At 39.7% G+C, this 106,496-nt stretch overlaps 2 protein-coding genes across 5 annotated transcripts; one reads left to right on the top strand and one right to left on the bottom strand.

The window, feature by feature from the left end:
- Window positions 1–1,846: 1,846 nt before the first annotated feature.
- On the bottom strand, window positions 1,847–71,144 carry aplp2 (amyloid beta (A4) precursor-like protein 2). Of its 4 annotated transcripts, XM_059330709.1 has the most exons (18): window positions 70,828–71,144; window positions 40,327–40,500; window positions 38,337–38,466; window positions 31,436–31,548; window positions 27,811–28,034; window positions 26,429–26,628; window positions 25,800–25,967; window positions 23,732–23,865; window positions 22,089–22,163; window positions 20,971–21,129; window positions 19,179–19,307; window positions 13,530–13,629; window positions 12,563–12,736; window positions 11,848–11,883; window positions 10,099–10,181; window positions 8,965–9,042; window positions 6,694–6,849; window positions 1,847–4,032 (listed from the first exon to the last, which is right to left on the bottom strand). In XM_059330709.1, exons 1-18 carry the CDS (start codon window positions 70,897–70,899, stop codon window positions 3,931–3,933), a joined length of 2,307 nt encoding a protein of 768 aa, XP_059186692.1. In that variant the 5' UTR covers window positions 70,900–71,144; the 3' UTR covers window positions 1,847–3,930. The 4 variants fall into 4 exon arrangements, with proteins under 4 accessions (XP_059186692.1, XP_059186694.1, XP_059186693.1 ...); XM_059330711.1 differs by lacking the exon at window positions 8,965–9,042; XM_059330710.1 differs by lacking the exon at window positions 11,848–11,883.
- Window positions 71,145–74,272: 3,128 nt separating this feature from the next.
- On the top strand, window positions 74,273–91,985 carry prdm10 (PR domain containing 10). The gene is made up of 23 exons (XM_059331805.1): window positions 74,273–74,531; window positions 76,101–76,242; window positions 77,268–77,429; window positions 78,263–78,322; window positions 78,412–78,516; window positions 79,468–79,636; window positions 80,551–80,792; window positions 82,089–82,289; window positions 83,709–83,781; window positions 83,884–84,001; window positions 84,417–84,528; window positions 84,847–85,116; window positions 85,420–85,764; window positions 86,283–86,438; window positions 87,045–87,224; window positions 87,301–87,411; window positions 87,848–88,048; window positions 88,193–88,336; window positions 89,005–89,175; window positions 90,000–90,140; window positions 90,244–90,418; window positions 90,534–90,631; window positions 91,585–91,985. Exons 2-23 carry the CDS (start codon window positions 76,171–76,173, stop codon window positions 91,771–91,773), a joined length of 3,495 nt encoding a protein of 1,164 aa, XP_059187788.1. The 5' UTR covers window positions 74,273–74,531; window positions 76,101–76,170; the 3' UTR covers window positions 91,774–91,985.
- Window positions 91,986–106,496: the final 14,511 nt, after the last annotated feature.

The following is a 106,496-nucleotide window of genomic DNA, read 5'->3' as shown; positions in this document are numbered from 1 at the left end:
TTCTCTGAAATAAAGCAAAATTGAAATCTAAAACTTTGTCACAAGATGAACAGAAATCAAGGAGTTCAATTTTAGTTATAACTCAATTACGACTAAAAATATAGTTACTGCAGTTAGGCTTTGTAGGGCAGTATAGTAAGAATATCAATGTGCTGAATCAGCTGATACAACTAGGCAGCACTATTTGTTATTTAAATGGTGGAATGTAATCGAGTACATTTACTCAAGTACTGTCCTTAAGTATAATTTTGAGTTAAGTATTTGTATTATATGTAACTTTATACTTCTACTCCACTACATCTTAGAGGCAACTCTTGAACTTTTCAGGTCAAGATTTAACATAAAATATGTTAAATTTGAAGTGATTACACATTTTTATAAATAAAACCTCATAACGTCATAAAAAAATACTTAAAATGACCCTTAACTATGCACTGTAAAAAAAAACCTTGTTGTTTTTTAGGTAAAAAACTGGCAGCTGTGGTTGCCAGAACTTTTTCTAATATTACGGTAAAATGAAATTAGCACTGATGATTTCCCATTTAGGATTGCCATTTTATTCAATATTTTACCGTAAAAAATAAAAAGTTTTTCCATCAAAAGAATTGTTGTTTTGCCATATAATTGACAAGAAAATGCTTTATAAATGCCGCATGAATTAAAGATTTTACCATTAAATATTACAGTATATTTTTGTTAGAGATATGGTGTTTCGTACATTTAACAGTGAGAAAAAGTATTTTTACAAAAAAATAAATGCAAAAATGATGGCTTGTAAATTAAAGTATTTTTTTTGCTACAATCACAGTGCCAGTGTATTTTACAGTGGAGTGATGTATTTAAAAAAAAAAAAAGTAAAAAATAATGTTTTGGCTGATATATACATTTACAGTGTTTCATTGTTACTGAAACTGAATTAACCCATTTATCATTTTACAGTGATTATAAAATCTACAGACATTTTTTACAGTGTGAGAGAATGAAAGTATTTCTTACATAAAAGCTTCAATACAAATAAACTAACAATATATTTAGAATATATAAAACAATCTGAGTGGGGCCAATCTGCATAAGTGCTTTTACTTTTGATACTGTGAGTAGATTTTGATTGTGATACTTTTTACTTAAGTAAGTTTTGAATGCAGGATTTTTACTTGTAGTGGAGTAATTTCGCAGTGTGGTATTATATTTCACTTAAGTAAAGGATCTGAACCCTTTTCCACCCCTGGTTATTTAATATAAAATACAGGACAACCACAAGGCTTTACCTAGTGGTGAAAGAAATTGGGGAGACTGGGGTGATCGTAACATCTCACTAATCAGAAATGAGACAGAATATTAATATTATATGTCTTCATATATTATTAAAGAAGGCCTATTAATAATCTACATCTGAAAAGTAGCATAAGCTGTAAGAAAAATGAAGTAAAGTAAAAAAAGTTAAATGTTTTTTCTTCTGAGAATTAGTGTAGAAGTATACATTTACATAAAATTGAATTTCTAAGTAAAATCCTGCAAAATTATAATTCTATATTACTTGCAAAACAACCCTGAAAAATTAAATAAATAGATTATTAAGGAAAAGAAAACCAGCCTTAATTATCTGATAACCAAGTATACACAACCTTAAAATAATATTAATAAAATAATTAGATGATTAATTGATCAGTACATAATTCATCTTCAACTATTTCATAATCAAGTACTTTTCAAGAAATGAAACCAAAAAAAGTTATTTTAGTTTCTCAAATGTGAATATTTGCTGGTTTTTCTTTGTCTTATATTGAATAACAATTATACAGTACTATCGATCTGTCTGTAGAGATGAAAAGACGACACATCCATATGGAAGTTGTGAGTTTATTGATGTGTATCCCCCCTGTAACCATAAATCTGTTTCCATTGGTGTCAATCATTTTTTTAAATCACTAATATGCATATTATATTAGTTCCCAGTCCCTTCCCACAATCAAGCAGGCAGTTACAAGATTGAAGCCGTTTGGGTGCATAGTGAGACAGTCGCATACAGAGATACTGTCACAGGAAGAGGAAAAAATAGAAAACAAGAAAACAAACTTAAAAATATATATCATATCATTTCATATAAGAACAATGCACACCACAGGTAATCCTCCGGAAAAAAGCCATGATTGCAACATCAACTATACAGGCATACAAAGACAATACTAAGAGAGAGAGAGAAAAGAGGATTCTAGGATTCAGTTTACTTGTTTGTGTCATTCTCTACCTGTAAAAATACACAAGTTAGGTTTTTTTTTCTCAGAAACCAGCTCTCCAAGCCTTGTCTTTCTGTGTGTCTCTGTCTGCCTGCACAGCCCTCCAGCTCCGAGTTGTCTTCAACTGGCTTTGATCCAGGGCCGGCTCAAGCTATCTCAGTACCCAAAGCCCAAAATCCAGAGAGCAAAATTTGTTAAGCTTCCCTCCAAAACCTAAAAAAAACTTTGAGTATCCACCAAATTACTTGTAATGATCTCCAGGTTTGGTATATTCAGGTTGAGAAATAACCTATTTGGCATTTGTTGCAATCCTAAAAATGAGACATAGCACCCCCAAATCCACCAAATTTGATACATTTTCACTTAATTTGGATGCCCTCTGGTGGCAGATGGGCTTACGCTGTATGCCGGCCCTGTTTTTTGATCTACCAGACTGTTATATGCTTTATGACCAGCAAAGCAAACAGTTGCTCCAAAAAACAAACAAACGTGTGTACATCATCCCCAAAATTTTGCTTCAAAATAGGTTTCCTGGTACTTGGTTTTTGCTTCGGGTAATTTGTGCAAAATAACAATAAACAAAAAAAACAACAACAACACTTGTTTGTCAGTTTGTAGCATGTCATCGGTCGCTGTCACAATGTTTGTGACAGTGCATTAAAATCAAAGCCACATAGGAACCTGTCAAGGACATAGTATGGAAAAAAAAGCTTCCAAGATACATTCAACTATGTAACACATCAATAGGTATGATTAATCTATCGATTTAAGCTGTTTCCCTATTGATTAAACATGTGTTTGTGTGTGTAGGAGGGGATATATCATGACATTCACTTAGTAAGGGTTCAGAGTAGGTTTGTGTTGATGTGTTTGAGCTGGGGGTCTGTGCACACCTTCCCCTTCCCCGACTCTTTCTCACAGTGTGCCTGCAAACACAACTCATGCCCACTAAGCTAAGAACCCTAAACCCACTCATAACCTCTTCCCTGGGAGAAAAAAAAGGTGGAATAAAAACATCTATTCTTATATATATTTAAACTGTATATGTATATTTTGTCTGTTTATCATAACAAAGAACAGAAAGTAAATAATTCATGATTTCATTTTTTTCTCATTTGTTGTTTCACTATACATTTTAATTGGTACAAAGAACCTTCATATACAAGCAATCTATTGAGAGGAAAAAACAACAAAATAAAACACCAATTCTTTTTGAGAAAACCGTCAGAAACTGCATGAATGACACTCGCATGATGGGAAACTTAAGTGTAGTGTCTGGTATGCCGGTTCGATGATGGCAGCTCAAAAACATTTAAATTTTTGCTTGATTTCACTTTTCAAAAAAAAAAAGAAAAAGAAAAAAAAGAAAATGTCTGAAGAAATGTTATACATCTTGATCTGAGATAGCTGTATTGATAATTACAGAGACATCTGCAGAATCACATTTTCCATAATGCAAAATGGCAGATACATCACCTTTTCAAAAGAAACATGATCAAAAAGAGCTCTATAGTACAATAGTAGCAGTAGTAGAAGTAGTAGCATTATTTAAGGATTGTTTTGAACAAACCAGTAAATGGAGTTTGGATGTATGCAAATGATTTTAACAATAGCATATGTTATTGGTCAGTAGTATGTTCCCCCTCGGTTGCCGTCCTCTGTCAGACTCTGCAGCGCCCCCTGTAGGCTCTGGTTAGATCTGCATCTGCTCCAGGTATTTGTAGGTGGGGTTTTCGTAGCCGTGGTTCTGCATCTTGCTGAGGTGGCGTTCCTCTGGTGTCAGCATGGGGTCAACCTGCGAGCCACACACACAACACACGTTACGGCTGAACTAAACAAGGCCAACATGCTGCGTGTGTCGTATGCAAAAGATGCAGGGACAATAATCTAATTTGCTTCGCATTCGCCCAATGCTCCATTTACATAACCCCTCATAATTTAATAGTAATGGAAATTCATTGGAGCCAGCAATGTTGTTTCCGATTAACTTTTATGATTGAAATGTCATTTACAGGCTGAGCAGATGACATTAACCTTGGCTGCAAAGAGTTGCCTGGTGGGCAACTACAGTAATTAGCATAATGTGCTAATTAATTGCCAAAAAAATGGAAAGGGTGATGATATTGCTTCTAGTTAACTATGAAAGGTGATCCAAGAGTCTTAATCCAAGTTTGTGATGTCCAGAAGTTCATCTATTACCATTGTAGGAGCCTAAATGCAGTTTTTTGTTGTTAACAGAATAATTGAAGTTCATAAGAAATAAGAATAATAATATTTACAATATGTACATGTTTTGATATTTACAATATATGTGGATGGATATATTTTTGTTTTGTGAAGACTGTACCTTTAATGTGTCACTCTCGCAAGTGTTTGGTAATGGTAATTTAGTAGGTAATGAGATTTGTGGTATCGTTTTTTGACCTCTCTCAGTATCTCTCCCCTCTATCTCTCTCCACTACTCTCTAATTTCGTGTATAGAACGCAAATTGTATTTCATTTTGAGACATTTTGTATTTTTCCTGCATTTTCTGAGTAAACATTGCAAGTTTACCAGCTGGTCTCTGTGTTTTTTTTGGATGTGGACACGGGGAAGAGTGGTACGAGCGTCAAACTGAGGCTTCATCTACAACCATGTTGCAGTCACATTTTCTTTCCTCATGAGAATAATGTTAAAATCAGGAAATGGTAGTCAACATAGAAAGGTCATCCTAATCTAATTTTGTTCAGATAATAAATCTGTAATTATTTTCTCTGGTATTTTGCTTGATAATGAGTGATAATGAGCTTGCTTCTGGTTAACTTAGAATGATGTCCTGAATTAATCTATTACCATGGTGAAATGACCTTTTTTCTTTTGCATTATATGCATTATTATGAAAAAAAGAATGGTAAAAATCAGGTAATGGCTATAAACATAACACAAAATAATTGATCTTATAATCTTAATCTATTTTTGTTTGGATGAAGTCTGCAACTGTTTTGATTTTGATTTTCTCCTGTATTTTACTTGTTAATGAGCTAATTACATAAATTCCCCAACATTAAACTCTTAACAAGCAAGTTGAAATTCAGCCACGAAACAAACAAACAAACATAGACAGTAAACACAGAGATTCAAGAGTAACAATAATGCTATGTGTGAGGATTTTTGCCTAGTTTTTACATAGTTTATATTAATTAGCCCCATGAGCAAAAGTTGCATGACTGCACTATGGTAACAGATGCATTTGTGGACATCACAAACATGCACTTAAGTTAACTAGAGGCAATGTTATAGCCATTTCCAGTTCTCACCAGTTAATTAGCACATTATGTTAATTACTGTCATTTCCCAACCTGAAGTTGTGAAGTTGAAATTCATCCACCAGGCCAAACAAACATAGATGTAGACTAAAACCATAAAGTAAGATTTATTCTAAGATTTCTATGTTGAATAACATGCCAAAAATAATGATTATTTCTCTTTCTTTATTTCTTTTTACTTAATGTCTGCTAATTATGCTCATGAGCAAATGTTACATGTCTGCACCATGGTAATAGATGCATTTCTGGACATCACAAACAAGTTAACTAGAAGCTAAATAATGCCTTTGATAGTTTTTGGCAATTAATTAGTTCATTATGCGAATAACTGTGATTGCCCAACATGCAACTCTCAGCGAACAAGTTTAATCTCATCTGCTAAGCCTATTTTAATCGTAAATGTTCATAACAAACAACATGTATGTGTTTAATATAGGCCATATACACTGTAAAATATGTCTGTAGATTTTATGGTGAAAAACTGCTAAACCATGACAGTAAAAGACCGTAAAATGATAAATGGGTTAATTCTGTTTCAGTAACAATGAAACACCGTAAATGTATATATCAGATTATATATTCAATTTTTTTTTTTTGAAAAGTACATTATTCTACTGTAAAATACTCTAGCACTGTGTTTGTAACAAAAATATGTTACTGTAATATATATACTAGCATCACTGTAATTTTTGCATTTATTTTTTGTAAAATATACTTTTTCTAACTTAACACCATATCTCCAACAAAAATATACTTTATATTTAATGGTAAAATCTTAATTTATGCAGCATTTATAGTATAGTAAATATTTCCTTGTCAATCATATGGCAAAACAGCATTTCTTTTGATGGAAAAACTTTTTATTTACACGGTAAAAAATTGGAATAAAATGGCAATCTTAGACGTGAAATCAACAGTGCCAATATCTTTTTACCATAATATATAAAAAAGTTCTACTGTATTTATTGCGGTAAAGTTCTGGCAACCAGCTGCTGTTTTTTTACCGTTAAAACAACAGTTGTTTTCTTTCTTACAGTGTAGGGGTTTCCAGTTGACTATAATCTAAATCTGACACTTGGAATAAGATAGGTTTCAGTTCACACCCTCTGCACAAATCCCCACACACTGCTGCAAATAACAGGTGGCTTACCTCCACGATGCCGTGACTGATGGTGCCGTATTGCCTCTTCCTCAAAAGCACCAGACTGATCACAATAACAGTTGCTATGGCCACGGCGATCACCAGCAGGCCAATCAGTGCGCTGCTCCCAAAGCTGAAGTCCTCTCCCAGGGGGCGGTAGGACTCCTGGCAGGTAAGAACAAGTGAGAGGAACACAGTCAGCTGATTTTCTTATGCAGAAGACACATTCAAATTGTTGTTGTCTTGCTGTTGTATGGAGATTTCTAATAACGCTCATCCAGCCATCTAAAATTATACACAAAATCCTATTCTCATATTCTTAATTTCCATTATGACCAATGATCATGACAACATTAATAACCACATCTGACATTTGCGATATGAAAAACAACGCTGTGTAGTTCACTTTGATAGCAACAGGGGTTGCTAAGGCACAACTAGAGCCCGACCAATGGGATTTTTAAGACTGATAGTGATTTTAAAGGGGAAAAAAATTATTACTGATATGCCGGCTGAAATAGTGAATTGTTTTTGATGAAAATAGACCTTTTCTATGTTGCACTGATACATAAACTGTATCAGAGTCAATGAATTCTAGAAAATGAAAACTGAGGGAATAAAGATACTTTTCTACAAAGATACTTATCTACAAATCACTTAAAGCACCGTTTTCTGCAAATTAAAAACATTTTTTTTTTTTTTTTACTGTTCTAGGCTGCTGCCTGCTACTCTAACACACACGTTTTGTGCTGAATTATCTATCTACTGTAAATGTATTTCCCAAACTCTTTTAGATATTTTCAAGCAGGTTAGAAAACCCAAGAAGTTCAAGATTGCAACCTTTAAAATGTTATTAGCGGGCAGAATAATACTCCTTAACTGGAAAAACAAAAACAGTTAAATTGTCTGGTTGAGAAATTACATAAAGCACTGAAAAGTAGAGAAACTTTGGTTTATGTAACATGGCTCACATTGCCACAAATTTGAGATTGTGTCAAACTTTCCTGGACTGCACATTTAAACCTCCACACATGTAACATGCAGACCTACAGCCATGGTCACAATTAACTTATAAGCAAACTTTTTTTTTTCTTTGTGTGTGTTTTTGTTTGATTTAAATAATTTCTCATTTGTTTTTCGACTCTTCACCCCTTTGTTTGTAGAATACAGAAATGTTATTTACATTGAACTTGTGAAATATAGACACATGTATGCTGATACTAAAAGTTACAGATATGTCTTGATAGGCCATAAATTGATCAACTCTAGAAACAACCATCTGTGCTTAGTCAGACTCACAGTGTTTGTAATGATTTTGTAAATCTGACATGGTTTTTTTCCAGCTGTATGCTCACACTCCTTACCCCGATCAATATTTTTATTTACTAGAATAATGTTCCCAAATACCTACAGGGGTAGCGGTGAGTAAATTGTATCATGATCAATAGACATAATGGAAAGACATAAGATTAGCACCCTGGTTGACACATGTACGAATTTCTCTTTTAATTAATTTAGAAGGAAAAATAATAGAAAACAACTAATTTGTGTTGAAAGAAATTTGATTGTTCTGCCCTGCAGGTAAATTGATTTCAACTTTGCCAAGCATAGAGAGTAAAAATATCCCTTTAGAGATTAGTCTTCCTCAGAGTAGCTATAAAATGGTGCGATGAAATAACTGGAGGAAAATTAACCCTTTATTGTCATGTTATTTAATAAAACCACAGTAAAGCAGAGATAATATTCCTTTTGGCGGACGATCTGTAAGACATGATTGACTCGTGATCGTGTGTACACATGCATGAAATGTGTCTTTGTGGAAGATTGTGTAATATCTTTGCCAATTCAGTATAAACACACAACCACAGTCACCTACACTCATCTTCACAATTTAACCTGGCACATATGACACAAACTAATCATATGTAGACAGCCACTGGGGATTTTTTTCTTACTGCTCATTCTCACACATAAACTGAGCACACTCAGCTTGTGTGGATTCACATTCATCATATCACTGAGATTTTCAATGTGTACATTCAGATACAATCACATAACAAACATGCACCCATGCAGAAATAACCAAAACATATTGAACAAAAACAAGAGAGGGGATTTGGGATCTGTTCCAAAGCTGTGTTTTTTTATTATATTTTTTTATTATTCAGCTGCAGAACTGGTATCTTTGCACCCCCACACTCCCTCCTTCTTTCATCTTCTCCCCACTACTGATAACTACAGTTCCCCAAAGAGCCCTGTGGAGGGCACCGCTATACTCACCAGCTCATCATCATGCATAACGCTGACTCTCTCTGCACTGTAAACCACTTCTTTAACATCCAGAGACTCATCAATCACCTGTCAACACAGACAGGGGAGCCCAGGTTACACTCACCACAATGTGTGTGTGAGATTGTATGCGTGTGTGAGATAGATAGGGAGAGAAAGAGAGAGATAGGCAGGTGGAAAGTGAGAGGGCGTGAATGTGCAGCGAAGTAAACTGTAAAGATTATCTGTGTTTAGGTGATGATACACTCGGAGCTGTCTTGTACGGACTGGAAGGAGAGAGGGAGGGGGTTTGCAAGCATCAACAACAGACTCTCTTTTAGGCACACAGTTAAATGTCTTTCTAAACAGACTGTCAGCCACTCATTACCGAGAGCTCTAAAGAAGAAGCGCTGTGAGTGGAAGTGGGTGTGTTCAGGAGGCAGATACAAAATCTGCTGTTCGTAGAGACAGAGCAGTCCAGAGTCTGTTTCCCACAAAGAAATAATCACTGTAGACATTTTAGGTGTTTTGTTATTTTAAAACCTCAGATTGCTCCGTCTTAGAAAACTGTCACTTCCAAAAAAAGAAACATGCATGCATTCAAAAAACTTGCATGAGTCATATTCACACGCACAAATACACAGCTTTGCAGTTGGTGTTGGATTAGCATGCGAAACACAGCACAGATTCTGCAGCCAGGCAATCGTTTGAAAATCCATGAGGAGGAATGGTGTGTCTGGCAAAGAAAAGTAACATGCGATGACTGCCGAACAAAGTGTGGAGTTGATCTGAATGAGGGTCGGTTGGCAGAGGCCGAAGAGAGACACGCACATAGCCCAGTGTGAGATAGTTGTAACTATGACAACATAGTTACTGGGATAATCTGACTCGTTAACAGCTGAACTTAAGAGAGCTATGTGAAAGTGCTGCATGTACTCATTAGATTCAATCATTAGCTCAGTTGCCTCGGCCTGAGGTCGTGGGAATGAAATTAAGCCGTTGTCTGTTACAGGATATTTAACACAATTCAATATCTTTACATTATTTCTCCTGCTTTAACAATGCTGCTCTCAGTTCACGTGTTGAGCAAGTTAGAAAAGCTTTGAGGCACAAACAGGACGATGAAAGTGACAGCGAAGCTCTTACCACATTGTCGCTGATCTTGGGCTTGCTGTTGATGATTCTCTCCTCAGCACCTATCAGACCGTCTAAACCAGACATGGCGGAGCCTGCAGGGGGTGAAGGAGCACAGTCAATAACAGCAGAGCAGCACAAACAAACAAATAAACAACCAAACAAACAAGGATGGTGGTATTGATGGCAGACAGCTGCACATAGATATCCAGCTCTTCTCCTGGCGTCAGTCTCCTCAGTGCACTGGTGACAACAAAGCCCTTTCTTCCATTCAGCACAGTGTGAGCACTGTGACGCCAACATGACACTGACCATACATTCTCCACAAAGGCCCTCTCAAAATAGTGTTTTGCACATAGCTTACACTGACTCATTAAAAAAACCTTTCTTAACTATTAGGAGTCATGGTCAAAACTCTGCATCACTGCTATTCATGTACAAATCCTTCATATTTCCATCAGATTTTAACATCATTATTTAAAAAAAAAACCTGTGGGTTTCAGTATAAGTGGCTAAAGCAAAAACTGGGCCAGAGTGTCAAATATGCATGTTAGACTGATGGTTTTGGAATAGGCATAGGATCTATTAATATACACACACCAGATATGCCATGAATAAATCAAGAACCGAGAGAAGAGAGAGCGAGCGAGGTAATGAGGGCAGGGTCCTTTCTGTGAGCGATGTACAGCAGCGATGAGTCCGGCATCGACTTATTGTCTGCTGCCAGGCGGTGCCAAACGCTTAAGATTAGTACAATTGCCTTTGGATTAAGAGAGGAACAATGATGTGTGTTTACGAGCCTCACTCAGCAGGAGTGACGTGTGAAACTCTGGCAGGTTATCAGATGGTACTGCTGGGTGCACAGCTAGCCACAATAACACACACACACACACAGCACAACAGGAGTGACCTCTATGGGAGCACTGCAATGTGACCTCTCATCTGCATGGATTTGGAAAAGTGCTGAACAGTTACTCCATAAATCAATTAGTCAAATGACACAAAGCAAATTATTTATTTATTTAGAAAATGTGGCAAATTTTCACTGTCTTTTTTTCAACAGCAGAGGGACAAAGTGAATAAGATTGGGATGTTGTGCACCCTCATACCCCCCCACACAAAAAAATAAATCAATATATAATTTAGATTCAACAATAAGTGGAAGGTGTCTTTGTGTTCACTGGGTAGGATCACAAGGTTAAGCCCGAATCAGACAACACAGGTGACGTAATGGCGTCCCTGTCTCAGGTCCTGGAGGATAAATTGGGCCAATTTAGATTGGGCTGTGGGTCAGCAGCGGAAACACTGAGCCTCAGACAGGGCCACTAAATCACACAGCTCCTGTCAGGAAAAAGGCGACTGATGAGGGGAATGAGTGTGCAGGAGGGGAAATAATTAAGCAAGGTGGTTTTGACGAATGTACGGAGGACGGGATGACAGCGAACACACGACTGAAGAGTCTCTCTGAGACGGGAGCTGGCTGGGTCCTATCTCTACTGCTCTACTATTCAGCATGAGGTGATAATCCTAGTATGATGAAAAGCATAACAGCAACTGAAATCCAACCACGCAGCCCATGTGAGTCATCAAAAAAAAGTAGAAAATTAACCACCAGATGGCTTCTGATAAAATAGAAATGGTGGGAGAGAGAGAGGATCCGAAATTACACCAAGAGGGAGAACAGTGGGACAAACTAGTAGATGGGAGATGAGGAGAAGGGGTGGGTGGGGCAGAAAAACAAGACGCAACAGAGGCACCAACCTTTCTTGAAGGCACGTGGGGAGTCTGATAGATCGCCTTGGCATTAGAAATGAGCAACAGAAAAAAAAGAACAGAAAAGGGGAAGGAAAGAAGAGAGTTAACTTAGGTGAGAAGAGAAAAGGCAGGATTATCAAGCTGTGTTAATTGATTAGGAAAAGAGTCCAGCAGGGAGGAGTCCGAAAATAAATTTACCAAACTCAAAAAAAGGAGCCATATCAAAATTGGCTGGCTTTGTCTGAGCCCTCTGGGGTGTTGGCATGTATATTAAATGTTCCTTGGGGATTTACTTGAAATTTGCCCTCCATCTTGCTGGAAGTGTTCCATCCATCACTTTTTTTCTCTCCTTGAGGACTCAATCTTTTGTTTGGCACAAATGTGACAAAGAAGAGAGCCATAACTGCGCATTTTTCCCTAAGCTTTTGGCTCCAGCTCGGCACCAAGCCTGAGGCTTTGTGCATTTATCTGAACTTCAGTAGTGCTGCGTTGAAGGCTAGGCCAAGGGGAGCTGTGCAGGCACAGATAAGTCCAAACCCAACACATTTCCATCTGCAAAATAACACATTGTAAACCTACTCTCCCTCACTGTGCAACAGTTCTGGTGTGCTTCGTCACCAATGTCCTTCAGAGAGACTTATGTGTATGGCCTATTGTTCTCCATACAGCCACAGTGTTCATGATGCTGCTTGTGACTGTGTCTGAGGCTGGAGCTGCTCACCCTCTGGTTCTGAACGGGACCCCAAGGATGTGACCTGGAAGGGCCTGTAGGGTTTTCCCTCGGACACTGGGACTTCCACGCTTTCCTCTGATGACACGGTGACATCTGGCTGTGATTCGGAGATAGACGACAGGAACTGGTCCATGTCAGCTTTCTGCTCCTGGAGTAACTCGTCTGGAAAAAAAGAGCAAATGACAGACTATGAGCCAGCCTGGCACACGCTAACACCTGTCAACCTGGGACATGGGAGCCATGTGCAAAACGAGAGTTTCACCAATTACTGTTAGCAGAGTCGCTGCTGCAAGAGACGTCTGTTCCCATTTCTGCTAACTACCAATTAGTATTTTTCTGAGAACTATTTTCCGTGTAAATCTGCACATCTCCCAACAGGATGCTGCATGGTGAAAGCTGTGACCCAGTTCTGTCACCGCACCCGCTCCACTTTAATCTGCGCTGCAACACCATGCTGTGGTTCCTTTAATGAACCAAAGGAAACAATAGAAAATAATAAAACATGCCGGACATTGCCTGTCTTAAATTGTACCACTGGAGATGAATACTTCCCAGTAACAGTTTCCAGCTTTAGATCTAATTGAAAAAATGAGAGCTGGTGTGCAGAGACCCTTAAGAACACGGAGCAGAATCTGTTATTTAATTCCCTTGCATAAATTCATGCTGAGGAAAAGACAATACTTCTCTCTGTGTCTCTGATAATTGGTTTACAGAGAGTACTAAAGAATGCTGCAGGTCTCCTATATTTGAGTTTCTTTTATTACAAAGAGAAGACTGTTTTTTTTGTCATTCTGCAACAGATACAAGCAAAAAAATAACTGCAGGTCAGAGGAAATGTGATGTATTGGCTTTATCTGTCGGGCACATGTGTGAATTCCATCACTGATTTCATTTCACTTAATTCTTATTACAGCACACCAAGCTCCCCGGGGGCTTCAGACCGAACAGGACTCACCAATTTCATCCTGAATCTCCTCGGCCACATAAGGTACTTTGTAGAGCAGAGATAGACTCTGGTTCATCCTCTCCTCAATCACACGCAGGTGCGTCATCACCTGGTGATGGAAAACAGACAAACAGGGTTTTTTATTCACAGTATTTTGGTTATTTCAAAAATAAAGGACAAAGTAATCTTGATTTTGATGAATGAATGTTATCATGCACACAGCTATAGTCATTAATGGAAAAAATTTGAATTTGTTTTATTAATGGATTAATTATTATGCCTTTAAAATGCCATAAAACAAGGATCATTTTAAGTTCCCAAAGCTCAAAGTGTTGTCTTCATGCTGCTTATTTTTGGCCTGAACAACAGTGAAGAACACAATCGCATTATATTTATAATGATATAAGATAGAGAAAAGCTGAAAATCCTTAATAAAATACTCATTAAATTGTTGATGAATGACTTTATGGCATATGACAAATCCATTAACTGAATAATCATTTGAACACTAATCCAGTGACAACTAATTACAGAGTGATTTGCCAACTATTAGTATAAAATCTTCATCCCAACAGTATTTATTCAAAAGCGAACATAAATGAACCAGAAAATACACCCTTATCCCCAAAAATCCCCTTGAAATTCTCTTGAGTTTATTGGTTTACTGCTGGGGTTGCAAGTTTTGTCACCTAATAGCATCACACAGATTACAGATCTGGCTTTCCTGAGATGTGCACAGAGAAATGGGGGAACACACGGTGCATACAGTGAGATAACGCATACAAGAAGATTGAAAATCATCCCCAGAAACAGGTACCAGCAGGAGGAAGAAAATACAAACCAAACAAAAAGATAAAGAAGAACAAAACAACACATACTATAGAGGAGACAGAAAATGATGAAGGAGAAGCAGATGAAGAATTGTGTGTAGAACCTTCATTTTGCAAACGACGCACATGGAAACTAGGGCATTCTGCGATATGAAAAAATATCCCACAGGAATTTTCATCCTCTAGGGGGGTCTGATGCAATGCTCTCCCTAAAGAAAATGTTGTACATTCCAAACTTAAATGCATCCATCTGGTGCATTTTGACAACAACATTTAGAGCAGTGGTTCCCAACCTTTTTCTTGAGGGACCCACATTTTTACTATTGTAAACTTTGGCAACCCCCCATTGTCCATTGCATCTATGAAGCCAAACTCAATGTGACTTTCATGGTACCCTCTCTTTTTCTTTTTGAGATTTTCAGCATTTTCGTCTCCTTGACGCTTGGTGAGGTTACCGCTAGGTGAGGTTACCGCTAGGTGAGGCTACCGCTAGGTGAGGTTACTGACAGGTGAGGTTAACGTTAAGGGGGGGTTAGCGCTATGAGGTTACCTGTGTTTACTGCAGGAGGGATGTTACACATTTCCTTATTCTTGCGTATAGCTTTTATTTTTAAACTTTTCTATAGTGATTTTTCTATTTAAATAAATGAATAAACATTTAATGTAGCCCTTATTTAGTTGTTTTTGTCCCAGTAATGAATTAAATGCTGACTCATCTATATTTAACACATTGGATTTATTACACCCCTTAAAATCAAGAGGGCTTCGCGACCCCCCATGGATCTTTGGCGCCCCCCCTGTTGGGAATCACTGATTTAGAGGATATATCTATGAAGACATTTTTGGTCTTGGAAACAATTTATTCATGAACACATTCGTTGTACATGCAATGCATAGATGGAAATGGAGATGGAAAGTTTCCATGAGAGGATCCTCCCACATCAAGTGGACGTCTCCAACATGCAGGGTTGAATCCCCATGAAGACTGCACAGACCCCAACCAGTGAGAAGTGTCAAAACAATATACATTTTTGGGCTCATTATGAAATTGAACCTTGCACATTTGACTGTAGAATTGCACATATATAAAGCAGCAAACAAGTTAATTTGCCTAATGCTGGGCTTACACCAACAGATTTCCCCAGTCCCAGAGTAAAAGCTGAAAGTCTTTAGTAAATCTGGAGTTTTACTGGAGTCACGGCGCTCCCGTCATCTCCATGGTTAAGTTTAAGGTAGTAATCTGCTCTGTTTCATATCAGTCTTTTCCTAGTCTTGGGTTTGTAACATATCAAACGTGTTTGATATTATCTCAAGTCTCAGTGACGTAACACAATAACCAACCAATAGATGAGCGGGGGAAAGGTCCCCGGTTCCAGACCGGCCAGTAAAACCACTTCCACAGGAAAAAGGAACATCACAATAATGCCTCAATAAAAATATAGTGATGCCATATATTTACGGCCACAAGCGGGATTTTTGGGGGCGCTGTTTCTTAGTAAAGCGAACAGTAAGGAGACCCAGTTAAAATGTATAAATAAATATATAACCTACATAAATAAGTAATATATAAACGATGATTAATGTATGATTAACCAAATGAAAGTTGATAGAGCGGATATATGTAGTTATTATATATTATATTATTATAATTAAATAGGACATACATGTATATAATGAATTCATTTCTACATGTTCCTTTCCTTTATTCTTTCTTATATCTATTTTTACTCTAAAATAGTCAACTTTTCATGTCAGACAAACAGAAACCCTTTTTCAGCTTTGTGAGGGGCATTTTGTGGCGTCTTCTCCTCTTCTTTTACACACTAGAGCTCCTCCATTCTGTAAGTTTTTACTAAGAGCATGATGGAAAAAACTGCTAAAAGAAGTTTTAGTCTTGTAAATAGTTACCCTGAAAGATTGACAGTCTGTACACTCTAAACACTTGTCTTTAGATGTGAGCAGGTGAGACACGATAGTTTTCTGGGAGTCTTTTCCAAATCTTTTCAAAGTCTTCTGATGTATAGGTAGCATTACTTGACGTTGCATATCCTGCGATGTGACTATTGCACATGCGCACATTGCAATGTCAATACTGAAACTATATACTACAGTGCAGAACTAATGGAAACAAGTGCAAATCTGAATATACCCTTTCTTGATTAATCTGTGCAACCAAGAAACAGACTGTAAAATGTCATAAATGTGATAAATGACTTAACAGTGTGCAATTGAGGACAGATCAGCTCACTGTTCTCTTCCCAGAATCCCAGAATGTAAATGTTCTTAAGGGAGAGAGTCGTTCACGTTCACAAATGTAAACAGAACTGTCAGAAATGTGCTTTCAGCTGGAGAGCATATTTTCTTGAGAAGAACCCAGACTCGCTCACAGCCAGCCAACTTGCAGACATAAAACAAGTTGCTGCATGTAATATTCAAATCAGTCCTGCAGCTCTGAACCAACTTGACAGGATCGTCTGCCTGTCAGCAACAATGATCACCAAAACATCACACTTTGAAACAACAAACTACTTTGATCGAACGATACAAAACTTCCAAAAAATTCTCCAGTTGGTTTTACGTTTTCTACCAGCAATATGATGTTTTCAGAGGAGAAATATTTTCACATTTCAGCTGCCAAAGCGGTTGGCAGAATATGAAAAACTACCAGTCACTGACAGAGCTGACCAGCTCTTGGCAGGTAACTGGTGTTTATTTCCCTCTATGATGATTGACTGTTTTAATCTCCCAACACATGGCTGCAGTGCATCACAGCCAGCAACAGATGGCAATAATGCACCTTTCCTTTTAAAAGGCATGATGCAGCCCCTGTGGCACCTTCCTGTCGATGTTTGACAAACAATCCTCATTATGAAGATTACATGTCCCAGTGTAGGAGTCAAGATTTCAATGCATCAGGAAACCTCTCCAATGCTAGACAGGTGAGGCTTTTATCAGAAAAAACAATAATCTTGATCTCAGAAAGTCACATAACACAGTTACATAAAGCACAGAAAGCCCTCTAAATACAAAGGTTTCCATTGTCATGCACTTCTAAGTCACATGTCAGATCGACAAACAGTTACAAAGACTGATAACGCAGATTTAAAAATGCTGCAGGATTGGCTGAGTGGAGAAATACACAGGAACTAGGCTTGACAAATAAACACTGAGAGCACAGCAATACAGATTGGCTTCCCATGACTGAGCACAGAGGCTCAAAGCCTCCCAGATCCTACGATTCATCTAAATAGCAACCCTCCGGTCCTTTCCCCTCCGCACCATGTTGTTTCATCCATCTGCTGAGTTATCTGTAATGGTGGAGAATAACTATAAATGGTGTCGAAGGGCACTGACACAAACAGGCGAGTACATCTAACAGAGGAGCTTCCAGCCAAATCCCTGTGCAGCGGCTCAGAGTCCAGCATTACACAAGACCTGCGCAATGTTAATCTTCGGCTGAGGCTTAAGTGAATGAAACACCTGCCCTCCCTCCGTCAGACGAGCCTACTCACTCCTCCTGGGCTTCAACTCAGAGAAACACACACTCTTTCTACCTCCTACACACTTCAGAACAGGGCAGAGAGGAGCAGGCTGAGACATCATTATCCCTCCCCTGTCTGAGCGGGAATAGGAGGAGTGTGAGATCTTCACATTTACTGACACAGCTTCTAATACATTAGGTTGAAACTAGCTCAGGATGCAAAACCTCAAAATATTGGCAGGTACTTATTAACCAAATTGAAGTACAAAAAACTAAAGGGCAACACAGTTGATGATCAATTTATGGTATGCATATAAAATAATAATTCTAACAAAAATGTATGAACTAATACTGCATAGAATATTGTGCTGATGGATAAAATTAATTTTAATACCTTATACATTTGTTATTTTAGTTAAAAAACCCTCTGTAAATGTATGTGTATGTATTTATTTGTTACATTTTATTTTATAAAGTTATGGCTAGTTCAGACTACTGGTTCAGTGTACTGTTTACTCTACATGCACTACAAGATCTTTGGACAGGAGTGGGTCAACCCACAGGGACGGAGGTCAACCTGCGGGTAGGATGAGTTCGAGCTTTCTACAATCTGTGGTTTAAACTTACCAGGAAATATCACTGTTTCGGGCAGGTGGGTCAAAAAGTGCTTTTCACTGTCTTTAAATGGAACATTTTGGAGTTTAGATGGTTAGTCAGAAACTCCAAATACTTACTGTTTCATGACATCAATATTTCTCAAATATGTTTTTTTTATTTTAAGGTATATTCAGACCATCAAAACTTTCCAAAGCACTTTAAAACTTATTTTAAATGTAATTCTCAGGTTCACTCTTATCCAATGCGTCAGTCTTTAGATCTTCATCCTCCAAGATTTCTGACATGTAGAGGTCAATTTATTGTGACATTTAGGGGGACCAAATTATGTAAAACCTTTTCCCATCTGGCAAAGGACTCCATCTCTTTAAAATGTTTCAAAAGATGTCTAAAAGCTCATTTAACTGCTGTTTTAAAATTCTAATTCACACACAAATACATTTTATAACATGTTCATTTTTGTTTTTTATTGTTTTTGTTATTGTCATTATAAATTGTTGATGTTATACGTATGTTTTTTTCTTATTACTTTATTACTTTCTAATAACTATGAAATTTTAGGTGGAGGCTTTAAATAAGCCCATCTGGGTTTTCTGCCTCTCCCTGCACTTTACACTATATGTTATCTTTGTCATTATATGTAATTCTAACTGTGCAAATAAAATAAAACTAAATCTAAACCTAAACCTAAACCTAGTCAGACGTCATGCTTATCAGGGTGAAAACACTGACCTGTGACTTCATCTGAGCAGCCTTCTCAGGATCCACAGCCAGGACGTGCTGGTAGTGGCGGATGGTGTGCTGGCGGTCCTTGTTCTCAGCGCGGACGTACCGTCTCAGGGCCTGCAGGATGCGGTGGGGCTGAGGGAGGACACGGAGTAGAAAGAAGATAGGTGGTGAAACACATTCTTATTCTTTTTTTTTTAAATTCTTCTTTTCAAACCGTAAAATAAACAACATAAACTACAACAACGTAGGCTAGATGCATATACGTATACATACACATACTAACATAGTCACCATTATACAGATGTACATAAAGGTCCTATATTATAGCCCTATACATATACATGCATCTGCCCCGTCTAAGTAATACGATAAATATAAGAACCAGTTAACTTAGTATTCAATATGCATTTCCTTCATTTCACATCATTTTGCTCTGAAAAAAAAGGGAGTAGGCTGAAGTAAAAAATACTTATCTAGGTCTCTCCCCTGGTACTCCACACTTCAAATAAGAGATTTCTCTCTATATATAGCCACTTAATGTCAAATAAATGTATATTATTATTATCATTATGTATTTCTTTTATTATCAGTCAACCATAGTATATCAAACAAATTAGATTGGAGAATTTCTATTACTCCCGCAAAGAAAACAAACAAACAAACAAATAACAACAACAACAAAACACTGAAGGCAGTTACAAGAACGTCCTCATCCAGTTTGCAACCTATACTTTTTTAGCATATCATTTTTCATAAGCCTTTTTAACTTAACAATTGTTGTGCATGATTTCATTTCATTGCTGCAGTTGTTCCATATTCTCACTCCATTATTTGTAATGCAATGATACTTTGAATTGGTCCTTATCATAGGTGTTTTCAGTACACATATCTTGAAATGCTTTATTCAAAAGATTCACATTTCATCAGATACAGGTCTATTTGATTTAAGTTATTAAAAGTGAAACAATATGACCCACAAACCCACTTAGTGATGAGCCTATCATCAGAAACAAGCCCACTCTATTCCCAGCCTTCATTTATCTGGGCAGAAGGATGACAAGAACATTGTCGAATGTGAGGTCACGGTGCAAAAAAAATCCATGGCATATGACATGACGTTAAATCTTCTGCAGCACCTACCGAAATAGCATCTCACCACAGATGATGCAATTAACCATTTTTGAGGTGTAACAGCAGCAAGATTAGAAATGACTGCTCTCAGGTCAGGTTACCTTACTTATTACCTTTGAAATGACTACAAAATAGGAATATTTAAGTCTTTCCTTTTAGGGTACCAAGCCAGACACTGGTGGTAAGAGAGGCCACCAGGACCCTGCAACAGATTGCCAACCTGTGTGTTGGCAAAAGGATCAAAAGACTATTAGATAAGAGGAATTAAAAAAAAAAAAAAAAGGCGACAGGATTATAGCTGTAGGTTCAAATGTGATTGACTTTGTGCTCATGGGGGATTTTAGAATGTGTTTTTCTGGCTGCAGTAATCCATTCTCCTCATGATGAATTGCAAGTTGGCAGAGGGTCTTTTGACAGGATATGAGATTAGCCACAGGCCATAAGTAGTGTAAGGTGTGAGCGTGGTCTGACAGATATGTGTGTGTGTGTGTGTGTGTGAGTGAGTGTGTGTGTGTGTGTGTGTGTGTGTGTGTGTGTGTGTGTGTGTGTGTGTGTGTGTGTGTGTTTGCTCATCGACTGAGGGGAGGAAAAAGCAATAGACAGATGGAGAGAGAGGTGAGGAGAGGATAAAAGATGCACTCAGAGGCCAGTGTGTGGTGTTTACCCTGGGGGGGTCGGCCTGCAGGGCAGCCAGGTAGTTCTCCAGGGCCAGACGGCGCCGGTCATTCAGCATGGCCTCCACCCGGGCGAGGTGAGTCTCCACCAGCTGCTGCTTCTCACTGGCTGCCTCCTCCTCCAGGGACTCCACCATGGCTTGGAAGTGCTGCAAACAAAAACATAAATACATATGTATATGCACCTTAACCCTTTATCGGGCGAAGAAATATATTTGGTAAATTCAGTGGATATCAAAATGGGGTCCCCATGTCTCTCTGTGAGGTCGTAGAACCACATGGATTTCTTCCAGCTAATCAGCAAAGATCAGACTACGTCACAGACGGTGACACCATGACATCTGACCAATCAGTATGATAATAATATAATAATATTAACTTTATTGACCTGGACCTCCAATGTCAAAATGAAAAATTTTGAAAAAAATCAGCAAGAAACAGTCGTACAAACAGAGTTATTCTTCAATGACTTTGCAAATTTACTAGATTAAAGTGGCAAATCTACAAGAAAAAAATGGCAGATTTAAGAGATTTAAAGTGGCAAATCTGCCACAGATTTACGAGAAAAAAGTGTGGGGGGGAAACATTTTTTTTCTCGCAGATTCACCACTTTAAACCTCATAAATCTGCAACTTTTTTTCACGTAAATTTGCCACTTTAATCTCGTAAACGTTTTTCTCAAAATATTAGGCTACCCCCCTTCCCCGGGTCCGTATGTTTAGTTTTTTTTTACACATTCTGGCTGTATGTAACATCCTCCAGGGTTGAAATTTGGAATTTGCAAGTATTTCAATGAGTGCACTATTAAGGGTTAAACAGTAAGGCACAACAGGGATTTTTTAACTTCTACTAAAAAAAAAACCTCTTGGTTCTTGGTTTCACTCATGTCGCCTCTCAGGCTTGTCAAGGGAGTTAGGGACTCATTTAGAAGTCTCCCCATTCAGACAGTGCCCTTATTTAGCCCCAGAGTGATAAAGATAGAGCAGCCAGGGGAAAGGGATCTTTAACGGCACAGGGAGTAAGGGGGCCCAGGGCGTGTAAGCCATCATATCTCACCCAAACAAAGGGACAAAAGAGGGACTCCAAGGGGAAAGGATCAGTGTCTTACCTGGATCAATGTCTGCCTCTCAGCTTTGGGCAGGTTCTTAGCCTGGCGATCAGCCTCTTCCCACTCTTTTCTTACCTAAAGTGAGACAGACGGAAATGAAGCGAGATGCAACGTGGTCCTACTGCAGCTGGCCACTCAAAATTTTTTGTGGGAATTAAAACATTTGGTTGCACATAGGCAAAAAGTATTTTTTTTTCTATTTTCCTTATTCTTGAATGGGATTTCTCTCAGTTAGCAGCTTCTCCCAGCTTCACCCCAACCAGCTTTCTTAAAATATATTTTCTTAAACTACAAAAATCTTAAATTTGTTCTTATTTGACTTCTTTATAATTTGAATTTTTCTTCTTTCTCAAAATAGGTCACAAACTGCATCACAGTTACTAAGAAAGACAAAACTAATTCTATGAACCCATCCGTCTGTTTATTTTCTTCTATCTATGATTGCTTTTGATTGAAAAACCTTAACAAAGGCCAATATCTTCAATGTCATGAGTGCAATTTATTAAAGGGTACAAGCTCTATTCATCTTGTAGATGTAATGTTAATCCATTCTTTGACAATAATACTGCTTTTGTTTTGTAGTTTTTGGCTCAAAAGGCAGCGATTAGGCAAGTATTACAAGTTTTGATCGGATGTTCCAAAACAGACGGTGGTTTAAAAGCTAGAAAATATTCTTTGATTTGCTTGTATTGATCAGTACAACAGCTAATGTACGCTACCATTCAAAACTTTGGAATAACTTTATGTCATTTATATTACAATGCTATATTGAGTTTTTGCCTTCTTTCCCTTAATTATAGCTATTTCAACAGATATAAAAACAGTATCATTCAGACAGTAAACATATTACTTACAATTGAAATAGATTTCAAAAGAAGAATACTGGTAATTAAATGATTGAAACTTTCATTCAGTCGATGTCTCTACAGTGTTGCATGACAGGGAGAATATTGTTTTGCCACAAATACTGTTTGATTTTGAATTGGTTTCCAGTCCAGAAAATGCAAGTGATTCTTGATCATAACTGGACTCTAAATATTGAGTTAGTCCATTTTTATGGGTCTTCTGCAGCGGTTAGCGTAGATAGCTATGAACTGTAATTTGTCAGTATGTTCAGTTGATATTCTTTGTTCCATTTCCAACAGTGCTAACCCGTCGACTCACTTTCTATTTCTATTTTGAAGTTTAAAGTATAGCTTCGCTAAAGCAACACCACTGGGAAATTCTAGCTTGTTATAGGCATCATTGTGCACTTGACATTAAACAGGAGCCTGCTCTTGTTTAAATCTGCACACATTTTGATGATAGGCTTCTAGTTTCTTTTCCCAAACACTGGGGATTTCTTCTCTTTTTACTCAACTGCTGCTCAGAGGGATCTTAACCTCTTTCTGCCCTTTCAATTATCAGTCTGGGTGAACTATCTCCTTGTACAAAACAAACACTTCATACAAAATAAAAACTATGTTTAAAGAGGACATTATACAACCTAAAAGCATAAACCACCATTTAAAAGTATGTGGTAGTCCTCTCAGCCATCTGACTCTTCCAAATGTTTACCAGTATGTATTTAAAATTAATTTTGTGCCATTGAGATCTTAGTTACTGCCTCTTTAATTAGAAGAGCACTCTGCCTGGTAACTCACCCTCTCCATGCGGTTGCGGTGCCTAATCTCCAGCTGCTCCTTGGCCCTCTGGAAGCGACTGTGCTCCTTGTCGTCGGCCGGGGTCTCAAAGTAGATGTCCACATCATCGGTGGGCTGAGGAGTTGGTGGCATGGCTGCAAATTCAAGAACAGATGGTGAGTGGACAGGGCTGCAAACCAGGCAGACAGACAGACAAAGACACAGACAGATCGAGGCAGACACAGCTAGGCAGAGAGACGAAGACAGACAGACCACTGGGCACAGAGAGAGAAAGAGAGTTGAAAGTGGAATGCAGATTGAAGTTGGACAAAAATCCTCACAGAAGCACTCCTCTCATTGGCGTTGTTCCACCCTCAGTAACTCTGATAAATTTAAAAGAATCTGACAGTCTTTCCTTTTGAATTCCTTTCATCTTCCCATCGGCTTTCTGCTGACAGGTCGCGTCTCCAACACTAATGGAAATATCTCCGTGTTTGACGGCTGGGTCATGTGGGGCGAGACCAGAGGGCTCTGTTCTGGGTTCCTCGCTATACAGTCACGCAGGACTCACTCCCTGCACCGCTGCAACTCGCAAAAACAATAACGCTCCAGGCTCGCAAACAGGAAGAGACCTCATCGTTTCACCTCACCGTCAAAAACAGGAGGCACAGGTTAACGGATAAACGCATCGCTCCCGCTCTGAACTTTACTGCATCAGCTCCCAAAATCTATTTATTTTCAAATATATGCAAAAGAAAAATCCAATTTGATGAGACGTGTTTGGATTAATGAGACGTGAGTCAGTGTAAGGTGCAAAAAAAAAAAGGTGCTTGCTGACATATGCTGTTGGGGTTCTAGCAAAAGTAGTGGCAGTGCTCTGTGACTGACAGACAGACAGACAGACAGACAGACAGACAGACAGACAGACAGACAGACAGACAGTTTGTTTACAGACATACAGACATGAAAAAATGAGTGAGAAGTGAACATTGACAGGCAAACAGAGAAGAAAGAAAACTCTGGAAAGTGTGTCTGAAGTTGCATGCATATGAATGAACACTAAATTAAGAAGAAGGAAGAATGTTTTTTGATTTGGTACTTTTGGAGTATTTCTTAAATTCTAATTTTACTTTTGTATCCCAAATGAATAAGAAGGTCTTGACTTCAACACTAGTTCCAAAATGATGTTTTAGTATCGATACCAAAATCATACCTTACATTTTGATGCATTACTAAGTAAAATAAACAGTAATTCTACAAAAACTTCCCTTTATTTAAGGATCAAAGCAAAATTTGCCAAATGTTTTAACATTGGGCAGAATTATGATTCAATTTGAAAATTTGATTAAAGAATAAGTAGATATTAGTATGGATCTGAGCAAGCATTCAACTGTTATCTCAAATATAAATATCTATATAAATCCAAGTAATTCATTTATTCCGATAAACCTGATATAAGGTTATTTTCCTTCTGTCAAATATAGTTATTACTGAATAGTTCAACAGACCATCTGAAGTAAAGAATAAATTGATGCTAATGAACCAGTGCTTGGCATTAATGAAAACATTTAGATCTATTGGTTAAGAATTTTATGCTAATTTACATTTTATTAAGTGATACATTGCTGAAACTGTAATTTGACAAATCTATTGGACAAATTGTTTGGCAAAAGTACCAAACAAAATCTGCTTCCAGCTTCTTAAAAGTGAAGAATTGCAATTAAATTATTAAATAATTAAATATCTTTGGATTTATAAATGTTTTGCCCTTACAAAACAAGCAACAAAATTACTTTTGTGTTGCAGCACTTGATACATTAGTGAAACAATAAAAGAAAAGAGAATGGTGTTGAGTGAATTTAGTTGTAGTGATTGTTGTGGTGGAGGTGACGTGCTAATAACAGCTGTAGTGATATGATGAGTGACAGCTGAAGACTGCAGAACAGGTGTTCTGCTTATAGGTCAGTGGCAGACTAAACCTATATTACCCTAAAGTGTTTTCAGCGGAGAGTCTGCAGCCAAGACACAAACAGAGAGAGAGAGAGGAGGGGGGTTGTTTTCAAACCAGCCTCTGTCCTGTGAGACTTACTCAGGCGCTTGCACACGGCCATGCAGTACTCCTCTGAGTCGAAATTGTTGCGGTTGCCGGCACAGCCCCCGTATATGAAGCGCACACACTTCCTCTGGCTCATGTCGAAGTGCCAGCGGGGCATGGAGGCACGGCAGGGGCCGGTCTCTGCCTCCAGGGTGCACACCGCTGCCAGGGGACAGCTTGTTAGATCATCCGGCCACCGGGGGCAGCACTTCATTCCACTCACTATCACAATCACTCATAAAACTACCACCTGAAACACACCTTGCGTCTGCTACATCTACACATATGGTTAAACAGAGCAATAAAAAACTGGAGCAACTGCTTTTTGTACATGAGCATAATTTAGCGGCTACAAATAAAGCAGAATGATTCGTCCTTGCAGTCTGATAAAGCAGAACAGTTCATTACAGTGGCTGCTGTGAGGTGAAGAAAAGAGTATTGCTGATGCATACACTTATCTAATTACAGTCTGGCTGAGATTTAAGCTTAACTGCCTATAGTTTAAAACTTAAAAAAGGTTTGATTATATTTAAGTGGTGGGCAAAGTGCCAATAAGGGAGAGAGAGCGAGAGGGGGGGGGGGGGGGGGGGGTACATTATAATTTAAAACAACTCATTACTAACCTTTAACTTCCTGCAGAGTCTTGTCCTCATCTTGGCTCTCTGACATTTTGCTGCTGTCTTTCTTCTCATAATCGTCCTCCTTATCTACCTCCTCGTCCTCATATACGTAGTGGTAGTCCTCCTCGTCTTCCTCGTCCTCGTCTTCGTCCTCGTCCACTGGATCCTCCTTTTGTGTGGGCTGCTCATCAGCTGGGGTCTCGCTGAGGAAGAGAGGGAGGGAGGGGAGGAAGAGGTGATTGAGTGAAGGAGTGGAAGCCAGGAAGAGGAGTGATGGTAACACTTGTCAATAACCATCATTTATAGATGGTAAACAGATTATATTAAATCTATTAATCTATTATTTTATTAAAGTTTAATCATCATTTATAAACCGTATATAGGCCATTTAGAATGTTAAATAGAAAATGTATTAATGTTGAACTATAATTAATAAATGCCAAATATATGGTATATTAATGTAAGTTGTTTCTTTTTTCTTTCTACCATTAACAAACAATTACATTATAATTATTAGTTTATTAATAGTTTGGCACTCATTATAACATTTTTAATACCAATGTTAAGTTTGTAAATTATTTAAAAAATGATTCATATACCTTAAAGAAATTGTTTGAAAACATTTAAATATTAAATATGTATAGCACTTTGTAAATGGTTAATAATTGGTTTATAAACCATCTATAAACATTACTTACACTGCAAAAAAAGAAAAGTTGGGTGAACTCATTGGGTGAAAAATTTCAAGGCAACACACTTCGATAAAATTTTAAATTGGACAATTAAACAAAATATTTTAAGTTTTGCTTTTGAGTTTGCTCAACTCTGAATTCTTGTCAACTCAACTGTAATTTGAAACATGATAAGGGTTGTTTACATGTGTGGACTCCAGCTCGAGGCAGCACAGCTACAATGAGACTTCAAGTGCCTAGTGGCAACTCGGAAAGTTGACTTTCCACATTTCACAACAAAGAAATAAGAGTTAGCAGAACTATTGCTCCTTGTTGTGAACCCCAACTTAAAGATATAAGTAACAACAACTCACAAACTTGTTTTTGAGCAGACAACTGGCTTGCTTTGTTGTGCTAACTTACATTATTGCCCTAAATATCAATAATTTATATTTTCAAGTTTTACCAATTTAAATCACTGTTTTAGGCCAAAAAATACAAGTTGGCTTTTTTGCAGTGTAGATGGTTATTGTAAAGTGTTACCGGAGTGATTTATCAAACAAGGCAGAGCAGCTTCCGTAGGTCAATGTCATGGCACTTTAATTCATCCAGATGGCCAGTAATACCTGTCCTTCACAAGAGTAACATCCGGTATGTTACACTCGCAATATTTCAGACACGCCACGCTCATGGACACAACCACACACTGCTCACCTGTCCTCTACGGCATCCTCGTCATCCAGGTCTGCCTCGTCAATCTCCTCATCCTCAATCTCCTCTGCTTCGTCCTCGTCCTCCTGGGAGGGCAGGGAAGGTGGAGCGGCCTCCCCGGTGCGGGAGGCGGGGCAGCACACGTACTCCGTGCCGTGGAACTTGTCAATGCCGCAGGGCAGCAGCATGCCGTAGCTGTGCAGCACCATGGAGCTCTTGGCACAGGCCTGACAGGGTGCAAAGAGAAGAGATGATATCGACTGAACACGGGCACACAGGGCTCCAGATTGATGAAGCTGCTGTGGTTTCAAGGCCTCTTTAAAGTATCAACTTTAGCTTTGACAAGGTGACATTTGTTTAACCTTTATTCAACAAGGGAGAGTCAGAGGACTACATCAACAATGCCAGATGGAGGAGCGTGTGAGTCACGGTGGGAGGAAACTGTGGAGGTTTAATTAATTTAGTCACGTGATATTGTTGACATGCTGTAGTAAAAAGCTCTTGGGTTTTATTTATTATTATTATCTATATCTTCCTGAGTGCAAAAGTTGTGTTTTCTGCTGGAAGAAGAGAGTTTTCTACCAGTGTTTATAGTACATTTTTCCTCACATTTCTCTCAGAAGTAAATTAAATGCACACTTTAAAAAAAACAACTGTTGTTTTTATGGTAAAAAAACAGCAGCTGTTGTTGCCAGAACTTTACCGTAATAAATACGATGCAACTTTTTGTAACATTACGATAAAATTATATTAGCACTGTTGATTTCACGTTTAAGATTGCCATTTTATTCGATATTTTACCGTAAAAAATAAAAAGTTTTTCCATCAAAAGAAACGCTGTTTTGCCATATGATTGACAAGAAAATACTTTATAAATGCTGCATAAATTAAAGATTTTACCATTAAATATTACAGTATATTTCTATTAGAGATATGGTGTTTAGTACATTGAACAGTGAGAAAAAGTATTTTTTACAAAAAATAAATATTACAGTATATTTTTGCTACAAACATGGTGCCAGTGTATTTTACAGTGGAGTAATGTATTTAAAAAAATAAAAAATGTAAAAAATACTGTTTTGGCTGATATATACATTTACTGTGTTTCATTGTTAGTGAAACTGAATTAACCTATTTATCATTTTACTGTCTTTTACTGTCATGGTTTAGCAGTTTTTCACCATAAAATCTACAGACATTTTTTTACAGTGTACTAGTAAAAATGTGACTTTTACAGGCACCTTTTTTTTGTCCAAATGTAAACTATTTTCTTAATAATATTCAAATAATTCAAAATACCTATATTTAAAATAAACACAATATTTTTGAATATACATATATAAATACCAATATCAATTGATAATTTAAATATATAAAACATTTTTGGCCAGTCCATCGACCGTAAACGGTGACCGCCCCTCTTTTAAAGCGGTCTTGTAAAATGTAAACACCCAAATCTCAATGTCTGTATTCTTCATTCTATGCCTGTACATAACTTTTAAAAGTATTTTTTCATAATATGAAAACCTCTATTGTGTATGTTCAATGTCTTCCAGAAATCTAATGCTAAGACATCATGTAAAGGATTCATAGCATATATATTATACTATATTTCAGTTTTATATATTTTCCTTAACCATGTTTTTTTGTGTAAGCCAGGAAATTTATGTTAAACCAGTTTTGTTTTGTTAAAAAAATCACTGCCACAATCATGTTTAAAATGGCTTTTATCTGTTTTTGAAAATGAACTCTTAATTTGTTGTCCTTTATTTCACCAGTCTTGGCAGGCGTAGAGTAACCATCTATCCGCCCACAGGTGCAGAGAGTTTATATTTTATAACTTCTAGTGAAGTGCTCGTCCCTTTCATCCATCCACCAACAGAATATTGGCATACTGATTTAAGAGCTGGTTCTCTTGTCACATACTGACTAAAACGATTAATGGGCCACACTTCCAAAAAGTCATGCAGTCCTTTAACTGATGTGCGATTTCTCAACCACGCTGTGCTTCATATAAGAACTAGTACAGAGCACAACTTCAGTTTAACTGATGGCTGCTAAGAAACTCCAGTGGAGCAGTGGAGGATTAGCTGCCCTGCTTAAGAACATCTCAGTGGCAGTTGGCGAGGGAGCTAAGATTGTTTTTGAGTCATTTTTCTTACGCAGATGTTCCCACTGGTAAGATTTATTACTGCTTGGCTGCAACAAATTTGTTATTGAATGTAGGTCGTTTGTGCCTCTGGATGTCACACTATCTAAGGCTGCAGATGATACTTGGATTCAGGCATTTGTAATACGTGTCAGGGAAGAAGAAGAGCCGTGAAGCACGAGGCAGGGAGAGACAAGAGCAAACGGGTGATGGTGCTCGGTGTGCTGCTGCTCCTACTGTCGTGGTCAGAGTGGCCCCCAAGGGCCGGCTCTGGCTCTGCCCAGGGGGGATTAGCTGCATTACGGCCACAACACTAATCTGATTAGGAGCTGAAATGTGAGGGCTCCCTGCCAGCCTGTGATCAGAGGGCTTCAGAGACTCACAGAGACAGGTGAGGGATATTAGGGAGAGAAGAGCAGAGCTTGAAAAGTAAGGAAATTGTGACCAGTATGACAGGGAGAAAGGGCAAAACATTTGTTTTGTTAGATTTCTGTTTATTTATTAGAGGCTCCATAGTCTTAGTCGTATATTTCAGACAGAATTTTCCTCCCCTTCTGCTGCACCTGGGGCTTAGCAAGATTGTGATCAGTTTAAAGAAATACAAACAAGTTGGAGTGTTTTTTCCCTTATCCCAGAATAATTATAGCTCCATAGACACAGCCCTGTGGCGATAAATCTGGCTATGTGAGAATTTGACACACCTGCTAGAGGTTGTGCCCTGTGTACACTGCAAAAAAGGTGTGTCTAAAAACAAGATAAAAACACTAAATCTGAGGAAAATTATCTTGCTGCATGGACAGATAATTTCACTTGACAAGATTTCTTAAATGATGAACTGGCCTGAGCAGAGTGCACTGCAAATTATTTGTTTCTTAACAAGATAAAAAAAACTTTAGATTTAGAAGTGTTAGATAATTTATCTTGTTTTAAGAGTTAGTTTCTTATTTTAAGTGTTCAACATGCTTATTTCTAGATTTAACAATCCTAATTTAAGAAATTATCTGTCCATGCAGCAAGATAATTTCCCTCAGATTCAGTGTTTTTATCTTGTTTTTAGACCCCTTTATTGCAGTGTATCTGATCATCGTCCTCTCTCTCTACCTCATTTCTTGTCCGTTCTTCAGCTGTACTATCCAGTAAGGGCAAAAAACCCCAAATTAATCTTTAAAAAGTAAAGTTCATGCCAATTTTATCCGGTTTAGTGTTTGTGGGAATGTCAACTGGCGGACTTCTTTCCGGCAATTGAGCGACGAGCTCTGGGTACTGGCTACATGGAGGACAGCCAAACACCCTTCATCTGCTTATAGTTGTTCTACCCACACTGCAATGACACAAAGCTGGTTCAAAATTGGCAAAGTTTCCCCTTTAAATTGATCCTAAAGGCTTCCTTTTTCCCACATGACTTTTCTTTTCCATTGCTGAGCTATCTCAAAGATACAGCCTCCCCCACTGTTTCCTATGAAGCAGTTCTTTCCTTACCTCTTTGGCCACACCGTGCCACTGCTGATGGCTGACGCACATGTCCATACGCTCCTTGTGGAAGAACTTGCACTTCTCTGGAACCAGAAGCACGTCACTCACGAACTCTCCCACTGTAACAGCAAATCACACGGACCAACACTCCAGTTAGTCACACCACCAATCCGTCCCAAAAAATAATTTCCCTGCCAGGTCACTGCTCAAAAACACTGGCAGGGTTAGAAACAATAAATCACAAAGAGGGACTAAAAAAGGAATAGCAGATGAGGGGAGTGAAAAAAGAGGCACGATTCAATAATTCATAGCTGCTTGGCCCTATACATTTAATCACAGCTGTATAACAGAAAGGGCATTTGACACTTGAACATCTGCCTCTGCACCCGAAGCCGATAAGGATTCATCTCTCTTCTATTGCCACATCTGTAACTAGGCAATCAAAATGGCAGTGGAGAAAATCAGGTTTCACACTATGACTCTTTTAAGACACTTCCTGCAGGTCAATGATATCATTTGCTTGATTCAATTCGGAGATGTTTTATTCATAGAACGAGCTGATAGAAAGCAGATCCGGGGGAAATAAATGACATGAAAGAAATCTTGTGAATTCCTATGAATAGTTGCAGGTTGAAAACTGTCTGTGTGTGTGTGCATGTGTGTGTGTGTGTGTGTGTGTGTGTGTGTGTGTGTGAAAGCATATGGCGCAGGGGTCAAAAGAAAGATTAAAAAGGACATCGTCTGCCGATTGGCTGGCAGCGTGACGAGGCACTCAGGTAGAAACACTGCCATCAGAAACAGATGGAAAGCCAGGCGGAGCGAGGGAGAGATGAATAGAAGGCTCAGGGCAAAGTCCAGATCAGAGCGACGGAGGAATGGGCGGACTGAAAACACACAAATGAGGGTCTAGAGGTTTTGCGACGGTGACTGGGAGTCGTTCCTATAACTGCTCATTTCGAGGTTTGCCGCGACCTCGGCCTGAGGCAGAGCTGCTGGAGCAGTTCATATGAGCTGGGCAAAGCAGGCAGGCAGAGGGTGAAAAAGCAGTGTTTTGGAAAATGAGAGGGTAGGATAGGAAGAGGAGAGAGCTGGAAATAGCAGAGGACTCGGCAGCTGCTTCTCATCTCCGCCCAGGAGATACAGTAACACCCCCTCACACAACCCCCCTCATCCCTGCAGACCTTCATTCTCCTGCTTTTCTACTTTGTGCTGGCAGAAAGTAACTCAGTACATTTATTCAAGTACTGTACTTAGATACAGTTTTCCATGCTACCATTGCAGAGAAAATGCTCAATTATAAAAATGTGCAGCTGTTTTTTTGTGCTTTCTGTAATTTTAAATAGAATATATTTTAGTTTTGGACTAAAAAAAGAAGTTTTAAAATGTCACCTTGGGATTTAGGTCATTGTGATGGATGTTTTTCTCTTTTTAAACTCTAAACAAACTATCAATCTATTTTTTTGACTACTAGGTTCGTAAAGAGTTCCATTTAAGCACTTTTCAAGGAGTTTTAAGGTATCTAACCAAACATTTCCAGACTATCAAGTCATTGAGCATTACATCTACATTGTAAGTGCAACTGCAAAAAATAAAGTTTAGAGAAATTCTTTATACCCACAGCAATCACTGAGTAAGTAGAGTAAGGAATCAAGAGATCTGGTTTGAAATGCCAGGAACAACAAACACACAAACAATTGTGATGAGGCGATAGTTCATTTAAAATATACAAATATTTTTTGGTTTGCATGAGAGATTGTGTAGACAAAAGTTTATTCAAATTCAAGCATTTTCCTAACCTTAAAAACACATTAAAAATGAAGCATTTTCCAATCTTTCAAGACTTTTTGCAAACCCTGCTACAATGTATAATTTACTACACTTAATTTTGTGTTTTACTCCATTTATTTGACAGCTATAGTGCCTTTGCAAATGAAGATTTTGAGATATAACATATGATGCATTGCCTTAACTACCCAATATTATATTAAGTGGTTAAAATGACCTCCATCTTGACAAGCTGTGGCATTTAAAGAGTATAATAGAATATATCATAAAACAACACTCTGAAAGTGGCATTAACCCTAAATAGGGCACTCATTGAAATACTTGCAAATTCCAAATTCAACCCTAGAGAATATTGGAGGATATTACATACACATGTGTAAAAAAACATACGGACCCGGGGGAGGGGGTAATATTTTGAGAAAAAAGTTTACGAGATTAAAGTGGCAAATCTACAAGAACATTTTTTAAAGTGGTGAATCTATGAGAAAAAAGTTGTTTTTCCCCCCACTTTTTTCGCGCAGATTTGCCATTTTAAATCTGTGACTTTTTTTCTTGTAGATTTGCCACTTTTATCTAGTAAATTCACAAAGTCATTGAAGATTTTTTTTTTCTAAATTTGTCATTTTTACACTAGAGGTCGAGGTCAATAAAGTTAATATTATTATATTATCATCATACTGATTGGTCAGATGTCATGATGTCACTGTCTGTGACGTAGCCTGATCTTTGCTGATTAGCTGGAAGAAATCCATGTGGTTCTACGACCAAACAGAGAGACATGGGGACCCAGTTTTGATACCCACTGAAGTTACCAAATATAGTTCTTTGTCCGATAAAGGGTTAAGCTACAAGGGAGCTTTCACTTTTGATGTTGGTGGATCTTGCTTATACTATTTACTGTACTTTTCCATAAGAAAAAAAACCCAATGCATTACTTACTTTAAAAGGGATGAGTAATAGGTAAATACATCCGACATGTCTCCCTCCCCCTAACTTATTCCTCTCTTCACATCCAGAGAAACTGCGAGAGACCGAGAGAGAAACTGACTCCCAGTGACCTTCAGCTCCATATCCTGCACACCGGATGTCAACTGATTCATTCACTTACACACCCTCTCTTCATTTCATCTCTTTCTCTGTCTCATTCTCTCACACTCACAGGTTGCTTCGGTTGTGAGGTAGAGTGGGTTTCGAGCAGACGCCGTACGCAGTCACACTGCAGTGGGTGATGGATGGTGGTGTTTGGAGAGCAGCTGTGCCTCGCAAGCACTAACGCTCAATGTGTTTCTGCTTGTGTGTATTTGTGCAAGTGTGTGTATGAGAGCATATACTCCTCTTCCTCTGTGACCTCCTCGCCACCTCTTCTATTCATCCGCCTTTCCTTTAACCTTCTGTCTATCAGACACCCTCGCTAACACTCTCCAGTCCCCAGACTGCACTAGAGGCATCTAAGGAGTGCGAAGGAAAGAATACACCAAAGTACCAATGATACCTTCAGTACTGGGAGGAGGTGAATTATATTAAGCAACAACCAAGATCTCCTCGTCAACAGCACGGCTATTGTGTTTCAAGGACTTTGCACAGGAAGCCTGCTATAATGAAATTTAGTGAAATCAATATGAGATCTAAAAATGCTATGATTTTCCTGCAATTAAAGATCCAATTTGTAATATATTTAACTTGATGTAATTTCTGCGCGCTGGTACCCTTTTTATTTTTTTCGCCACTGCCTATTAGTCTGCCACTGAATATAAGACATTCTTAAAATATGAATAACTCAGATAAAGTTGTTATCTAGTGTCGGTTCTGGCCATACAGTTTAAGAATATCAGGTTCCACACTGCAAAAAAGGGGTTTCTAAAAACAAGATAAAAACACTAAATCTGAGGGAAATGATCTTGCTGCATGGACAGATCATTTCACTAGACAAGAGTTCTTAAATTAAGATTATTAAATCTAGAAATAAGCATGTTGAAGACTTAAAATAAGAAATTAACTCTTAAAACAAGATAAATTAAAGCTGCAAGCAGCGATGAACTGGCCCGAGCAGAGTGCACCCACAATTATTTGCAAAAAAACTTTAGATTTATAAGTGTTAGATAATTGATCTTGTTTTGAGAGATAATTTCTTACTTTAAGCATTCAACATGCTTATTTGTAGATTTAACAATCTTTATTTAATACATCTTGTCAAGTAAAATTATCTGTCCATGCAGCAAGATCATTTTCCTCAGAATTAGTGTTTTTATCTTGTTTTTAGACACCCCTTTTTGCAGTGCAGTCTTGTGCTTTGATTTTTTGGCAGCTTCCTTTTTGTTTACATTTGCATCATAGATTGTGCTGAAGTGGAAGAAATCTGATCCGTCGCCATGAGAGGATTACCTGAGGGAGACATGACTAAACCCAGGAGGAAGCTGGAGGTTGATCTTACATTATAGAAATAAATTTGTATTTAACTCCTGGGTTCCAGCTCATGTTAACGACTTTTTTTTTTCAACACCTAATCCTCAACCAAAGCTGTTGCCTAATTTTCTTTACCTTAGGCAAACCTTTCACATGGATTAAATTTGTGATTCTATCATATAATCCTGCAATTGTGGAGGAATGTAGTCACAGTTTCAAAGTTCAAGCTCATTTCAAGAAGTACATAGAGGCAGAGGTGTGGTGCTCTGAAACAAGCCTGAGTTTGTATCTCACTTTATTCACAATAACAAGACTCAGCCCCTCCTGATGATATCAGGAGTTGTCATTGTGTGCCATGCCCTTCGTTAAATAAACAGGCTTAGTCAACAGGAAAGGCAAAGTATGTGTCATATCTTAAAATGTTACTAATTAAATTCCACTTCTCAATAAAACTGTACTCAAAAAATTCTGCGAGATGTGAGAAGATTGGAGCTGAGAATAAGCCTTATTATGCCTGAAATAACTGTGACCTATTACTGATTGCTACCAATGGCAATAGAATAAGTTGAGGTAGTTACATAGCAACAGAGAAAGATCTGTATTTAAAATGACCTCTTTGCATACATGTTCTTTTCCAGCAAGAAGCTGATACAGTCTGTGTTGTGACAGCAAATTTTCCCCACAATTTAATCATTCAGTAACAGATATTGTGCCGTGCACACTAACAAACACCCCAGTCACACATCTCCACTGACTGTTCTCACCATTCCAGACATAATAATAAAAAAGTATCCAAAATAATCCTCTGCTGTTTGACAAAGACATCATGCAGCAGGGATTAGAGTGCCATGGAACAAAAATCACATTCATTTGCAGAGCCATTGTTTGGGGACAGGAAACATGGAGGGATTGTGGCTCTGTGACTGAGCCTTTGCATGGAGAGATGGGATACAGCATAACCCATCGCTCTCTTTTCACACTGAGCTCCTTCCTTTGCGCTTGCATTATTCATATAAACCTATTAACTTGACATGGGTGCTCGTCTGGCCCTTTTAATCAAATCCTTCAAGCTATAGCACACCTCCCTTTGGTCTATTTCATTTTTGATTCTACTAAAATCAATGTACACTGATGAATATAAGGCAGAATCTCTGATGTCCAACACTATGTGAACATCACAACTAATGAATAATTCAAACTCACTCTTTATGGACCTAATATGATAGAGGAGGCCTGACAAAAACTAGGCTGGAGAGGTGAAGCTCAGTGAGGTGGCAGAGGCATGCCGTGGCTTGTAGCATATGATCAGAGCCCTCCAATTAAGCCCCTAACATGCTCCATTACATAATTAAGCAGAAACCCTCTCAATAGCCTCCTTCTCGCCAACACCTTATGTTTATCTCTCCTCCTCCATCTGTCTTCTCTGTTCTCTCGGTTCAGACTCCTCATTTGCAACCCAGCAGAGCAGCAGAGAAGGCCATTGTAATTTGATGAGGCATGAGTGTGCAGACCTTTAACTATGATGACAAAAAAGTGCAAGAACAAGCAATGAAGCTATTTAATTATTCCAGAAGAGGTAGTGGGATTGTTTTAATTAAATGGCACGCTTGCTGAATCACAATGAGAGGCCAGATGGGTTGTTGATCGATGCAACAGTCGGCCACAGAGAAGACAGGAGGGCAGAGGCCATCAGGTGTGGCAGGTAGTCAGAGGGAAGCAGCTTCAAGATGTAAGATGTGAGCAACTGGGGGGATTTTTGAGACTGATTCTGCATGTGAACCTCTCTCATCTGTATTCTGGTCTCAGTCACAGAGTAGCCACTCCAGTTGTGGTGTTTGCTGTCCCATGAATTTCCCAAAAGCCTCCTCTTTGCCTTTGCCAAAAATGCTCTTGAATGGTAGCCCATTTCACAGTCCAGTGCAACTACTAATGGCTTTTTCATCCCAGAAAGCAGCACAACTCAATCAGCAAGAGGCTTTCGGACAGAGGAAGGGTGCCGGGAAGTGTTTGAAGCATAGAGGAAGATGTTTTTTTGCTTCCTGACATAGCTGGACAAGAACAGAGAGGAGTCTTGTTTCAGAACTGTATTTCACTGTTATTGCAATCCTTAGAGGCAGCCGGAGTGTGCTGTGTTTTTGTAAGTAAGGGAGCACAAAGACATGTGGCCTGCAAAGTCTGAGGCTCCATCTGACATTTAATAAAGCAGAATACAGCCATGTTGCCACTGCTGATTACAGTGATGCTGCAGGAGACAAAGGAGGGAGAGAGGCGTGTATGACGGCACAGGCGAATGGAGAAATGGGGAGTAATAAAAGCAGGCCTCCTCACAGACCTCCCTCTCGCTGACCCTGTGTGTCTGTGTGAGTTTATGGCCACTGTCTGAGGGGGGAAATAAGATTGTGCTTTATTGCTCAACAAGCCTCCCCAGCAATAATAGCTTCCCCCCCTTGGCTATCCGTTCTGAGAGACATTAGCTCCCATCCAGCCTGGATCTTCTCAATCTGCAGCTCAAGGCCAGGATTAGTCAACTGAATCAGACTCTTGATATTGCTCTATGTCACCTCTGCCTCCAGCTAAAATGCATCATAATCTCTTCTCTCTCTATGCTGAGTGATGGACCAATATAGAAGAGATGAGGCAATGGAGAACACCTGAAATGAAGGGTCATTCACAGTGGTTTCCCCCAGCCCTTGAACTACTCATTAGTGTAGAAGCTTACCTAAGCATTTATAAGGCACCACAATGTGGGCGTGGCCTTTGCACACCTTCTTCTCCTTCTTGCACCAGTTGTCGATACGAATTGGCTGGTTGGCTTCCACCACGTTTGTGATTTGGAGCTCGGGATACATCTGTTAGAACAGGAAGAAGAGAGTGGAGAGAGAGAGCGAGAGAGAGAGAGAGAGAGAGAGAGAGAGAGAGAGAGAGAGTTTAGAGCGAGAGAGAGAGAGAGAGAGAGAGAGAGAGAGAGAAGGTGAGATAAATGGAGCTTCAATTGGATCCTTTAATCCATGCTTTATACTCTCTAGATGCCATCTGCTCAACCATGAAAGAGCACACAATTTACACTTTCTCAAAATGCCATCAAAATGTCATCAATAAATGCAACTGAAGCTTGTGGGAAAGGCTTTCTGAAAATATACAGCCCTGCATTTTTGTTGTTTTTGGACAGCTGCATAATAAACCATGACAGTAATACCGGCAGCCTCTTGGGTGAGGAGAAAGTGTAGTAGGAGCAAGCAAATAAGAGCGAGAATATGCATGTCATGGAAAAAACATGTCCTTAATTGTAAAGACAGCTAGCAGCTAGAGAAAATGACAGTCGCAGGGATTGCTAATTAAAATGCCACCCACTTTACTGTAAATAATGTCTCTCTTTCGGGAACAGCTCAATAACCTTTCCAATGACAAATTAGCAACAGTAAAATGAAACCTGGCTTTTTCCACCTTAGTGGCCAATTCCCCTCAGTATCATCTGTGCATTTCATCCAAAGCTACCACAAGTTAGCCTACGTTAGCACAAAAGCTGAAACCTGGTAATGCTAACCTGACTAATCCAGTGGTTCTCTAACTGGGGATGTGAGTATAAATATGATTCATGTGGTGATATAAAAAAACAAAAGTGCCTTAATACAGAAATACAGAATCTTGCTTTCTTGAATCTTTAGGTTATTTCAATAAAATTAAACTTGGCTTGTTTAATCTGTCTGCTTTTTGCTGGGGTTGGTTGCCATTATCTTTTTTTTGTTTCTTAAAGAGACTTACTACTTATTTTGTAGCTTCACATTTACTGTGAATAGTAAAATATGTCAAACTCTTTGACATAAACAAACTTTAGTAGCATGGTTAACAGGAAAAGTAAAACAATTAGACTGAACAGCAGCACATAGACATCAAGTCAGAGCCACAAAACAAGCAAATGTTCCATCTGATGCTGAACTAGATACCATAAACTGAGAGCATTCAAATAAATAAAATATTACATATTCAAATCTACATCTAAAACAGAGCCATTAAAAAAATCTCATATCACCTCAAGATATCAATGACATGTCATAGAGTAAAAAAAGAATGATAACGGCACTAACAATTAAAAGTACTTTAATTAAATGTAAAAATCAGATTCCCAAAAAGTTTGGAAGCTTTAAAAAATGTGATAAAAACAGAATGGATTTTTGTCCTTCATGACCTACATTTAATTAAATACAGTACAAAGACAAAATATTTTCCGCTCAAACTGTAAATATAAACACTAATTCTAAATTGGATGCATTCTGTTTTTATTTTTATTTTACAAAGCATCCCAACTTTCCAATCATGGTTGTACCTTTGATGGCAACCCACTTTGTTTCTGCTCTTTTACAGGTGACTTTGGCGCTACGAGACTGACAGGATGACAAACTTTTTCTTTTTACTTTTAATACACACTGCAGCTGCCCTTACAAAGTATGCAGTGTGCATGCAATTGGGATAAACTACTTCATCACAATGAAGCGCCTTGAACTTTGACCCTCTTGCTGTACAGAGGATTATGTGTCATAGTTAAAATGTGGCTGGGTACACAAGGCCATTTTTGTATTTTTGGCATACTGAATTCGACATACTATGTACTGGAGCATACTAAATCTTTGTCTGGCATACTAAATACTATGGTAGCATGGATTTTGGAACCACTCTGAGATCAGAGATGTTTCTGTGCCACAGTGACTCACCTCCTGGCAGTACTGCAGCACACCCTCTTTGGTTCCTACGCAGGTCTTGGTTCCGGATGGGTCGGGTTCCCAGCGGCCGGTCTGAATATTGACGTGCATGTTGAGCTTTCCGCAGAACATCGCCACCTGTGGCTCGGCCACGGCAAACCCTGTGCCTGCATTTGCTGCTAGCGCCTGTGTGAGAGAGAAAGAGAAATGGAGGTTAATGCAGTCAATCATTATAGAACCCATAAAGGCTGTAGGAGTACTGTGGCTGACTTAACTTGAGACACTGTCTGCCCCACTTGCTTTTCTCATAAACCTTGTTATTAGCCTGACACAGGAGTTTGAACACAGCTCATGCAGTGCAATGGATAAGTGTACTAGATGTGATGGAGCAACATCAGGACTGCCTGTCAACGCTTGGCTGCTAGTTCGGCTCAACGCTGCAGTGCTGAGAGAGCAGAGGGGCTCAGACAGGAGACAAATTAAATGCACCTCGGGAATGTTTGCCTAGGTTGACGGTTAAACGAGTAGGGGTTTGATTGGATTTGTGCACAAGGTTTTTTTTTTGCTCTGGTGCCCATTGAGTGAGTGAGAGGCACACAGAGAGCAGGGGAGAATAAAAAAACTGCAGTCCGTTATGCCTCACAAACCAGGACATTCCTAGTTGAGGGCAGAGCTTTGCTCATCAGGCCTCCTGGGACCAAAATCTTTCAACAAAGGACGGCTCATTTACTCTTCAAGGTAAACACTGACGCTTCTTCATCCACTATATGTTTGCTGTGCAGACATATATGAACTACAATGAATTTATATGATGGAATGAAACTCTGTAATCTGAGATACCACAGGGAAAAAGATTATGTGATTTCCTACCAGTATTTCCCATCTTTGTTTACCTCCCAACCCTCCGACCATGAGAGGAAATCTGCTATCTTTCCCCCATGTTATCCTTCCTGTCATGATTTACTGAACCAGGGGCAGAATTTTGATTTCAAAGGCAGGGTGGACACAGTGAGTACAGACACTTTCAAGTCTTTGAAATGGCTTTAGTTTTTCAGACAAAAAAAACTTTGATATGTCCTCTTCATGAATAGATTACTGGAGCAAAAATATTTTACAGCAAAAAGTACAAGACAAAAAAGAGAACACAAGAAACTAGCTCCACTATAATAGATACTATTACCACTTTTAAACATTTTTGTACACCTTTGAAATTGTTTTTTTTTTATTTTTATTTTTTAGCTTATTCTCATTTCCACAGTCTCAATCAATCTCTTTGTAATTTTCTTCTATATATGAGATATAAAAAAACACCATTACCACTTCCATACCTACACCTGGTGTGTGCAATATCTCCTGTTTTCTTTTAATATAATGTTTTTCGGACTGTAAAAAGTGGAGGGGTCAAATACCGGCTTTGGAAAAAGTGTGTATGTGTGTGGGGTGCCCGCCCTGTAAATTACACCATGAACTGAACCCTGCACTTCCTTAAGCAAGCAGGAAGCAGGAACACCCAGTCTGCCTGTTGATGTATACATCCACTCTCTATAAAAATGGACACCAACTGTCCATAGCTGTGTAATCATCTTTCCCATGATTGCCTTTCAAATGACCCAGTGTCGTGCTTGCATCAGTCCACTCATCAGCTCCTCATTGAGACAATAAGTCACGGCCTGCTAACACTCGCCTGATGCTAGGGGTGTCACAGCACGGGGAACTGTGATGAATCAGTGAGGCGATGTAGTTCTGCATGCCAAACTATCACAAAACACACACCAGGGAGCCTCCAGACAGGAAGTGGAATGGAACTGATCCTCTCTCGATTGTCATAATGTCATCAGGCTGAGTAAACAGGCTTCAACCCCAGAGAGAGATCAAGGGAATGAGCATGTAGTGTTGGACTCAAATGTCTGACCATTTGCTGGGTCCTCAGCCTCGAGGAGACGCCGTCAGAGGTGTCCTCTGCAGCGCAGAGCCAAGGAGAAAACAACTGAAGAGGGAGACTTGAGTAACAGTGTGTTGGACAAAGCCGTCCGTCTAATTCTGCGCAGGCTCCCGGGCTGATAATAGGCGCAGAACAGAGTAGAGCGAGGACAAAACAAGTGCTGTGTAATCAGCAGTTGGCTGTAGCGTGTGATGAGCTGCAGAGCCAGCCAGAGCTGAGTCTGCACGCATATACACACATACACACATAAATTGGATACAGCTCCAGCCAAATGCATATATTCAGCCGCACAAGCACATTGGTGCCCACGCAAACACACAAAAAACATGTACACAGGCACATGCTCATCCACGTAGGCAAGCAAACACACAGGACATCTTGATTTGGTCCTAGAGGCACAACATCCTCAGATTCAACCTAATTTCTACTCCTTCCTCCATCTCCACTCCTCCCTCTCTGCACCACCACAGGCTTGTTTGCTCTCCTCCCTCTCATTCCTTTGTGAGATTGAGAAGCAAGGAGGTGGGGAGGAAATGAGGGACGCAGAGAAGCACGTTAGGGAGGAAGACAAGGGGAGGTAGTGACAGCCTGACCACATCTAGATTTTGTGGCTGTGGAAAAAACAAGTGGTGGGGCCTCCTCTGCGCCTCCTTGTCTCCACTTAAGTCTCAGTGTGTCTTTAATTCTTCAAGTGCAACAGTCGCAGTGGAGAGTGCAGAGTGGAGGCAGAGTGGAGGCGGTTTATACCACTGTCTTAAATCTGCAGTCACATGCCTGTTTAGTACTTAAGAAAAGAGCTGCTCTGGGTCAGAATTGTGCAAAAAGAAGCGCCATGGGGGGCAGCAGAGAGCAGGAGGAGTAGTACACAAAAGGCTTGAGGGGGAGCAGCTGGGCAGAAGAAGAAATTCTGTCTGTCTGTGGACCCCGTCTCATCACTATAGTGATACTTGAACCTGAAAAATGACTGGCCTCGAGAAAACAGACTGGACAATCACTTCTGCTGACTGTGTCACCCTTAAAAACAGACTAACACTACTGCAGGAGAGATAATCCAATTTGTTCTCTTAAGAGTTTTGGGTCTCATCTTGAAAGTGACAGAGTTTTTACTGGGTCGTGACTCAGTCTTGGACAGCCTTGACTCGGAAATTTATTTCAAGACCCGTCGAGCACACAACTGAAGTGTCATCATCACAATTTTTTACATCATCCCGGACCGATTTGTTCCGTCGGCCAGTGAAGGCCGGTGAAATGGAATAAGAAGAAGAAAAATGAGAAGAAATAGAAGTTGCTCTGAGATTCAGAGGGGAGCTGTGGATGGATACAAACTGCAGGCCACAGTGAGCTGTGGGTCACCGTTTGGGTCTTGTTTTCCTTTTCACTGTGATTTGATGTTACTGAACTCCTCTTTAAAGGTCAAATGAAAAAAGTTTGACAGTAATTTGCTTCTGCGGTTTGTCGTGTTTCCACATGAAACAGAGGTTCGGGGCAGGACCTGATGCCAAGAGTGACTTCCTTTTAAAGTTCAAAAGTGGAGAGACAAAAACTGAAAATTTGACATGGATGACAACCCTTAAGGAACGCTTGTTTTCTAGTTTAGTTGGTGTGAACCAACACCCAGATACACACCTTAAGACTCACCCTAAGTAACCGCTAGTACTAATCAAGCTAGAAGATCTTATATGACGGGAAGTGTTTGCTGGATTGCCTCAGGATCTGTAATCACACTTTACTAACTGGAATCAAAAAGACAAGTCATAAAACAACATTTTGACAGGTTATGGGAAGAGAAAAGTGTGGAATGTGGATGTAAAAGTCCACAAACGATGTATATTTGCTGCCATAAGACTGTACAACACCAGCACTACCTGAACATGTTGTAGTTTTCTTTCTCTCTTTTCTGCACATTTTGCACTCTGCACATTCTTCACTTAATTTGCACTATGTTGTTTATAGTATATTGTTAAATGTCTTTTTAAATAAATTGTTTTTTATCTTTATCTTAAAGGGAAATAATTTTGTGTGCAATTTTTGTGGTCGGCTGTAACAAAGAAATGTAACAAAGAAATTTCCCCGCTGTGGGATTAATAAAAAATCGAATCTAATGTAATCTATTTTGAGATTTATTTGACATATCATGATTGTTTTCAGAGACATAGTGCACTAACCATGTATTTGTATTTATTTTTCCTCTTACAAGAGCTTTCTATCATGTATTAGTTACTATTATGTTAAAATATCTAAAGCTTTCATAGATAAATCTACCTTTACCCGTTTTGGTTTCAGACTGGATTGGCTCTGGTTTTGGTCTCGAATGCAGCACAGATACACACAAAAACACAGATTTACTGGAAAAAAACGTGCTGCCACACCTACCAAGCGTAAGTCATCAAGCATCTATCTCTCATTACTGACTCACTGTGAGATGTTATATCATGTAAGTGTGAACACCTGCTGCTATGTGGAGGTTTGGCGAGTCAGAGGGGGAGACAAAAGAGGGAGAGAGGGAGTGGAAGTTAGGAAAAGGGAGAGGCAGTGAGACACAGGAAAGCTCTGACAAATAGGGTAAATACACAACGGCAGCAGGGAACGTGTACTGATTGGCTTATGTCCCGGCTTGACATATTATTCTCAAATGAACGCAGACTGTAATGCAATAAAGAACGGCACGAGGTAGCGTGAACGCAGGACAGACAGGCCTGCCACCACAGACGCTTGTCAAAAGCTGTGTGGGCTGAGGATCATTTAGCTCATTTTCACCCTTTACTGCAAACACACACCAGTTTGTCGCTGCTTTCCCAGTCTGCCTCCAGCACACAAACATGTTTTATTAGTCTGCTCTGTGTTCCCAGCCAAGTTTCACATAAAACAAGCTAAGACACGACAGTGCCAGTCATGAAAAAAACGCATGGAACATCGCATGCACACACAAACAAACACTCCTCTTTTATCCTTGTAACAGATAAATATATGTTATGAGTCTAGCTCTCTAATGAGCAACCAACACACACACACACACACACACACACACACACACACACACACACACACACACACACACACACACACACACACACACACACACACACACACACACACACACACACACACACACACACACACACACACACACACACACACACACACACACACACACACACACACACACACACACACACACACACACACACACACACACACATTAAAGGTAAATCTGTCTTCATTTCCAGTGGGAAGCATTATTAGGTGACATTTAAAGCAGAAGAATGATGTTATGTTGAGTTACAGCTTGTTTGCAGTCTACATCTAGTCTACTTTACATCGTGAAGCATTTTATGATGCTGCTGCAAAATAAACCACCATCTTAAAAATACTTACATACAGGATTATTTCCTGCTGTGTGTGATTGACAGTGAGCAGAGTGTAAATGACTGCATTCATATGAGAATACTGAACGCCGGTGCAATGAAATAACAATAAATCAGGAAAACTTTGACACAACCAAATTAAGGCTTTACATTTACTGTGATGGATTATTTAGCTCAGGCAATTTTCAAACCAGTGGAAGCCGTTTTCCTTTTTTAAGAAGTAAAATGCAGAAAATTGTCTCTTCTAAAAGGGCCGAAAGGGAGGAAATGAAAGCTGGTATCTTCAGCAATGCTGATGCAGACACCAGCAGAAATAACAGAAAAATAATAAGACTGCTGGCCCAAAAATGCAAACAAAACTGAGGTAATATTCGTAAATGAGGTTTTAGAAAACTCCTCCTGGACTGTTACGGTTCAGTTATTACATGACCTACCACACAGCATCTGGGTAAGATCCAAAGAAGCTAATCCAATCTGTGTGTTTGTGTGTGTGTAAGCATGTGAGTGTGTGTGTGTGTGTGTGTGTGTGTGTGGTCTCGGGTCAACCACTTAGGGCAGCATGATCAGCAGTGTGTGAGCTCAGGACACACTGCAAGAGGATAGTGGGGAAGGGGAAATAAATAAATGAGTGCCAAGATATTCCAAACACCGGTGGAGTGAGCTCTTGTGATGAGCCTCCAACACAAACACAGAGACTTTCAAATAGCCAAAACAAACTGTACATAAAACTGCTCTGTGCCCGTCTAATGAACAGGTTAGATGGTTGTGCCTGGCTGAGATTTCTGACAAACATAATTTCTGGTAAATTGCCGGGCGTTGCATACAAAAACAGCTCCACTGTCAGCCTGTCTGCAAACCCTGTCGGCCTCCCTGAGCGGTGGCAACTAGTCTAATTTAGGTGAAACCATCCTCACAGTCTGGCCCTTATAAAAGCTGCTCCAGAATGAGGCACCGGTCATAACACGTGGGTTCCCAGAATGCTTAGTGTCCATGTGACTGTGCAGAGAAATGCCTGGCATCGTTAATCCACCTAATCCTTCCCTGTGGTGACTTAATACTTAAACAAGATAGGCAGTGGTGAGAAAGCCACACACACAAACACATACATGCACTCCTTTATATGATCTATATGTAAAATATATAGCGACATTAAATTTATATTTCCTTTTCTTATTGCTTGCAATAAAAAGTGTTGATGTCTATGGGGAAAGGTGTTTACTGCAATTACTGTGTTGTGCTAATATGTCTAGGGCAGTTTTATTTCCTTATTAGCTTCTATTATAGCGTTTATATAACAGCTTTTAGAATAGCATGTTAATTGTGTGTTGTGTTTGATGTTCTGTAACAACGGAAATTCCATGTAACATATACTACTTAACTGCTCAATAAAACTACAATATGTGTACAAATGAATAGTTTGCCTGGTGCTTAGATTTCTGATTGTCTAAAGACATAAAAAACAGCCACTGAATACTTCTTGATGTTTTCAATTGTTCAAAAATCGACAGTGAAAAGGAGACAGATTCCTTCGCTTTAAAAGCATCATTGCTGTGAGTACAGAAGAATGTGGGACAGCTCACAACGAATATTTGCTCTAAAGCGAAGGGAATAAATGGACTTTGGTGTTTATAGTTTCTCACGTTTAAGGAATTCAGAGCTGCAATGACTGCAACGTCAGTGGTGACATGAAAGCTTTGCTGTCGCTGCAAAGAATTTTCCCACCACCGGTATCAACGCTGCTATTTTTTCCAAACGCAGAAGTGCATTTGATTCACTTTGTGGCACACACTACAGTCACTGCCACAGACAAAGATCTGTGCATGCCAAGAGGGGGTTGAAATACTGATGAGCACTTAAGCTCAAATCAAGTTTTCCTTATTCATGAGCTGAATGTGAGTAAGGCAACATGGTAAAGGTGTTTACATTGACTGACAGTGTTAGAGCAAAGTGAGAATAACAACACAAATATATAACGTGGCATGTGCATGTATATATATATATAGAGAGAGAGAGAGAGAGGGAGAGAGAGAGATGACAGATGGCACTTTCAGAGGTAATTTATGTACAAGAAGATTCTGAGACAAGAAAAACATCATCACAGAAGCTATGACAACCAAACTAGTGGCAACAGTTAAAGTTTTGAGCCACAACTTCCTATCATTTTCTTGATTGATTAATCTGTCAATTATCTTTTTGGATTAACTGATTCGTTGTTTAGTCTATGAGTTATCAAATAGTGTAAATTCTGAATTAATGAATAAATTTCCATTTCTTACACTGTAAGTACTGTATTCCATATTTCAAGAAACAAAACAGCTGACGCACAGACATGAATAATGTTTTATAATAACTAAATATCTGTTTCTGTCACATTATTTGTGTTTTCATAAATAATGTATTCAGATCTGTGTATATCCCTATTAGCAAGTAAATATATCCCTTGTTATGTTTTGAAAATGTGGCTTTTATGTTCATGTCCATTACAGGCAATCATGGCAGTTTCCCTGCTCAGTGACAGGGTCAATAAAAGTCCTAAAATACTTAATGCCCCTTCATCTATCTATCAATATCCTCACACACACACACACACACACACACACACAGGCGCCAAATGAGGTTGTGTGACATTGGTGCGGTTCCTCCCCGAGGTGAAGCCCACGGGAAGGCAGGGGCCCGAGCCTCTGACACCATCGCTACACAAACAACACACCAGCGACAGATAACAGATGAGAGGGGGAGGGTATTTTAGCGACAGAGGGACAGTGACATTTTCCTAGTGACCAAACACCTCCACCACCTCCCACCCTCAGAAGGGCAGACAGTAAAAACGGAATAATAAAAGGAAAAAGGTGTCATGTTTTTAGACTCTGAATCAAAAGGGCAACCCCTCGCTGCAATGCAAATGAGCTCCTCCGTCTCAGTGAAATGGCCTTTTGTCTTCAGCATTTGAAGTGTCCTGAGACTCTTCTGGAATTGCCCTATGAGTCACCGCTCCCACAGTTTGGGGAACAGAGGAGTTCAGTCAGTGCCACTTCCCTCCGGAGAAAACAACCAAATCTATAAAACTTACTGTAAACTCTATGTGGATTCCCCTTTCTCTTTAACTAGTGATGTCATTCACTTTCCACTTCCTCTTAAAAATGTATAAATGGTCTACTTACCATTTATAAATGATGGTTATTGTCAAGTGTTACCAACAGTTTCTTAAAAGTGGAAATTCTAGGGGAATATGCATGTGAATAAGTGCAAAGAAATCATATTTTCATACATTTTAACATGTAAGTTGTGAAATTCAATTCACTGGGAGGAGGTACAGAAGCCTTAAATGCAGAACTAGCAGGATGAGAAACAGCTTCTTTCCCTGGGCTGTCACAACTCTCAACACTCAGAACTCTCATTACTCACAGGATAAATTAATTAAAATATGCAATAAAACGAACATGTGCAACACATTTGATATGTGCAAGACATACAATCTACCTCATCTATAAATTAAAGCATTTTCAGTAGTCATTTATTTATTTTTATACTTATTTCATGGTTCGAACACTTTAGCAGTGGTCCAATTCAAGCATTTTTCAAGGACTTTCAAGGTCCATTTTCAAGCTTTTCCAGTATCTTACACCTGTTGTAAATTGCATGTTTTAGATGAGTACTTATATACTAAAAGGGGGAGATTTCACTGAACCATACCAACAGCGATGGTGTTACACTTTTAGGAGGAACGGTCTTCATTTCAGATAGGCTACTCATTATTTTTTACATTGAACATGTGATTATCTATAGTCTATAGATGGATATAGTCAGATTGCAAGAGAAATACAGTAAGCATTTCAAGCATTTACAAGCACTTTATCCAAAATCCAAGCACTTTTTAAACCTTGAAAATACAACATTTAGATTCAAGCATTTTCAAGGATTTCAAGCACCCATACGAACCCTGATATTTATTACATGTCCTTGTTTTTGTCGTTGTTCAGCAAGGTATTTTCAAAAATGTTTTTACTCATGTTGTTTTATGTTATGATTGTCTTAACTATGCACATTATGCAGTGGCACTTCCAATTTCGTTGTATAGTTGCCTATATAATGACAATAAAGGCTATTTGATTTGATTTGTTTTGACTGTGATTTGTTTGTTTTGTAAGCTTGTGTGAGTGCTGTGTTTGTTGGAGTTGGAGGTGACAGGGAGATGCTCCACAGAAAGCTGAACATAATGTTTCTGTTCACTAGCGGTCACCTCTGCTTGGCTCATTAACCTCCCATCATTCACAGCCAGACGGGGCTGGACAGAAGAGGAAAGTCTGCTGTTCCTTCTGCCCCGAACTGTCACAGGGGAGCGGAAAAACACTGTCACCACACACCCAACGCCCACCGTAGAAGCCATCACAGCCGGTACCAGCCTCGGTTCAGACGGTAAGCCTATTTGTAATCCTTTCCGCTCAACCTGTGCTTGATTGAACTTGCCTTTGTTAATAAGACTGTGTGGAGCTGTTCCAAAGTGCGAAACACTGGAAATACCATTGACGCAGCCGTGTCCTATATTTTCTTTCATGTCATGTCAAGCCACAAAATTATTCAGAGGGGAGAAGGAGTTGATGGTGCTAGGAGGGTTCAAAGTGATGAAGGATCTGAGAGAGACTCAATAAAGACATCGCTACGTGTTTGACTCCTGATATCAGTGGTCTGCTATTAGATTAGCCTCCTGCCTTCTCAGTAACTCATTTTGAGTTTGGTATTATTTGATTTCAACTGTACTGCTCTCAAGTGCATCACAAGTTTACCTGACTAGACCTCGTTGTCTGCCTTCCTGAGCAGGTCCCCACTTCAAGACAATAAAGTGAACAGACCTGATGAGTTGAATGTGCTACTTGTTGAACTACTTGCTTGTGTTGAACTGCCACTAGAACAATAAAACAACTAATATTAATAGCATTACTAATATTATTGAAGTTTAAACTAGTCGATTATTATAAAAGTAAGAAAACATTTCGAAAACAGTCAAAAATTGGTCATAATTCAATTTATAAGGTCAAACATGGTCCAAAAAAATATTGGATATATTATCATAGCAATTCAAAATCGTTTGCTCAAGTCTCTTACCTGAAGGTAGACAATACTGGTGAAGAGGGTAATTTTTTTAACTTCTAGATATGACCATAAAACTTGCCCAGTTTGTTATTTACGTAAGGCTATTTTTTTTTTGCATTACAAGTTTTCTGAAATGTTATGTTTAGATATGCAAATGAGGTGTGAACTCATTAAATATGCACGTATTTGCATATATTTGCTACTGTCAAAAGCCATAAAAAATTGTTTTTAGGAAGCAGATGTTATATTAATTAGGTTATGATTAATAAATAAACAAACTCATCTGTAAAAACCTTCAGAATATAGCTAGGGATAATACTGGTGAGTTAGGTGAAGCTGAAGTTGAGATATATGGAGAAAAAAAATATTTTGCTTTGCCTTTAAAGCTTTCATATATTGTTAATGGAAATGACTACCTGAGGACAAAATATTGAATTTAATTTGTAGCAACAACAATATAGAACATGTTAAACATGTAGAGTTTTCTAAGGATGCCTGTCATGATGAAGTATAGACTACATTGGCAGACTACGAGTTGCAATAGAACGCTAACTAACAAATTTTGGAGAAATCTATAGGCACAAATGGAGCAAATATAGTTAAAAAATCACTGAAATGTTTGTTTTGGATGTTTTCTTTCGAATGTTACTTTGTGGCCCAAAACCTCAAAATTGACCAATGCATGAAAAAACTGTGGCAAGATGGAAATCTCACTTTTTCCATTTTAAATGTGGGAACTTTAAATTTACAGATAAAAATAAAACATGAATACAGAAATATGCCTTTGTCATTTCTTGTGTTTTTATTCTTTTCGAGAGGAAGAAGAAACAAAAACATTCATTAACAGTCCGTGTTTTAAGTGTTTGTACTCTGGAAATTGAGATGGGTTGTGTATTAACCACAAAATGTGATGGACTGTTTAATTTTTAATTTTCCTGTTTAATAAGTAATTATTTACTGGTGTTAATATTCTACATGTTCCTCCTTGAAGAAAGCCAGACTCACAGTTTCTGAAGCAAACTATGATTGAGCTGCGACTTGATCTCACTGAGCGTCGCCTTAATGTCGCCATGCTCAGTTGAAGGGGGATGAACAGAAGCGAGACGTGTTCGTAATTAAGCTCCAGCTAGAAGATGCGTTGCAGCTCGCCGGTTTGCAGGCTAACAGTTGTGGTGATTGAGTGTCGGAGGTCTGCATGTGTGTCAGTGGGAGATAACATGGCCTCTCTCTAGCTTACAGCGAGCAGACGTGAATGACAACTTGTTCAAATGGCCCGTCACTATGGAAACCTTCTACAAAAGCATCCCAGCTATTCACACAGAGGAACATTGAGGCTGCAGAAGAAAGAGAGGCAGAGGGAAACAGACAGAGAGAGAGGAGGGAAAAGGCGAGGGCAAAAGAGAGAAACAGATTGAAGAAGTGGAGCAGGGAGGAACAAAGCAGAGAGATAGATAATCAGAAGCTCACAGTGACAGAGGGGGAAGACAGGAAAGGGGGATTCAAGAGAGAGAGGAGAAATAATGGAGAAAGAGGGAATGAGGCCACAGTTGTGAGAGAGTAGCGAGACAGAGAGGGAGGCGTAGTGACGACGGAGGACGACAATCACAATAACAGCTGCTCTGCCCTGTCTGCTGCATTCACCAACACCACAAACACTAAAATGACCCTCAGCTCCATACGTTGGCAGATATCTCCCCTGACGAGCACACATATAACAGACATACAGCACACAAAGCTGCATCTGTGCTCAGTCCCCTCCTGAACAACAGAAACGGTGCCCATTGCCATGGCAGTGTGCATCAGTGTGTTCAGCAATGTCGCTCCCTGTGACGAGCAGACACTGCACCAACTGCCGCTTGTTTCTTTTAAAATATTTACAAGACAGTAAGTCACAGCTTGACTTCTGAGCGGAATCATGATTAGGAAGAATGAAGCACACCAGTGTTTTTTTAAAGGATGTTGACTGCTCAAAGAAAAAGGTGAAACACAAGAGTCTGGATGCACCAAGTTCACAGTGAGGTGACTGCTTCTGCAGTTTTATGTGAGCGGGTTTAGAGGGGAAGGAAGGACTGTGTGAAGTGAGGACAATATGTCTTTCAAAGTTTAACTAATAAACTTGTTTATTGTTTTCAAATTTCACCATTCACAAACCACTTTGTTCTGCAACCAATAATCCTAATAAAACTAAATTTAAGGTCATGTTTTTTCTCAAACTTGCGAAGATAAATTGATTTATTGTAGGGGTGCACCGATTTCCTTAATTTTGCGGGATCGGTGATCGGCCGACTCTTTTACGTCAAACCGATTTTATCTAGCGATCTTATCTACCTCCGCAAAGGTCTGAAAGTGCGTCTGCACGTACGCGTACCTCTGCATGACTGTGTTGTATGTATGTTGTACTATAACGAAACCAAAAACTCAGGACACTTTATTTATGGTTGCAGTCCTTTTGTTAGTTTGTCCTGTAAATTGTTGCTTTTTATTTTAAGTTCAATATTTTATTAACTACCTCAGACATTGTGATTTCCTTTATTTGTTCAAGAAAAATACTGCTGTGTTTTTGTTTTTCAATAAAATAAGATTCAAACATTGAAGGTGTATGCTGTGAGTTATAAAAAAAATCGGTATCGGCCAAAATCGGAATCTGCAGGTCAGGCTTTTTAAAAATCGGTGATCGGTCAGAAAATTGCAATCGGTGCACCCCTAATTAATTGACTTTGTATTCGATGATATTGTTTCCTGTTTAAGTAACATCACTGTAATCACTAACATTTTATTACTCTGAACTTATTTTTTACACAACCTGTTATTTTGTGAATCAAAACTGTTATTTTGTAGATCTGTTATTAGTACACAATCATTGAGATTCATTGTGCACAGCCCTTTTTTTTGGGAATAAAAATACAGACAAGACAAAAAAACAGCAACATGCAGAAGGAAATGTCCTTATTCAGATAGTGATCAAATGTGGTCTGTGGTGAATGCTGCCATTCTAAACTTGAAACGATATTTAGGAGGTGATGTGAATTAAAACAAAGTCAATGAAACACAATGAACACAGGAGATCTGCACTCAGAGGTTCACTTGAGTTAAAAATGTTTTGACTCAAAGGGAAATGTAGCTATCATGAGTCCATGCCATGAGCAGAACTGAAACTGTTTGAATGAGAAAATAAGTGGAACTGAAGTTCCTGTTACCATCCGAACGGTCAGTCAGAGGATTCTGACTCTTTGTGGCTGGAAGCAAAAGACAGCAAAGCAGCTTCAGCTGTCAAAGCCAGCAAGAATTCAAATGTACACTGTATTTTAAAGCAGGCTGCTTGGAGAACACAGTCCAATGTTCCAGAAAGAGTCAAACTGACTTACTTACTCATTATTATGTAATGAATATCAAGCATTGACTTGTTATATATCTAGTTAGAGGTGAAATATGAAGAGTATAAAATGATTTAAGCACTTTTCAAGCATGGTGAAGATACCTTTTTTTATACTTTTCCAGCACTTAGAGCTGTGGGAAATGTAATATTTGTTCACAGTACATACAATAAATACAGTATACTCGTTATTTCACTTCATCACATGAACTTAGATGATATTATGCCAAAAACAACCAAACGTCATATTTTTTTTATCATATTTAGTTCTTCTGTAATGTTTGTTATTCTTTTCTAATATAAATACATTTATTTCAGAAAAAGATTGGCCTATTTTTTGTTCATAGGCTATTTTTATTTAAATGTGCACTTGATGAAGCTTTGATTTTAAAAAAGCTACTCCTGTTGCTATACAGTATTTATGTTCACTTAAATAAACGCTTTCAATAAAACTACTTGTGACATGTCATATTTGACTTTGACTGAACATTTGCTCTCACTTTGCGATAAAAATATCAGGATATATATCGTATATCGATATTCAGCCTAAATATATAAGGATATGACTTTTGGTCTATATCGCCCAGCCCTAATCTGAAGCACATTTAGACAAAAGTAGGTGTTTATTTGATTCACACGTGTTCCTTTAAAGTTTTCCAGAACAAGCATTGAAGAACAACTTGTGTGTATTTCCAAGACTTTACCAAATCTAACGGAAAGCTTCCAGAGAGATTGTAGCTCTGTCAAGCAGCAGGGGCCCTGTTAGTGGGCTTTAAAGTCACTCCACATTTTCAGTCAAAGCCTAAAAACTCATCTCTTCAAGAAGAATCTCACTATGTCACTTTTTTCACTGCTCAATCATATCCTCTCTCTCTAATCTTTCCTCTCTGCTTGCTATAAATTGCTCTCATAAAAAAGAAAGCCTTCAACATCTCTCCCTAGCTCTTTTTTTCCCCTTACATGCCTCTCTTTAAAAAAAACGCTGTATTATCACAAGAATATTTGTCGGGACACTGTCCCCGTCACCCCTGCGCTCTTTACGGTACTCCGCTTATGATCGTTGTGCTCTCGTAATTATTCTATGACTTCATTTTAAATGGCTGTGGACAAGAGTGTCAGCTAAAAGCCTGCCTTGTTAATGTAAATGTGGCAAAGTGGAGAGATACTAGGCCAAAAGAGGAGAAAAACACTGTTAATTAGAGCAAAGCACTCTTTTTCGTCCTGTGGCACGCTGCCTTTTCACTGGGGAGAAGGTGTGTCTGGGCTATTTATAAGCTCCAGTTGGTGGGCCAGTGGGGTCTTGTCTTCCAGGCCTGCCCTCGACCAGTAGAGCTTGTTCAGACAGAGAAATAAACATTAGGACAATGCTACTTTTTCAAAGTAGAATGATCCTAATTAACCCCTTGGCGGTACTTTTTGCCTACTTTTTTTCTTTTTTCTTTCAGAGGCTGTAGAAAGTTTTTCTAGTGAGAAAAATACTGACATGGCCATTTTGAATGTGCTCCCTTAAACTCTGACCTCAAGATATCTGAATGAAAATGGATTCTATGGGTGCCCACAAGTCTCCCCTCTACATTATGCTAATCCCATTTAGTTTCTCACACAGTACAATTCTGTTATTTTCACCTATTGTATTTGAATATTTCTGCATGTCGTTTCTAAAACAGTCCTGAAATTGCATAAACTGGGCATGACTGGAAAATTCAGAGACTCTTGTGGATTCAATGAGCCGAATTGCATGCATGTGGATGTTGATATTAGTCCCGATAGTAGCATTTTATTGTAGTAAAACATTTTTTGAAACTTCCTCACTGTATAAAATGACCTGTTTTGACTTCTGGGATAATATAAAATGCAATCTCACACAAATCTACAAAAAAGTTTTTGATTGAGCATGGATTTTACTATCATGTTCCTAGAGGTCTTAGTGTCTTAATGTGGTATTTTGGAAGGACTTGGCTATGTTTTTTTAAATTATTTTTTAAAATAAATTCTTGAGTAAAGAAAATTGCAAAATCTAGCATCAAAACTGTGTAACAAATGGTTAATTCATTCATTCATTACCATTAACCGCTTATCCGCAATCGGGTCGCGGGGGGCTGGAGCCTATCCCAGCTGACATTGGGCGATAACAAATGGTATCAAGCCAAAATTGCTGCAACAACTGAAGACACAGTGCTGAGCTGTTAATCTTCAGATCCCATTCTTTCAGATGATGTAGACCACTTCTATGTGGCATCTACTGTTGACCTGTTATCTCTCAATAAAGATCCCTGTCCCCTACCCCTAATTGTCATTGAAAGGGGTCGGAAAGTTAAGGGGTTAAAAACATATTTAATCTCAAGAGGTTTTCTAAATGATAGCTCCAAGGGGGTTTGGAGGCAAAATAGATCTAAAAGTAATATACTCCATTCTCCTTAATGAAAAATTCAGTCAGAAGACTGATTAAAAAATGTAATAACCTGCTTGTGTGGCATTAAATTATTTTCTGTGTCAAATTAGGGATTCAAAGTGATTCTGATGTGCAGTGGTACACTGTCACTAACCTATGTAGTTAATTCACACAACTAGTTTTTAAGCAAGAAATATAGAAATATACATTGATGAAACAAAACTCCACAGTAGGCCGGGGGTAGTGTGTGACACATGGTGTCGACAGCTGCTGCTTTCCACCTGCCAGTGATAAACTTTGGGAGGCGTTTACACCAAAAAAGGCCTGTTAAAACAAAGCAAGGGTTTGGGTTGGTGAGGATGTGTTGCTTCAGGTCCCCCTGAGCCATAAAGTATAATCCAGTCCAGTTTAAGCAATGGATCCATATGTTGAAGGGTTTATCAGATGCCAAAACACTGCACGGCGGTGTTTATTACTCAGAGATGGGATTTTACAACTCAGGAAACTTATCGCTGCTGCAATTGTTTTATCTTTTTTTGGAACAAATGCACGGTAAACAGAGTTTCAAGTTACAAGGAGATCTACCAGGAATGTGCACACGCACTACTTTACTTGACCACCTGACTTTCTTGCAAGGTCATCTATCCAAACCATGATGGGTTTTTTTTGTAAATTTAACGACTTAGTTTTGCCAATTTATTACTAAGATACAGAATCCAAACCATTGTGTTTTTGCCTAAATCTAACCACATACTTTTTAGTTTCTTAGCCTAAGGAGAAGTTTCGCCACCTCATGAAAATGAAAGTGAAATGTAACGATAACAACCTAATAGGAGGAGCATGCTTAATGGAACTGATAACCTATGATAACGTCCATGCAATCACATGATAACGTCCAAAATAGGTGGTTGGTTTCGAAAGCAAACAAGGCAGAAGCCCCACTTCTGAGAGAGCTAGAGGGAGCTTGTATTGACTTGTTCACAAACCACACATCGGCTGAATTTCCTTGGTCACTGAGCTGTAATAGAAAGAAAGAAATTGACTTTGGGGTTTTAATTTTTCCTTGTTTTGTTTGCACTGCAAATGCAATTAGATTAATCAGTGGAAGCCTTTGTGGGAGACATCCTTCCTGGGATTTTCACAAGTGAGGTTTTACTCTCTGGGTGTTTTTACACAGAGACAAACCAAAGAACCCATTAACTCATGCAAAGTGCAACTCAGATATTTATGTCGGTCCGAGTGACCAAAGGGCAGCCAGTCATGGGGAAGAAATGTCAGTTGGTTCAGATAGTGAAGCCACTCTCTGTCATCACAGGGCAAAGGTCCTTACTTCTTCTAATTCTCATCCCTTTGCCCTCCCTCTCTTCCCACAGTCTTTCTCCCTTCCTCAGACACCCAGTGTTGTCAATACTGTGTGGTCTCGCCATCTTTGTCTCAGCTGTTATCTGTGTCGCGTCAGACAGACACACAGAGCCACTGTTCAGATGCCTGCTCGTGCATTGAGTGCCTGATGGCCGACATCAGGATGCCCGCTGCATCTTGTGTTTCATTACTCTTTCATTCTGAGGGCAGGGGCTGCCAGTGAAGCGAGGAGAGCCGGACAGAGCGGAGCAGGAGGCAACCGAAGAGCCATTTCCCCTACGGCCTCTCTTGACACAGATTTCAGGCTGCACGCATCTCTCTGGAATATTACTCCTCCCCGTCCACTCCTCCAGCCCCATCTAACATTGCCTTGAGGGTCATCCGCAGCCATCATAATATTGCATTTGGATTTCCCTGCCTACCTAGTTGGATTAGATAGATACAGGTTTCTAGCTGGCTCGGGAGCAGGAGGCAGAGAGGACACGAGAGGGAGGGGAGGAGGAAGCAAGAGAGCAAATTTGTTTCGATTCTGCTCGGGGTGTACTATCTGCAGTATGTGCTGCAGAATTTGGGAAGAGACATGTCAAGTGATAGCAAGGGCTTGACTTCAGCTTCCTCGTTAGTCCAATCACTGTCAAGTCATGGTGGGAAAGAGACAAAGAATGCAGGAATAAATATGGGCTGAGGGGAGAGGCAGGGCAGGTGAGTGTGACTTTTGCCCAATAAAACATGAGACTTATCCATCATGAAACATTAATCTTCTTCTTCCCCTGTACAGAACATAATAAGTTGTGATAAAGCATAAGCTTTAAAAAACAACAACAAAAAAACGGCACATGGCTCTATAAATTGTTATTAGCTACTTTGCTGCAGTTCTGACTGTGAGGTTTATAAGAGGGGTAATTGAATTTGAGCCAGTATCATCAACTGATATGCAAATACAACAAAACAAACCAAGAAATCTGAGTCTTAAGGTGTGTGCTGTTTTCTTTGCAGAGGGTTGGTTTATAGAGTCAGTATACAGAGAAATAACTGATAACTGTGTGCTGTGGCGATAAAGAGATAATTACACTGAGGGTTTTACCCAGAGCTTGTTGTTTAGTTGCTAAGCTACGCAGGTGCATGATTGCATAAATAAGGCACTGGAGTGTAAAAAAAAAATACTTCTTGCAGGAAGAAGATAATTGCTTTCCATTTTGCGTTAATGACTCGAGGACTGTGATGATTGAGGTCCATTTTCAGGTGAACTTTTTGCAGCACCCTTACAGCTGCATGGCGTGCTGACAAAAGGTTTGAGCATGCCTGCCTCTTCTGCGGAGCTCCTGTCAGCACAATCACCCATTCTTCCCTTTTGCCCACTAAAAGCTCTCTGCATGAGCAACCCCTTCAATCCCCCATCTCCCTCCTTTCATCTCTATTCACTTTGAGCACTCTGGACAACTCTTTGTGCACCCATCTCCTCCTGCCTCAACTATCTCTATACATTTACCTCTCCACCTGCTTCTCTCTCTCACTTTCTGTCTCTGTGTCTCTCTTAGAGCCATGTGAGCTGGCGACCCTCTCAGCCCTCTATCCAGGCTTACCATCCACGTGGCCTTGAGCGGATTACATTCTTGACATCACTGGGCCAGATGTTTATGACTAAAATAGACAGAACAACTAGCCTCGCCACTAAGTCAAACAATGCATTTAGCCTAAACTTGACACCACATTTCCCATTTATGCTTGAGCAGGTCCCTTTGCTTTAATAGGGAAGATTTGCTTTTGCCTAATGATCTCCCCTGTTTCCTTTGTCACTATTGTCGCTCTCCTCAATTGGAATCAGAGCTGCTGTCTTCATTACCTTGTTCGGGAGACTAAATTGACTAGCTTTCCCTTGTTTTCACTCCATTGCTTCTCCCCCCCCAAGCTCGCGCTCTCCCATTTTTCCTCCTGCAGCTTCTGCTCCCAGCTCTCTCCAGTGAGCCGGTATGGAGATCAAATAGCCAATAAGCCGCCCACTGTAACATACACATTAGCATGATTAAATTGGCGATTGCCTGTCCATTTATTAAAAGCCTCTCTGGGCTGGGTGGGAGGTCTATCTAGTCGGTGAGTAGAGTAGGAGAGGGAGGGGCTGAGTGTGTGTGTGTGTGTGTGGGTGTACATGCCATGTATCGCTATCATGTGTGTGTCTAAGCCTGACATCACCAAGGCAGAGAAGTTAATGAGAGTTGCAGGGGTATTTCTGACTTGCTGGCTTTCTGAGGGGGAGTTTCAGGTGATGTGATGGAAGGGAGCCTGTTGAGGAGCGATAGCTGGGCGGGAAAAAGTCTGCGGTGGGCTCGGCTCTGGCAGTGGCTACACAGGAGATTTAGGGCTTAGGTGATTGTTAGAATGGGCTCAGTTTGTTTTGAACTATGGGCCTGTGTTTTCCGCGGGCTGCTTTATGTGGACGCTGACTCTTTCCCCACTTTGTACTGCACTCTCAGCAGTTTAAAAGAGGAGGATTAGACACAGGAGTGTGCCTCTCTCTCGTCTGCCGGAGAGCACAGCCGCCTAATCTCTCGCGCTGAGGAGAGGGGATTTGGAAGAAATGACCTGTGCTCACTTCACTTTCTCTGCCTCTCATACCCTCCAAGTTGAGTGAAAAAACAGTGCCGCATCCTTCCTTCCTTCCGTCACTCCCACTCCGCTTTTTCATTTTCCTGCTGGATGACTCGATGCTCATCAGCATGCAGCACCACGCGGCTGCTCCTCAGGACCAGGCAGGCTGGCAGACAGGCAGGCAGACTTGTCAATAAAGGAACAACAGTAACAGGGCACCTCAGCGAGGCCTCCAGCCCTGTCACTGACGTCTCTCTCAGTGGCCTGGACTCCCTCAGTTAATGAGCACGTAATTGTTGAGCAAGCAAAAGAGAATTTAAGAAAGCGAGGAAGCAAAAGCGTCCGTGAGGTGAGAGGTGTTATAGAGATAGTAGAGAGGAAAAGGAGGTGAAGGAAGCACAAGGACAGAATGTTCCAGTGAACAAAAATAAGACACAAAATAGCCAATTTGTCCTAAAATGTGTGGTGCAGTACAGTCAGCGGCAAGAGAAGAGCGGAGGAGGAACACTGTGTCTAAATCAGAGGGACTGTGGGGGGAATGCTGCTCAGTGGGAGCTGACATTGAGAGCAGGCGGGGGAAAGCAGTTTCAAGGACAACATGGAAATATCACATTCAGTCGCTACAAGGCAGCCATGAGTTGTGTTGAGGCCACGCCGGAGCAGGAGAGCAGCCAGAGAACCGCAGGAGAAAGAACGAGATCAAGGACACGCAATGTTTCCAAGATCTGACAACATGAAATGATAGCAGGTGACAGATGTACTGCGTGGGAATGCTGAAAGAGAGGAGGAAGTTGTTGACCTTTCTAGTATTGGCATGATACCAGGGCTTTGACTTTGATGCCACAAATAATTTTAACTTCTTTGGATTTTATACTACAAAACCTCAGCAAAAAAAGTGCAGACATAAAGCAGCGTGTTGTCACATTTTACTCAGACATGTCTGACATGTCCGGCTCAAATTATGCACCTTTAGTCAAAAGATTAATCAACACAAAATCAAATGTTTGCTGTTACTTAAATGTGAAGCACTGAAAACCTTTGATCTTTGATTCTTTTCAAGTGTTAATTCTGAGAGAGTTTTAACTTTTCACATATTCTAAAATTATGTGTTCTTGAAGCCTGGAGGAGGCCATTTTAAAATGGATTTCCAGCCCTTGGAACAATTTTTTGAGAACATATTGGATATTTCCCACTTACTATTCAATTTGTATTTATTCTTTAATCAGTTTTGAGACATAATAATGACATTAAACCCTGACTCTGATTATCACTTGGAAATAAGTTATGGACAGCAGTTTGACGCCTGCACGCAGTGCTGCTCTCCCAGGACCACCCAGGCTGATTTTAAATGAATCTGTGCTCTGATTGCAGAGCTCCCTGCTTCTTTTTCTCCCCTGCAGATTCTGAGCAGTGAAGCAGAGACACAACCCACGTGTCTGCATTAGACAGTGATGCTCCGGGCGATGCAAGGGAGGCCATCTTTACCAGGGGAAAATGATGGATGTAATGTAGATATGCTTATCTGTCATTAAGCCCTGCTCTGTCCTCCCTCAGCCTCTCCTCTGGGGAAGGGTGGAGGGATTTCAATCAGACTAGTGAAGAGTATAACTCTAGTGAGACATGCTGAGGCCAACAGCTAATCACTCATGTCTCTATGGAGAAGACACAGACTTCACAGCAGGAGGATCCGTCTCCGAGTCCGTCTACTACACTCACATTTTGTCGATCGACTGACCTTGCTCCCCCACCTCCTGTGTCTTTCCCTACAGTGGGCGGCCCAAGTCGGACCCCTCTGCTGCATCCACTGGGAGAGATCCCAAATCCAACCCAGCACGCTGACAGCAACTATGAGGCAGACAAATCCCTGCACCCTCGCATGACTGGGCCGCCTGTCAGCTCCCAGCAGCTCAATAATAGCGCAGTGACGCTAAATAGGCTCCTGAAACATAAGGACGGGATGTGATGAACACTGAAGGGAGCGGTTGGAGGGTAGGTGGGGAATGGAGGGGGTGGAGTCCGGTGAAGGCGGCTAGCTGCTCAGAAGGCTCTATAATTAGCTGCAGAAGATCAAATGACTTTTAATGGGTTTGTCTGAAAACAGCAGACTATTTCAGATTTGCGCTTGGAGCTATATTCATATCTCATCAAACTAATGGAATTCTCTAGAGTGCTTGATTGGTTTTTATCTCAGATCAAAATGGCTGATAGAGGTGCACGGCTGCAGCATTCCTGAGCTGCAGCTTTGTAATGAAAAAAAGTGCACTTTCAGGGCACTATTATGTAAAGTGGAAATGGTTGTAACAGAAAAATTTACACATGAATGTCAAATGACATGAGTACTCCTTCAGCCGGTGCTCTGACAGCAGACAGAATTCAAGGTTTGATTCACAACCATTGTTGCTTTAGAAGTCATTTCCCACGGACGTTTCGGCGCAAACGGTGCTATAATAAAAAAATTTGCGACAGATAATGGAAATCTCTTCTGGTTATTAGTTAGAGAATTAATAAGAGAGATACTACAAGGGTAATGTCAGGGTCATAGATCAGCCACGGCCTGATCTAGGTAGAGGGAGGTCTTGTGCAGAATGCTAAATAAGCTGCCTACAAGAAGCCTTTGAGTGTGCAGTAACCTACGGCACAGACACGGACACACACACTCCATGCAATGGGACATGCTTGGGCAACAGTGCAGTGCAGAAACAATTAATTGGATAATCGATTAGTCAATCAGCAGGAAATTAACTGTAAAATCTGATATCTGATTTATCCGTTAGTCATTTATCAAGCAAAAATGCCAAACATTTGCTTGTTTGAAGCTTTTCGAAGAGAAGATTAAATGCGTTTCTCTGTTTTATGTCATTATGAAATGAATTTCTTTGGGTTTTGAGCTGTTGCTCGGACAAAACAACCACCCGTAAGAAGTTGCTTGAAAAGAAGCTTGGCCGCTATATGTGAAAAACATTTTTTCCAAAACTTTCTGATCTACTTTTTTGACTCCTGTAAGGTTATTGTTTCTGCATAATAAAACTGAAAATGTATGTACAATTGATGCAGGGGAAATAAAGGGAAATAAAGAGAGAGGCAGAACAGGGAGTTGCTGCATATGCTCTCAGTAAATTATACGTGCCACAGTCTGTTTGTGTGTCTATGAGTGTCCTTTATTTCCCAGGGTTTCCTGCTTGCATTCAAGCTACATTAATTTCACCCACTCATTCATCTGGGGATTTCAATTTTAGACCGAGGAAATTATGTCCAATGAATTCCAGCCGGGTCCTCGCTCTCATTTACGTTTTGCCTTCTCCTTAAATTATACAATACACAAACCTCCTTCTTTTATTGCCTCTGTGAGGGATCTGCAGGCTTTATCTCTTCATCATGCATGAACACCTCTCATTGAATTAAATACAGTGCATGACTTAGGAGATTAAAGATAAGTAGGGGGAAAACTAATATGCTTTTTTTTTTTTTTAAACTGTTCTGCCTCTGAAGTCCAAGATGGAAAGCTAATGTCTCCTGTTCTGCCGTTCCATCCGTAGGTGAAATCTCCCCCTCGTTCTGTCTATAGTCCCAAGTGGAACATCCTACAGAGCTGCTGTTTGTCCTTGGCCACCTTCTCCTTGAGAAAGTGCTGTATCAGACAGGCTGCTAACAGGGCCGTCACATATCTTGAGTACCAGCGGCGGCAGCAGCAGCAGCACAGGCCTCTCTCTGGGGGTATACAGTTACACTGCACTGCTTCTATCTCTTACCGTTCTGACATTTTCATTTCCCCCCCACTCTCCTGAGGAAAAAAAGGATAAACTTTAAAAGAAAAAAAAAAACAGGATGGACTCCATGCCGCTGTTGGTTCCAGTCTGGATGATACCATTTCCACTACAGGCACGGGGGTAAAGAGAGGAGGGCTATGAAGGAAGCTTGGTAGGCAGGAAGATGGAGAGGAAGGGAGCTGGAACTAACATGCTGTTTTCCCTGGCAGTGGATGGCGTATTTTTTGCAGCGTTGCTCAGCAAAACAGAGCACTATAGCAGCGAGGCAGCCTGCCAGTCATCCAGCCAGCTTATCAAGGCAAGAGCACCACCTCCTCCCCCAGTCTCCTTCAGTTATAGAACTGTGGCACTGTGTTACACCTGGGCATGCAGATAAGTCAACAGAATGACTTCTCATGGCTTTTAAATCACAAAAAATAGGCACCGTGGCTCTGACAGCCCTCAATCACGTCCTAAAGTAGGCTCAACGTGACGCCAAGACACAAAACATAACAAAAGGCCTCCCAGCGTGCTGCACGCACATCGTGAGAAATTAAGAACAGAGACATATGATGCACGATGACAGTCAGACAGACGGACAGACCCATCCACACACTGAATGAGACAAAGAAACAAATCAACAAAGCGCTAAGAAAAGACACATCAATTATAAGTGAAGTTTGGAAAACTGGGTCTGATTTGAATGCTCTTGTACGACAAGAGAGACAAAATTCAATTGAAGAGGGGTTCAAACATGCGTAAAAACAGCCCTTGAGTAATTTATGCTCTTACATTTTCTGGTGCAGCTGAGCATGCAAACAGCGGGAAACAATGCCTGGCACACAGTTAAACTGACTCTTTGATTCTGCCTGCCTCCATTCTATTTCACTATGTGCAGACAAAAGAAAGGCAGACAAATCAGTGCACAGGTCTCACCAGAGTCTGCATATGACTCACTGATCGTACAAAAATGAGAGCTGCACACCTGAATAAGACAAGGAAGGGGGCTGCAGACATGCTATGTCTCAGTTGCCTTCCTTCCTGACGTAGACATGCTATTTTGAGTGTGTTAACACTGACAATTATGGCAAAATTCAGTGGACTATGAATGCCCGGATGGCATATCATAACACTGAAAAAGTTGATACACCCTCACCCTAAGTGGTCACCATTTTGGCTATGTAACGGAAGGGGAGGGCACTCCAAACTTGTGAAAATGCTGGCTAATGCAGGTGCAGCAACAATTGCAAACCCTAATGCTCCTTCTGGCTGCAGTTTGCCATTAAAAAGAAGCAGTCAAACGTTGTGATCGTCATTTTTGGTAAGTGCAAAACAGCCGTGTTTGATTTTATAGAACACTACCCAGATTAAATTCCTGCACTATGCAAATAAGTACATATTGTACTCAGTGAAGTACATGGAAGTGTAGGAATGGAAGTATCCGAATTGAGACACAGCGATGGTCTTCCTCACATATGGACAGACGGGGACTGAAGAAGAGACAGGCGGGGCCATAAGCAGAGGTGCAAGTGCGCTATAACTCATAGATAGCACACCAGATATTTTATTCATGGGAAGAAAAACCCAAGCAGCAAGAGTGACTCACTGAGCCACAGGGACACACAACACACACACACTCTCTGTGTAGGGGGGTGACAGGGTTTAACCCACCTACGTTGACTGTCTTCTCATTCTCAAACAGAAAACACATTAAAAAATAAAGTCTGAAATGGCAGGGCTCCTTTCAAAGGGATTTATGGGGATGTTTTTGTCTACTGAACTAGTCAGAGTGTATAGTCACTCTCTCACTCTCATGCCGCTATCACAGGAAGAGAGCCGAGCACTGCACAATACAGCGAGCCGTTTGCACTTCAGGCTATGCATTCCTGAGCACTCTGGCATATAAACTGACAAAAGGAATTCTCATGCAGCCGTGCTGAGCCAGGCTATTGTGGAAAACACACAGACTCAGGTGTAGTGGCGCTCTGGGTGGCTGCGTATACACGGTGAGGATTGTGCAGATTGGCCTACATATGGCAGGAGGCCTGGTGCAACTTAAGCGGTGTGCAGCCATGAGTGTGGCGATATGAACCCACTCACACCGCGCCAAGTCCCCGCCGCCCAGGATCTCTCACTGAGAAGAAGTGACTAAATATATGATGAGCGGAGCTGTAAACACACTTTTAAGATGCATATACACAAACACGCATTTCCAGTTGCAAAAAAAAAAAAGAAAAAGAAGAAGGCAACTCCGCTCACTTGGGATAATTAGAGCGCACGCAGAGCCTGGGAGACAAAGCCTGGCATCGTGAGAACAAGGCTCGCCTGATGAGGCCTCTCTATTTAAATCCGCGGGATGAGCTGCGAGTGTGTCTGTTGATGGAATCGCTCCAGGAGACATGCACGGGCTTGGAGGAAGAAACAGCCAAGGCAGTGAAAAGAAGACGGAAAGACAGACGGAGACAGAAAACTGTAGATGAACCGAGTGGCAGGAAGGTGTCTTTGAGGAAATGAAAGGACAGAGAATAAGGGCTTAGATTCAATCAGACATCCCTTCCTACTGTTAGTCATGGCGCACAGATCAAACTTCAATGTTGAGCGAACACCACTGATATTACACACAGGTGACTCACATTGTTCTGTGCCACTTTGAAGTCAGTTTTCCTCTGCAGAGCTTGGAAATGAGGGTTTGACTGAGTGAGTGGGCGAGTGGGGGAGTGAACTGAGTGAGCGTATGAGCAGACGGAGAAGGGTAGGGCTCTGGGATTAGTACCTTTCCCTTTGCAGATCTATAAGCACCCAGTGTTTCTTGTCGCTAAGAGGATTCGCAGGGATACGGGGCTGTCCCAACAATTGAAAGCAAGGTTTTAGGCGCTAATCTACAAATTCAAGGGCGATTGACGCTGATTCTTAGCTGATGGAGCACAAACTGCTGCCTTCAACTTGATTGACACAGCAGAACGTGGAAGTCAAAGAGGCAATCTCTACAGCTTAGAGGCGAGAAGAAGCCGCCTACAGAAGGCTTTGACTGTGCTCCATCACCCACAACGTTGTATTTAGAGATCATTATCAAATGCAAGTGCTACTTATTGTTGTTGGTTTCTTTTCCAGGCGTGAAACATCACCAACAGTCTGCCTCTGCCCTCGTCTCTGCTCAGTATCTTGATCACCTCTGTATTGTGACGACACCTTGGGTTGTCCCGGCTATTCAGGGGCACACAAAAGGCCCTCATAGAGAATCATTCATCCCTGCTAACGGTCGGCTCCATAGCACCCGCCCCGACAATCACAGCCAACTGGGGGCATTCATTCACATGCAATTGTTCACTATCAGCCCATACCCAGAGCAAATACACACATGGAGGCACACAGGAGCACACTTTAATATCAGTGCTCGCCGACAAGCACACACAGCCGAGCACGCACACAGACTTAAGACGATAAGAGGAAAACTGCTGCTGCAAGAGGACTGCAACCAAAGAGCAATAAGCACAGCACCAAAGTCTTTTTTTGGGATTATGCTGAACCGATTTTTTCTTCTTCTCCTTGTGCACAAGTATGCAGCATTTCTGCACTTGTGTTGATTGGATCTGCTGGTCCCACTCCTCTCGGGCCACTCTGACTTGTGCATGTTTGCAAACAGACCCATGTAAAGCCAAAGTCACTCCACCAGCATGAGTCAACACTGCGATTTTTAAACGAGTCTCCCCACACAAGCTCAATCTTGCCTTGAATTTAGACACGTGTTGATATATTTGACACAACCAGTTTTTTTTATAATTATGACAGGCACAAAAATTCTGACGTGGTGTTGCGTAACGCTCTGTCAGTTTTACACTGCATGTTATGGTTGTGATAATCTGTGCTTGCTTAAATCAGCAGAGAATAAAATGTACCGAATGCATTAACTGTTCCAGATATCCTGTATTCCATTAATCCAGTGGGAGTCATATCAGTAAATGCCTTAGTATGATGCAACTCTCTGGGTAAACCTGCTATGTGCTTCTAGCATGTGCCTTATTACTCAACTAGGTCTAGAAAAGATACAGCTGTTCAGCCTGAATTTGAATAAAACCCTGCCTGTTTTGTTTGTTTTTTACAAAAAGGGATATGAAAGACACAGAGAGGAAAAAAAACGGGGCAAAACCTCTTATAAAGCTACTGCGACACAGAGATGCCCAGTTGAGAGAGGGGGAAACACAGCTGAAGAAACGAGAGCCCACAATCTGGCACTCTAGCAGGTATCTGACAAAACCAAACCGTTTACACAGCTGAAGTAGCTGGCTAATCCCAAAACGCTAGAAAAAGAGAGAAACTGCGAAACTAGAGGGCTGCTCTGGACCTATGACATCTTGACATTTGCGGTTACACAAAGAGAAGAGGAACAATGGAAGGAGGGAGGTGGAGGAGAGGGAACAAACCATCCCCGACCAACAGTAAGTGCGTCTCTGAGGAGCTCGTAAATTCAAGCTCAAGGTCCAGAGGAGAGCGTTCAGTCTGCACGCCAGCACGGCAACATCTACCTCAGCTGTGTGCCCACGAGCTCATCAACATCTGCACACAGCAGCAGCTTCACCCACAAACAACAGCAACAGCAGACAGTTTGGCTGTCCAGTCCTCACAAACAACTGAGAGATGCACAGGAAGGGGAAACACAGTTTTGGCTTCATTTTAGGGGTTGCACCATTCTCCAAATCCAGGATTTGATTAGTCTTTTGATTTTTAATTTCACAATTCAGTGCAATTTTTGAAGGCTGTGCTATTGTCAGATCATTGAATCTGAACTTCCTCATTCTTCAACCATATTTTGTTGGAATCAGCCACACTATTCTTTCATCACAGTTTTTTTATTCTGATCATCGCTTATTTCATTTGATTTTCAATTTAAATTGAAGTGGGGATACCCCTACTTAAGTTGTGTTCCGGCTGAAAGAATGACAATGATGTTTAACTTGAAGCACTTTGTCAATCTGTAATCAGTAAAGATGTAACCTGACATCATTCCTATAAATGGATAAAGCCGTCTCTTTGGATTTGTTCTTTCTCCAACTCAAAAGTACCAAAGGTCGTATTTGTGCTTTAGCCTACAGATGTTTATTCAGGCTTTTCTTTATTCCCACTTCTTGTAGACAAAGTGCATTTGGAGGTAGAAGAGGAAGGTGCAAACAAAGGGATATGAAGATCCGTATACTATGCATGTGATGTTTTAGTGCAAACAAAAATTCCACATCAAACAAAGAAAAAAGCCTCGTCCTTCAGACAGCCATCGATTAAACCACAGGAATCCTCAGCATGTGCTTTAAAGTCAAGGTGCACAGCAGCCACCTTACATTTCTCAATTTAATGTGGGTGACTGATCAAGAAAATGCATTGATTTCATCCATTAATCATGTCAGGAGAGTCTGTCCAGTATCGACCAGCACGTCCGTGCGGTTAGGAAGGCTGACTGAGGAGGCAATCATTGCAGAGGGGACAGGTCTTTGTAGAGAGATTGCAGCAGCATAGATTTTGTTGGGGACATAATAACCATTATTTCCCCCCACACAATGCCAGCCATTACCGCCTCAAAATGGCCGAGGTTTTTGTCGCAAATGCAGGAGAGAAAGAAGCATTCCCTGATAACCACTTTGCACAACAGTGCCAGGAGGAGATGTCTTGTTAAAATGTTTTGTCATGGTTTGCTTCAGCAGGAACACTTGTGTTTACCCTCTCAGGGGGTGGGATGTTTGCTCTGAAAATGGGTGCATTGTTACCCGATGACACACACGTCTGACACTGCAGGCATCAGTGTCCATCCGGGGACAATAACTGGTGAGCCAGCAGGAAAAGAGGACATCAGGTAGGTGAGGAGTGTCTCTGCACATGTGTGAGTGTGTTTGTTCAGGGGGGCCTACATATCTAACACATGAACTCACTCAATGTGCAGCATTCTAATACTTTAAATTATAACTCAAAGACATTAAAAGATACTGTGAAGTGAGGCCCTGAATGCATCACAGGTCTGGCATCACAGAGAGGGGGCCAACCTGTTGACACAGTAAAAGCTGGAGCTCCTAGGTAAAGGATTTCCTCCACTCTGTTTAGAAAATATAATAAACACACACATGATGGACACAACAGTCGCACAGAGCAGGAAGTGCACAGTTTGAGATCTATTGCAGAGGTCCTGTGTGTCCCCAAAGGCCTGACAAAGCGCCTGCTGTCTTTCATTTGATCTCTGCAGCAAACACTGCTGTAATTCTTGGTCCAGCACCTTCCGGCCGCACATTGTTCAACTCACAGCAACAAAACTGCAAATCAGAGCTCAAGAAGGAGGTAAAGAATGACCTGAAAGCAAGCTCATTAATATTTAACTAGATCTGACATTATATCAGCCTTTATGAGCACGTTAGAAACTATAAAAGTGTTATGTAAATCTTCAGTAAAGGGAAATCAATCAGATCAGATCTACTACTACTTGTGTGGGAAGTAAACGCACAACAAATAAAATACACATCAAGATATAACAGTCGTTATATCAGCTGCCTCATGTGAACAGAGGACAAATATACAGGCCGAAAGATTTGTTTTTGCATGAGAAAACTGGTGTTTTGATCCGAGTTAAAAAAAAACTAACCAAGCAGAGAATAAAGAAGAAAACATTTCAGGTTACATACCTCAATGTAGCCGGCCAGCGCTGGAACCACAATGCCCAAAATCAGGGCAGATATCGCCGGGACTGAACCCATCTTCCAGGATCTCCGCTTATTCTACTGTAAATAACTTATATCCTGAGAGCTCTATGTGTAAGGTGGCGTCCGGGAGAATAAAGAGCAAACCGCGTCCTGGATATAATCTGATAATCTATCCGGAGAGCGGGACGAGTCCTGCTCCGCTTGTTTTGTTACCCGAGCTCGACAGAAAATGTTGCTGGAGACTGAGTGTCGGTCTCCTCTGGAAATGTGGACTGAGAGTCTGTGGCGCGGCTGCTCTGCCTCTGCTGCCTCCTCCCTCCGCTGCCTCCTCTTAGACACACACACACACACACACACACAGAGCAGGGCGCACTGCGCCACCAGGCGGCCGGGCGCCGGACACACACGGAGGCTAATAATAATAATAATAATAATAATAATAATAATAATAATAATAATATTGTTCATGTGGATTGTGCACTAATATATATTCATACTTTTAATATATATTCTCAGGTTTTAATATGTATTCTCAGGTTTCAAAATCAACTTGATAATTTGAATCGATCATTTAACTACAAAATTATAGAAACAAATAGTTACATCTTCAAATGTCTTCTTATTTTAATTTTAACTGACAAACTGAAACCCAAATATATTCAGTTTATAATGATAGATAGAAGCATATAGTCCTCACATATTTAAGGTAACACCTCTAATTAGGACGGGACAAAGAAAAGTAGAACAATGCACGTTCCACTTTGGATGGTCATATGTCCGACTGCCCTTAAAGTTGCCTCTGTCTTCCACCTGAAGACATGGAAGAAAATAAAGAAGTTCATTTTGAATTCTGACTTAAATGCTGCTAAAGATGCAATGCCTAATTGGGTGGCATTTAAGAAGAAAAGTGCATTCAATTTTTTCCCAGAAAGAAACTCATTATTGATTAGGCTTATTTTATATACGCAAACATGTTATCAGGAAAAACACAGAGCAAATGATCCAACCAGAGGGAAACAATTCTTTCTTTTGAAGGTAATGTGATGGACTATAGGCTTTTTAATTTGCTTGGTTCAATTGGTTTTATTAATGGGAAATCACACACACACAAACACACACACACACACACACACACACACACACACAGAAACACAGACAGACAGACAGACAGACAGTCAGACAGACAGACAGACAGACACACACACACACACACACACACACACACCACTGGCCTTTTTTGTGATTTGATTGCATTGTCCCTAATTCATTTATTTTCTTCCTAGATTGTCATTTGTGTTTCTCTCTGATGGCTTATTGAAAAATAGAAAACATCATGTTAATTTGATCTTTTCTTCAGGCAGGGCACTCAGAGTGGTTATTAATTTTTGAAGCATCAGCCGGTAGACGTGTTTCAACAAGTAAAATATCCATGTTAAGTCTAATCTTGCGATGTGTCAAAGTGATCCCAAGACACCTCAGTAAAAACACTTCTGAGCAGAGAATTAATTCTCCCTTTTAACAGCGGTGCAGTGAGAATAGGTCAAACTCTATTTAACTGTTAGTCTAACAGCTGCAAAATGATCCAAAACAGTGGTGTCCACAGTATTATTTGTAAGGATGTATTATATTATATTACATTTCATATTATAGAAAGGATTTTTCTGAATGTCTCGATTAATTTCCCCCTCAATATTTTAAATCCCTTTCCCAACATTTACATACATATATTATATTATATTATATTATATTATATTATCCATCCATCCATCCATCCATTTCCCTCCGCTTCATCCATTGATCAGCTTTGACAAAATATCTTGTAAACAAGCCTCATGTTTGATCTAAATTCAAACCTGATTTCTTTTTTAGTTTAGATTTGAAATGTTAAGAGTTATAATATAATATAATATAATATAATATAATATAATATAATATAATATAATATAATATAATAATTGAGGTAATACGGTTTTTTTTTTTAACCACAATCATTAGTATACACTGCCTTCCAGTGGTCATAGTGCGTAACTACATTGTTCATTTATTTTGTTTTAACCGGAAGTAATATTATACTAATGTATGTAACTTGACGCGGACTAGTAGTTACACACTGTAGCCGCTAGAGGACAAAGTTATAATCTCTACTACTACTACTCTTAATACTTCTTCTCCACTATAATTAGTGGGAAATATTTGCTCCACTACATTTATTTGATAGCTTGAGTTACTTTTGCAGATTATAATGTGTTCAACAAAGAAAACATTTTTTTTAACCCTCCTGTGGTCCTGGGGTCCTTTTTGACCCTAAATCATTTTCAACAAACGATTAATATAGGTTAATTTTCATAGAATTGCTTAAAATTTTCAGCATATTTGCCCCTCTGCATCCTTTATAGATAATATAAATTTCACGTTTACATTTTAACGTGTTTTATACATTTTTATAGCACCCATGATCCTCAGGGGTCAAAAAGGACCCCATGACATTAGACTGGTTTTAGGACATGTAGAAAAAAAAAATTACCAACTTTTTTTTTCACCTTTTAAGGCAACTCATGACCAACACATTGATTGATTGATAATTTTCATATTTTTTTCATTATTATGGGTCAATTTAAGTCAAATATACAAAATTAGGCCTCATTTCAATAGAAAAAAGTAATACAACCTGAATATTTTTTTCAATAGTTATAATGATTATATCTTGTGTCATGGGGTCCTTTTTGACCCCTGGTGACCGTGGGTGTATAGTCGACAAGAGGAGTACACAAGGGTTAAGATATAATGAGGGGATAGCAGTATTATCAGTTAAAATTAGCTCCTTCATAACTAGCTGCATGTCATGTTCACATAATCCTAATATAATGTGTATGGGTCATTCTGCATAACTCTTTTAGTAGCTTAAGTGATGTGACTGGGACTATAATGCTATTACTTTTTTTTAACTTAAGCTCCTACATAATTACTTAAATATAGCCTCTAAATATATAATAGTCAATATTAAAATCAGTATTATAAACGGGGGAAGTAGCCTATAAACTATGACAGTTTGTGCTAGTTTTGAAACTTTACTTTGAAAATAATCGCCGGAAGTGTACTGTCATGTCTGCAGTAACCATGTCTATGGCAGTAACTCTAGTTTTGTCAAATTGATGCTGCAGTTCCTCCATGCGACCACTGGGGGGCAGTAAAAACACGTGGTTTAGATTTCGGTTAACCGCTATTGTCTGTCACCGTCACTTTTTTTTTAAACAGAAAAAAATATTTTTAGTTATTCGCTATAATATCACACATGTTACAGCGTAGAAAACGCTTCCTCAAGCTATAAACGCTACTATAATATAAAAATAAAATATAAAAGCAGATGACCATTTTTTGGATGAGAGCTTTAATATAATTGGACGACTTGAGTGTTTAATTTTTATGATTGGCTGAACTAAAAATTACCTTTAAGTTATAACCACGATTAATAAACACGTTGGTGGCAACATCTCTAACCGCTTTAATATATTAGCATTCAATCTCGACGACTTTAGTCTGTTACATGAAGATAATGTTTTAAAAAGCCCTTAACTGTTTTCAACCTCGACTATCCCACCACCAATCACAAGCCACGCTCCGGCGTGTTGCTAGGTAGATTATGTTAATATATGCAATGCAGCCATCTCTGCAGCTACCATTCTGAGGTAAGAACAACTTGTACGCTTTCCACTAAATGTAAGAAAACCAGGGTTTGATTAACGGCTACTTGTGTAGCGCGACTCTTCGGTGGTCTTTCTGTTAATATGCATTAAATGTGCGGGTTGTTTTGGCGCATTTTGCCGGTAGAAAATATGTGTCTTTTCTTTGGGTCTCTTCGGATGTGCTTGTTGTTGTTAGTCCCACCCAAAATGGAGCCAGTTCTTCCTTGTCACGGTAGACTTGAAGGGCTGGGCGCAACTAGAATGGGGGGACGGGTGGGTCTGCATAAAATAATTCAGCCTCTTATCGCTCCAAAACCGCTTGTGTTAAAAAGCGCAGAATACGGCCGTCGTCCTGGGGCCTGACTGGTTATGTTTAGCCCCAAGGTCGGTGTTACATGAGGCCGGAGCGCTGATGTTGCGCTGCAGTAAATGCCCGAGTTTCTATGGCGCTGGTTTGTGTGGTATGGTCCAGTTGGGACTGAGAACCTGCGGGGTTAAAATAGGGGGGAATTGGATTTATTATTGATTATACCAACTAGATTTCTGAATGACTTTTCGGAGTCGTGATTTTTCACCGTGGCTTTTGTGCGGTTGTACTTAGGCGCCGTTTCCCGTAGGGCCTGGTGAGCAAACGTTAACCGCGTTTTGGCTCTCGTACCCCCGCAGAGAGTCCTGTGTGACCGCTCGGAGCTCGGAGCACCGAGCGACATGCTGCTTTATTTTGGTGTGCATGTCCTGTCAGCTGAGCACAACTGTGTCTGTCTGTAGGTGCAAAAATCTCAGCTGCAGATTTGCACGTTGGGTCGATTTCAGTCAGTGCCACTTTTTATTTTATTTTTTTTAACTACACACACACCACCGGCCTTTTTTGTGAAAACATGCAGTGCCTCATTGTTGCAGCTTTCCTGTGTGTGACTGATAAAGCTGTAACAGTAGAGCCTCCATCATACATGCATATAATTAGTTAAAACCATATGTGCATTTCTGCAGAAAGCACTTTTGCTTAATGAATCATGATTTATGAGCTAACACATCATCCGTCAGCCTCAAATTCATATTAAAACCCTGCCCTGTAGCTGTTTTTACTAGAGGTCGACCCATATATCGGCCGGCCGATATATTGGGACGATATTTGCATCTTTTACTTGTATCGCCATCGGCCGATACCTGCGTGCATTCACCGATCAATTAGCCCATTTCACTGAGCCAACACCCTCGAGGCCTATAACAACATACACATTGTTTGCTATCCAACTGTTAATATGTTTTGTTAATAAATGTTTCTTTTTTTTGTTTAAATTGAGACTTGTGTAACATTTGTTATCATTGTGTCATTTTTAACATGTAAATGGAGGGAGAAAAGGCAATATTGGCTTCGAGAATCGGCCCAAAAAAATCAGCAGCACATATAAGGGATCTGTTAAGAATGACGTCAAAATAATCTGTATCGGCATTAAAAAACCCTTATCGGTCGACCACTAGTTATCACCATGTTGCATTATTATTATTATCATTATTATTATTATTATTATTAACATCAGCCCCTTGTCCTTTTGTCTGCATGTATTACAGGCGTCCCTGGCTGCCTCACGACTGAAGTGACAGGTGACGTGGTTGGCAACAGGCCTGGCAGCGTGCAGCCATGGAAACCAAACAGGAACCCGCCGCTGTGTGGAGCCAGACGTCTAACAGTGATTCAGGCAACGGCACTCAGGTCTGAACTGTCCCTGAAGTGTTTTGTTCAGTCAATCAGAAGCAGAAAGGGAAAGGATGCAGCACAATTAATTCATTAACGGACAATTTAAGCCTCTCACAATTGGTCTTTCCGACACACACACACAAACACACACACACCAGATACTCCTTTCTGTCCACTGACACTAGTTACTACTAGTTATTTATTTATTTATTTTATTCAACGAAAAGTCAAAAATTCCACCAACACAAAACATGCAACAGAACAATACATGACTTACCTCACCACAAATCAGGTCCAACCATCAATTTACAACCAAAAATTGAAAGAAAAAAAGAAAAAACTTAATAGAAAAGGAAGAGAGAATACATAACAACAACTATACATATGTGATGCATATATCTTTTTTTAAATCTGTATGTTATTTTGTACATTTTCTTAAGTCTGTATATTTTGCTACTTTTCTACTATAAATATATATATTTGTATATATATATATCAATCAGACTTTATTTGTGTAGCACTTTTCATTCAAGAGAGATGTTACACAAAGTGCTTTGCATAATAATAACAAAACATAGAAACAAACAAACCCCCTCCGCACATCCCATTATAAACAAAGCACAAACTGAGGAAACACCGTAGGCAGGTTAGAAATTAATTAGATAAAATAAATAAAAAACACAGTAAGGTAAGAGAAAACAAAACAAAAACAAAAGTAAATTATAGCAATAAAAACAAAAAAAAAAGCTAGATTAAAAAGATAAAAACAATAAATAAATAATTAAGTAGAGCATGATAAAATATGTATATAAAACAGACTAATAAATAGTAGCAAATAAATAAAAGAGAAGATGTTGTAACACTAAGATGCATGAGCAGAAAAATCTCTAGAAATGGTTCAAGTAAAAGGCAAATTAAAAAGATAAGTCTACTGTTTGAAGCCCTCAAGTCTTCAGGGAGAACGTGTACCACAGAGATATATACTATAATAAGTCTCAGTCAGAGAGAGTAATGCTGGTTTGTGTTTACACGTGTTCCAGGTGCATTTTGAAGGCGGTACGGTGGCCCAGATCGTGTACAGCGGTGAGCAGGCGGAGCGGGGACAGCAGCAGGTGGTTTACACAGCAGACGGGAACTCCTACACGTCTGTAGAGTCTGCAGAGCACACGCTGGTCTACATCCACCCTGCAGATGGCACGCAGGTAAGAACGCCTCTTATCTAGAGGGATTCAGAACTGATATTTTAAACATTTAGGTGACACAACAGTAACATGCATTTATTGGCAAATGGGGTTCAACATTTTGATCAAGGATGCTGCGAGTAATTCTTGATGGCCTGCTTGAAATATTTTTACAAAAATCAGTATCAACGATCTGAAGCAGTTTCAGGGCGTTTCTTGCTCCTATCACAATGTTTTTCACTGAAATATACGAGTCACACACTTTATAGAATCAGCACAATGATGGGGAGAAGTTGGGATAACTCAAACAAGTTGAATTTCTTTGCTAATTTATTTTACAAAAAATGGAATAAAATGGAATCTACATTTTTCAATTTCCCCACAAAGTTAACCAGTATTAAAAAAAGTATTTAAAAAAATTACAGCCTCTACTCAGTTGAATATTCACTGAATATTTGTCATGAGAATGTTGAGTCAATTGTGACGCGCTGAGGAGAGCATATTTTAATGTTTTATACCAGATCTGATTGGTGCAAAATATTAGTTTTTGCCCACATTTTAAATAAGAAATGTAGAAAAAAGTGATTTTGATTAATATCACAATTTTAAGCTTAGATTTGGTTATAAAAATGACTATCAAAAAGTTAAAAATTCAATGATAATTTCTGTAGTTCCTGGCTATGATTAATGTTTTAATTTGAAAAACAAGCTCTTCAAACCCGCCAGTTGAGTATTTATTCTTTCAAGAGTTTCATATATTTCATATACTTTCTTGTTGAATATGTTGAAAGTATAAATTAATTAAAAAATGCCCTGCAAGGTTAGCTCATCTTTGTATGAATCTCTTCTTTCAGACTGTATTTGCTGATCAGCCACAAGTGGCTTATATTCAGCAGGACGGTACAACACAACAGGTAAGTTTACTAAGTCCTGTTATGTTATTACTGAGCTGTGTGCTGCCTGGCTTTAATTAAACTTAAAAGTAATGTCATCTCATTTGTAGGTCACAGTTTTGCTTCCAAGTGGACAAAACATGAACGCTGCCAACCTGCATGTTCTCAGTAACGTAGCAGAGGCTCCCCAGGCCATCCTGGAGCCAGTTTCCCAGGTGAGGATGCATCGTTTGTGCTGTTTATCTTTCCAAACAAGTAAATAGTATTCTCATTTTAATACACATTATGGCGTATAATAGGGAAACATAAGCGAACATGAGCATAAATTGTTTCAGGATGTGTTTACACAATGATAGTTAAAACATTAATTGTTATTCCAGCAGTAAAGTGGTTAAACTCGGTCCGGTTAATGTAATTTACATTGAGGTAGTTGCAGTGTAAATGCATCATCAGAAATATCACAGGTTAGCAGTTAATGAGAGTTTTGACTTAACACAAAATTTGGGTTTACATGCATAGTACATCTTAAACAAAGAGTTTGTAGCAAGGTTATAATAGTTTTGGATTTGTAATTAGTTTTAATTTTTGGTTTTCAAATTCAGTTAGTTTTAATTAGTTTTTATTTTTTGGAAAATGCTTAGTTTTAGTTTTTATTAGTTTTAGTGTTAGTTTTAATTTTTTTGTAATGGGGTATTTGTTGGGTGCCAGATTAAAAAAAAGTCACAATAAATGTTTCCTTTATTTCCTTTCTCTTTCCATCTCAGCCCCAATAAGTTTATTAAGTAATAAAACCAGATAGATGAAATAGATTTCATATCAACCAAAAAGGTTTACGTATGAAAAAAGTTGACAAAGATTAACAGGAAGGATATTTTCACTATAATTTTAGTTAGTTTTGTAACCACAAAATACAGTTTCAGTTTTTTTTTTTTAAACTCTCGTTTTTATTTTTATTTCAGTTAACGAAAATGTTTTTCAATTCTAGTTTTCGTTATCACGTTAGTTTTCGTTAACTATAATAACTTTGGTTTGTAGTTGTATGAAATTGTCCATTGATGCATTTATTTTTTATTTTAATTTTTGTTGCATTGTGCAGTGTGAACAAGCCTGTAGGTGAGAGATTTTCACAATCATATTGACTCTCTGTAATATTTCAACACACACAGGAGCAGCTGTCCAACTCGCTCCCCTCCATGGCGGACATGGCGGACCCTCCCTCCAGTCCCCTCGGGGCCACAGACTCCACAGACGACTCTGACGAAGACGAGGAGGAAGACTCTGAGATGGATGACTGGGATCCTCGTCAGCCTCAGTCCTTCAACCCTCACAGCCTCTGTGAGTGACGTCCTTTACAGCCGTAACACAGCAGCAGACAGCAGAGGCTGCTCGCTCTTCTTCTAGTGAGAAGTGTCAGGTTATAATGGCTGCAGTGCTCCTGCATGAACATGATTGGATGAGACGAGTCTGCTGATTACCACACAGCTGTAAATGATCCAGTTATTGTGAAGCATGAATGAAACACTGATGCCAATCAGCTAATGCAAGTGGGACTCCAGTGCCTGAACTACAGCTATGCTCCATTTTAATAATTCATCAGTAACATGTCTATAATGTTCGATACACTGCAAAAATGTCCCTTTGTTTTTACAGAAAAAAACTGGCAGCTGTGGTTACCAGAATATTTCTGTAAAAAATACTGTAACATCTTTACAGAACAACTTGTAAATTTTACATCCGAAAACTGTAGTAATTAAAAAAAAAAAACATTTTAAAGTTGCTGCTAATTTAACAGGATGATGCTGCTTTTATACTAATTATTTATGCAAAATTTACATGCAGATTTTGCTTATTGTGCATTGAATACCAGTAAATTAACATTCAGTTATTATTTATTGTTTACTAAGTACCAGTTAAATTTACAAGTTGTTCTGTAAAGTTGTTTAAATTTGTACTGTATTTTTTGCAGAATTATTCTGGTAACCACAGCTGCCATTTTTTTTTTTAAAGCAACGGAATTTTGTTACAGTGTAAATGTTTTCCCTGACAATCAATTTAATCTGCTCTGTTTTAATCATCTTTGGTGTCAAATCACAGATCTGCCAAATTGAAAATCGATTCATTAAAAATCACAGATATTATGTCTTGTGGCTGTGGACAGCAGGGCAAAAAAACAAACAATTAGACCTTGTTAATTGTATCTGTTGTGGTGTTTTATGTCTAATTGATCTCTTCTTCTTGTGGCCCCTCAGGGTGTGAGGAGTGTAATGTGGCCAACCCCTCCGTGTGTCTGAAGCACGGCGCTCTGCACCCCATCCCCAACCGGCCTGTGATGTCCAAGGCCCGGGCCAGTCTGCCTCTGGTCCTCTACATCGACCGCTTCCTGGGCGGGGTCTTCTCCAAGAGACGCATCCCAAAGCGCACACAGTTTGGCCCGGTGGAGGGGCCCCTGGTCCCTCAGACTGAGCTGCAGGACCACTACATTCATCTGAAAGTAAATCAGCGCTCTGCATGACTTCTCATTTCATGATTTCTGTTGGATTGAGCCACTGCAGTGTTAAGAAGAGTATGTTTTTACTTTAAATGTAATATTTTGATATTTGATAGGTACACTTCTACAAGTACAAGTCAGGTCAGTTTTATTTAAATAGCCCAATAGCCGTGTTTCCACTAGGGGGAAGAGTGGCCACCAGGAAAGTCTCAGGCCACGCCCTCTCAAAAGTCCACTCACTCTGCGTGTCTCCACTACAAGTCAGTCCCCAGAGGGATTTAGAGACTCTGGAGGTGACATATGGTTTTCGACCGTCGCGTAATCGCTTAGCGACAGTTTCGACCATGACGTCACATACGCGACAGATTAAACACGGGAGACTCAACTGTGGCCGCCGTCGCTAACTGTGCACAATGTCAGCAGCTGATCATAAAGAAAGCAGCAGGGGTAATTATGCACAGCGTCTCCACTGATCATAAACATCGTGATTGTGCACAGTTAGTGATGCCGGTTAATTCACAGAGTGTCTGGTGTCTTGTTGTAAACAAACAGAGATCACTAAGTGAACACCTCCTGCAGCAGCAGCACATACACACTGTACTGCTACAGAGCTAACTGTTAGCCTGTTAGCAATTTGCAGACTGGACGCTAATGGGTTAACATCCCCTCTGGCTCTGCAGCTGGGAGAGACTGCTGCAGGAGGACTGTGCCGCTTCGACTTGTTTTTACTCTGCCAACACCCGCGGCTCCTTAAGAGTAAGAACGAGTCTCCAAAAGTCTCCAGTAACATTAGGAAAAAGTTGCTGGATTTGTCTCCAGTCGCTTTCTTGAAAAATAGTCACTAAGGGGGTCTGAAAATTCGCTAAATATAGCAACAAAGTCGCTAAGTTGGCAACACTGCTTCGCAGGCTTTTACAAATGGCGTGTTGTTGTCGTGTAGAGTACTACGTAACATCCCGCTTTAGCGTTCTATCCAATCAGTAACCAGGCTTTTTTCAGGGGAGAATAAAGGCCCTGCTCTTCAGCAGGGATGTAAAAGTCCGCTCCGCACGGCTCATATTCAAATTAGGGGCATTTTGGCGAGTGAGACCCGCCTCATTCCGGGTATTGGGCGGTAGTGGAATCAGCCCTAATATCAGAAATGACAAATCTGTAGAGAATCTTACACCCTCTCTGCTTTTTGAACCTCATTTCGGATAATAAAAAACTCCCCAAAGAAACCCCTTCAACAGGGAACAATTGGAAGAACTCTTTCTCTTCAATCTCTAATTTGTTTGTGTTTTTGTTCTATTGTCTCAGCTGTGCATGCTGGATGCAGAGAAAGACGGAGAGAAGTCTAATGACATGTGGTTGGACCTTTCTGACGAGGACAGCTGTAACTGGATGATGTTTGTGAGACCTGCTCAGAACCACCTGGAGCAGAACCTGGTGGCCTACCAGTACGGCTCTGAGATATTTTACACCTCCATCAAGAACATCCAACCCAAACAGGAGCTCAAGGTGAGTCCAGTGTAGCACTGTTCGTGTGTTATGTTGCACATATAGTGCGCTCATTTGTCCTGCTTCTTACGTAGAACTTTCATATCTTTACCTTCCTGTCAGACAGCCTTTCAGACCGGGAACCAAGGCTGTTATGCTCTATCTCAAGGCCACAGGTCAACCACTGACTCAATCGTTTAGTTTGTTTATATTATTGTGTGATTTTGGTACTTGACACACTGACATAAACAAACTAACTGATCGAGGCAATGGTAGAGCAGTTCACTGCAAAAAAAGGTGTGTCTAAAAACAAGATGAAAACACTTAATCTGAGGGAAAATATCTTGCTGCATGGACAGATAATTTCACTTGACCAGATTTCTTAAATTAAGATTATTAAATCTAGAAATAAGCATATTGTACGCTTAAAATAAGAAATTAACTCTTAAAACAAGATAAATTAAAGCTGCAAGCAGCGATGAACTGGCCCGAGCAGAGTGCACTGCAAATTATTTGTTTCTTACCAAGATAAAAAAAACCTTTACATTTAGAAGTGTTAGATAATTCATCTTGTTTTAAGAGTTAATTTCTTATTTTAAGCGTTCAACATGCTTATTTCTAGATTTAACAATCTTAATTTCAGAAATCTTGTCAAGGTAAATTATCTGTCCATGCAGCAAGATCATTTCCCTCAGATTTAGTGTTTTGATCTTGTTTTTAGACACACCTTTTTTGCAGTGTAATTCACATGTTCTACAAGGTTAAATTACTATTTTTTTTCAACTGAGTCATAATGGCTTCAGTTCCCCGTAGGAAAGAGCTGTCTAACAGCAAGATAAAGAGGTGAAAATACAAACACTTAAACTGAAATACATTTTTTAGGTGGCTAAAGTATGTTATGCCGCTGCCCCCGTCCACCTTAGTACATTGCTTAGTTTCTGTGTTGCTACTCCTGTCTGAATCAGAATCAGAAGCCTTTGTTGTCATTGAACAGGGAAGTACAATGAAATTTGCCATCAACCCGTCCAAAACGTATAAAACACACAAACAATATGACAGAGGTCAACAGGACAGGAAGACAGAGATGAAAAGAGAGAAACACAGCACAACGTGAGGGGAGGAAAGGAGGAAAAAACAATGAAAAAAACCTCAGCAACATTGGGTTGGGGGCGGAGATGTATGCGTATCTGTATATGTGAAAGTTCGAGTGTGTAAGCCTGAGACTCGCCTTTGTCCAGTGCCTAATCAGTCCTGTCTCAGCTTCTCCTTATTGTGGGCGTGCCTACCAGCAGCTGCTGTAGGTGCTCTGACTATAGATAAGTACCTCATACAGCTCACTTAAAGCCAGATATGTTTCTAAGAAGGTGGCGAAGACAAGCTTCAAGAATCAGAGCCAGTAAATAAAAGCTGTCTAAATAGTAAATTGTGTTTTTATTGCAGGTGTGGTACGCGGCATCATATGCAGAGTTTGTTAATCATAAGATCCACAATGTTACAGAAGAAGAGAGAAAAGGTGAGTACATAATACTTACCACTTAATATGGACACATGTCTCAGCTCTGCTATGTTAGCAGTCATGATTGTTGCTGATGGTGACTTTGTGTTGCTCCTCCAGTGCTCCGGGAGCAGGAGAAGAACTGGCCTTGTTATGAGTGTAACCGGCGCTTTGTGAGCTCTGAACAACTGCAGCAACATCTCAACATGCACGATGACAAGTTAAACTCTGTTACCAGGTAAAAGCATCTTTCATCACATTATTTTACCTTTTCTCTTTTACAGGGTTCGTACAGGTGCTTGAAACCCTTTAAAATGCTTGAATTTTAATGTTGTGTTTTCAAGGTTTGAAAAGTGCTTGAATTTTGGATGAAGTGCTTTAAATTGTATTTGCATTTGTTTAACCACAAAATCCTATAGAATAGAAATATAATTAGTTGGAGAACCTGAAATGAAAATGTTAAATAATCATTTTCACTATGTATCTATTCAAAGAAATATGTAATTTACCACAGCTGTAAGATGCTGGAAAAGCTTGAAAATGGACCTTGAAAGTGCTTGATTTTGACCTAGGAGAAGGTGTACGAACTCTGCTTTCATTTCTATGCCATGAAAACACAGATGACTTGATTCACTGTTTATTTGCTCTCTCAGATCCAGAGGCCGGGGTCGAGGGCGAGGCAGGAGGAGATTTGGGACAGGAAGGAGACCGGGACGCCCTCCTAAGTTTATACGTTTAGATGCACCAGTAGACGACAAGACAACAGTGAGGGACACATTAATATGTGCTGTGTTGATTAATTAGTTAATTGATTGGCTCTGAGAAATCTTAACTGCCCACATTAATGACTATTTATGGCTATTTATGATCATCCATTCATCTACCTGCACTGCTGCTTTACTGTACATTCTTTACTGTATATATTTCTATAACATATTCATTCACCGTATATATCCTATAGCATATTCAATTCATACCTGCACTATATTTATACACTCTGTTCATATGTAAATACCTTGCACTTTACTTCTCTGCACTTCTGGTTAGATGCTAAACTGCGTTTCGTTTTACTGTTTTCATCAGGAGATGCTGGAACTGACGGAGAAGCCGCTGGATGAGCGGGCGGAGGGAGCTCAGAACGGGCTGAAGGTGGTGGAGATGGAGTCGGAGGCAGAGGCTGGGACTGAACCAGAGGGCCAGCTTGTACCTCCTGCAGGGGAACCGGTCCCAGAGTCCGTTACCCCGCCCTCCAGCACGGAGCTGCCAGGTCCAGTGAAGGAGGACCCGGCACAGAGCAGCCAATCAGACAGCCACCTCACATCTCAGGACATGCGGCGTGCCAAGAGGATACGGGTGAGACTGCTGTGTTTACTGAAGTGTTTTTAATAGTTAATTTGGTGTCAAAGTGGCCAAGATTTGCCTCACAACAATGTGTCTCTCTTCCTTAATGCGTGCTTCCCTCAAAGATGGATGTGCAGGTAGGTAGGACCTGGAGGAGGGCAGAAAAACATTTAGTTCAAAGATTCTTTTGTCATTTTCCATGGTCATTCAAGGATATAGCCCCCCCCTGCACATGCCATTGCATCAGCTTTTATTCATGTCAGAATGTCAGAAAACACTGTTGCTAGTAGTTTCTCTCCATCTTTTCCATCTCAGAATGCAGCGCTGCAGCACCTTTTCATCAGGAAGAGTTTCCGTCCCTTTAAATGCACCCACTGTGGAAAAGCCTTCCGTGACAAGGACAAGCTGGATCAGCACCTGCGGGTCCACGGACGGGACGCCTACGCCTTTTCCTGCCACATCTGCAGCAAGAGCTTCATGAGCGACTCGGCGCTGGAGGACCATCTTCTAGTGCACACGGAAAACCGCTCCTACTCTTGTCTCTTATGCCCGGAAAGCTTTGAAAGGCTGGACCTGCTCAAAGACCACGTGGGGGTGCATGCTGTGGACGGCTGCTTCACCTGTCCCTCCTGCAAGAAGACATTCACTGACTTTATCCAGGTCGGTAATGGATGTCTCTTGACCAGTTAGAACTAAGCACACTGCAAAAAGTGTGTCTAAAAACAAGATAAAAACACTAAATCTGAGGGAAATGATCTTGCTGCATGGACAGATAATTTCACTTGACAAGATTTCTGAAATTAAGATTGTTAAATCTAGAAATAAGCATGTTGAACGCTTAAAATAAGAAATTAACTCTTAAAACAAGATAAATTATCTAACACTTCTAAATCTAAAGGGTTTTTTTTATCTTGGTAAGAAATAAATAATTGTCAGTGCACTCTGCTCGGGCCAGTTCATCGCTGCTTGCAGCTTTAATTTACCTTGTTTTAAGAGTTAATTTCTTACCTTAATTTAAAAATTCTTGTCAGGTGAAATTATCTGTCCATGCAGCAAGATCATTTCCCTCGGTTTTATTTTTTTTATCTTGTTTTTAGACACTCCTTTTTTGCAGTGCAAAGTAACAGTCTGACATAAAACATTTAATTGACACATTTGCTAAATGTTCTCTTCCTCAGGTGAAGAAGCATATCCGCTGCTTCCATTCAGAGAAGATCTTTCAGTGCCCAGACTGTGAGAAGGCCTTCTGCCGGCCAGACAAGCTGCGTTTGCACATGTTGCGCCACTCTGACCGCAAGGACTTCCTGTGCTCAACATGTGGCAAACAATTCAAGGTAAGATGAATGCATGGAGCGTTGTAAAATAACAGTTGTTAATGTAGATTTTTGAGTTCAAGGTCACGTTTATTTCTAGAGCACCTTATACACAACCAAGGTTGACCAAAATGCTTTACATAACTGAATAACAACAAAAAATCCAAAAAATGCATAAATGAATAAAAATAAACTAAAAAATAAAAAGACAATTTCATCTAATAATATATGATATGAGATATACAATACAGCTCACATAAACAACTTTCTTCTCACGCAGGTTCGAAAGCCTGGGAGAAAAAGTGAGTTTTAAGAGAAGATTTAAAAATGTCCAACGTCTCTGACGACCGGATATGCAGCAGTAAACTGTTCCACAGCTTAGGGGCAGCCGCTGCAAAAGATCGATCGCCTTTTGTTTTTAGCATTTAGGCACATCCAGGTAGGACTCATGCAGACCTCAGAGCTCCAAATACGCTGGAGCCAATCCATTTAAAATTTTAAAAGCAAACATCAGGATCTTAAAATCAATTCTGAAACGGACAGGAAGCCAGTCAGAGAGGCCAGAACTGGGGAGATGTGTTCACGTTTCTTTTTGAAAGCTCTAATGTCTCTATTTTTCCCATTCAGAGGAAAGATAAACTGCGGGAGCACATGCAGCGCATGCACAATCCCGACAGAGAGGCCAAGAAGGCGGACCGGAACCACCGCTCCAAAACCCTCAAACTGAAGGTTCCCACCACCGACTTCGAGAGCTTCATGTTCAAGTGCAGAGTGTGCATGATGGGATTCAGACGGAGAGGAATGCTGGTGAGTAACAATTAGTGAGCTGTTTAATTTGTTGGTATTAAATTCCAGTTCACTTATCTTATTTTTCTGGTTACAGGTCAATCATTTGTCCAAGCGTCATCCAGAGATGCGTATCGATGATGTGCCTGAGCTAACGCTGCCAATTATCAAACCCAACAGGGACTACTTCTGCCAGTATTGTGACAAGGTTTGTTTTTCCCACACTGAGTTTTAGAGAAGACTTATTGGTTTTGATTTTTTCCAATAATTCTGCCAAGGAGATGATGCTTCGTTGTTTGTCTGTTTATCTGTTTGTCAGCTGAATTATTGGCCCAGTGTTCATGAAACTTGGTGGGAGTTTGTAGCATTGACCAAGGAAACCCATTACATTATGGAGTGGATCTGAATCATGCTGCAGTTACATTAATTATTTTTCACTTTATTTAACAATTTAAAAGAGAGCATTGACCTTGGTGGAGGTCTGCACTCTCCTAGTGCCCTTATGTTTATTTAGTTATGATTTCACAGTCCAAGCCAGTGTTCTGCATGGAGGTTTATGCCTTGAATATAAACTTCTGCTTCCTCCTCAAACTCTGAACCTTCAGTTTGATATTAATGAAGCAATCTGGTGGGTCTTTGTGCAGGTCTATAAGAGTGCCAGTAAGAGGAAAGCACACATACTGAAGAACCACCCCGGGGCAGAATTGCCTCCCAGCATCCGTAAATTGCGTCCGGCTGCTCCTGGTGAGCCAGACCCCATGTTGAGCACACACACACAGCTGACTGGCACCATCGCTACTGCACCGGTCTGCTGCCCACACTGTGCCAAACAGTACAGTAGCAAGGTTGGTATGAAGCTCTGTCAAAGATATCATAAATATGTATGCAGAGTTTGACTCTTGCTGTGTGTTTGCAGCAATTTACAATTCTGTGGCATGTCATGGACAGTCCCAGACCCCAGATAACCCCCCTGTGTGTTTGTTTCTTAGACTAAGATGGTTCAGCACATCAGGAAGAAGCATCCAGAGTTTGCCCAACTTGCCAACACCATCCAGGCTCCTCTGACTACAGCCGTCATCAGCAGTGCTCCTGCAGTCATCAGTGCAGACGGAACCACAGCTGAGGCTGTAGTGGTAAGGAAAACATGCATAATGAGTACCAATGCTCTGTAGATTTCAAAAAAATGTGTATGCCAAAAGCAAAACAACAATTAGCAAAGCACAAAGGTACACAGTGTCAATAAATGTAAATGTCATAGAAAATTGGACTGAGTGCAGCGGGAGCACTGAATACTGAATTACCCCTCTGGGATAAATAAAGTGTATATATATATATATTTTTTTTCATTTTTAAAAGCACAAACGTTGTTACCAAAAAACAATTCAGACAACAAAGCACAAAACAAAACAAAAGAACTCCCACCCCAAAATAACAGTGAGCATTGCGCTATATATTTCTATTTATAAATAAAATAGGTAAGTAAATAAAAAGACGACAGGAGACGGGTAAACAGGAGCACATGCATAACATAAATGAAAGGGCAGACAGTCTTCATCTTCCAGGGACAGATGAAGAGTTATAGCTTCCGTAAAAAGGAATGCAATGGTTCCCAGATCCTCCAGAACTCGATTTGTGATTAGGGTCATGAGTCAACTTCTCGAGAGGAATAAGAGCAGAAATCTGTGATATCCACACGTAAATAAAGTAATTTTGACTTGATTTGATTGAGCAGGAAAGAAAGAACGACGGGTCAACTAATATTCACCAGATACTAAAACATTATGATTTATTTTCTCCACAGACCACAGATTTGCTGACCCAGGCCATGACGGAGCTTTCTCAAACACTGACCACAGACTACCGCACGCCGCAGGGAGACTACCAGAGGATCCAGTACATCCCCGTGTCTCAGGCAGGAGGCAACCTGTCCCAGCCGCAACACATTCAGCTGCAGGTGGTGCAGGTGGCTCCGGTAAGGTTTTAATAGAGCTAAAACAATCAGCAGATTTATCAATTCATAAAATAGTTGCTTCAGCTTCTCACATTTCTGTTTTATATGACTTTAAACTGAATATCTTTGGGGTTGCTTGTTGGACAAAATAAGCTCTTACTGGGACTGTGCCACCTTGGGCTCTGGGATTTGTGAGCCTTTTACACAATATTTCTTTAACATTTATAGGTAAGTAAGATTTAAAAGAAAAAAAAGGTGTGTCTAAAACAAGATAAAAACACTAAATCTGAGGGAAATGATCTTGCTGCATGGACATATAATTTCACTTGACAAGATTTCTTAAATTAAGATTGTTCAATCTAGAAATAAGCATGTTGAACACTTAAAATAAGAAATTAACTTTTAAAACAAGATAAATTATCTAACACTTCTAAATCTAAAGTTTTTTTTATCTTGGTAAGAAACAAATAATTGTCAGGTCACTCTGCTCGGGCCAGTTCATCGCTGCTTGCAGCTTTAATTTATCTTGTTTAAAGAGTTAATATCTTATTTTAAGCGTTCAACATGCTTATTTCTAGATTTAATAATCTTAATTTAAGAAATCTTGTCACGTGAAATTATCTGTCCATGCAGCAAGATCATTTCCCTCAGATTTAGTGTTTTTATCTTGTTTTTAGACACACCTTTTTTTGTAGTTTGGGAAAAACATACCACGCAAGTAGGTTTTAAACATTTCAACAGGTAGATTACCCTTTATTTCTAGCTGTATTTAAAAGGTTGGTGTGTAGGTGAAATAGCATGTTTTGTGGAGGATTGAGTAACACAGTTGTTTTCTGTTTTTCCAGGCTTCCTCTCCACACTCCCAGCATCCGACAGTAGATGTGAGCCAGCTGCATGACCCTCATGGCTACAGCCAGCACTCCATCCAGGTCCAACACATCCAGGTCAATGAGCCCTCAGGCACTGGACAACAAGGAGCCACACAGGTAACACCTTTAATACTTTGACATGATGAGTCATTTATAAAATAATACACCTTGTGGACCCCATAATAGACAGAAAATACTTGCATCTCTTTTTTTCTAGCAGGTCACCAGTCAGCCTCTCAGCCCCAGTTCCCAGCAGCCCACTCAGGAGCTGAGCCCCACCCAGCTGACCCCTGTGACTTTAGCTCAGAGCCACACCCTGCAGACCAGCGGCACCCAGCAGCAGGGCACAGTGCAGCACGCTTACATACCCGGGAACTGGAACTACCGAGGCTACTGTGAGTCACATTAATGCTCCCCTGTCCACCAGCCGGACTCTGTACATATTTTGATGGTTCTATACGATGTGATTGCCTGTCATGTTAATATTTTAACTTTTCTTTACTGTGGCAGCGTCTGAGATCCAGATGATGGCTCTACCTCATGCCCAGTATGTGATAGCTGAGACCAACACACCTGTTTCTGGGGTCAACAGCAACCAAGTGAAAACGGTTAGTGAATGCTGTCTAAAGTGACTGTCTAAAGTTATTTTTTTACACCCATGTTTTACAGGCAAGGTTCATATTGCAGCTGAAATTTCCAACATCTTGAAGTCTAAAAAAAAATCTAACAAGGGCTATATGCCACATAGATATGTAGTAATAATGTAATTTGTACAAACATAAGAACAAATACATTTCACAGGAGCAAATGTCAATCAATTCCATTGTGTCCAGTGTACAGTTTGCCCATGAATAAACACTGCAGCTCCTCAAGACCAAAGACGTTCCTGTGTCTTGTCCCCCGCGAAAAGCAAAGGGAGAGTTCATGGTATTACAAACCCACTACAGGTGTATTCATCTTAATTGTACTTAAAGTAACTCTAAAGTTAAGATAAGGTGAATTGATGCTCTTTTTATTAGCAACAAGTACAAACCTTATACAACATACATACATGTAATATACTGAATTGACTGGCACTTTATCCGAGGGGCTACGGGTGCCTGGTTAGTTAGCTTTAATTTACATGCAATGCTATTTGGATGGTGGTTATTGTTCAACCTTGCTATCTGTCTTTATCAATATCCATTATTTATATATATATATATATATATATATATATATATATATATATGTCTTATTTCTATTATGATATTGTACTGCACATATTTCTATTATTTACATATTATATCTATTTTTCTTATTTCCCTATGTTTAAAAATACTTCTATTCTACAACAGGAGAATAACCCTGAATAGAATACTTCTACTTCTACTTGCCTTTCCAGTTCTTGTGGAAATGTCAAAATTATTGTTTCTCTAAATACACATCTTTTAGAAACTTGTCAGTATAGTGCTAGGTGTGAGCTACATCCTAGACAATAAAAAGTGAAAACACGGTGGCTGGTTGCAGAAAGTAAAGCTCTATTTGAGGAACTAAAGACATTCTCATCTCTGTGCTGCAGACGCACTACGTCATCTCCGAGGGTCAGACTGAGCTGGAGACCAAACAGCCTGTTCCTCAGAGCACAACCCAGGCCCACAGCGAACATCTGGAGCAGCAACCGGCCAATCAGCAAGCCACCACGCAGTACATCATCACCACCACCACCAACGGCAGCGGCACTAGTGAAGTTCACATCACCAAACCCTGAACTGTACAGTGATGAACTCTGCACACCCACAGACTGATCCTGCATGTATACCTCAGCAGCTTGTGTGCACATTAATGAACAAATACACAGTCATACGCACATGGATACAGACTTGTGTACATACAGTACAGAGCTGAAACGGGGATGAATTGATAACCAGCACAGTTTTATGTGTCGGTAAAGTGTTAAGACGTCGAAGCTGTTAATTGCAAGCTGCCAGAACTTTGCGAGAAAATGAAGTAGAGAGAGAAATGCAAAGTTTTGATTTTGAAGAGAATATATAAATTAATCAACAATCGTTTTAAGTACTCAGCACTGGAAAACGTTTTCATTGAAAATAGGATGTTATACTAAATACAGGGTTCCTGTGATTGTTTGGAAAGTGGACAATGAGAGCGATCATTTTAAGGTCTTACTGTGTGAGCTGCTGCAGTCTGAAGTGGTGGAAAAGTCTTTTTACAGATTCAAGGGCCCATTTTACATATTTGTGAAGTCACAAACATTTCTTAAAGTATAGTATTTGTAAATGAAATTCTAGAAGGAATTACAGAGCTGAAAAATATGGAAAAATACTGTATAAAACAGTCCTGCAGTTAGCTTTACAACCTGTCATTGTGTTTTTCTGTTGTATGTTATTTTGTCGCTGGTTTCTGATGTGATTTGTCCCCATTAATTCCCTTTTGGGAATGTCTCAGACATCCGCTTTTATTTACATGCTGGTTCGTCCCAATCTCAATCTTTCTTTGTCATACACAACACCCGTGTTTTTATATTAAAATATAAAAAAATCCAACATAATCAGTTCCCCGCTTCCGAGACTCGCTGAATGCTACCAAAGGCTTTAGGTGTCAGTCAGGAATGTTCTGCTTTTCATTTGATTTAACAAGGAGCGTTCTCAAGGATGCAATCAAAGTGAAACTTGGGGATCGTTGAGTTTTTGACATATCTATAATAATCATAATCATGATCACATGTGTGGTTGTTAGGGGTCCTGGAGTAAACCTGCACATCACTGCAGTAAGATGAGAAGTTAAAACCACTCTAGGTCAGAAAAAACAGGACTTTTATGGGATGTTAAGTAACTCTTGAAAGGAGAATATGCATTTTTTCAGTTTACAGTTTTTACAGTACCAGTTTTTTTTGTTGTACTCAGGTTATTTTTGAAACCAGAGCCACAGCGCTACCGGCAAACCCATGGTTAGCTCTGTCCCGACACATAGAGAAATCTTGTTTCATAGAAGCTTAAAGCCAAATACATGTTTTCCTGAATAACACACTTGAAATGAGCAGCGGTGGTTACAATTAGAGGTATTTAGGGATAACATCACATTTGCAACTAAACAGCTTAGAAGCTTAACATGACACAGTGTTTAAGGGTGATAAGGGTTCATTTCACTGTAACAGTTCTTTAAGAACAACCTAGTATCTTCAGGTAAAAACCAGTAAGGGAAATCTCCTCTGAGCATTTTCCTCACCGTAAAGACAGAAAGGAGAATATAATTCAGAAGGAAGAGCTCAAACCTTGTGATCCTGAGTTGTTCATGTGCAAGGCTTGTCTGCTGCTGGAAGTTATCTTCTAAGTGTTAAAGTACTTTATACTTCATTAAGTACTTGTCAGTTCCCCATGATGACAACCCAGACTAATAGACTAATTCCAGGCCATTGTAAAATGCTGTTCATGCACCCATTATTTATATTGGTCTATGACAAGAGACTAACAATGTAAAGTATTGCAGGAAAATTACGAGTTTGATCATGTAAAAATGCGATGATTTTGTCCTTTTGTCCATGTGTTGAGAAATTAAATTATTTTATATCTGCACATTATGCTTTCTGTTCACTTCATTATGAATGTGCTGAACTTGGGAGCAAATGGTACCCAAACAATTTCACAGTGTCTTTTCGGGTTAATTTCCAGGTTAATTGGGGCTAGATTTATCTGGAAGTTATTCTTGCTCTCACTGCTAGATGGCAGTATGGCCTCAGAAAACAGAAACAAGTTCTACAGCAGGGGTCTCAAACTCAAAATACCTGGGGGGCGCTGGAGGCAGTATGGAAATGACCAAAAAAAGAGACAAAATTACTATAAAAAAGACACAAAATGACAGAAAAAACACTAAATTACTTAAAAAAGACACAAAATGACAAAAAAATACACAGAATTACCATAAAAGACACAACATTATTAAAAAAGACACAAAATTACCCAAAAAAGACACAAAATGACAGAAAAAAACTAAATTTCTTCAAAAAAGAAACAAAATGACCAAAAGACACAGAATTACCAAAAGACTAAATTATTTAAAAAAAGACACAAAATGATCAAAAAAAAGACAAAATTACTAAAAAAGACACAATTACTAAAAAAGACACACAATTATTTAAAAAGACACAAAAAAATACATACAATTATTTTAAAAAGACACAAAATTATTTAAAAAGACACAAAATTATTTTAAAAAGACACAAAATTATTTAAAAAGACACAAAATTACCAAAAAAAATAATTAAAGGGACCTTACACACACAACACGGTAAAATGGCATTCATATCAAACTCACATTAAACTTTCATATCAAGGTGGGGGCCACAAAATATCATCACGAGGGCTGCAATTGGCCCTTGGGCCGCGAGTTTGAGACCCATGTTCTACAGCGTCTTAAAACAGATTAATAACATTACAATGGAAACAGACGTTATCAATCCTAATTGTGCGTAATGATTTAAAATTGGCTCTCTTACATTTGTAAACCTCTCTCTCTCACAAGGAATTTAATGCCCTTCAGATTCCAACAGGTTGTTCACATGGTGTGATCTAATAATAGCTGAGTGTTGGTGTGTGCCAGTGATTCAAAATGAAAGAAGTGCCTGTTGGAAGGGTTACCTGGGCGGAGCAGGGCTTGTCCTTCACACAATTGACATCAGTGTGTTTAACACATTCCTTCAGTTATGAAAGGTGGGAAAAGGAAAGGACTCTAAAACAAATCTTCCAGTAGAGCCAGTTCAGCAGGCTCACCATGTCTCAGAGTAATCGCATACCAAGCGGGTGTATGATGTTCAACTAATTGCTCTTGTTCAGTTTCAACTAGCATGCCCATGTCTGTGTTGCTCCCATGCCTCAGTTGACAGTCGGCCACCCAAAAGGTCAAGGGGGAACAGGACAGGGGAGGACAGAGGGCCGGGACCGGGCCTGTAAATGGATGGAGGAGGTAAAGGAGGACGAGGAGATAAAACCTGCTGAGAGGAGCCCAAAACAGCAGAGGTAGGTGTCATTCAACAACTGGCCTTTCATTAGAATGAGCGTTTTGAGTGGCAGGTCTCTGATTAGCTGCTGCTACAGGGAGGAGAAGTCTGTGTGAAATGATGGTCCCAGAACATTTCTCTGCTCACACTATGTTGACAGCAAATGCTTTTCTGCTCCATTAGATAGATATCTGTCAGCGTGTTACACCTCTGGGTCCACATGTTACTGCTTATACCAGGCGTGAGCTAAAGAACCTGAAGCGTCGATCAATTATACAGGACATCACTGGTTTAGAGAGTAACCTCTGTAACTCAACTGGATGCAACAGCTGCTCCGTCATTATTAATGCATGTTATGTGGCAGAGCATTTTTCAAAACTTCCGAACTTTATTCTAAATTACAGTCTGGAGTCAAAACTGATGAAATTAAGCACCAGAAATGTGTAACTTTCAAACTTGTGTCATGTGATGCTATAAAAAAACATGCTTTCTTTGATTTAAGAGTCATGTAAGTGCCATAGAAGGTTTTATTTAACTTCAACCCTCTGGAGTCTGGGGCTGTTTTGGCCGTTTTTGAATCCTTTTCATTCCGCCTGTGTATAACACTTAAAACAATGTTTACCATGTCATGTTGGTATCTTTTTTATCAGCACAACCTCACCTTTATGAACTTTTTTTTTTCACTTTGACTCACTGGATCAACATTTTGAACCCAAAGAAACACAACAAAATGGTACAAATGTGGACACAAGTTGCATATCAGAGGTAAAATGAAGATAACATCTAGTTCTATATTTTTATACTAAATATATTTGACCTTATCTTCAGTTTTACTTGGCCTATCATCATCAACCAAAAACTGGCATGAAGTTGTAAGCCAGTGTTTAGAGGGAAGTTAATGGCAGGGAAACAAACTGCTTCATTTTTAGACTTCAAAATCGCCAAAGCATGACTTCTTCATCACATCCAGACATAAAAACAAAGCAGCGTGGAGCCCTACTGCTGTAAACTCCATGAGGCCAGTTTCAGTTTGATGATGATATACCAAGTAAAACTGGAGACAAGGTCAAATATATGTATTATAAAATGATAGAACTGGATGTAACCCTCTTATATGTTATATTTGCAACCTTTGTTAACATTTGCAACATTAAAATTATTTATTGAGCATGACAGTGTTTTGAAAGTAAAAAAAGATTAAAAATCACATTTTATGTTGGACTTAAGGACTAAAACATACAAAATGACCCAAAAAAGATACAAAAAGACACAAAATGACCAAAAAAAGACACAGAATGACTACAAAAGTCACAAAATGACCAAAAAAAGACACAAAATGACCAAAAAAGACACAAATTGAGAAGACAGAATGACCAAAAAAACACAGAAGACACAAAATGACAAAAAAAGACACAACAACAGACACAAAATGACCAAAAAACACACAAAAAGACTTACAAAGACACGAAAAGACATGAAAAGGATTCAAAAATGGACAAAATAGCCCAAGACTCCATAGAATTAAAATTAAATTAAGGACATTTTTACACAAGAGGACTAATCTGAATGTTTATCTTAGTGATAAGACACTGAATGACCTTAAGGTTGTGCTATATTTTTTCAGTGTCTTAAATGCATATTTGCATGACAAGTTATGTCTTTTTCTTCCCATTTAATAATTAAAAGTGCTCCCTTTTGTCATTTCCAATGAACCATTTCTTACATTATGTGTTGCTTTAAACTGTAGCTGTCTATCTCTCCATTTCTCCAGCAGTTCAAACAAAACACCGGTTGTTAAGGAGCCACAGCAAACATCTTGGTCACAGACTCTCAGGACGCTGCGACCCTGGAAAGGCTGGTTTAGCTTTGCTTCAGTATGTGCAGTGTGGTCAGTCTGCCAGGTGGAGGCGCCGCTGCACCCCTCCCTGTTACCGGTGGATGTGTTCTGGAGGCTCCTCTCTGTGTGTGTGCTGTGGATGCTTCTGGGAGGTTGTGTCTATGCCCTGAAGAGCCGCCTGCGGCCAGGACAGGACCAGGTGAGCGTATCAGCCTGAAGAGAATCTCTTTTGACCCTGTTGGTGGATTTAATCATGTCATGTTTATTCAGTGAGTTTGCTTCAATTCAAGGGGGAGCCTGCAGTCATGATGCAGCAGGAGGTTGTTACAGGAAGCAGGAATAACCAATATTTATGGTAAGGCTTCATCTTAGGCAAGTTGGCAAGGCAAGTTTATTTGTATAGCACAATTCAACAAAAGGTGATTCAAAGTGCTTTACATAAACATTAAAAACAGCAAGACACAATTGAAAACAGTAAAAACAGTCAATTAAAACAAGGAAATAGAAATGAAAATACAGATAAGATAAAATAAGATACAGCAGGATAAGAAAATAGATAAAATAATAAAAAGCACAAGTCTTACAGTCATCCCTCCATTCTTTGATATTTAATTTCCCCTCACAGAAATAAACGGCTTCTTCAGATGTTCATTTAAAAAATCTGTTAAATCCATATTTGAGGAAAAACATTTCTCAGTGTCTTTGTTTAATAAAATAGTACATCCGTAGTTGTCAGGGATGATCACATTTCTTTTTTTTCTTTTTTTTACCATTTATGGAGCTGACCTACAATGCTCACCACAGTCTCATTATTTCTCCAGGATGTCCCAGACGAGGAGCACAGGCCACGATGTTCCTCTGGCCCTTGCCCTGGCAGACAGCCTGCTGCTGTGTGTGCTTCAGGAGCCCCTGTCAGACCCCAGCCTGCCCCTCATAAAGACTCTCCTCTCCAGGTTGGAGGTAGGAGGGAAAAAACACCTTGAAGAAGCAAAATATTCTTTCTCTCGCTCTCAGCTGCCTCCAGCAATACCTGTCATCTCCTGTGTTTTCAGTCACTCTTTGCATGTAGATCAGCGTAAAGTCTTTGTTGGTGATATTAGATCAGACCTCGCACTCAGGCATACACAGATATTCTAGCCCGGGGCAACACACACTGCTGCTGTCTCCTGCACTCTCAATCAATCTGATTGACAGAGGAGAGAAATGTTAATGCTTTGTCTACTTTTCTATTTCTTGTCTGCATTTTAGCAGAATGTGACTCTACAATAGGAGAGGCAGTTGTAGCTGCACAAGCAGGTCAACATTCATAATGGTACAACTGTACAAAACTGTAGTTCATGACAAAGTATTTAACAACTAATGACTGAAATCAGCTGTAACTCTGTGAGCTTAATGCTTACAAATGTGCTGACATGCTGGGTTAAGAACACCGTCTTTCCCTTTGACACCAGCCTGAGGCTAAACTTTTTTCTTTCTTTTTTTTTTTTTGCCATGAGCATCATGGCATCAAAAGACCACTGGTGAAGCTATAAACTTTCCTTCTGATGTTTCTGTTGCAAGGCCATATATTTCATAACTGGCATGTGTTATGGTTTAGCATTTAATTTCCTTCTTTTTTTTTAGACCGTTTGGAAAATGTATTTTTTAGATTGGTCAATTGCAGAATCAGTATCATTTTAATGAGTTTTGGCATTTTTAAAGGGTATGAAAGGTTATCTGTGGACGGGTGCATGTGTAGAACAGATGTGTCAGTGGGGAATGGATATAAAATGCAACAAGTAGATTCCTGCACACTGTCTCCATCTCTTAAAGTTTTTATTTGACAGCATATTGCACAAATAAATTAACATGTGACTTTTGGCGTATGTATTAATCCCAAATGCTGCACAGCCTCATGATGCATTCATTTTTCCGAGTCAGTTTAAAGTATTTCTACCAGAAAAGAACTCAAAACAAAACAAAACACCTCTCAATCCCCTTTTTCATTGCAGTCAGTGTCTCTCACACTTGAGATGGCTGATCCTGGGTCAGAGGCCATGCTGGAGGAGGTGGACCGAGACTCTATACTGATAGACAAAGTAAAGATCATCCGCTCCTACCTGCAGCAGAGGTGAGGTTCAACATCTAGAGTACACGCCATCTGCTGTCTTTGAAACTTTTGCACAGTTGTATTAACATCACACACTCCTCTGTGATAGGATGAGGTCACTGTGCAGACTCGTGCAGGTGCAGGGGGATTTTGAATCGAGCGTTAAGGACATGCTGGAGGGCCTAGAAGGCCTCTGGGCTCAGCTGGAGGAGCTGCACACTGGGGTCACGCTCACCAAAGAGGGCAGCCGAGGCCACGGAGACCTGGCCTCGGCCCAGACCGATGCAGAGGTGAGCTTGTGTGAAGGGTTAGTTTTTGAAAAGTTTCAGTGAAAATGGCTCTCTTCTCAGTTTTACTTTCTTTTGTTTGCTATGAATCTTGTGATTACATGACTGTTTGCTTTGCCATTGAATGTTGTTTGTAATACTGTTATGTCTTTGGCAAAGACTTTGTTTGCCGTCTTGGGTCACTACAGGAACAGACTGCAGTGCTGCCAAGCTCACCTGGAGGACAGCACAAAACTTCTGCAGGTAAAGTTCTCTTCGTGCAACAAAAATCCCCCTCTAATATTTTTCTATACTGAGGAATTCCCTCTGTGCTGTCCCACAGGAATTAACCTGGAGTCACACTCACATAAGCAACAGTGTGAGCAGCAGCAGTGAGTCAGTCTGGCCAGAGCTGTTGCTTCAGTCCAACATTGAGCAGGTATATTTTTTAGTAATTTATTTATTGTTGTTTGCACTTAAAAAAAACCCATACAATCATAAAGAAAGAACAGTACAAGAAACAGATAAAAAAAATGTACAGGAAAGATCAAAAAGCCCAAAGGCTTATATGCGACCCTCCCTCTTAAACCTATAAATAACTATACTTTACTTAAATAACATAGCTAGATGAAAAAAAAATACAAACAAAACAATAATACAAAGGTGATTAGAACATATGTAGGGATTTTTGAGCTTGGTTATAAAAGTAGGAACAGAACTGGATTCTGTTAGATTTTTTATGTCGTTCCACAGCACCGCACCTTGATAAACAAATAAGAATTTGGCAACAGAGGTCCTACAGAAAGGAATATGTAAGTCATTCTTTCTTGTAAGAAGTGCACGATAATGAGAATTAAACTCAAAGTAACTATGAAAAAAATAGGTAAAGATGCAGGAAGCCAAATGACTTTTTATACATAAAAACCCCTGTTTGATACTTATTGACCTCATATATTGTAAGTAGTTGCAAATGTTTAAATAATGGTTTAGTTGGAGCTAAATAAGAAGAGTTGGTGGCAGTTCTTACAAAGGATTGCTGAAATCTATGAATTGCTTGTAAATAAGAATGATAAGTGCTATATATACAATGTATATTACAGTAAGAGGCTGTAAGGATAAATTAAACTGTAATACAATGTTAGTCAAAGTCAAAGTCAACTTTATTTATATAGTGCATTTACAGACGGCTGAGCCGCACCAGAGTGCTTCACATAAAAGTACAAAAAGTGCAATAAAATACAGAATTGACAAAAGGTAAAAAAGAAAGAAACAAAAAACAAAACAAAACAAAATTCAATTTTAAATGAATTAAAAGAAAATGGGATCATTTTAAAAGCACTGTGGGATTACTAGGGGACACTATTCCCTAGCACTTGCTGGAGGAAAAAAACAAACTTATGCAATAAACAAACAATATTAGAAGTGTACTCTTTTTCAAATGGTGTTTAACCCTTTTTATAATGCACAACGATTTTGAAACCTTACAAACAAATTCACAACGATTCTTAAAACAGAGTTTTTCATCGATGTAGACACCTAAGAACTTTACTGATGAAATTTGTGCAAGTGCACTGTCATTGATATAAATTGTGTCTCTCTCTCTGCATCGTAAATCTTGTATAGTTCACTCCACCATTGTTCCTCGGTGTAGAAACCCACAAGGACTAAAAACTCTGTTCCCTTTCAGTTTGACAAGGTGCAGGAGAGTTTCCTCTCCCTGGAACAACAGACCTCTACGTTCCAGGCCCACCTGGAGGGACTTGGTGGAGGAAATCAGGAAGGACAAGCAGGGCCCCATTCACGCTCAGTCTCCCCAACTTCCCTACATCTCCACAGTGACGTGGAGCACTGTAACTCCACCTCTGCATCCACTTCCGTCTCCTCAATGGATGTAGACTCAGACACAGAAATAGACGGTCCCCGCTCACTGTGTGAGAGGTCGGCCCTACAGTTCTCCTCCACAATTGGACGTCTGCGTAAATCCGGAAGGAGGAAGTGACAATTTGCACGAAAGATTTTAATTAACAAGGAGAGTTTTCAAATGTTGATCATTTGCCGGTTGCCTAAAATTGATTATTTATTGCTTTCTGTGTTTACTTACTGTGGCTTATTTTTGTGCTTTATTATACAGCTATCTATATTTTTTTAATCACTTATGTTTTGTTTTATTTATTTCATTTCAAGAACCGTGTGGTTGATAATAGCAGACGAGCAGCCTTTTAATATTTAAACACAAGGGGGCACACTGTCACCAGTTATTACAAGGAGAAACTGATGTCTCACGTCTCCCATTCAACATGCTTTGTTATAGAGCCCTTTATATACTGAATCGTCTGTATGCATTGAGGGACCTCGGCCTAGTCGTTTCCTTTCAAGCTACTTTATAAGAGGAAAGTGTTGGACGGGCTTCTCAAACATATGGCTCATAAATGTGTTTCTTTAGGATCAGAACAGTCTGCCACAACTTGTCTCTGAAGAATGTTGTAAATGAGTTTGAGGTTTTTAAGATAACTCATTTATTGATTCATTTCATGTGTACTTTAAGACAATAATGTCATATATGATTTGATAATGCACTTTTTATATTACTTTGCTACTTGCTTTGAAGCCTTATCCAGTATCTGTGACAGAGGGTTTTATATGTATCGATGATTTAAAGATGTGCAGGAGGAATATGTTACAGGTTAAGAAATTCCAGACTATTTTTTTTTCCTGAACTATTTTTTGCTCTGCCTCTCTCTATCAGACTGAGTAGCCATGACGGCTTGAGCCCTTCAAAGCAGGGATTTCAGGTTGAGGGCAGAGGGGGGAGAGGAAGGTAGAAGGGGGCAGTGAGGGTCAACGCCGGAAGCGTTTCTGTTATTACTAAAAACTGAGCAGCCCTCTAGACCTTTTTGAAAGACATGAATGTCTTTGATCCAAATTCAATTACCCTGGAGCTCCGAAACTGATGGCATAGAAGTTTTCTCCTCCGGATTTCTGACTTTTTTGGCTGGACCAAACAGGATTTCTGATGAGAATCAATTCATCCATGGCAGCCGTTAAGTGCTAATTGTTGGGAGCATACAGTATGCATGACGTTTATGTCATTTGACCATGAACTTGCCTACCATCTGCCAGATCCTGCATCTGTCTGATTCCCTCACACTGGGGCAGTGATTGGGAGAGGTGGGGCGGACCCCTGGGGGACGGAGGATGAAAGGAATGCGAGCCGAGCGCTGCAGGATCTGAGCTGTCACAACAGCAAAGACGCAAACACATCATGTCTGCATGGATGGAGGGATGTAAAGACCATGGGAGGAGAGATGTTGTGTGTTTGGTAGCTTGACGTTAGTGACAAGCTTTGTAAAAAAGCTTAGTAAAAAAAAAATGTTATGACATGCCACATGAATATGTAACATTTTCCGTGAATCAGTCATGAATACACAGAACATAACTGTCTTGGCTTACAATAACAATGACCACATTTGCTTTGAGGTCCAACAGTAAAGAGACAACAGAAGTTTTGGAATTGATTTATTAAGTGCTTTAATCAATGACTAGAAAGAGGAATAGTTGATTTTATTAAATGTGAATGAAAGACTGTTCGAAATAGAAAACAAGCCCTGCTTTGCGAGCTGCTGGGGAGCGTCCCGGTTATGTGCAGATGAATTCATACCTCACATTGCTGGCATGTGATGTCATGGCCAGCAGAGGGATGGCGTCTGGGAGAGCAGAGGGCACCAGATATCTGCGCGCTGAGAATGTTAGAATGAGCTAATGAAATTACGACAGGCTTTGTTTAGTTACACTAAAAAGTTGATGACTAGCTTCCTCACGGGCCACTCCAGTCCTGGAGGAGAGGCCATTTCAAAGCTAGCTCAAGTGTGTGTTGTTTCAGAAAATATGGTTCATGGCAGAGGTCAATCCCTTGCCTTATCCTGACAATTACACCAGATCGGGTTTCACTGGTGTACACATAGCACACATTTGCACTGATCCCTCCTCTGATGGCACTGCAAGACACCATACAGTAGTGTGGACGCCTGCTATCTGATATAAACAAACTGCAGAGCTTGTCACAAAACTTTCATGAGAGCACAGTTAAATAAACCTCCTTAAACACCCATTAAGGGTTTACACAATGTCAAAGTGCAACATTTGATTCAACAAAATGGTGAGAAGGAAGTTAAGTGGACAAATAAGTTTCAAACAGAAGAAACATACACTGTGCCACAGAATAAAGGGAAGAACAACTAAAAGACTGTAACTATAAGGCATGATGATGCTTTTTACAGGAGTGTGTGTGTGTGTGTGTGTGTGTGTATGTGTGTGTGTAAATGGTAGGAGTCCTGTTAATCTTTTAACTTAATAGCAGTGACATTTCCAGGTTGAGAAATTGCATCAGCCCCATCAAAAAGGCGGCGTGTCCATGATATTCCCTTTATATACACTGTAAAAAAAACCCTGTTGTTTTTACGGTAAAAAAACAGCAGCTGTGGTTGCCAGAACTTTACCGTAATAAATGCGGTGCAAGTTTTTTCTAATATTACGGTAAAATTATTTTAGCACTTTTGATTTCACATTTAAGATTTTTTTTAAGATTATATTTTACTGTAAAAAATAAAAAGTTTTTCCATCTAAAGAAACGCTGTTCTGCCATATGATTGACAAGAAAATACTTTATAAATGCTGCATAAATTAAAGAGTTTACCATTAAATATTACAGTATATTTTGTTAGAGATATGGTGTTTAGTTCCTTTAACAGTGAGAAAAAGTATTTTTACAAAATATTAATGCAAAAATTACAGTGATGGTCATGCATATATATTACAGTATATTTTTGTTACAAACACGATGCCAGTGTATTTTAGAGTGGAGTAGTGTATTTCCCCCCCAAAAAATGTAAAAATACTGTTTTGGCTGATATATACATTCATAGTGTTTCATTGTTACTGAAACTGAATTAACTCATTTATCATTTTACATCCTTTACTGTCATGGTTTAGCAGTTTTTCACCGTAAAATCTACAGACATTTTTTACAGTGTATATCAGTAATAAAAAAGTTAAATCAAGACAAGTGATACAGATTTTCTAGTTTATGTCAACATTTATTGACAATTACTCTTAATAGATACATGTAACAAGTTGGTTTGTATTGGAAACTGGCTGGTAATTACCCTAATCTCATCCAATTGGCAGGTGGTTTTTAGGACTCAATTATGCAATAAAATGACTTGTTAAGTTGTGTCCATAGCAGGTTCCAGTTTGACAAGATCAAAATAAATTAAAGGAGAAAAATGTGTTTATTATGAAATACTGGCTCATGCTCATCTTGTTCTTTAAAGGTTCTGTAAACAACATTCAGAACATTAATTTACCAGTAAACAACTATTTACTGGCGTCTTGACCAGAGAATGAAGTTTGTGTGTTTTAGTCTGAACTTCTCTGTTCTTTGTTGACAACAAACAACAACAAATTGCTGTGGCAGCCCCACAGTTGAGCCTCAGCTTACACTGCTAGTAGGGACATCGCTGCGTTCTGGATCATCTGAAGCGGTTTTACTGTGCACGCTAACAGGCCCATCAGGAGGGTGTTACAGTAGTCAAGGCCGGCTCTACGCTAGGGGAAGAGGGGTCTGAGCCCCCTTAAATAAATGTCTTGCCCCCTCAAATCAAAAAAGGTGAGAAAGCACATTTTAATATACTCACAAAATTGATATACATTACAATCTGACAAAATTATCTGCAGTAGCGGAAAAAATTGCCGAAAAAGGGACACAAGATACATGATTGTTGGTTGAAATCTGGATGAAGGATGTTTTATTTTATTTTTATTTTTTAGTTCCCCCCCCTGAGGGATTGCCATTTTATTGTGGCCAGGGAGTTTGGTGCCTCAGTGACCTTAAGAGCTAAACCAGCAGGAGCTTAGTCTTCAGGTGGGACAAAGTGTAATCCACTTCTCCAGGTTGGGGTTGGACCCATAGACCCCTTTCAATGAAGAAAGCATTGTAACTATAAGCACAGAAATAAAGGAGCATGATGTGTTCACATGATGCCCCCTTCACATTTCTGACTGCCCCCTCATATATGCTGCCTTGAACCGGCCCTGACAGTAGTCAAGTTTTGAGATGACGACAGCTTGTGTCAAGAGTTGAGTGGCATGTTGAGTTAGGAAAGGCCTGATTCTTCTGATGTTGTAAAGTGCAAAGCGGCATGACAGGACAACAGAGGCGACATGACTGGAAAAGGAGATGACCAACCCACCTTTTCCAGTCATGTCGCCTCTTTTGCCCAGAACGCGGTGGTGCGTCTGGTCTACAACCAGCCACTCTTATGCTGCCTACAAAGTTGTCTCCAGTACTGCTCCCAACTACTTGAACGCCCTGATTCAGGCATATGCTACCTCACCACCATTGAGCTCTTCCAATGAACGGTGCCTGGCTCTGCCACCTGTTTGCCCAAGGCAATCCAAACTCTTTGCATTTCTTGTTCCCCGTTGGTGGAACCACTACCAGTTCCTACCAGAGCAGGGGCGTCCCTCTCTACCTTTAAAAACTCTTAAAACAAGATAAATTAAAGCTGCAAGCAGCGATGAACTGGTCCTAGCAGAGTGCACTGCAAATTATTTGTTTCTTACCAAGATAAAAAAAACCTTTAGATTTAGAAGGGTTGGATAATTTATCTTGTTTTAAGAGTTAATTTCATATTTTAAGCGTTCAACATGCTTATTTCTAGATTTGATAATCTTAATTTAAGAAATTATCTGTCCATGCAGCAAGATCATTTCCCTCAGATCTAGTGTTTTTATCTTGTTTTTAGACACCCTGTTTTTCCAGTGTGCTTCGCAGTGCAGTCTAAGTGGAATTTTAGACTTGGTGAACTGGTGAATCACAAACCACATGCATGGCTTCTATTTAAGGGCTGGACACAGATAACGGACGGCGATGCCACTTTTAACCAGAGGCTGTTGGAAAAGGAACGGACAGCTGCACATTGAGACAAAACATCAAAACACCAGCCACAGATGTACGCAATTAGCAACATGGTAGACATTTGGGGAGCAAAGGTCCATAAACTCGCAAGTTATTATGGTTGATCTAACATTGCTGGAGGGAAGCCTAAACTTAACAACATTAATGGGCTTTTAGTTTGGGTTGCAACATTCCACCATCCAGCACTTCAAGTCAAAGAAGACTTTCTAAAGCCTTTCATGTTTCATGTCTATTCTGCTAATATTCCATTCAGTGCATATTATACGTATAACTGTGTGTAAATGCCTGGCTCAGTTCAGTTCCGTTCAGCTT

The sequence above is a fragment of the Centropristis striata genome, chromosome 4 (assembly GCF_030273125.1).
Source record: "Centropristis striata isolate RG_2023a ecotype Rhode Island chromosome 4, C.striata_1.0, whole genome shotgun sequence".
NCBI classification, from domain to species: Eukaryota; Metazoa; Chordata; class Actinopteri; order Perciformes; family Serranidae; genus Centropristis; species Centropristis striata.
This window is presented reverse-complemented; position numbering and strand designations above follow the sequence as displayed.

Coding starts and splice junctions, on each gene's coding strand:
- aplp2 (XM_059330709.1), bottom strand. CDS start 70,899: ATGGGTTCAGTCCCGGCGATATCTGCCCTGATTTTGGGCATTGTGGTT. Junction 28,035..31,435: donor GGCACGGTGTGGCCAAAGAG/GTAAGGAAAGAA, acceptor GCACCCTGTCAG/GCCTGTGCCAAGAGCTCCAT. Junction 12,737..13,529: donor GGAGATTCAGGATGAAATTG/GTGAGTCCTGTT, acceptor CTTTTTTTCCAG/ACGAGTTACTCCAGGAGCAG.
- prdm10 (XM_059331805.1), top strand. CDS start 76,171: ATGGAAACCAAACAGGAACCCGCCGCTGTGTGGAGCCAGACGTCTAAC. Junction 86,439..87,044: donor CATGTGGCAAACAATTCAAG/GTAAGATGAATG, acceptor TTTCCCATTCAG/AGGAAAGATAAACTGCGGGA. Junction 87,225..87,300: donor TCAGACGGAGAGGAATGCTG/GTGAGTAACAAT, acceptor TTCTGGTTACAG/GTCAATCATTTGTCCAAGCG.